This window comes from Amblyomma americanum, chromosome 6 (assembly GCF_052857255.1).
Source record: "Amblyomma americanum isolate KBUSLIRL-KWMA chromosome 6, ASM5285725v1, whole genome shotgun sequence".
In the NCBI taxonomy this organism is placed as follows: domain Eukaryota; kingdom Metazoa; phylum Arthropoda; class Arachnida; order Ixodida; family Ixodidae; genus Amblyomma; species Amblyomma americanum.
The window spans coordinates 49,695,731-49,839,909 of record NC_135502.1 but is presented as its reverse complement, the minus strand read 5'-3'; the positions used below and the strand labels follow the sequence as shown (position 1 = coordinate 49,839,909).

The following is a 144,179-nucleotide window of genomic DNA, read 5'->3' as shown; positions in this document are numbered from 1 at the left end:
GAAGGCCTGCACAGTGCACGGCGGGACGACTTGTGGAACGCAGTTGAAGCCTCCAAGACTGTGTATTGTGGGGTTTTAACGTCTCAAGGAGACTCATTATATAAGGGAACCCGTAGTGGAGGGTTTCCGGATAGATTTACACCATTCGAGGTTCTTTAATGTGCGCTTACATCGGACAACCCGTGGGCGTTTCTGTATCTCGCCTCCAGCGATATATGGCCACCCGACGGGGATCTAACCCGGAGCCAGCACCAAACTAACTTGGAGCCAGCACCAAAACGCCAAAGTCACTGAGCAAAGCCCCTGAAAAGTATTCAAGTATAACTTTTTGCTGGGCTAGTTGGTGCATGCTACTAAGAAAAGAAGCGCCAACAGAGACAAGACGCAAGAAGTGACACGGACAAGCGCTTGTCAGTGTCACTTCTTACGTCTTGTCTCTGTTGGCGCTTCTTTTCTTAGCCCCTGAAAAGTGTAATACATTTCTGCACAAGTGCGCTTAAGCGAAGCGAAGTCAAGCTTAAATTTTTTATTTGTATACATGCGTTTCTTTAAGTAGTCAGTGTAAGGGGTGAATTTATAGGCTGCACTTGCTGGTGAAAGGAAGGCGCGGTAGTTTTATTTCCACCATGCGTATATGAGACTTTCATAGTCTAAAGACAAAACATAAGTTTAGGCTTTTGATTAAAACCCGCTCTGGTATAAATGTGGGATTTGAGGAGTCCCTAGCTAGCCTGTGGATCAGTAGCCCTTTTATTTGTATGAAAGTGTCCAGCAGGTCCCGCGCAATACGGTTTTTATTTGTTGAGTTCTTCACACAGAAGTGCAGTTTGCAAGTAGATGATCGACGATAGGTTTGAATATCTACGTCGTTTTTTTAATTTTGTGTTGGCTCGTTATACAGTTGACACCGCGGCCTGTCACGCCGACCTATTTGCCTTAAGAGAGAAAAATCTCGCACACTGCCGACTCGTACACTGCACTCATATCTTCTTTAGTCGCTAGAGATAAGAGGGAACAGTTTATTTAGTTACACTACTGCTTATCTCCTCATGAGACCATAGAAGGACGATAATACGTACAGAAGAGAAGTTGGAAGAGCGTTAAAGGAGCAACAAACAATAAATAAAACGAGTGAGAAGCCGTAATCTTTAGCAATTTTCTTCATACGGCACGCAAATTTATGCAGCATGGAAACTACTCCGGGTGCTAGTGCTCTTTAAGCTAATTTCGTCGTCGAGATTTTTGTGCCAGAGCTCATCTTCTTTAGGGAAGTTTTCGCTACTGCTGTAACGATTAATCAATGGTAACTCCGCCACAAGTATTGCCGACTGATAATCAAATTTGACTGCGATTTTATGGGCGCAGAGCTTTTCAACAAAACTAGATACCAATAAACACCAAAATGGAGCCCAGTACACTCTTTATTACAAAAAAAAAAAGAATAAAACTGTTTTTGTCTGTTACTTACCGCTGCTTACCGCTCTTTGCTGCGAATGTAGTGCACACAATTCATGCAGTAGTAGAGATGACATTTGCCCGTGTACATCTTAAGCAGGCAGCAGGCGACGCTTCAAATTTCGTTTCTTTTGTAGCGCACGACACCTTAACCACCGTGCAACATATGGGTCAGGAAAATTTCATGTAAAGTCGCAGTGGCCGAGCCCATAGAAGTAACGTCGTTTTATCCAACAAAAGGTGCAAGCATAGCCGCTGGCTGTTTCGGGTTGTCGATAAAACTCAGGACCATAACACTTTTATTCTCACGGCAAAGTCTTTGATAAACTTGAATGTTCCTTTCTTGAATGTTATCTGGAAGCCAAACGTCCTATGCCTCGTTTCCGGCTCGTCCCATGTTTCGGAACTAAGAAAACCGAAGGGAGGAAAATTTCCTCTCCGGACACGTTTAACAATGGCCGCTTATGCTAATGTATGTTAGCCTGCGATGCGTGCAGCTCAGACTTGTGTGCATATCAAGTATTAAGGCGATAAACTTTAATGCTCATGCTCGTGGTGACCGTCCGTCCGTTACATCGCCACCTAGGTCACGTGACCTAGGTCAGGTGGCGCCACGCTCGCGCCAGCTTCTCTTCTCCTCTGTCGTGAAATGAATTCAAGCGCGGAAAATTCAACTCAGTGCAATGAGTCGCAAACGGCGTTCGCCTTCTCGCAGTTAAGATATATCTAAGTGCCTTCAACGAATTTTTTCTAAGACATAGGGCTCATACAAACTATTTAGACGACATATGGTTGAGAACGCTCGTAATAATTGTTCCAACACGCGTGCAGCCTGCCGGTTGTTAGTCAGATGCCTTCAGTGTCGATAAGCATACAGATAAGTGGAGTCAGTGAATTTGTGTACAGAGCTGAAGGTGTGCGCAGCTCTCCTACCGAAGGCCGTGTGATGCTCTTCCTAAGCCGCTGATAACAGAGAATGATCGAAAGAGCAATACGGCGTCCACGCGTAAGCAACCGTTCCATCCCTTGTTCTGAAAAGGGTACCGCCTAGCACACACATTCTGCTGTGTACCCTCCTCAGGTGGGTGGTATATAAAGAACAAATTAGCCCTTAATTAAGACTCATAAGATGGCTGTGCATTGCAGTTTTTCGATATAAATAATATGCAAAGAACTTTTTTCTGCATGAGTGTGTTGAAAAGAGAAATGGGCGCGAGGGAAACGTGGGCAAATTGATAAACAAGGACAAAATTACGCTCGCATCACTGCGAAATTTTGAATAGCATGGTTCGTAATTGGGTCATAAATTTGTTCACTACCAAACAGAATTTAATATATAGGCAGGGCCACATTTTCATGCGTAATAAAAAAACGCGCAGATATGACCGCAACGTAGATTACCACAATCGTTTGCATGAATGAACACCGCGCAACGTCACCGTGTTTGACCACGTGCCATAGCGTCAGAGTACCGACATAATGGCTGCTTGCAAAGAGTTCGGACAACTTTGCACCTTTTTCTGGGAACCCATACAAATACGGCTTTGACAAACTCGCCACGTGACGCGCAGGAGCAATGATGTATCCATAAAATAAAATTCACTCCCTCGCTCACTCACCTTGCTACTCAGCAAAGCTTTCAATGAATAATAAAATGAATCAATCATTGCAAATCACTCGATAAGTGCCTGTTGCATAGCTGAATAACTTAAGGTGAAACAGAACGTTCGTCCACGTCTGCGAATGAAAGGCCCCGTAACCAAACACGCTGAAAGCGTTGCAACATTTTTTCTCTTCGGGCAAATTTTTTCTCTTCTCCCATACGTCGCCGGGCTTCTGTAGAGGGTGACTACTTTTTAATCCGCAAGCGCCACCTCAGAATGACGTAAGCTAATAGTTTGTAGAAAACGTCCATCGCAAGCAAGATGCCAAACTTGACGTGGACGAAAGCGTCTTCTGCCCCCGCCTCGATGAGAACCTGTTCGGGTTCAGCGAAGAAGCAGAAGGTGTCTTCGCTGCAGTCTAGCTCCCCTCTGCCGCCGCCGTAGATCGCGTACATAATGCCCTGGAGGGCGTGGTACAGGTGAGAGGTGTAGGTGAACCAGGCCACCGGGGGCTGAAGCAGCTTGGGTGGCATAAAGAAACCGCAGAAGAGGAACGACGGTGCTGAAGCCGGCAATGCCACGAACAGCGCCGTCTGCAAACAAGTCACATTACGCCAATTTATGCTGCAGTTGCACCCACACGACCATTCTGTTTAAAAAAAATTGACACGGACACCTAATTCTATTATGTGTTCACAATGAGGTGGCATTAGCAGCCGTTGATGACTTTTCGCAAGAGACGTCACGTCACTTGCCGGCAGCCATTAAAGCGTGATGATGATGATAGTGAGTTTTTATGGCGCAAGGGCATCTGCGGCCAAAGAGCGCCATGACACAAGGTATTTTCGTTTGCTCAAGGTGGGTTCAAAGACCCATTTCCCAAGCATTTCACCCTGCTTAAGCCGAGCACCAGGCCAAGGAGAGCTTGTACCCATTGTATCACCGGTCCATGGTTACCCGGTGGCACTGGGGATCGAACCCCGCACCTCCCGCATGCGAGGCGGATGCTCAGCCACTAGGCCACTGTTGTATCCTTTTCTCTTGAGGGATATAACACTAATAACGACCATAATTTCGCGACAGTTGTTGTAAGCCTCACTGAAAACAGGAAAGAGTTGGTTTGGTTTTGTCGGTTTCAACGTCCCAGAGCGACTCGGGCTACGTTTTTATAGTTAACTAGCAGACATGTTTTTATTGTTATGTTAACTATGAAGCAGTCGTATTTTTGCAATATCAAATTTCGTCGAATTGTCCGAGCACTTGTTTGCTAGTAGATATTCGCGTCCATATTTTCAGTTCAATCTGCGTAATTATGCATGCAAGGCGGTGACGATCGGCTCGAAACTTCTCTCGGCGTTACGTGGCGTTCGTCTGTAAACAGCGTCGAGCAACAGGTGTAGCTAATAGCGGTTTCCTTTTCACTTTCGAATATCAAAATAGAAGAAACCCGCGACGCAACAGCAGCATCACTCTAGGCAGGAGTTTCGCTTCTATTGCCACCGATTTGCATAGGACGCGAAATGAGTGGAAACTCTGGGGGCGAATATCTCGAAACACGCGTCCTCACGAAGAATTGCGATAAATGAAGTAGTCTAGGAATGTTACGACCTCCATGTTTCCAATATAAACATTCACGAGAGCGGTAGCGGGTAAAAATGTAATATATTTCAGCTAATTAAGAGCCTGATTGACAATTATCACGTCTCTTTGTGTCCTTCTCGCGGCACTTTAACTTTAGTGCAGAGGTGGATGACACGCACCTCTAAGGGTCTTACTTTAAGAATTTGATAAAGTTTAATTTTGATTGCCCTTTACAGCGCAAATTATGGCCGCTTCTTGAAATAATATTATAAAAAACATGGCCGAAATGCTCAAAGGTCCATGCTATAGACAGTAACCTTTCGACTCACGCTACACACTGAGTACAAATGTAGTGCCTAGCGCGGAGAAGGAGAGGGCGGATATGATAACTGCGTGACTTCGATTGTATTTACTGTTAGGGTGGATGCATAAAAAATCTATGCTATCAGTTCGGTACTTCTCAATCGAAGAAGCCCACTATGGTTTTCACGAACAACGCCACAGACTTCTTCGAGGATCCGGAATGCAAACGCAATATCTAAATATCCTTCATTAAAGAAAAATTCCCGAAATCTCGCTTAGGTGTAACACGGATCTTTAGTTTTCGCATCAAATGTACGATGCATAAACTTGTCGGTAGTGGCCGTTTATTACAAGGCCGACGCTTTCGACAAAATATAAAAAAATCTATCTACACGCTTTCCTGTGTATATGAGCGGGCATAGAGAAAGAAGTCCTGTAAAAAGTTGCTGTGTAGATAACGTTGTGGGAAAGGAGTCTTGTGATTTCGGCTTACGTCAGCTTAAAAACTTCCTTGCTTTTTCTCAATGTTTTTAACTTTGTATCATGCACCACATAAAAGGAGGCTTTTAGTCATCGATATGTAAGAAATGATAGTAGCAATCAATCCTGAATATGAATGAAAAAGGAAAAAAAAAGTGATGGATGCTGTCAGTGAACTGAGGTGGGGTACGTTACGAACAGTCTGTTATCGCTTCAATTCAGAGAACATTCACAAAAACAAGGCAGTGATGAAATCCGACCGCTGTAGGTTCTCCATGGTGCTTTACCAACGCAAGAAGACGCGGACGAAGGAACACAGAAGAAAGAGAAATGAGCGCCGAACTGCCACCTGCAGGTTGTTGTTAAGGACCTCAGCAAAAAAAAAAAAAAGAAAACGATTTTCTTACTGCATTCAGTAACTTTGTATTGAAATGATGAAGCTGTCTCTACAAGTTTCCTGGTTTGAGCGTTTCCTGTGGGCAACGCTGTACGGCATTCGAACGAACGCACGTGCTTGCCGATTACTTGCCGCTGCCACCTGCAGTTTCGTATAAAAAATTTCAACTCCCGCGCCTAAATGGCTTTAAGCTGAGGACCTTACACTGCGATGCAACAGTGTTGCCTGTCGAGCGTGTGTTGCTTGCATTAGTAGTATTGTAACTTGAAGGCAAAATGAGGAAGGCCACCATTGACATAAAATTGCGACATGTACACTGAAAAAAATTAAAGATATCAACCAGGTAACTTGTGAAAAGTTTTTTCCAACCGAGATAATGACCGACTCTTTCCAATGAAGCGTTTCTTGTAAGTTAACCTTTTTCATTGCATTGAACTGGTGAAACCAATGGCAAAACTTTCAATTAAGCACGATATGCTTTCAGCAAGTCCGTGTACACACCTCAGCGCTGGACGCGGCCGACACAACCAGTGCCAAGCCCTGTGTGGTGGCGCAGGTTTGAAGACTAAGCAAAATCACGGAGGCAAGCCGCCACATCTCCGCCGGCTGCGCTGTCGCCCAGTACAAGATGAGCACCATCATGGTCGGTCCCAGGAGCTACAAAAAATGTGCGGAAAACAAAGCTTGCGTCAAGCTATGCGCTCTAGAAAGATACCGAAGCTCAGAGTACACGTTGCAGCTAAGGTCGAACACTGAACAATGTAGCGCCGCTGGATGCAATTCGGTTGCTAGAAATACATCTCCGAGAACACACGAACAAATGTGCCAGCATGAGCATATTTTTCTTACGCTTACCAGGAAGGGAATTTCCGTGAGGACCCTGGCGATGTAATACATGGCCGGCTTGTACCAACAGTTCCGGTGCTCACGTAACAGGACTCTCAACTCCGTTGGGACTGAAAAAATCATTGGCAGAATGCCAGCACACAAAGTTAGGATCAGGGATTTACATATATTCTAAAGATTACATACGAAACATAGACGAACTTGTCGTATGCGAGCTTTATGTATGACGCAGGTGCAGTTGGCGGAATTAGGTAGGGGTATGCATGGTATTTTATGGTATTTCATTGTGTATTTTGTGCTCAACCCTACTTATAGTCAAAGCCACTCCGCAGCATTAATAAATAAACAAAATTAGGAGTACTTAGGTAGGCATGGTTGTCTCCCAGAAAATATGAGTGGTCAGTCGTCAAAAGCGATGACGAAATGCTGAGGACGCGTGGCCGTGGAAGCTCATCTGGTAGTGACGTGAAGCAGAAGGTTATGTTATGATGATTAAAAGCTTCAATTTTTCTCTTGATTTTTAGGGTGCTAGTCGCATGGCTAGTCGTGAGGGGCTGCCGGCTGGTTGATTGTGAGGTGGGTGTATAGGTCACACGGTAAGTGATCAACTTCTACTTTTCGGATCTTGTAGATTCTTGCTAACTTTGATGTGGAAAGAGAGAGAGTACAATGGGGGCCATTGTTTTCTAAGTTTCTGCCTTCCTTAACAGAGACCGCCTACCGTATCACAAGCACTTTTAGATACCAACAGTTTGGACAGATCACACCTTCTCGTCATGAATATAGAAAAAAACTCTTCCCTGTGATAGAAAGTATGCTCAACATATATTTCTTCTTTTATCATAGATACGGATATTACGAAGAATAACGTTTACTTGTTGATCGAATAAAGCGATTATTTCGAGTACGATGATCGTCGCAAACCCTTTGATTTCACTGAAGAATATGAAATACTCACAGATCATTACAGTGGGCATTGTTGACTGGAAGAGTAGCATGGACATCATAAGTGTAAAAAAAGATACATTGTTGACTACTCTAGCTGCCTCGTTTCCAATGCCATAGAAAAGGGCCGTTAACATCAGTGCGAAAGAGAGGTACACCGCAAGGCGCAGTTGAGTTGCAACCTGTTGAGAAAAATGAAGAAAATATAATTTTTTGTGAAATTTCTAGCCTCTGAACATGCCTAGCTCTTTCGTGACTGACTCAGATTGTGGACAAAATTTGAGAAAGCCAGGCGTACTTCGCACTCGAGACATTACTTAGTGCATAGTTTAGCCAATACTACATGTCAAATCTCACAGTAGCACGTTAAGGCATATATATATGGACCGTGCAATAAATATTTTCAAACAACTCTAGAAAGTCTGCACTGTGTGCCCCGTATGTGCAAATTCGCACCACAAATTGGTTAAGAGCAGTTGGAAATCTTCGAAAATGTTACTATAATTGGGATTGCATCGGAAAATACAGCACTACTAAACAGCGTCAGAACGCCACACAAAAAAGGCCACATCGACAAAACAGCGTATCAGAAAAAAGAGCATATGCAGTGCCAACTAGAACACAGAAAAAAAAAGCACAATGACAGAAGAGCAGTAGAACGACGCCAAAACAGCACACAGTACGGTGCAGTGCTGAGGGAAAGGTGAACAACAATAGTCATAACCGCTGGGTGGGAGGCAGATGCCATACGACAGTGGCGTTTTTAGGTTATGTTAAGTTCAGCGGTGCAGTGCTTAATAATAATAATAATAATAATAATTGGTTTTTTGGGGGAAAGGAAATGGCGCAGTATCTGTCTCATATATCGTTGGACACCTGAACCGCGCCGTAAGAGAAGGGATAAGGGAGGGAGTGACAGAAGAAAGGGAGTGAGGTGCCGTAGTGGAGGGCTCCGGAATAATTTCGACCACCTGGGGATCTTTAGCGTGCACCGACATCGCACAGCACACGGGCGCCTTAGCGTTTTTATTGGAATGCACTTTTTTGTCTCATGCACATGTTTTTTTTCAAGGATCCTTAGTTTTTCACACTTTATGAACTGTTTGTATAAAGTACAACTGCGCGACCTGCAATTTAGGTATTGTCTGGTGGCTCGAGTGGCGTTTTTAGGTTATGTTAGATTCAGTGGTTAGGTGCTTAGGAATGTACTTTTTGTGTTTCATGTAGATGTTTTTTTTTTTAGTTTTTAACACTTTATGAACTAGTTGTATAAAGTACGACTGCGGAACCAGACATTTAGGTATCGCCTGGTGGCTCGAGTCGTATGGTTAATGCGTAAGAATCAAGACTTCGTTATGATTCCGAGTACGCAACGACTGTTAAACGAGCAAATGCGGTGGGGTAAGAATTAAAATCAGTTCAAAATTTACGCGGCGAGATGGATTAGAGAGAAGAAGTAAAAGAGAAAAAACAAAAGCTGGCTGGTATCCAGGCCAATTTCATTTTTCAGTTTACCGGAGTGTGGTTGCATAAGACAGAAAAAGCTAATTAAGCGAAGACTGCATAACCACTAGTTCTGCCATGCGCACTTTCAGGCAAGTCGCATCGTACTTAGTTACGGCATTTTGTCGGGATATTTTTTCCCTGTGCTCTTCTGACGTCATTCAGTTTTTTTCGTGCGCTGTTTTGACTCGTGCTATATTTCCGCTGTGCTGTTTGTCACTGTGATGTTTTGTGTGCGCTGTTTTCACGCATGCTGCTTTGTCGTGTGCTATCCTTTCGTGGCTAAGTGAACCAAGTCGAATAGTGTATAGTTAATATCGAATCGAATACGATTCAAATATTTGTGTGATTTTGAAAACTCCTTCAAGACGGCTATTGATTTGAAGCACGAAAGTGCTAGCGGTGGAGCTTTCAAGCTACAGCTGTTGCAAGATGCAACACTAATCTCTACTAGGGACATGGAACAAGATGCCAGTACACTAACTCTATGACCGTCATATCACACGCACTGGGGAATTACGTCTTCCTAGTGATTTATACAGCGAGCAAACTAGCGCCAAATAAGGCTGATAAGAGCGACGAGTGTTTCATTCATGGACTCTGATTCCGAGCATGAGGCCAGGGTTTGCTAAGTCTCGCTGAAACTTATAACGTAGCCCAATTTAGAAAAACAGACCGATTACGGTAGTATGCTGTGAAACGTCCGAGTGGGTCTTGTTTTTTGAAAAAGGCCCCGAAAAAACTATGGTGTGGCTTTTCGAACTTCGTACCAATAATTCGAAAACTACGCAAAAACTCGACTAAGGTTTTGATTCGTTCCGAATACTTTTGAATCTGCACTGCTTGTTTAGTTTGGCGAATCCAATATATAAATTGTTTATTCGCTATTCAACATTTCGAACATTCGCGCATCCATAATGGTGGGCTGTTCGGAGAGATTTGCAATTTTTCAGAGATACAGACAGTTTATCAGAAGTAAGGGCAACTTTTTTAGCCTACAATTTCATTGGAGAAGAACCAAGAATGGCGTCATCTAAAGAACTCGGCACTTCCCCCTCGCCTTAGCGAACATAACCGCAGGAAGAAAGTTCTGATACAAGATATAAAAATAACTACTCACCTTGTTGCGGACAATGCAAAGAAAGCATCTTCGTAGCAGCACAAGGAACTGAACGAAATAGCTGACGTTTTCTTGGTGTTGTGACAAAGCAGCTTGCAGCTCCTGAAATATACATATTCGTGTGCCGCGACTTTACATACACAACTTAAGTGCCTCTGCGGTGCATATCAACCAAAAAGCGATATGCATGATTGTATGAAATTCATTGAAAATTGACAAATTTCAAATAACTTTGCGAAAGATAATTGTATCAGATAAATGTATGCATTTTTGTCCTTACCTTAAACACCAACAAGCAGACTGAACACCACTTTGTTTTAAACCTCCGCTAACAAACAGAGTAACCTCAAAAATTACTCAAACGCACGGACGAACTTCACCCTTGGTGACAGAATGATGCTGCAGAGATAGACACGGCTGTTCTACGATTAGCAATTAAATAATATAGATGCTTTCATCCCTACCATGAGTTTAGTCGGCTCCGAGGAAATGAGACGTACTTTGAAGCCGAACTGAAACGCTAACACGCCAGTGTGGTATTTATCTACTCTGCCGCCAGATATTGTTTAGCAACTGATTTACAAATGTAAGCCTCAACAGCACACAAACATGGATCACAGTGCTCGTTTGGTATAGCTGAAATATAAAGGCAGAATATTTTGTTTTCTTCGTAGGCCTTGTTAACGTTTTATTCCGGCTTGACAGTACGGTTGGAAGCCTTCCTCAAGCATTGAAGCGGGAGGCATAAATCATGCTTGTCGACGCAGCTTGAAGTAGCACAGCATACTTCTATTAGGCATATGCACCTAGAGCGAGGTATCTCACAGGCGTTTTTTTCCTCCACAAACTCGAAACAGGTTCAAGATTATGCATATACTAAAGAAAAAACGGGTCTTGTTTTTGAAGCAGGACAGTGCCATTCTTTTGGACTACTCTTTTGATAGCGGAATGCAACTGACACTGACCTTACGTCGTAGTGACCGCTGCAGACATTAAGGACGGTGCGCAATCGAGACCATGTGACTTCTGCGCATGAGCGCGGCTGCGGAAAATAGCCCTCACCTTTTTTTTCATGACACGGCCACCGTAGCATGTACGAGGCTCAGAGGGGTGCATCTTATTTCCTGTGTTGGCGTCCGTGCATGGTGGCGTAAAATGCTTCGAAAGCTGACTCTGTACTTCGCCGTGTTCTCCGCAGGCAATCTCTGTGACTGAGGAAAATGATTGCACTTCAGGTATCAAGGATCACGAGGAGAAGTTGTGAGAGTAGATTAAATGCATGCAGTGAATGTTGGTATCTTGAGTAAACCAGATGGTGGATGTTGTGAGTCTTTGTTCGGCACAAGGACGTCATTGGGTATGTACGATGCTCAAACTTTGTGCGCGTGCAAAAGACACACTAACTGCTTATTTTGGTACATAAATTTATCAGCATAATTTCTTTCGCTAATTTTTAGCATTCAGACCTGGCTGTTGTATGTATCTGCTGGGTAGTATATAATGGCAATGCACTAGAATACTGTTTTAGTAAATTCGCTTCGACTAGAAAGAATTTTCACTATAATAATGTCTTTAATGTGACAGTTTCAGCTGATGACATTGCTCTGAAAATGCTGTCTAGTACCTTGCTTGTTTACTGAGCACACGGTTACAAACAAAACACTTATAAAGACCCAGCATCCTGCAATAATCATCCCCTTATTCGGTTATGGTTTATTCTCATGTACAACATATTAATAAAATCATGATCTCGATTCCGTGAAAGCCTTCTGAAAGTACCATTGTCATCATCTTCATCCGTCTGACTACACCCACTGCAGGGTAATAGCCTCTGTCATGCTTTTTCTAGTTAACCCTATCTTGCCATCAGTGCCCAGCCTATGCCTGCAAACTTCCTAATATTATCCGCCCATCTAACCTTCTGCCGCCGCCTGCTACGTTTGCCTTCTCTTGGAATCCACTCCGTTTCCCTTAAGGAGTAGCGGTTATCTTACCTTCGCATGACCTGCCCTGTCCAAGCTCATTTCTTCCTTTTTACTTTGCCTAGAATCTCATTAACCCGCATTTGTTCTCTGACCCACTCTGCCCTTTTTCTGCTTCTTAACGTTACACCTATCACTTTTCCTTTCCATAGCCGGGTGAGTTGTCTTTAAGTTGAACCCTTTTTTTAGTCTCCACGTTTCTGCCCCACACGTGAGCACCGGTTAGATGCAGCTGCTATATACTATTCCCTTGAGTGATTTTGGTAAACTGCCACTCACGATCTGAGAGAATCTGCCAAATACGGTCTACCCTATTCTTATTATTCGTTTTTTCACTCTCCTGATCCGGATCTGCGGTCACTACCTTCTCTGAGTACAGATATTCCATTAACACTTCCAGAAGCTCGCTACCAATTGAAAACTGCTGTACTCTTGCTAGCCTGTTGAACATCATTTGGTTGTCTGCATACTAAGTTTTAGATTTACCTTTCTGGAAGTACTATAAAGTCACGCAAGGGAGGGAGCTTGAGTTTATAAGAAAACGAAACCTTTGCATGAAAACGGCGTTGCCTTCGGCGAGCTGAGCGTCATTTAAATCGATAGTTAAGAAACGCGTGTGACGCAACCAAGCGCGTCAGACCCCCCCTCCGCCCCCCCCCCCCCCCCCCCACGCGCCTCCACTTCTTGCCTGTCACCGTTCACTATTTTTTTTTTTTTCAATTCATACACCTCCCATCTTTACTGCTTCTTTCCTTTCCTCAGCAGCCCGCGCCGCTTTCTTTCCAGGTGCAAAGGCAGCATCTCTTTCTTTTCTTTTTATTTCTCCATGCACGTCACGCGCTTTGTTTGACTGCCCACGGCATCCGAAAAGGTAGCTTCTTCTCGCTGCTCACTAATATTGTTTTTAGACCGTCTCAAAGCCAGTTTTATTGGCTTCGATCTCTAATTGGCTCCGACTGTTTGCTTGCGACTACGGCGTTACGAGTCTGGTTTCCTGAGGTGTCCTTGACTGTGCTGGTGTCGCGATGTCATCCTTGCGGGGAAAGTACGTCGCCATGACCAAACCTTCTTTGCTATAGATATTTAGTTAACAAAAATTCATTTACTTAAAATGAAGAAAAATGTGCAGGCGTCCATCGAAGGCAAAATAGGACCGTCGTTGCACTTCAATATGTCTGGGTGTTTTGCTACAAGGGAGTTTACCATGGTGGGATAAAACTGTACAAAAGTAAAGATGAACGTTTCAGGTTTCAATAGATCATAAGGTTTTGCCATAGTTGGTACAAAACAAGTACGCACTGACGAGATAAAAAAAAATACGAACAGAGTGCGAGGGCACTGCGTTGTTTTCATTTCTTTTTGTCACTTATGTAACTTCATTGTTTTTGATAAAAGGTTTCCAGGTCCATGAACTAGCATGGTGCATGCTACGAGTAAAAAAATTATTTCTTCACACTGCCTGCTTGCGAGGTACGCAGTGGTACATCATGGGTTTCCATATATGTCCGGGTAGTGCTTTCCATTCTTTATCCCATATTTGCTGATTTAAGTTTGCATATCTCCAAAGATAGATTCTTCATTCTTCATGTAACATTGCCCATAGTCCTACTCACTGTAATCAGCTGGGTTGTGGTGAATGGGACAGTGCAGACCTTGAGAGTCCAAGAAAGGCACGAGTTCCTGTACTGAGCCATTGTAGATGCAGCGACCTCCGGATATCATATACAGCTGCAAAAAAGAGAAAGGTTCACCGTACAAAACAATACAGGCAGAATTCGTGGAATATACTTTTGCATGCCACTGAGTACATTTGGTTCACCAATAGCACAGCTGAGTATCTAAAAAACATTTATTGCGCTAAGTTGTGCCTACAAACTGAAATAGGGAAAAAGCGGCGATGTCAGGTAGCGTGCTCGGCTATCGTTGATGAATAGAATCACTGCTACAGTCCGCAGAGCTCAGTTCATGGGTGGCGATGAACTTTCGAGACAGGGGCGGACAGCACATACGAAACTCTTGAATGTTGTAGTTTCACGTGGCCAAAGTCTTGCCAAAAATAAAGTATGCTCGTCTCTAGAGTGAAAAAAAAACCTGATTAGGGAGCGTGCCGACGGATTTGAGCATGAACTCACAAACAATACAAAGCTTCTGCCCGATGCCTCAGAACGAAAAAAAGGTGCAAAAATCGCAGGAAATGCAAACACAAAATGTTCATGAACTCGCATAACATGGCTTCTGGCAGACAACGCGCATCACTTCTAAATCTGGGGGTGCGCGGCTCCACTATATAAACAGTGTCACTCCGTCGGGAACGCCTTCGCAGTCAGGTTCTCCAGTTCGACGATGAATATTGCACGCATCGAAGTAGCGGCGCAAAAGCTTTTTTCTCAGCCCTGAGCGACGAATGGATATCCCCACCCATATATTGTCACCTGATGGCAAGAATGTTTACGGTGGTCTTTATGAAACGCTCAGAAAGGCCTTTGGTGTGCGGATAGTACGCAGTTATCCTCCGGTGTTATGACTGACAATAGTGCAAAACGGCTTGCACCAGATTCGCTGCGAACGCTTTTCCCCTGTCCGTGATGAGAAAGTGGCACGGGCAGAGAGACTTTATTTTTCATTTTTTTATAGTCCCACAATAATTATTGCCCGTGCTGATAATTTCCGGGGAAAAATCGCGCGTTGGAACCCGCTAGTTAAAAAAATTGGGTGACTTCTGCTGCAGTACCATTCGACAGGGTTTTTGCTTCGCCACAGCGCGGGGGTTAAGTATGTGGTCTCCACAATGATGTTCTTGTCAGATGTTGACGTTGGGAAAGGGCCAGAAAGGTCGATTCCGATCTGTTGGAAGGATTTTGCCGCTTATGGTATGGAGACCAAAAGCGCAGCTCGTCCGGTCGGTGAAGTCTTTCGTCGCCGGCAGTCACGGAGTGCTTTCGTGTAAATTGCGACATCTGCGGATAACAATGGCCAGTAATAGTTGCACTGCATTCGCTTGAGTGTGAACCCAATGTGCCGAGCTTTGGAGTCTCTGTGTGACGCCGGCATAATTGTTTCTCGAAGCCCTGTGGGCTCAACAAAAAGTTGTGCGGTATTCCTATGCTCGGGGTACTCTACGAAAACGTCTTTCTGTAAGAAGTACGATAATTACCGCTTCAGCGTTCTGGACGTAGAAGTTGTCTTGTTTTCTAGGTGATTGACAAGGTGATGTGTGGCAAGCACATCCGGTGATGATTCACAATCTTGAAAGATGTGCTTTACAAGTAAAGGTGGAATTTCGATGTGGCCTAGGCTATTGCAAGGCACTCCTCGATGGGCGAATAGTTTGTCTCGGCTTTAGCCGGAGAGCGGCTTGCTCTTCGTTGCCCTTTTGTACAAGTATGGCGCCCACGCAGGCCTATGATGCTTGCATTCTTATTAATATACTTTCTTAAAATGCGGCCCAGGAGCAGCAGCTCCTCCTAGGTGAAGCGGCATTCTCCTGGCTTCAGGGTAGGTCAAGAAAGCTTGATAGCTTCGAGTATTGGGTGCAGCTTCTTCAGACATTGGTCAAAGTTAGTGGCCAAGACAAAAACGTCAACTGGGTACACGAGGCAAGTTTTCCACTTGAGGCATGGTGACATATTGTCGGTAGGTCATTAAAAAACTGCTGGCGCGGAGCACGACTCAAATGGCATTATCAGAAAAGAGGACATTAGGCGTATTGAAGGTGGTCTTCCCACGGTCTCGTTGGCTGCCTTTGATTTGTCGCTGTAAGCCGCCTTGAGGTCCACCGAGGAGAAGTGGGTTGCTTTAAAGAGTGACTATAGTGCGTCGTCGATCCTCGAAAGTTGGTACACTACTTTCTTGGTTGCGCTGTTCAATCAACGACGAAGAACGCAAAATAAAGGTGTGACATCTTTCTTATTTACCACAGGTTGTCACTGGTTATGCCCACGTGCTGTCTCTCTTACAGCTGGGTGACGTCGTCCGGCAGCATTTCTTCCATACTTTACTCGATGGCTTCCCGTTCTCGCGTCGACGTTCGGTAGGGGTGGCTGTGATTTTTTGGTTACGATTCGGAGCGTGGCATCAGGCATTTGTCGGAGCTATGAAGAGGACGTAAAGCAGCTACTGTAGCTTCGAAGGCGGTCACGATTACAGGTATTACGAGAGAGTCCGGCCAAAGGTGGTTCTTTAAAGTACGGTGTCAAAAAGTTCCCTTTTTTCACCTGAGTCATGTCGGGATCAGCGTGTTAAAAATGCGCATCATTTTTTTCGGCGCAGGCAGTCACCGTTTCATTCGAGTGCTGGTTGCGAAACTGCAGGAAAACCTCAGCTTATTCTTCCGGAGTAGTACTTGTAAGCCCCTTCAAAAACTCACTTTTAAATACGGCCAACCTCAAAGAAGTTTGATAGGTTTATATCGCATCCGGGGAGAGTCTTGCAAGACAAAAAAAAATTACAGCAGATTTTCATATCTAAAACAATGCGAAATAGGTGCGCTAGCACTGCTTCAGGGAGCGCGAGCTACCTGCGTCCGCCCCGTGCGGAGTCCCCAGGAAGAATAAATCGTCACACCATCTGAGGAAGGTGCGCTTGCACGCGCTACACGGCCGCAGCTGTGATACAACGGCTCTCTCATTGGCTGCAGCTGTGCGAATGCACCGCCTCCTCATTGGCTGAACCGCTTGACGTGCGCGTCCGCACGTACTTCTCTCGCGCTTCAAAGTCGGGGCGCTGCTTCGGACAGACACCGGCGAAAACAGCCATTGCGGGCAGTACTGCTAGCGCAATAAAAAAGAAAGCGTGTCCGAAATTTGCCAGATCGTCCCACCTGCTGCAAGGAGCTACTCGATCAAAAGGATCCTGACATGGAATGCCGTTGATGGTCGGGTGTTCAAGGGGTGCGAAGAGTACCCGCCGCGGTGGCTCAGTGGTTAGGGCGCTCGACTACTGATCCGGAGTTCCCGGGCTCGAACCCGACCGCGGTGGCTGCGTTTTTATGGAGGCAAAACGCTAAGGGGCCCGTGTGCTGTGCGATGTCAGTGCACGTTAAAGATCCCCAGGTGGTCGAAATTATTATCCGGAGCCCTCCACTAAGGCACCTCTCTCTTCTTTCCTTCTTTCACTCCCTCCTTTATCCCTTCCCTTACGGCGCGGTTCAGGTGTCCAACGATATATGAGACAGATACTGCGCCATTTCCTTTCCCCCCAAAAAACCAATTATTATTATTAGAATGACCGCAGGTGTTGGCGTCGTCATGGTCGACGCAGAGGCTTCATATGTGTGGATTATCTTCTCAGGAGGAAGACAGTGTTGTGTGGGCATCCCTAGCAGGTGGCGGCTGCTTCGAACCGACCCTTTAGAGCGTGCAGGTGAGGCGGCTTCTCCGTTGTGCACTGGAAGAGGACTTGGGCTGGTGCGGCCACTGGAAGGGGGAGTACTTAGTACACCAGACGCGTCCACCAGATGTCACGTAATGGTTACGACAGCCAGGTACGAAAGAATATAGCTGAAAGGTTTTAAAGAAAACTAATTATTTGACTGACCTCTGTCAGCTAATAGGTAACTCTACAGGGGCGATTGCAACAAGTTTTCTTGGCGGTCCTCGAAATACAGACCCACCGCTGCTGTCGGCCGCGTTCATTAAAAAGTTGCGAAGAACTTCCTAGACAAAGCATGGAAAGTACTTGCAGCAACCTCGAGTGTTGCGGCTGCCCGTGGTTAATATCTTGCGGGGTAAACGCGGTCGCTTCTAGCGTCAGAAAGTTATGATGAAAAAAAAAACACTACAGAGCTTCGCACCAATATAGCTGCTGAGGCTGCGCTTAATATTTTAGAAATCCAAACCATTTTTATAAGTTTATGCAGATAATTGTAAGTGCACTTACCATATCGAAGTAAGAGAAGAGTTTCGCACTTGGGTTATGGACGGAGCAAATAACTGTGTGGCCATCTGAAGCCAAAGACTTCATTACAGAAACGCTGCGAAGTGCGGTGATGGAGTCAAGGCCACTGATGAGTAAAGAAAAAGGGTGCAGGAGAATATTACTTCCAGAAGTAGAAAGTGTACATGATAGCTGCACCCAGAAAAAAAGTATCAACAGTCGTTATTTTCCCACTGTGCCCTGTGATTAATATTTACGGATATGGCAGTCAGTGAGAAGTTATAGGCTGATTAATTTTGGCGAATTTCTTTGGGCACTTGAAAGTGAGGTCAACCATAACAGACCTCAACACCGTAGGTTACGAACCACAACATAGCAAGGGAGAAGGAACATAACAACTCGTCGCTATCCTTGATTTTATCATTTATATTCAATTGCTTTAATTGCAAATGCCAGGAGAGCGTTCGCAATTGAGCGCTTCAAGATTTTAAGGGAGTGTGGAAAATTTTATGCGTCTCGATCGGGAACAAATAAAACTATGATCTTGTAAAAACACCGCTCCGTCAGCAGTGTACGCCTGTTACAGAAAGGCGAATACGTTAGCGAGTTGCTCACCTCGTCGGCTCATCGAGGAAGATGACGGGTGGTTTGCTGACGATCTCCTGCGCAATAGACAGCCTCTTACGCTGTCCACCTGACAGGTTACCAGCCCTCGTGCCCTGACACTCTTCGAGTCCCCATTGTGACAGCGCTTCGTTCACCTGGAAAAGATTAATATTGCTGTGAAAAGTAGCGTTGGCAAATAGTACTTTATTGAGGCAATTATGCGTAATAAAAAAATTGGCCGTGGTTTAACTTGGCTAACCCTGAAATTCAGCGAAAAGCAAGCACGCTTGCTTAGCGTCTGAGGCTCGTCCGTGGCGGCTCCGCTACACGCTCGCGAAAGTCGTTCCATATATATACTTACACGACTACGCGGCTATTACGTGGTATCACACTGACTTACGACACCCCCATCGGATGTCACCACGTGGCTTCACATCAGCCCATCGGATATGCTTAAGGTCAAAAGTCAACGCCAACGGTCACCCAAAGTCAAAGGTCAACTTAATGTCATTGGTCAAGGTCAGGGGTCAAGGGTGCGGCGCCGTAACTGTATACCACATATGGTCATATGGCTGAAGGTCGTTTAAGGTCATTCTCCGGCCTACGTGTCGAGTGCTTTACATAACGTAGTGAACCTTTTCGCTTCAATAACCTGTAAGCGGAGTGTAAGTGAGCGGTAGTTTTGGGAGCGTGGTAGCCAGTAGTCCTATCAAATGTTTAGTGAGAACCGGGGGATACTTACTGCCTGCATGCGCATCTTGCAGTTTTAGTCAAAATACTTAGTAAAAAGACAGAGTGCATGCTTTAAGTGGGATTATGCGGCCGCGAACGAGAAGTGGCTGAAATATGCCCGACAAAATTTGTCTCCAACGCTTAAAGCAGGAGCCTAAAACTTCGTCAGGTTTCAGCAGCTTGACAGAGGAAGAGTGCGCAGAAATCTAGGACGGTTTTACGCTACGGAAGGTATAGCCTATAACTTGCCGGCTCCCCTGCACTCTAAAGATTTGGCTGTATGGCAGGTAGCTGATTACCTTTCGCTTATGTGTTGAACATTTCGTCATGGAATTGAATTAAAACATAAAAAACGTTCTAACGCTTGTTTCCTTCTATTGGCATGAATAAAAAAATTAATAAAATAAGTGAAATAAAAGATGAACCCTCTAATGAAACTTAAGTGTGCTGGTACCACTGTGCTAAACACCAAGTTGGAGCATGCCCTAAACTTGTCGCTTATCACGCTAACCTCTGCCGCAGACGTACGATATGGTCGCTGCTTAAAAGGTGGGTGAGAACCGGTCCCAATAAGACTAGCGGCATTTCAGGTCCGGCTTGAAGGATTCTGGGCAGGGAGAAAGCGAAGCGCAATGTGTGCGGGATGGCCGAGGGGCGCCCACGGCGGGCAAAAGGGGGTTTATCGTCTCTGACGTCTCGGAAAAAGGTCGTTGTGCAACGGGTCAGGCGCAGAATATGAATGCAGAGGGCTGAGTGGGGGGCTGGCGGATGCCTAGAGAACATTTCGGTGAGACAGACGATAGGCAGGAGTAGGGAGGGCGCTCGACACGCTGCAGACGTGTATACTCCAATGCGACGGATTGCAGATGAACATCTTCGGTTGACTGCTCTGATCATCGAGGAGAGCAGACCCCAGCGGCAGGTTTTTGAGGTGAAGAAAATAAGCAGACGGAGTAAGTAAAACCCGATACGGCAGTACACGATAGCGAAACAAGCGCTGAAGATGCCTGTGCTACGCCGGTGTCTTCAGAGACGGTGAGCTTGTGCTTACGAATGGAGTGCGTTTTGTTGTGGAGCTCGTCACACAGGACAGAAAATTCCATCTAAACGTGTGCGCCGTCAATCACGATTCTGTGTTGCGACAAGAAGACCTACTCCAGAATCACGTCATGAAAACAGTACAACAGGACCAAGAATTCAACGGCGTATACAATGTGTTCAGTTACGACCAGCGCCGTGCATATAGCCAAAAGGGCGGTTCTATTTTAGCTAGCAGTGCAGAGCGACCGACTGGAAAATAACGACGCCACTTTCCTCAAAGAACGGCACACTGTTTCATGAATGACCGGAACCGCGGCTCCCGTATTGACAAGGACACTTGCTGCCAGTCTCACGGCGGTGACGTAGCTTGAGGCCTTGATCTTGTCGAACAGCACACAGTTCTAAATAAACCATTGCGTAAATAAATCCATGGTTTTTCTCCTGCTGTAATTCGAGAAAATCAGAAGTGGTGCGAACTTTTATGAAATGCGTGATGCCTGAGATTTGAAGTTTCCGCCAAAAACTTTTTCACGAATAGTGTCCCTATACTGGCGTCTGAAAGCACACCACATCAAAAGCAATCTGTATGTTTGGCCGCGAATGTTTTATAATTTCATAGTTCAAGTCCGCACACTTAAACGGCTCATTGAGAACAAACAGGAGCCATTTTTGTCCGCTAGCACTAGATAGGACCCCGCGACCTTTGACAGAATCCGAGACCGAATGACGTGCATGGCGATCTGAACACCAACGAGTGCGAAAAGTGGTTGCGTCCATATACAGGTGTCATACTAGATGGCCGAGGAACGACAGCAAGATCTTATCGGGGAAATCCAAATTTTCAAAATAAAAGAAAAAGCTGAACAGATAAACAAAGATAAACAAAGGAAAACATGCTAGCGCATCTAACTTGCATGTAGCTTAATTAAGTAAAGCTATTGAGGTAAGGCAGGACCATTTTTGGTTTTCTTCATTCTGGCGAGAACCGATATCGGGAGCTCCTTGAACAATCAATGAAGCCGAATGCGTAACGCAGAGAGGCGCTCCATGCATAGCCACCCTCTACACCCCTCTAGAGTTCACCATCACAGATTCCCACCTCTAATTTCCAGAAGCTCACATCCACCAGAAGCTCACTCAGCACCGAAGCGAAAGGCGACGGCGGACTCGCGCAGAACGCTTCGGCGTTGCCGCCGCGGTACGACCGATGACGAAGGCTGCAGAGCAGCGCTGTGCCGCGACAATGCTAACAGGGCGGACCTTCAACGGCTGTTTCGGACGAGGTTCGTGCTAGGAGTGCAGCATAGCAGCGAAGCCGTAGGAAGGGTCAGGTCGAAACTGCCACCGCCGCCGCATGAAAATTTATCACTTTTAAAAATTCCGGATGTCAGCTTTTGCACAAACATAAAAAAAACAGCCGTTAACTGAGTTCGTTTTCACACCTTGCTCTGCACACAAAGCAGGAGAGCCCGAGGAGCAACTCTTCCTCTATGGCAATGTCTGAAACTCATGAAGAAAGAACATCGTCTGGTTTACATTTTTATTTACTGGGGATAAGCTAACGACACATGCTGGCGAATGGAAGGCCCCATAGCGCCCTTGAAACAAATACCCCATACGCGTGACCTTGAAAACAGGTGGCAGCAGTCCGGGACACAGGCTCAAGCAAATTAAGAGTCATCCCCATCTCTTCATTTCAAAAAAGAATCCAATGAAGGAGACTGGCGCATCTCTCACGAGTTCACCATTTTGTAGGTGGTGCATGGAGTGCAAGCGAGTCGAGAACGAGAGTTTGTTTGTTTGTTTATTTGTGTTAGATTTAATGGCACATAGGCAGCTAAGGCCATCATGCGCCAAGCACCAGGTATATAGCAATTTTCTCGAGAATTTTATGAAAATTGAAAAGTGATCAGTGGTGTAGACGGCCCAAAATGTAGGTTTTACTTCCTAGTGATGCCGAACACAAGACATTTTAGTAATGGACATTAGTGAAAGCTGTACAGAAAGTCGGGTAACCTCTGCAGTCATCCTTGCCTGCGCAAGGATGTCGAGGCTCTCAACCAATCGAATAAAGACATCAGCCGCCTTCTCAGGAATGAGAAATTGGCTGAGGTGTGCTTAAAAAAGTCTCCTGTTATAAAATGACTATATATTATCAGATCTGCAATTTTTTAAAGAAATCTGCTCTGTTTAAAAACTTAAAAACCTGCAAAATCTGAACAGGTGCCTTTTCACCTAATAGTAATGTTGGGTGGAATGGTACATGTTCATTGTAAAAAACTGCAAAATGCTTTTTACTGAGTGTTTCGAGTTTTGGACATGAAAATAAAGCATGGTTTATAATAATAATAATAATAATAATAATAATAATAATAATAATAATAATAATAGAGATTTATTCATCACAACGATGAAAAGGGCCGAGGAAAAAAGCCAGCAAGGCTTGACGAGCCCTCGGCCCCTACATATACAAAGGCATCAGCGGAACAAAGAATACATATTGTGCAACAGTATCACAATAACAAAATTAGTACTACAAACTTTTGATGCAAACACTGAATAAAAAGGAAAAATGAAAAGAATATAAAAGCAGACTAATTTTTGAAACACAGGAAATGTTTACAAAGGTCACGGATCGGCGTACTAATTATGTCAATATTTTTATGATGTAACGTGTTTAGGTGTTTAGGCAACTGGAAGGCAATCATTTGTAATCCGTAGTTTGTTCTTGGAGTTTTAGTCTGCCACGGGGAGTGTTGTCTAGTGTTATACAGCTTCTCGCTCGGCGTTAGGGAGGCCAGTCTCCCCAAATAATCAGTATGACGAAGTAGCTCCTTCTTATATCTCGAAAGCAGTTGAAAACTATAGATGTCAAAAATTTTCATAATACATGCATCTTCAAAGTACTGGTTTGTATGCTGGTTGAAACTAAGCTGGAATATGCACCTTATCGCTTTCTTTTGAAGTAGATAAATTTTGTCTAGATTATTCAGAGTGGTCATGCCCCAGACAAGGTGACAATAATTTAAATGGGACAAAAACAACGATTTGTATATGAGCTCCTTAATCCTCGAAGGAAGCATTGTTTTCAGGCGATATAGGTGTCCCACGACTCGAGCGAGTTTAGGCAAGATAGTATCTACATGATGGTCCCATGACATTGTTTCGTGAAAGACGACTCCAAGTGTTTTAAATTTTTCTACTATCTCAATCTCCTCTGAATTAAGTAGTAGCTTTTTATTTGTATGCAGAAGTTTATTCCTTGGTCGGAAGATAACAGCCTTGCTTTTATTCACATTTATTTTTAACCCATTTAGTTCTGTCCAGGTGTTTAGTTGGCATAAAATATTGTTTCCTTTGTCTATCAGGGAATCGCAGTCATTCGTTGAGAGGAAAATACTTGTGTCGTCTGCATAAATAAAAAACGATGCTTGGTCGGTGATGTTTACTATGTCGTTAATAAATAAGTTGAAGAGCAAAGGCCCCAATATGCTACCCTGCGGCACTCCACATTTTATATTATTTAAAGAAGACTCAATACCATTGATGGTTGTATATTGTGCACGATTAGAAAGATAAGAGTTTAAAAGTTGCAGAGGAAGACCTCTAATTCCATACATTTCAAGCTTTCTAATCAGCAGTTCGTGATTTAGAGAATCAAATGCTTTTTTGAAATCTACGAAGGTAGCTAGCACGATATGTTTCTTTTCAAAACTGTTTAGGATATATTCTTTCTCGTGAAGAAGCGCAAGCTCAGTGGATTTATTCTTCCGAAATCCAAACTGCCATCCTGTTATAATATCATTTTTTTCTATGAATTTTTGCAGTCGAGAGAAGATAAGCTTTTCTAAGCCTTTAGAAAAGACAGGGAGCAAAGAAATAGGTCTGTAATTTCCAAGGGAGTTCTTGTCACCTTTCTTGTAAATAACTACTACTTTAGCCACCTGCATTTTATTTGGAAATATGCCCTTTAAAAAACATAAGTTGAATAAATAACTTAGTGGCGATGATAATATGTCTATAACAAACTTAATTGGCTTGACCTGGATATCGTCCGCGTCACAGGCCGAACTATTAGAAAGTTCCAAAAATGCCGACACAACCTCAGCCTCAGAAACAGAATGAAGGAACAAGCTATTTTCTAAGCGATCATTAATGTAGGGGTAGTCAGTATTGTCACAAGGCATGCTTGTGACATCTGTGAAAAAGCTGTTAAAGCGTTCGACATAGCGGCACCCGTGAGGACATTATCGCCACATGTTATGGTTTCAATAGCGCCTTCCTTTCTCGAGGGCTTCAACAGCGAATTGTTAGCTCATCTACGCATAATTCGCATTGGGACTTCTCTTGTTTTGTCAATAGGAAATTATGTGTGAGGTGTGTATGTCCTATACGAAGAAGGTAGATAATCACTTCCTCGAAACGTTCTTGGTGGGTGCAGGGCTTCCATTCTCCTAAAACTGGTTTTACGAAGTGTTGTTTGTTGTTTGCTTCATTGTCCCAAGCGGACTGCCATTTTTTGCTTATTTCACAATGTACCAATTTCATGTAATCTTTAAATGGAATATTTACTTTTGTATTTGCTTGCCACGAGCCTGCGCAGCGCAGAGGTCTGCTCTCTCGTTGCCCCTCATTCCGACATGACTCGGCACCCAGCAAAGTTTTATATTTTTTCCTTGAGCTATAACTTTTGTTATGTTGTGTATGATGTCACCGATCATCGGAGCGATTGCATTTTTAGCGTGAAACGCTGTAAGTATAGTGAGGAAATCTGTGTAAATAATACTGTTTCTGAGGTTCTCATTTAGTATTTCTCTTACGGCTAAGCATACAGCGTAACATTCGGCTGTGAAAATTGATGTACACAGTGGAAGTCTGATTATTTACGTTTCATGTCCTCGTGAGAACGAGTGTTTTATTAGAAAAGAGCTTTGCGGCAAAGGCGACTCACTACAACTAGGGGAACACGGCGCTAATGGCTCCGTTCAGTGGTTTCTCTTCACACATTGTCACTGTTCGTTGCTCACATTCACACATTTATCGCGATTATCGCAAAAAAATTTGCACATTCTTGTTTTTTATTATTCCACACAACAATTTACGCATGTAATGTTATTCTAATAAGTATCTTACTGCCATTTCGTACCATTAATTTGTATAATACTATATGCCTCAAATTCAGCAGTTTTTTAAGCGTTTATTGCAGCGCCCACCTGGATGGAAAACATGAACAAAAAATGCCATTTTCTGGGAAGCGCCCGCTCCCTAATAAAAGAAGCTTTGAAGTGGTTCATCGCTGAGTGAGCAAATTAAAAAAGCGTTATTATCCTGCATATCGCATATTATCCTATGCGATGCTAATGGCCAGTGTGCGCTTGCCTGGGCGTACCAGTTCACGTTAGGTATTGTTAGGTCGAGAGCAGATCAGGACCAATTACTGAAATGCGATTTCTCCTGTCTAGCACTTTCCCCCCTACCATGCTAGACAAGACGTTGTACCGAGTTCTACGGGCTGCTGCAGTTGCTCATTCTTTCCGGGTTGTCTGCCCTGCCTTGCTTGCTCTTCGATAGCTCTTATTTTTGTGCCGCCAATTTTGTCTTTCTGTGACTTTTATCTTGGAATTTTCCTGGGATGTTTCACCTCTATCTTTTCATTTTCAATTGGTTTACGCCTGCTATAGCCCTTTAATAGGCGCTGGTTTTCTTCCACCTTTATTTATGCTGCTGCTTTCAACCATGAGAGCTTAACACAGTGTGTGGAGGGATGGGAAGTACGGAGGAGTCATGCATCGATTACCTCCCGAAGAGAGCTAGCCGTAAGGACTTGATCAGGATTTGTTCATCAATAATGACTAAAAACGCTTGCCCTACCAAATGTTCCCGCTTGGCCGGCGGCAGGGACGGCATGCGCAGACGAATGCTCATGTCCAGCGATTCGCGCACGGTCAGCTCCGGTAGCAAGACGTCGTCCTGCATGACGTAGCAGCTCTGTCGGTTGAAGAGCTCCGTGTTCCGCACCCAGCCGTTGACACGGACCTCGCCTTCGTATCCTCGGTCGCTGCGGTTGAGAGAAGTCTGCACGTGAACTTCGGCCAGACAAGCCCCAAAAGTGAATCTCTATTTAGAAGACTGCTGTATACGGCACCCTGATGCTGGCCATGTTTCCGCCAAGTATCTTACTTACAGTGCTAAGAAATGCAGCACGCACTCATAGAGCGAAGAATGCCGAGGATGATATGATCAGTTGCACTTTTAAAATAAAGCTGTAGCTGCTAATCAGTGCTGAAACGCACTAGCGTCGTTCGAAATTAGACAGCGTCCGAGAGCGCTGACACTGCAAAATGCACGGTCTTGCGAGAATTGAATTTACCGCTACGCGCACTGTACACAGTTTAGCGTTGACCACGAGATGGTGTGGATGACGCAGAAACTGTATTTGCTCGAAACTCACATTGTTAGGAAGCTTTCGTCTCAGCTTGTAGAAGCATAATACATTGTTTTTAAATGCGAGTACAGGCACATACATACTCTGCCAAGTCTTTGCTAGCGCTTCAGTCACTACTCCTCTACTTGGTTTGCCCAAAATTTCTGATGAATGCTTCACAAAGGTAGCAAAGTCCTCATGGCAAAGAAGCTATATAAACAAACCTTCAAGACAGCCGCAAATGCGGCGCACGTCACGTCACAGCGCATCCAACATTACGCTCAGCAGATGTTTATATATTAGTAAAGGTGCAACGAAATATTTACCACGAACCTATTAAATGGAAGAATGGCTAAAATATGCTGAACGTCATTGATTAAAAAAATTTAATGGCACTCACTTGAGTAAACAGTTGCTGCGGTGGAAAGATTATGAATTGAACCTTGAGAAGTTCACATTATTAGACACGAGAAATTGAGTTTGGTGCAGAAAATTGGAAATTAAGTGGTAGGTGGAATTCAAGCAGCTTCACATAGATAGGACAGTATATTGGGAGACGGTTATGAGTGCTATAACTTCGCGAGACGGTAATATTACTGGGACTGTTTCGAAACGCGAATAGACGTAGGAATAGACGTGGTAACTGCTAGACGGACATAACTCGACTTGATCGGAAATGTGTGCGGTAATGTGAAAATAACGACTTGTTTAGAGAATAAATGATGAGCACATTTAACCGGCACAAAAATGTAGATGAAAGCTTGACTATTTAAAGTTTCCGGGGTCGTCACCAGTTTTAGCACTCAATTTGGTTGCACTTAGGGTTGTTACAACCCTGCTGGGTGTGACGTTGTTTGACCCCCCGTTAACCCCACGAAAAAAAAAAGATATCTCGGGGAAACTATCTGTGGAATCTTTACCACGCACTCTCCTCTTGTGTCGGACCGCGATACGCGACCCACGATGGCCAAGACGACGAAAAGAAGCGGGCAAAAGCGCATTCCGGAAACTACCGTGGCTGACTGCTTCGGACGAAGTAGCAGCGGACGTCCGTATCCTCCTCGCCCATTCCCACGGGGCTCTTCGGGCTATGTGCGGCCACTCCTCACATCTGTGAATCGTGTGGTGAAAGAGGCGGAACCTAAGTGTCTTTAACGAGCATTCTGAGTAGCAACAATCGCTCTGGGCATTGGCGACAAGACTCATCCAGTCACTCGACGAAATGAACTTTTAATTCTTGACTGTTTGCTCTTTCTGTTTCGTTCTGAATTATGTAATCAAGTTTCTTGAAAACGGCCAGTAAACCGGTTTGCTTTTCGTTTTCCCAAGCTTCAAGTTCCATATTTCTTCAACCCGAAGGCTCGGACACGCTACCCAATGGAGCCCGGGTTCGAGTGCACCCCTGCGCCACGACAGGGTATACAAACACAATCGTGGAAGGCCAATTGTTGGCTTAATAAGACTTAAGGAAAAACATGTTTGATTCACACTTAACATCAGCAGATTAGTCCAGCGCGAAGAAATGAGAACACAGAAGAGAACACACAACACAGGGGGCTAATCAGTTGATAGCAATAAACCAACTAATCCTGACGAAAATCCTCATATTATATATCTGGCATGCACATCCTGCACGGAAGAAGTGATTGTAAACGGAATGCGACTTACTAATGGCCTGAAAGAACATTCAAAAGCGTTGTTTTGCCAGCTCCAGAAGGTCCCATAACGGCAGTCAAGGTGCCAGGCGAAGCTTTGCCGCACATATTGCTGATTAGAGTCCTTTTTTCTGTGGAAATATAAATTCAAGGCGACAAAACCTCGTGTACGTAAAAGTCACACACACACAAAAAAGTAATAGTGAATGTTGAAAAATTATGAGTTTGAGCAATGCTGTCGTACTATTCAATAAAACGAAAGGATTTACAGCACGTGACACATAAGGGCCTCCTTTTATGACCACGTTAATAAAGAAGTCGTTGGAATAAGTGAGACGAACGGAGCAAATTTTTTGCCAACTAAATGTAAGATATGTACTCGTGCTGACATATATTAGGTTGGGGACACCTGGAAAGATTTAAAAATAATTAGCCCCTGCCTGCATCACTGACGTATAACAGACTTAATCTAATTTGAAGATAAATGAAAAGGCCCGAGGGCAATGCCATAAATTTACCACCCATAGGTGGGGAAAGTGAAAAAAAAATGTGGCGGGGGGCAGCTACAATAGCTACCCACAGCCGGGAAGCGGGCCCTGGGAGACTCCCCTGATCTCCCCTGGGACGTAGCGGAGAGGATTGGTAAAATGGGTAGGTTGTATGGTTGTCGGGAAAGGGGTTATGGGCATAGGGATGGTAATGGGGACAGCAAGGTTATTTCTCTGATCCTTCGAATGTCTTGACTCCACTGCTGGCCTGCCTAGCCAGGACAGGAAGGGCGTCGAGATTGCCCAATGGTGCGGCCCCGCTCACGGGATGCCCGATCACCCACAAACGCAAAGGGCTCCGACCGCCGGAGACAGGAGAGCCTAACTCGGGGTCAGCTACCTGGGGCCCCTCCACGACTTTCACGGTTTGTTTCGGACCTGCCAGCTACTATCCGTCGAGTGCTTTTCGCTGTTTTTCAGACACAAGAAGTATGTATGGTGTGATCCGGCCAATAGACTCGTACTAACAGCGAAGATGAGCGGCAAAAAACACGCTTCTTGCGATGAACATGAAAAAACAGCAGCGGACTTCTTATGTGGCTGCTCACGCTCCGCTGTGTGCTTTGACCTTGGCAATCAGCGGCCACGAGCTCGCTAAGTGTATTTTGCTTCATTTATAAAGGGTAGCGCGAAGTATGTGTGTTGAGAAATGGTACCACCCACATCCTTGTTTTGCTTTTTTTCCTCTTCCTGTGCGGGGCAACATGAAGCGGGAAAATGCCAGCGATTGACAGCATCGTGGCACCTCTTAAAAACATTTCTTTTCGTGCTGTCGCTTTGTCGGCCGGCGACTACAGTTGCTCCAGGCGCAGTTAGAGTTCTTTTGTAGGAGTATCAGTTAAGTGCTAGTTCGAATAGTTCGTCATCCACGTTAACACCACGATGTTGATTCTTATTTTTGTTGTGCGTTATGAAGTAAAGGTAGAAATCAATCAATCAATCAATCAATCAATCAATCAATCAATCAATCAATCAATCAATCAACCAACCAATCAATCAATCAATCAATCAAATAATTAATTAAATAAATAAATAAATATATAAAAGCCATGAAAAACGATTTCGCAATGGATTGCGACTGCATTTGTGAGAAACTTTCTGAGGTGGACAAAGTGTCAATAACTGTTTTGCACGCTGTTCTTCAAGCGCTGATATAAAGGATGAGGGTCACTAAAAAAACGATCTAACTCTGATCGGAAAAAATTAATAATTGTGATATTAGTAACACGTTCATAGCTTATCATTTTAACAGGACGATTTCCAGAAACGATGGCGCTCTAATCACAGGATAACAACAAAATGCTATTGTTGGATATTCCTATTTCAACAATAAGTGCCCCATAAAAGAATATTTGACTTAAAAAAAAGGCGCTTAAAATTGAAATCTCTCTTGTGCTCTCGAGAAAAGCTTCGTGAAGGCTTGAATATCCGAACCGGACTAAAACAACATCCCTTGGGGAACACATGCCGTGAGACAGTTTGTCCCTGTCAATGCCAGGGAGGTTAATATCTGTAGTGACAACTAAATTTTGATCCTAATAAACTTTATAATAAACGCTAAAAGAAACTAGACAAAAAGGAATCTGAAAAACATAAACAAACATAGACGTAAAAGAGCTGCAAGCTAAGTAACATGAAAGGGAAGAAATGACGGACGATTTAGCCTGGTCAGGCCAAATGAGAATTACATGCGCTAGCATTTCTGTTCTCACTTCGATTAATATTTCGGTTCGAGGATCAGTTGTCTAGGTCAAGCAAGCGTCAGATAAAGATGAGCGCAATCCCTGAGAGGGACTCTTAGTACTACACACCAAAAGGCCACGTCTTATTCTAATTAGCCTTTTGTCTGTCCGCGAGCTTCTTTGCAGCAAAAGAGAGAACGCAAAATTAGAGGGTACACTTAAGCTCCACATTAAGGGTTTGAGGCGATAAGGTTAACGGGTAAATGTCCATATATGCGGAATTTCTAATTCTGTATTTTAAATTCATAGGTCGCAGTGAATCCGCATAATATTCATGGCGCGGTGGTGCAGTGGTTAAGCGATGAGCCACTGTCACACCATGGGGCTGTTTCAAACACAGCCACCGGGGGGCGCTTGTGAGTCCCAGGGGAAGCTCTTTGTTGTTTGAGGCCAGGACGGGAGTTTTGCGGACTAAGACGTATAGAGTCAGGTACCAGGAGATAGACACTTTGTGAGTTGCGTGCGGAGAGGAGGAGGAAACGGCTTAACACTTGATACTTTTCTGTAAAGGGCTTCACCCTACAATGGAAAGCAGCGGGGCTGATTTATCCAAGGCATTGGGGTTTAAGGACAGTGAAGGGAAAGTAGATTTTAAGCGGTTAGAAGTAACCAAGCGAAGGTTATACGATTGGTGGCTAAAATCAAGAAAAGAGCAATATTTCATAAGTCATTGCAAGGTGGCTTGAGCCACAGCCCGATTTAAAGGGTTCAGCCGTGTCCAGCCATCCATCCATCCTGCTCCTCCCGAGCAACCTCTCACGACCAGTCATTAGTTTAACTGTCACCTAACATGGTGGGCAGATTTGCTCACATTCCGGCGGGCAGGTTTTATTGACGCCACAACGTCACGCGAACTCGGTGACAGGTGGGCTACCTAGGACAAGCAGGCTTCAGGGAAAAATCGGTGAAATCGGCGAGTGGCGGCCTTAGTGCTAGCGCACTGAAAAGTAAGCCACACACTGACGTGCAACCGCAAGCTTTGCTCATCAATGTAATCCAGCTGCGTTATGCTGAAACGTCGCTTCGCAACCACAGCAGTCCCTACACCATGTAAGCCACGTCATGCCGTGGATCACGTGGTGTAGGAGCCTCCCCTCCCCCCTCCTCCTTATTCCGAACACCGCACTATATGTCTGCTTACTGCACGCGGCTACTCCAGCACTGTCAGCGACGCACCCTCACACACCCCCTGGCTACTCCAGCCACGCCGGACCGCCGCGTAATATGTGGATAGATGAGTGACCTTTCGTGACCGTTCGGGACGCCCGCGTGACGTATGGTTGTGCGTGACACACGCGTACTCTCTTACAACCCTAGCCCTGTAGCTTCACAGTTCACCCCATAATTGGTCACTGCATCTGGCTGCACCAGTATCCTTAGCAAGAGGCTCTCAGGAAAGACTAGTGCTTACCCGTGGCGCTTATATAAGTGTACTATCATAGACGCGACAGGTATTCTTCACCCCAATGTGTCTAAAAAACCCAAATGATGCGAGCGTTTCCCACTACCTTGGCTGTCGCTGCAATCACATTACCACAAGGGTAAATCTCCGGCACTTGTTTCTGAGCACTTTGAAAATGATAACTATCAATTATTTTTCGGAAGCATCATGTGTTGGCGTTTTTCCTGGAAATAATTCATTAGATGTTCCGCGCCGGGATTTTGTGAAGTCAAAGCTCTTATTTTGGTCTCCCAGCCGTCTATGTTCACCAACAAGCTACCTGAATACTGACACATCAATGTCCCATTCCATGAGTCATCCAAATACGTTTTTTTCTTGCAATCAGTTTTTAACTGGTGCAAAGCCTAAAAGTGGCGGTAAGACGAAGAACGGAGGTCTTCTTCTGCATTGTAAAGATATAACTGATTATCTTTGGCGAAAGGTGGATTTCGGCTTTTACTCAACTAGCACAGGAACCTCGTTACGAGTGGCAGGAAAAACCGCTTGAGTCAAAATACGTTTTCATGTTTGGACAAGCGAAAACAACAAGTTTAAAAACACTTTACAACGCGTTTTGAGAAAGTATTCTGAATGTGTCCCAGGTTCACGAGAAATCCTCACCTCTTAACGCAGTGCAGCTGGGTAACATCGTATCTGTCAGCGTAGGAGTCTAACTTAGCACCCCGCCAAAACTATGCATTCCATTACGCACCTTTGCCCTGCTTGACAGCATACGAAATGCTCGTCCATTCCAGCGTGACGCTGTTGCCAGGGCCAACATGGTTGAGTGGAGCGCTGCACTCTACGTCGACCTTGAGGACGCCAGGCGAAAAACGGATGTTTACATTCTGCTCAACCCCCGGAGGACTCCGCAGCAGAATTCCATTGCCAGACTCAACGCCATTTTCTATGACATGCTCTGCGATTTCGCTGGAGCCTGGAATCATGGGGCACTTGCTTTAGGAAACATGGACACCCGTAAGGCACTTGTACTTCTAAAATCTTTCAACTAATAATAGCAGAACATGAGATGAGGCTGAAATGAGGAACTATCACCGTTAAATGTCCTGATAGAATTGTTGATTTGTAGGCACTGCTTGCAATGTTGCAATGCTTTTGAATTAATCTCAAAGTAAGCGTTGCCCAGTTGCTGTTGAAGCTTGTACGTAGTCGTGTGTGGAGAACGTGACTGCTTTAATGGGTCAATATTTATGGTCTTTTTCTAGTAGAATGTTGTTTATACCGTAAAACGGCATCGTGTTTTTTTTCTGTTTGGTCAACACAAGTTTCATAGCAATACAAAGCTTAGCAACATAATGTAAAATCAATGTGGAAAAAACGGACCTTGTCTTGTAGTCTATAAATAAAATATAGTCAAGCCAAGAGCGAGAATCGCCCATTTGCCACGTAATTTGTATACATATAAACTACAAATAATCAGAGTATTCCTATTTTTCTCGTTAAGAGGTCTCAATAGTCTGTGTTCACATTTCAAAAAAAAAAAAGAAAAGATCCAAACAACTGAAAGAGAAAAATGTTACAGCCAGCGTAGTCCATGTTTCAGAAGATACTCGGCTGGCTCTCCGCGCTGCGCAGTTGTGAGCAGAAGCTTGAAACAGTTCCTGTTTTTTGTGAATGATTTGTCTTGCCTTGAATCAACTTGGTTGGCATGAGCGTCTAGGGAGTGCTATGGACGATAATGTACTTGCCTTAAATAGTGCCAGTTTTGTAAAAGCGTTGCCACCATGGGAGGTTCTGCAATCAATCCTAAAAAAATTATTCATATTACATTGTAAGCGCTAATAAAGCTGAAATATCGGAAAGCAGAGCAGTCAAGGAAATTGTGAACATTAGTTTTGCAATTAAGCTTTTTAAAATTAAAAGGCACGTGTAACTTCCTTGCGCCTAAGATAGAAGAGCTCACTTACTTTTACCGTTTAGAAACTCGTGTATATTTTTATATTTTGATAAACTCGCTTTAAGGCAACAATAGAGAATGACAGCCAAAATAGAAGTTTCACCTAATACTCATACAAACAGAGCACGAGCACCTAGAAAGAACCGACTGAAGGAGAAAAAAAAGTCTTGTTCACTTATCTTAATAGCAACAGACTGCTTTTGGGCTGAACGCAAAGTAAAGGTATAAGCCTTGCACACTTTACCTTGTCTATGGTCAGCTGCCGCAAAAAAAAAAAAATCAGAAAAAAAAACCAGGAAGAGCAACAAACGTTCAGGAGAGGACACTTGACCCGCCGGCTAAGGTCACTGAAGGTCGGTGCACACCGAACAAACCCTGCCGTAAGGTACATCAGTGGCTCTGTACGCATGGCTTTGTTAGACAAGGCTAACTCCGCATTGATAAATACGGAGATACCGTAATCAACGGTGTGTGGAGGTGCAGAGAGCATACATCCTGGTAAAAGATAGAAGACTCATCGTCAGCTGGAAAGCACGAAGAGGTACTTACTCGTTCGGCTTCGAACCGCCACCTCCATTGGTCTTCTGACTTCGTTCAGCTTGCAAGGTCTCCCAGCTTGCAAGAAAAGAGAGGTGTGCGAAGGCGTGTACTGGTTGTGAAACAGTTCATAAATATTCCATCGCACCTTCTCCCTGCCCCTTTCAGGAAAAGGAAGTACCATTGGCTGATATCTGTGCGGGATTGATTGGCACGAAATGGAACCTTGATTGCGGCAAGATACGGTGCGTAGCGCTACTTTTATTTGCGTACATTAACTTTCACTCGCTGAGCAGAACAGGAACGTGACGTCAGAGCAGAGAGGAACTGAGATTCACGCCAAACGAGCGTCAGTTGTTGCGAAAGGCGGATTCGCGCCTAAGTTTGTTGGAAACGGAATAAAGAAAAAGTGGTTAAAAAAGACACCCGTTAATTAGTATGTGTTCTATGAAAACCAGATGCGTGGCACTTATCATCAGACTCTACGACGAGAATGTAATCGGCTCAGCTGCCAGAAAAAGGGTTGCTAGGCTGGCTCCCATTCTGCGTTAGCGTTGCGTGCCATACCAGTTTTCTGCAAGAATTAAAATGAACTGTAGAGTCGACCGTCACTCGCGAACCTGAATTTCCTTTGGGAGATAAAATTTTACACATTAAGATTTGAATTTTACTTTCTGTCTGGCAAAGCTTATCCGGATTTTAGTAACATAATAGAAAAACCTTGATTTTGCTTTGCTGGGTCGTGGGCACATCTGGTGACGATATAGTCCCGGATTAAGGTGATTTTAGCATGGGTGAAGGTAACTCTCAAGGTCAAGCTTCACACAAACTCGGTGAGCCGGTTGGACCTCGTGAAGTAGTGAGTTAGCACGAAAACAGGGCGCGGAATGCATTCTTAGAAAACGTAATGAATAACACACCAGGACAACAAAAGTCCTAAAGCCCTAGAACACTTCCTTTAATTAAAAACTGATTGTTACATCAGAAAGTTAGCCATTAAAAGAGCGAAAAAATTGTACTTTAACATCTTTCTTAAACACCAGGGTTGATTTACAGATTTACTGTTTCTCCAGGATACTAGAATTATTGTTCAGTCATGTCCATATTTGTATGTAGAAGCCTGCTTTCTGTAGTTTGTGCTAAACATTACTATTGAATTCGCGTCATGAATAAGGTTGTAAATAGTTTCTTTTATGGCAACAGTTTAAAGAAACTAAGTGATCGGTCTGTCTCAGACGAAATGCTTCGAGTGATAATTTATGCGAGAACAGATGATCTATAGAGAGCACACCAAGGTAGCTTATCAAACAAATGCTAAGTGTGCAAAGAAAAGGTTACAAACTGACCTTAATGTTCTTTTCTGGAGCCCGAAATGTGACTGGGTAATTTTGATAGTGGTACCCCAAACCAAACGAGAATTGTGCAGACGAGAGTTTATCAATTTGTAATAGGTTGTTCCTTTAATCGATTCGAAAATATTATAACGTTTTAACATGCTAATATATCCTGGTTCCCTACGAATGTCATCCCGGAGGGACATTTCATGAAACTACCAAAACAAACTAGTTAAACTATATACGTAAAAATTTTATGCAGGGCGTATTTACTATAATGCAACACACGCACTTTAACTAGTAGTCACGCGTCAGCTGCATTTTTATGGCGTAAGTGTCACAAGCTTCGTTTTGTCGCATTTTAATGGACGTTGATTTGAAGTTAACCATCAATTGAGTTGGTAGTGATGGAACTATAGCACTGGGAGTATTCTAACGTTGGCCGAACTATATATGGTCCGCTGTTCTCGCAGCCGCTTACAAAGCCCGTGTCTGGCTCCAGCAGCGGTGTCCTGGGACCCGGTCAGCCCCGGATTCTCCATGCACCCACTGCTATCCGACAATCGCGATGTCTGGTCTCGGCAGACGTAAACAGGCCGTGCGCAGGCGACGCACACGTGGAGCCAGGCGAGAGTCGCGGCCGTCGGCCGCGTAAAGAGACGACATGCGACTGCTGAGATAAACAAAGTGTCGGTTGGCTGAGGAGCCGTTGTTCTGCGGCGAGTGTGGTTCAATTTCAACGGAGCAGCGACTGTGCGTGATAGCAAGTTTAAAGTTCGCGCGCTCGCCCGAGGGCTCCGCGTATTTCTGGGCAGTCGTGCGCGGCTGGCCTATTCATAACGGCTTGCAGGCCCTAAGTGTGCCGTGCGTGGCCAAGACCCGGACGCTGAGCTGGACCGAATTTTTTGCACTGTATGGGTTACCTGGATATGTAACCAGAAAATATACGACTCTTATCACCCAACCGCTAGATCGTCTTGTGAGGCTCCTATTGGAAGCCGCTGTCATTCGCTATCGGATGAACAAATACCACTGAACATCAGCTGACCATCACGAGGCATTTAATCTAGCTATCGCCAACGTGAAATACATCTTGAACAGTAAAGCCAGTGAAGAGAACACTCGTGTCATTATCATATAACACTATGCATTGTGTGTTTGCGATGTTACATATTTTTAATATATACCGAAGAAATAAAGCTCGATCTAAAATTGACCACAGGGAAATCCAGCACTTTAAATTAAGAAGCCGGGAACTAGTTTTTTGCAATGAAACGAACTGCTTTCGTTCTCTTAGGTAGTTTTCAATTAATTCACATTCTTAACCTTTTGCACATACCAGGATGAGACCCTGAGCAAAATATCGTGATTAATAGAGCAAAAAGCCTGCCTGAAATCAAGAAATACCCGAATTGTATAAATAAGCTTTTCAATGTTCAGCATTATATGATCTTCCGCATATCAAAAAGCCTGTTCGGTAGACTTTTGTTTCAGAAACTCCACTTGTTCTTGCCGTATTGCTTTGTTTTTTAACAGGTGCTCAAACGCTCTCTTATTTTCAATATGTAGGGTTATTTTAGAAAAGATGGGATGTACTGAAATGGCTCCTAAACAATTAAGTGATGTAAAGCTCCCCCCCCCCCCCCCTCATCCTTGCAGGGGACGGGCGCCTAGCGAGTCCTCGCAATGTACATTGTGCCCTCACTACATCATTACGCTCCTATTGGTGGTGTTACAAGCTCTTGGATCTTCGTGCTGTTCTACTTATCTTCCCCTTGTTTAAGCTTTTCTCGTACTGTGCACGGTCCCGCAACGGTCAAAGCGTGGTGTAAGGCTAAGCATTGTTCTGTGGCGACTGATGTAATTAAACAATGCACATAAAAGAATTTCATCAATTAAATTGTTTGTTATACACAAGTCCAGCGATTTACTTGTCTCGAGAATATTGCTTGTTAGCGACTGTGTTGCAATCTGTTAGCCATAAATGAATCACAACAAGTAAATCATATTTATGAGGGTTTCAAAGGCAAAAATCAATAATAACGCCAGCAATGAGTAACACGCGCACTTTCAACAGCAGGCTGGCTTCCAGGATCTTTTCTATAATTGGCTAAAATTATTCACACTGCCTGTAGCTGGGTTGTACAGAGCAGCAATAAGCAATCCGTTGCATTCACAGCCATTGCTAACATTTCTGTATTATTTAAACTCGCTGTAAAATAGGTCACTACGAAAATGAAACGCAGCATCCCCACCTCCTCTGTTACGTCGTGGACACCCACTGGTAACCTTCAAGATCGGGAATAAAGGAATAAAACTGAAACGAGTTTCTGTAAATAACAAGACACTGAAACTGTATTGTAAGAATTTGGTTATATATTTAGGGGAATGACCCAAGGAGGAGTAGATTTATAATACGGGAGTAATTAGTCATTTGCATCTACCCAAGCGCCGCCATACGGCTACAAAGGTATGAGAAAGCTACATAGCTTTCCATTGTAGCCGTATGGCTGTGCTTGGGTGGATGCAAATGAGTAATTACTCCCTTATTACAGTGCAAGAAGTCTAGGCGTACATTAACAACGTCATATTTGTTGACGAGGCTTCTGGCATTCATGTGAAAAACAGTAAAATATGGTTAACTACCCACAACTTCCCGAAGCCTTGCTCTCCTATAGTATTGGTCTTCTCTTGGGCGAAGTGTTTCGGTGGTTTTATGTTAGTGTTAATGGCATTTTCAGGTTCTGTAGTATGTTCGACAAATCATCCTCATCTTCAGTTTACGTCTGAGCAGCCAAGCAGGGCCGCCTACCAGTCCTCTCGTGTAGGGCTGGGGCTGGAGGTTAAAGCTGTACTTTGCTGGCACGTCCTATCATGTGGTAGATATATACTACCTCGCCACAGTGCTGTCACCTGTCGGTGACCATATATACCTATAGGGTCAAAGTGTTTTACAATAGCCGGGCATAACATCGTGTTTGTGAAAAGTCTCAGGTGCACGCGTTCTTTCGCCCTCCTGAGCCCGTTAGCGGGTGTAGGGTATCGGCGATGACTATCCTTATACTAATCTGGAATTTCTCCAAATCTGGTGAGAAATTATCCTTATCCTGGCTCATAAAATCTGCGGGATGTACTCGGGAGGTGAGTGCTCGGGCAGCTGCATTCGCGGCCTCATTTCCCCCTAGGCCTTGGTGACCAGTAGTCCACACAATTTTTTTTTGGAGGATCTGATTTCCGCATGCTTCAGCGCAATATCCTTTCTGCTGCGGCCGTGTTTCGATGGAGGCGAAACACAAAGGCACCCTTGAGCTGTGCGATGTCAGTGCACGTTAAAGATCCCGAGGGGGACGAAATTATTCCGGAGCCCTCCACTACGGCACCTCTTTCTTACTTTCTTCTTTCACTTCATCCTTGATCCCTTTTCTTACGTTGTGCTTCGGTGTACACCGAGATTCGAGACAATTACTGCGCCATCTATTTTCCTGAGAAACAATATTCTATTTTTCAATTGTTTTTGTTTCAAAATAAAAATCAGTTGATAGTTAGCGTCCATGTGCCTAATTCGCTGTTTCTGTCTTTCGCCACTATGTCTTGCGCATGTATATTCGCCACGCAGAAACAACTAGCCCGTCAACTCGCTCGTGTTCACTTCAAGCAGCTTTTCGTTTGTGGCAATGAGCTCATTGAACACGTCAATGATCATGAGCGCATCGGACCTGTTAGGCCCTGTAGTTAGCACGTTATGCCGCGTGTTTCCAACTCTATGGTCGTCTATACTGCTCAAGGCGATATCAACAGTAGTTGGTTTCGTTTTGGAGGCCGCACATATACATTTACTTTTTATGTTTTCTACAGTTTCAACCGATGCACACATTTTCGGCCTCCACCGAACAGCTTCTAAAACGACAGCATAAGTGAGAGCTCATCGAAGATGACATGACTCGAAGCACACTGTAGAGGCGAAGACCCTCCAGAGAAGATTACACGTGGAGCAAGCCCACACATACAGACTAAACAGCGGCAGACGGCACTAGCAAGCAGCCCCGGATGAGACTAAAGTTATAGATAGCACTTACCTGCGTTCACATAAAGAACTCTCTGGGTAGGAATGAATGCACAGGTGTAGTTTGGCGTGCTGCTGGCGCGGCAGTCTGACAGTCGCCAGTTGACAGGGCTTGCTACATCGGCGTCGGGGCTGCCGGCGTTTCGTAGACACTCGACGCACTTGACAGGAGGCACGGCGCAGCTTGCAGATAATGTCGACAGACTGCAGGCACCACGCAGGCAATCAACGCTTGTGGCAGTGATTACGACTCAGCTTGTAGACGCTAAACATTTTAAGCCGGCAGAGAAGCGCGGACGTTGGGACCTGCGTTCACACGAAGAATTCCTAGGTTAGGTAAGGGCAGGTATATGGAAGGTGCGACAGCCTGGCAAACCGCGTCGCAGCGCTTTCTAACACCAGCTCGTAGAACACAATAGCTCGCCATGAAGCGGCACGCGCTATCAGCGGACCCTTATCATGTGCGGCTGCCGTAGAGTGCAAATGCCTCTTGGGTCATCCCACGCAAACGGAGTCGCGCGAAGTCCTAGACATTGTAGACTTGGCTGAAAAAATTCATATCAGTGTTAAGACAGGCCCCAATTAACATACCTCAAAGATTCCAATGTTGGAAATTACATGAGGACATTTCAATAGAACTGCGGAGGCCTTCTTTTGAAGAAAAAAATATTTTTCTCCATGCACCGTGTTCCAAAGTGTAAGAAATTTAATCCGGAAATTTTTAGAAAATTATTGCGAACGAATCCTTCCTTGCCGAGTAAGTTTGTCTCCGCTTGTCGTGAGGTACTGAGATGCCCTGTCGTTCCTAAAAATATAAACCGTGGATGATGCCATTTTGATTCAAAATAGAGGCGCTTAACAGGAGAAAAATTTTTATGACTTTCGGATTTTTAAAGTAAGTTTGGAGTAAAAATTTTCACGAAGAACATTTTTGAAGTGTTGTCTGTCACCACGTAACAGCATTGTTTGCAGTAAAGTATAAAACCTCCTTTGCGTTGTTTTTCTATTCAGTTGCAATTACCCTGATTTTTGCGAAAATGGCAGCACTGAGGGTCAGACGGCTCGCAACAAAACAAAGAGAGTGCAATGGTCAATACATTGAATTATTTTCTCCCGTCAAAAATTGGGAAAGTACTTTCGGTTTTTCGCGAGAAAGAAATTTTTAAGGAGCAGACGCATTGGTGTGTCGCCAAACATCTACTAAGATTGAGTAAAACACGAATTTTATTTCCACTCTGACATATAGGATTAGTAGCTGCCATCAGCGTTGATTATATTGTGACAAGACAGCGAAATGGAGCGGTTTATTCATTTCAATTATTTTTCAAGAATATGGGCGCAATACTCATGGCATACAGGGTATAGCCGTGCTTTTCACTATGTTTTTTACCTAGACGAATAATTTAAGAAGGCAGTCTGAACGCGTCAGATAAACATGAATATATTATTTACATTTCGGAAGGTTTCACTGTTGAAGCACATGGCATGCACAACGCTCCCATTAGGTATGATTTGCATTGATTTTTAATCTAATCCTCGGATTGTGTGAAGCATTATGCATCTCCCATTTAATGCAATAGTCTGAAAGTAAATTGTTAATTGAAAATTAATGTTTTTTGAAGGATTTGTACTGTTTTTGATCGGTTTATTCTAGCCAGCAATGTGAAGTCCGAGAAAGCGAGTGGTGTTAGTTCGTATATGCCTCTGAGCGGCGCCGCTGTCGTTTTGGTGCTTTTATGTTTTGTGATGCTTGCAACAATTTGTTTGTGCTTATAAATCTTTCAATAGGGCAGCAGTGTCTATCGGTCTAATTGCCTGTGACGCATCATTTTCTTTGGGTCCAGTAAAGAAACAGACGGCCGCGAATCCGTCTGAAAATATACGCACACATAGCTATTATTTTTAAGTTCATATAAAGTGATATAACTTCCCTTTTTTTTTCAGTGCAACAGCAAGAACTGAAATACCAATGTAGTCTTAGCTGCTTATCGGCTACACTGAACCCACCGATAAAATACACATGTCTGAGGGCATCAGGCCGGGGCAGAAGGTTCAGGCGTGAGAAGGGACGATTTCAATCCATTAAATGTGATATAGCAGCTAGCCTTACACGACATCTTCTGTCGCTTAACCGTTAGTATGACGCATAAAAGCATTGCTGTGATGTTTGGCCACGACAAGGCGCAAATTGTTGCAAAATTGCCGAATTCAGTGCTCCTCTGAGAGACCGGAGTGTGCACTAGTTCTCAAGCAGTGGTTGTTGCTAACCACTAGTTCTGCAGCTGCAGATGTCAAGGAGCATTGCCACTGTCGCAGTCGTAGCGCTTGGGGAAAAAAATTGACGGTCGATTTTCGTACTTAGGCCAAATGCGAATTTGGTGCGCTAGCACTTCGGTTTTCACTTCGGTAACGGTGTTCGTATCCACTGTTCACGGATGGAAGTTGTCTTTACAGGGATAATGTGTTAATGCCCATATATGCGGCACTGGTCAGTCTCTACACTCATAAATCCCTTGGAGTCCTCGTACCCTCTCAGGCACAGTGGTGCAGCAGTTGGGCGATGCGCCGCTGCCTTGTGATGGCGGGTGCTGCCATCTGTGGGGCTTGTGAGACCGAGACTGCTCTTTCCGAGTGACCTCTCGCGACCAGTCATTAATTGAGCTGCCACTTGCTATGGTGGGGACTATATATATGCACACCTGACACGTTTTCAGCTGTGAAACAAACAAACAGAAGCAAACAAAAAGCAATCAAACAAAAAACAAGCAAATAAGCAAGCAAACCAGCACACAAACAAACAAACAAACAAACAAACAAACAGCTAAAACAAACAAGCAATGGCTATACGCGGGGAACGGCCACTAAAAGTGCTATCAACTTTAAACAATGCAGCCATTCATCCGTTATATGCAGCACCTTTTGTTCTTGCCATGCCTACATTTTCGGTCTCGGAATTCTTTCACACAAGACGAGTGTTTGCTACCCGCGAACAAAAGGGACGAAACAAAAACGGCCTCTTGCCCGCACTGCTTCAAGACGCGAGGCGTAACTTGCACCACGTAAACCCGGAATGGATTCGTGTAGCAGTCAGCCACTGACAGCAGGCGAGTTCGCCGGAGCTAAGCTTCCGGTAATGACCACGAGAGGAGCGCCCTGTTCATGAACCTATCGCGATCTTTTTCAGTATGGTCATTAGCACCATTTTTTCTTTAGTGCGAAAGTACTACTTAATGCGGCCTCAACGAATAATCTCGTGTGAAACGTCGGAGTAACGGGGGTAAGTTCGAGTTAGTTCGGAAGAGCGCCGCGCAAGCTGCAGCCAATGCAAGGAAGCTTGGGTAACTTCGAAGGAGCATCGCGCCAACTGTAGACAATGGGAGGGTGACCTTGAGGGCGACCATGGTCAAACCTAGCATAGCAATACCACATGGAGACATAAAATAAATAATGCCGGGACTGGGTTTCGACCCCGCGGCAGAGCAAACAGACCAGCTTTGCTGACCACTGCAAGAGAGCACTATGCTAACGCCGCAGCCGATCGCGCCTCGTATAAAACTGCAACACACTCTCGCGCTGTGCACTGCACATCGTCGTCATCATCAACTTCTGTCAGTGGCGCGAAAAGATCAGATCAGCTTAACCTCGATCAGAGCCTAACTTGAGTCGAACATTGTCGCCAGACGTTCCGACGGCCCAGCAAAGCAAAACCATGATCCAGACAGGCTAAAGAGATGCTTTCGCAAATATACCCGGTATTCTACGTTAAAAACCCTGCCACATCTTTTTTTCTGACGCCCGGCACAACGTGCAATAATTTTTTACCTGCCCACAGTGCTACTGCCAGTCGGCTTGCTAATATACTAGAAGTGGCAAGTGACAATAAGCCAAAAGGCCACGACAATACAAGACAAGAGACAACAAGACAAGAGGCCAAGTGACAATAAGTTTCTACTCTGGTGCTACAAAGCTTAGTACTCAGTAAGTACAGAAACGTTACGGCATCGACATGCTTCAATTTACGAGGTATCGAATGACCTCTGTCACAGTCCCATATCAAAATCTACCCGTGACCTACCAGCCAAGACCAAGCGCCGGCTAGGCCTGCATGCTACGCTTTCATTGCGGCTGACACGGCTAGGCATTCTGGCACTTCCCATTACACAGCAGCTACTCCGCCGAAGGAGCGTCCCTGGTCATGATACAACGACCATGACCCCCCCCCCCCCCTCTCCCTTCACCCTAATAATACGGGAGCTAGATAAAGGTCTTTAAACTTTCGATACCCATGGCTGCACCATATCTCACCGGTATTCACCTATATGGGCGACACTTGGAGGCTAACTAGAAGGGCTGAGCTTAATTTGAAGAAAGCTCCACGAGGTACGGGAATGGTAGTTTCTGTGTTAATATGCAGGAAAAGACCAGGGTGGACCAAGGAGCAAAGGCGAGTTAATGACATCCTACCGAAATCAAGAAGAAATGGGCATGGGCAGGCCATGGAATGCAAACGCATGTCAACCGATCGTCAGTAAGGGCAACGGCGTGGACTCCAAGAGGGGGCAAGCTTAGCAGGGGGCGGCAGAAATCTACGTCAGCGGGTGAGATTAGAGAGGTTGCGGAGAAAAAGTGGAGATAACGCCATAGTGAAGATGACAACACCATAGACAACTGAGATGATTGTTCTCGGTCTAAAGATTTATCACACAATACAGTCTTTGCACTTTTTCAATGTACGGACTTGTACTCAAAAAGTTGACCAAACAGTGCACTTAAGGAACAATATGCTTTGAGCGCTCACTGTGGGGTATGTAAACACAGATGTGCACACCCGATAACCCGTGCGGACGTCCACGTGTTGAAATAGTGCGTGTATCCGTGCAGTGCTTTGACAGTATCACAAAGGTGTCGAAAAAACGGCCGTACAGCGGCCCGTAAGGCAGCAAGACTGCGAACCAGCCGAGAATAGGCACATGCTCGTAAATAGTTTGCCTTTTTCATCCTGTAATGCCACTCCATTTTGTCACAGAGCGCTGTAAGACTGTTTGCTCGACACTGTTCTGACCCTTTGGGACGTTTGAATTCCCGAAGCGACTGAGGCTATGAGGGACGCCGCAGTCTCGGGCTTCGGCAATTTCGACTACCTGGAGTTCTTTAACCTGCACTGACATCGCACAGTAGACGGTCCTCTGACATTTCGCCTCTATTGAAATTCGACCGCCGCGGCCGAGATGCCAACTGTTCAAAAAATTGGTCGCATGTACACTAATGTTCCAGCTTATATGCTTAGTAATTTTCAGTCAAAAATTCCGCCGGCTACATGCAAGAGGGACATAAAGAATCAAAGCGCCTTGCTCTTGTTGCAAGTCGAGCATTGGAGATTGTGATTGCCTTTTATTCTCGCTGGCCAAATCAGTCATAGGCAGCCTGTGTTCCGATGCCTTTGAAAGAGCAAGGCTGACTTCCATTCGACACTTCACTGCGCGCGCGGCGTGCTTCTCGCTCGGAGGGGGGGCGCTGCTTCTGGAAACTGTACAGATGAAGGGTAAAAAAATTCTGGCAGATGTTTAAGAGAGTAGAAAGAACCCCGAAAACATTGACAGAGGAACTATTTCTGGACAAGAAATCCCCGCGGACCCATTCCTTCCTCCCGAGACGGTGCGAGGCCACTCACGGCTGAGGAGCGTCTAGCGAATGGCAAAAGCAGCTGATACTAGCGCCATCTGTAGGAGACGACATATACCCCACAAAACAGGGCCGACGAGCGACTACACAGGGAGACAATAAACTTGAAGGGAGTTGCCACGTGATAAGAGACGTCACTGAGACTATTTTAGAAGCGCCGATGACGGCCTGCATGCGGTTGTGAGGTTCTTATAGAGCTATTTTTACAACTAAACGCAGAAAACCTTGCTTCGCCGTGCTTCGCCGGTGTCAGTCTAGTTCTCTGCAGTCATCTTGAGAACCATGAGAGTGCTTTGTGTTGCCACCACACCTTGGCGAGACGGACCCGAAGCTTGTAAGCGCCGCCGGCGACTAGGGCAACCGCTGCACTGTTTCTTTAGAGTCACTGGCCGGCGCGCAAATGGGACAGCGAAACCACGTGCTATTTTTATTCGCGGTGGAAGCGGGCGCTAGAGAGCGTCGTTGACAGCAGCGGTTGAAAAGGGCTCCCACCGCTCTTGTCGAGTGCCCGGTAGCAACAGTACCGTGACTTGGTATTGCATCTACCAAACTTAACAGCGCGAAAGACGTGGGACAAGCAGGGGGACACTCTGACTGAAGTTTTATTAGTGGTGCTTCATTCCTATGGGTGCACTAAAAGACACGAGAATGCGGGAGTTTGGTTCAAGTGATAATACATGCTTTATACTAGGGGGAGGTACGCTGGCACTTACTTCGACGGTGACAACTAACGCTATGCATCCACACCTGCGAGAATCTCCCTAAAGATGTGACTGCGTATTACTAAAAAGTTGGCTTGAGTTGGTGGCAAGGCTTCGCTTTCAGGCATCGGACAGCCAAGCCGATTCAAATATTCCTGCATGAGATGTTAATTATTTTGCGTATACTAGCCTTGCCTATACCTCTTGGCCTGTTGTCCACAGCAAGTTTTTGGGTTTCAGTTCAGCTATCCCTGTTACCGGAAGTGTACTCCCCCCCCCCCCTCCTTTCCCTTCAGCTTTTAACAACCACCCCGTGGGATGTTCTATGGGGAGCAATAAATTTAAGATGTCGGGCCGAAGGATAACAGCTGTTGTTTTTAACCGCCTTGAGCCTTGCAGCACTCGCATATGGCCCTTCAGTGCGGTCAAAATCCCAACGAAAAAGACATGTTATGCGATAAGCGGTGCAGCGCTCTATTCAATCCCAAATGGCAACGATACTATCGGTCGCATGGAAAGTGCGAATGCACAAGGGCATAATTGTAGTGAATTGACCCAAGGTATATACAAAGCTCGCCGATGGCTGCGTCAAAGTGCGTCGACTAGAATACTGATATCATGACCATCGTAATGAAAAGAACAAAGACAAGGACATGAAAAAGAGCAGCATGATAGTACGGTTAACTAGAAGAAAATTCGAGTAGGTTACACTGAACGGATGCGAAATAGAGAAATAGAGAACGGATTAAACAGGGAAGAAGGTGAAGAGGCAGGCAACCTGCAAGCTATATGATAGACGGCAAACTAAAGGAAATAATAAGGAATGATTCGGAAATGATCTGGCCGCACAACGTTCAGCTCTCTCGTCGTGATCTCTCAGTTTCATCTATCGGCCTTGGTCAGGATTCGTTTTCTTAACGTTACCGGTAGTAGCTGATTTAACCGCCCGTAGGAGCGAGCGCATGTGATGCGCAGAGCAGATAACTTTCCCGCCAAACTAAGAAAAGCCTCGAGGAAGTTCTGGAAAAATGCATTTAGAATTTTGCATGAGTTTGTGACCTAACTAGGGCACATTAAAACTCTATTGCCACGAATCTTTGTTCACGCTCAAACCAGCGGCACTTGGCTTTATCATTTTCTTGTGACGCGAGATGCGACCAGACTTATCTGGAATTATCGCAGCCAGGCTCAACTGCTTCCATATTGTTCCAGATTGTTGCTAGTTACTCTGGCGCCTTATCTACATACGGCCTTGCCAGCTTTAAATTGAGCGCCGCCGGAAGCGGCAGGCAATCTGTTAGACTCCCGCCGAGCACGCTTGCTGCTATCGGCGCAGCCGAATAGTTCAGTTCTTTGTATGTGCAAGTCAGCCCCAATAAAAAGTTTTTTTTTGGGTGTCTTTTTTCATTTTCTTCCCGAGCGCAGGACTGCCGTCACGATTACGTGGTTTTATGGGAAGAACATCCCCTCATACAAGACTTCGTGCGCGTCCTCGTGGCCGTTACGAACAACTTACTAAAAGAAATCCTGCAAATCGCCTACGGAGAACCAACAGCCGGGCATCTCGGGATTATTTTATTTATTTATTCAATACTGCCAGCCTCCATTTGGTGGCCAAGGCAGGAGCGGTACAAGGATACATCGTACATCGCGACAAAACAAAGCAAGTAAAAATGCGGATAAAGAAGCAAAAGCTAACACACAGGGTTTTATAGAAAGACAAAGAGCAAAGTTAAATGCACTCGGTTACCTAAAATACAAAAGAAAGCAAACAAAAGAGCATGAACGAATACACTGCGCTTAAAATGACGATATGACAGCAGATAAAAAAGACTTCTGGTCTTCAAACGGACCACGTCACACGGAAGCCCGTTGCATTCCAATATCGTTCTTGGAAAAAAAGAAAACTGATACGCTTTCGTTCGGCACCGTGGCCCTACGTCGCATTCAAGATAAACACTAGTGGCCACGAGTGTCTGCCGACGTCGCACGGTACGTCAAGACAAGGCGCGTTTGCAGAGGCGCTAATGACTTAATTTCAGCCGTCAAATATAGTTGCTGTGTGGCGTTTGTTGCCGGGCTTCGTATATTACTGGGTATGTCTGTACAGGCTGAAGATTTCCCTCGTCACGCGAAAACACTTAGGTCCCAATAGCAGAAAACCTTGCGGGTACTTAACTTGGGATCTAGCTAGTTCGCGAGTGAAGTGCGTTTCTCCAGTGCGGTTTCAGAGAAAAAGCCTCGACGCTCGCTTTGTCTGAGCCACGGATAGAAACATTTGAATGAAAGCTTGGTAGGAGTAGTGAAACAAGAGAGGCTGTTGTGGCATATATATTGTTAACTATTAAGGAAAGAAAGGTGTTGGAGAGAAAAGTAAGTTCTTGTAAATCTCAGCACTGCAAAATGTAGCTTGTTGCCGCGGTCGGGTTCGAACCCGGGAACTCCGACTACTGATCCGGATTTCCCGGGTTCGAACCCGACCACGGCGGCTGCGTTTTTATGGAGGAAAAACGCTAAGGCGCCCGTGTGCTGTGCGATGTCAGTGACGTTAAAGATTCCCAGGTGGTCGAAATTATTCAGGAGCCCTCCACTGCGGCACCTCTTTCTTCTTTTCTTCTTCACTCCCTCCTTATCCCTTCCCTTACGGCGCGGTTCAGGTGTCCAACGATATATGAGACAGATACTGCGCCATTTCCTTACACCCAAAACCAATTATTATTATTATTATTATTATTATTATTAATAATATTATTACCACTCCGATGTCTCCCTTATAAACGCGATATGCAGGGTGGTGTACATAAGAGATTACACAATTTTTAAAAATAGGGTATTTGAGCTAGAAGAGCGCTTTTTCTTCATAGCATTGCCAGCGGTGTAGTACTTCAGAATACAGTAGCAAAAACGTGCTAACTAGGCGGCTGGCTAACTAATATTGAATAGCTAACTTGTTAACCATTACTGTTGAGATGCGAGTAGCCTACGATAAGTGATATTCATATCAGTTTTTAGAACATCGAAAGCGCAGTTACCCTCGGAGCTATGTCCCAACAAAGTTTGGTTGCATCTCGCAAAAATGCATGGGCTTTCGAGAAGCTTGAAGGCAAAGTCACCTCTCCAGTGCATGTAACTCATCAAAATAGCCAACATTTGTTCGGCCACAGCGACGACGGCAACCGCGTTTTCGAAACTAAAAACTGCTAAGGACGTTACTAACGGCGGGCAACACGCCTCTTAATAATTGAGGATTCTAGCAGTAATAGTTAGAAGTTAACTATTCAATATTATTTACCCAGCCTGCTAGTCTTAGTTGTATTGCGCAGTCCTACGCCGCTGACAACACTGTGTCGAAAAAAGCGGTCTAGACCCTAATTCAAAAAGCTTATTTTTAAAAATTGTGCAAATTTTTAGGTAAGACATCCTGTGTTACCAGAATTATTTTAATCGGCGCTTTTATCGTAGTTTAAGCTGTTTAATATTAAAAGCGGGGTGCTAGCACAGTTATACTTGGGTGACTGAATGGTGTGGCGGCGTCAGTAGAGCAACTCTGAAAATGCTCCGCTCTATCGCTAATGCTCGTTGCATCTCACGGGCGTACCAGCGGTATGTGACGGACATCGCCATCGTACGCCGTGCCGCCAGGAACGTCGCCTGATGCAGTTACTGGCTAATGCACCCTGACGCGCCTGTGTCTCTCGGGTTACTATCGCGACAGTGGACCGATGGACGTAAAAAGACTACTCACTTGGTTGTTGACCACCTCCCTAAAGTGCTCGCGACGAACACCACTCAAACCCGTCGCCGCTGTCACGTACGGAGAGGGAAGAATGGACACGACTTCACCCGGACAGTCGCATGTTTGAATATCACGCGACAGCAATGAATTCGGGAAAGCACGAGAAATGCAGACTGCCAAGAAGCGGCAAGAGGTCCAGAGGAGAGATAAACAAGACTTCATTTTTTTTTCTTTTCTCTCCTGACACTGCTGCTTATCGCGGTAGAAGGGTGGCGAAGGCTTGGCAGCCCGTCGAGGTGTCACGTTGCCTCGGGGCCGTGCCCCGTCAGCTTCCCCGTTGGTCGGCCTCTCATTTACTTTACTTTCCCCGTGCTTGTTGCGTAGAGAGCTCAATGAACCGCCACACAAGACCGGCGGCTTCATTCCGGTTTCGCTGGATCAGATCTGATCGCCCTTGCATTGATATGGCGATCTAGCAACCGACGACGAGGCATTAGCGTTGCGGCCGAATTTCTCCTCACACCCTTCTCTTCCTCTTGCTTTACAAGAAAACGTCGGCTTGCTTTGCGAAAATAAATCACAGGTTTGACTTGGACTTTTCACGGTCAAGGTTAAAATTTAGAAACGCGTTTTTAATGAAGGACTCAGCCTTAATTAGCTCATTGTTTAGAATACCGTTTTAGTTTATTTTCATGATCATGGTATAAAATAACGCATTTAAAATTATCAATTATGCGGCGAAGGAAGAATGGTAGAGATTGTCAAAGACAGTGCACAACGCTTGTGAAGAGAATTATTTGAAAACTTCAGTGGCCTAAATAATAAGCCAACAGTTAAATGGGCTCAGAGCTGCTTTTTTTAAGCTGCGAAGGGGTAAAGATAGTTTCTGAACCCATTTATAAAATATAAACCTTCTACCAAGGCTGGAAACGTTGTAACCTACAGCGCTTCGAGTGATCGGAATGGAAAGAATTCATGTAAGAGTAAACTTTTCGCTTAGAGCCGAGAAACGTTCTTTATTTATTTGTGATATCAAGGTAACTAAAATAAAAAAAAATAGTTCAATTTCGGACCACCTTTTTCACAGAAATAACGTACCGATGGCCCACAGTATCCCATCATATGCCACGTATGCATCGTATGCTGGGACAAGGACGTCTGTCTCAGTAACGAAAGTCTAGGTCTAATTTAGAACTTTCGTCTAAACCTTGTCATCTAATACTGCGGTATGCTTCCCCCGTTGCGGCTCATGTTAGCGGCAAGAAGACGCAGCCCATGTCGCTTGCGCTGGTGTAAATACATGAATACAATACCCAGTGCCTGCCTCGCTCCCCTTTAACCCTTTAAGGGCAGCACACCAGGGTAAACAATCTGTTCGTTTGTAGGCGGAACGTTTGAGAGCACTGAAATCGCGGCGCGCAAGCGGACATTTAAATTTTTTATTTCGTGCGAACTTGCAGTTATCGCAAAAAAAACAAATACGTAATAATAGATGAAAAATTAAAAACATCAATTGGACGTTTTGCGGACCGTTATACAACTTTCTGATTGGAATTTTTTGCCTCCATGCCATAGCCAGCGCAATACATGTGGTCACGGTGTCTTAGGGTGCCTCGGTATATTTTTAAACTCTTGCTAAAGTAGCTGGGACAAATTGTATACATATGCACACGGAGTTAGGAGCTGCCCTGGCGTATTTACAGAAAAGCAAATATGCAGAATGAAAGCTGAGAAAAAAAAATCATATTTCGGCTTTCCAGCCTATAGCTGATTGTTGTCAACCGCACGAAAGGTAATATTGCAAAAAAAAAAAGTGCTGGAGAACAAGCGAACGTCGCTCAGTCACATGTAAATGTGGATTTTGTTCGAGTTCTGCTCACCACACTCATGAAGTGAATCTGTCAATCACCAGTTTTTGTTGTAATGGATAGATTGTTCAAAGAAAATGGTCTAAATTACGATAAGCCGGAAAAAGTATCCCCCAGTCTGCACCGGTCCCGACAAGTTTTTGTATGCTCACTCACGTACTCCAGGAGGTTCAGCCAGTAATGCTTTTCTCGAATAGGCGAAATTGTCCAGCTGTGACCAAAGTCACCGACAAGCTGTAGACTCGTCGTGATAAGCTTCAGTGACTTCGCTGTGCAGGTCTTTCGGCCCAGCAAGAAGCCACAACCTCTGGCTGTTGTCGGAGTTCTTGTATAAGTTACCGTGTCTAATCTTGAACATATGTAGAACACGGAGGAAAGCGCAGGCTTCCCTGAGTGGCTTTCCAGGTGCGCCACCAGGTGGCGAAGTTTAGGATGGTGGTGTTGTCGCACAGCAACTTTTTTCTTGTTCCATATCTTCGTTAGAACAACAGACATATCATCCGTGTTCAGTGTCCCAAGGAAACTGCCCTCCTAGTCTCTTTCGCCACCTGGGGATTGCAAGGTCGCGGTTTAGATTCGTGCTGTGGCGTCTGCATTTCGGTGGAGGCGGAATGCGAAATCATTTGTTTCCTATGCAATGTTAGCACTCGTTAAGAGATTCCAGGTAATATAAATTAATCCGGCGCATCCCCCCCCCCTCCCCCGCCTTCCGTAAACAGAGCATGTGTCATTACCGAACGTTAAACTTCATATAGCGCATATTAGAAAGCAAAACAGCTGTCCAGTGTGAGGTAGCTGAAACGTACAGTCTGCGCCACCCTTGTGTAGAGTGCTCGAGCAGTGCGCACCTGGTAACAAAATCTGCAATTAGAGAGCATCCCCTGATTTCTGGGCTATGTGCTCGTGTCTACTTTGTCTGCGGGTCTACCTGGCACGACTTCCGTGCAAGTGTTGCTTCTTGAACGTAGCTGCTGGGAAGATATGTGGATTTGTTTGCAGGAAGTGCGCCACTCTAGCGCTCTACATAAGAATGACGCAGACTGTACGGTTGAATAGAACAGTTTACCAGCCGTTTACCTCATTGCAACACCTTAGCCATTCGACATTATCACTTTCAGTACGACTCGCAAGCCACGGGCGATGGAAGAAACGTGCAGCTGTGCTAAACATGTGGAAGCCTGTGGCATCAAAGTGGGACGTGCCTTACAAAGAAAAAATGGGTACAGGTGTGCGTCCCTGCGTGGAACTTTTTAAGTCTCTCCCCACTTCCCTCAGACGTGGGATGCATAAGTGTCGTGGTATTCATAATTCGTCCGGTGTAGAGTTTATATTCTAGCTTCTTGCGCTGTGCCAAGCGATAAATGTCGGTGCAACAGTTCTCACGCATTCACTGTTTTTAACGCACGACCTTTTAACCCACGAGTGCCTTCAACTGCGTGAGTCTTATTCATTCGTGCACTCGCCTGTGAATATGGAACTTTTGTGACCCTAGCTTTGTGACCGCGGTTTATACACTCTGACTATTAGATACGTTGGGCAGTTTCATTACATTCTATGTTCACTCGCGGGCTGAGTAGGGCTAGATCTACCGTTAAGCCTGTGGCACAACTAGTCAAATTTCCTGACCTAGCTCCACGATAGCCAGTGGTTCTTCCGCATAGCTCTTCGATAGATAGCGTGGCAGCCTGGTAGCTCGTAACTGTGCCAGAGAAGGTGGATGAACAGAAGCGAGTTCGGTTAAACAGAGTTGTTGGAGTCAGCTGCTGTGACAGAATGACACGTGCTAACAAAATCGTCATGTCTGATTTCCAGGTTGTTATGGGGTCATAAGAATAGATTACGTTTGCTTGCTGATGAGGAAAGCTCATGGTTTGTTTTTTCTGCCGGCGCATTTCATTGCCGTTGTCAACCTCTCCGTAATGCATCGCTGCTTCAATAAAGCGATCCTGTTTCAGCTGTATAGTTTATTCAATGCCATTTCGCAGCCGCCATCTCGTTTTTATGAAATGAAATTCGCATTTTTTTTACAGCTAGTGTTTCATCGCGATGAATCATACCGAACAGTTCTGAACAAAAGAATTTTTGAACGAGCAAAATTCTGCGAACATAATTTTTTCAAACATAGTAAAATTTCGTTATAATGATCAATATGCACACAAATCTACCGACAAGGCCGCCGCGGTGGCTTAGTGGTTATGGCGCTCGGCTGCTGGCCCGAAAGACGCGGATTCGATCCCGGCCGCGGCGGTCGAATTTCGATGGAGGCGAATTTCTAGAGGTCCGTGTACTGTGCGATACCAGTGCACGTTAAAGAACCCCAGGTGGTCGAAATTTCTGGAGCCCTTCACTACGGCGTCTCTCATAGCCTCAGTCGCTTTGGGACGTTAAACCCCCATAAACCCAAACCCAGATCTCCTGATGATAGGCATGAATTTTTGCTAATGACGTTTTTGCAGTGTCAAAAACTCCGCCTCTTGGTTTTCTATGGCAGTCTTAAGTGCTAGTTTTAGAGGAGCGCCCTTGATGAGCTGATGCCAAAGGTGATGTTCTTGATTCGTCCACTCAGGCTTTCGTCATCTTGATTTTTAGCGCGTTAGTACCAAGTATCGTGAAGGACGTCCAGTCGGAGCCAGGTTTTATTGTTTGCCGGCACTAGCCATCGCTTCACTTCTCAACATTTTGAGAGCATTCTAGGTGTGTTTGCAGGAGTATGTTAGGCGTTTTGTTTTCAGATTCGCTTTACAAGTTTTACCTGGCAAGCAAGGGGCGTCAGATAAGCGTGCCGCCAGGCCCACTACGTGGAATATAGGTAAGACACCTCTGTTAACAGCTAGGTGGATTGTTCTGAGCCATATTATTCCGCCACATGTTTCTCTGTGCGCGAACTGACGCAAACTAGGGACAGCACAGGCTATGAGAAAAGGAAATGGTTTTTAACAGCTGTCACCAGAGCACTTCGCTTCTATGTAGCACAGTTGTGAAGGCGGTATCGCCGTGAGCATATGTCAGGGAACGCAAGTTCAACCACAGACTGGTAAACGTTGTTGTAGCTTAACTTTGTCGCCAAAATTAAATACCGTTCTTTACGTGAGCGGTTTTTGGAATAAAATCGCTGATTGCGGCTGCTCACGCGCTTAGAATGAAATTGAAATTATTTTCCTGAAGCAGACTTGCAGTGAATCGTAGTTCGGTGATAATTCTAGCAACGTAGGAGTGCTTGGACTGTATTAAGAGTTTTTGCGTTCTCTAAGTAAGACGGTGAGATGCACTGGGACTGATCAAGAAAAAAAATTGAAGACACATAGCTATAACACATTTCTCAGGTGATCCACAGGTGTGAAGCAACTCAGCATAGCGCCGTGAGCATCAGGCGCACAGCACTTGTTTTTTCGCTCCGTCTCGTCTATTTAAACGCCAGAGGATAGAGGAGAAAAATGTAGGGGCGACGTTAAAAGTTATCCTCGGCCATTTTTCTGCGTAACGCTGGCTTGTGATTGGCTGGCAGCTTTGCTCTTATCTTGTCGTTCGTCGGTGGTCAGCGTCGGGCCAACAATAACCTGCGCCTTCACTATACTCAGCCTAGTGGCTGAGGCTGCGGGCAAAACGCGAAACAACGTCCAGACATATCTCAGTGTTCTTGAGATGAATTTACAGGATTATTTGTTCACATACCTACAGTTCCCTTACGTTGTTGTAGGGGGAAGAAAAAAAGTAATGTGAGAACACAGATGACAATATCAATTCAGTTCCGAAAGACGAAGAATAAAAAAAATATTATAAAGTTTATGTAACCTTAAAGTCTCAAAATTACGTTGGTGAGTTCTTCACTGGACTGTACTGAACATTCTAGCCTGCCATTCATGTGTTTTCATTAGATGAAAAAATAAATTATTTGCATAAATATTGCTGAATTTTTAGTTCATAGCGAAATAAAGGGTAATGCTGCGTTGGGCAGCGAAAAAAAAAATTACGCCTCTGTAACTGTATCTGTAAATCGCAACTTTATCTGTTTATCTGTAACTTTATCTCTATCAATATGAGAAAGGAGAATTGGTATGATTAGCAAGAACTTTGAAATGCGTGAGTAATTGAGTGTCAGACGTTACCACGCCACAAACCAATGGTTAAACAGCCAAATACCAAAGACAGCATGCCGGTGCAATAACTTCAGTGTGTTTTGGAATGATGGCTGGTTAATGCGGTCTAACGTCCCAAAGCAACTCAGGCTTCGAGGGACGACGTAGCGGGGGGCTCCAGATGACTTCGACCACCTGGGGTTCTGCAATATGCACTGACACCGCGCAGTATACTGGTCTCTAACATTTCGCCTCCATCAAAATGCGAGCGCCAAGGCAGGAATCGAGGCGCCTCTGCCACAGCAACCGAGCACCATAACCACTTAGCCATCGCCGCTCTGTTTTTGAATGATTAAGGTTAACTGTGCTTTTAATCAGTGTTGGTAAGCCGTAACACGATCTTTCATCTGCGATGTGTAACGTTGTGCGCAGAGCTGATCCGGTTGGAAACAAAAGTAGGACCTCCACATTTCTTTCTACGCTTCGGAAGCTAAGGAGCGACTGCGAGAACTGAAATTTGGCTTGAGACAGCAAAATTATTTAGATATTTTTCTGCACTTCTTGTCAGTTCCGGATTTTCTGTATATTGATTGTTATTTTTGAATTTCGAGATGCGATGTAATATTAGCGTAGTTAAGTTTGCGCACGAGAAATAAATACCTGAAAATTGGTGTCTTATCTTGTCCTGCCGTTTAATGCTGTAAGGAATCGGGGAGACCATATTCAGTAAAAACCACCGTTTAGTCCCCAAGCCCGAGTCCGACCTAGGCCCGCCGTGTAAACGCCAGAGCACAGCTCGAGACCGCAGGATGAAGCAGGGGCTTGTCTCAGGCTCGGCAAGAAACTGCTGTTCCTGGCTCGAGCCCGTAGAGGGCTCTAGTACCAGCTTGCTGATTACAGAGACTTTGGTCGGTTTTACAACTTTTCTGATGACTCACGTAAACCTGGCTTTGACAAACACTCTTAGTGACGTTTAGGACCAATAATGTCTTCGTAATGTGAAGTTTATTAACTCACTCACTCACCTCAATGATAAAAATCAACCAGTCAGTCAGTCAGTCAGTCAATTAATTAATTAATTAATTAATTAATTAATTAATCGATCGACTGGCCAAGTAATCGATCAAGTAATGAATCACTGACTACAAATTACTCGATGAGTGCGTGAGCCATAGATAAAATAACGTTGGAATGAAACGAAAACGATATATGCACGTTTATGCATGAAAGGACCGGTAACGAGCCATACTGAAAGCGTTTAAACATTTATATTCTGTAGAGAGTGACTACATTTTAATACGCAAGCGCCACCTCAGAATGACGTAAGCTAATAGTTTGTAAAAAACATCCATGGCAATCAGGATGCCAAACTTGACGTGGACGAAAGCGTTTTCTGCTCCCATCTCGTTGAGAACCTGTTCGGGCTCCGCGAAGAAGCATAAGGTGTCTTCGCTGCAGTCCAGCTCCCCTCTACCGCCGCCGTAGATCGCGTACACAATGCCCTGGAGGGCGTGGTACAGGTGAGAGGTGTAGGTGAACCAGGCCACCGGGGGCTGAAGCAGCTTGGGTGGCATGAAGTAACCGCAGAAGAGGAACGACGGTGTTGAGGCCGGCAGCGCCACGAACAACGCCGTCTGCAAACAAGTCACATTGCGGCGAAATTAGACAACAGTCAACAATCATTATTGTCGAAAAATAATGACCATAACTTCGCGACAGTTCTCATTAACTTCTCAGAAAAGAAATATCGTGACGATATAGAGAGAAGACGCACCTGGCGAGAACAGTAGAAACGTAATGTTTGACATCCCACATGCCATAGGGAGACACATCCAGGGGTACAGAAAAAAAAGTGTCGAGCGCGGAGAATAGATATTATTTGTTTCATGGACGTAGAGAGATGAGTGGAACATAATTTCATATGATTTTAATTGTTGTCCGAGGAGGCGCTCGGCTTTTCACCGACCTCGAGTGACGTCAAGGGTCATTTGCCTCAATTATTTTGTCACCAAACCCAGTGGTTGTTTTCAGGAACAACCAGTGCTTGCCGGCGACGCCAACCTCATAACTATTGTGATAGTCCAATTTGGCCGGTCGACCGTAGCGTCAAGGTACACTTCAGCACTGACGCCAACCGAGAGCGATAGTGCCGGTACAGAATCGTTTGCAATTAATTATTAGCGCGGCGCACTGGTGTTCTGAGCTCATTTTCATAACTAGGCCCGTAGGCCTCTGTCAAGGCAATAAGCGGACGCCCAAAAGCTTTCTGTCTGTACATTCGATGGATGGATGGATGGATGGATGGATGGATGGATGGATGGATGGATGGATGGATGGATGGATGGATGGATGGATGGATGGATGGATGGATGGACGGGCGGACGGACGGACGGGTGGGGCGGACGGACGGGTGGGGTGGGGATAGCTAAATGGAGGGAAGTTAGGAGTGTCCCCTTTGAAGCGGGTTGGTTGCCGTTGCCGGCATGCTGGGCTTTTTATAGCGATAGCTACATTACGGTAGCATTCCGAGCCTTCGGCGTGGCGGCGCTGCAACCCTGAAGCTGCGCCGCCACGCTGTCACGTGGTTGGTCACGTGATGCGGAGCAGCTGCCGGCGGCGCGGCGCCGTGGCTGATCACGCGGTTCGTCACGTGGTTGGTGACGTGACCAAGTTCCACTCGGCCAGCTGTAGCTATCTCGTCACACCAGGTTTTAACCAGAGCTAAACCACCGCCAATTTTTTTCTCCTCTCTTTGCTAAAAGCCATCCGTGCTTCCAATGCTTCGAATGGTGACCAACCCATGCCCCTTTGTACTCCCTCATTTGTGGGTCTGCCTTGCGAATTACTGAAAATTTTTCAATAGCTCTGATTTATTTCTACCCTACCGAACGCCAAGCGCCATATATCGGCGCGCGCGGCTCGTTGGTCTGCGCTTTGCGCGCATCCATGGCTGCGCGGGCGGCGCGCGTAGAATGCATGTTGGGTCGACATGCTTTATATTTCTGTCTTCGACGCGCTCTTCCTCGGAACGAACATACGTGTTTTCTCCTCATCGCTATTCACATTTTCCCTGTTCCAGACAGTATTTCAATTAATTGACTTACATATTTACTCTTTGAGGTGATATCCAAGTGTGGTTGAGCAGGGCGGCTCCGAACTGAAAACTGGCATTTAAAAGCAGTTGCCCCGCCGCGGTGGCTCAGTGGTTAGGGCGCTCGACTACTGATCCGGAGTTCCCGGGTTCGAACCCGACCGCGGCGGCTGCGTTTTTATGGAGAAAAAACGCTAAGACGCCCGTGTGCTGTGCGATGTCAGTGCACGTTAAAGATCCCCAGGTGGTCGAAATTATTCCGGAGCCCTCCACTACGGCACCTATTCTTCCTTTCTTTCACTCCCTCCTTTATCCCTTCCCTTACGGCGCGGTTCAGGTGTCCAACGATATATGAGACAGGTACTGCGCCATTTCCTTTCCCCAAAAACCAATTATTATTATTATTATTTAAAAGCAAATTCTTGCACTTGCATGCCGTTAGTTGCCGTCTACATGCGCTCCCGTCTGTGATAAATTAATAATAATTGGTTTTTTGAGGAAAGGAAATGGCGCAGTATCTGTCTCATATATCGCTGGACACCTGAACCACGCCGTAAGGGAAGGGATAAGGGAGGGAGTGAAAGAGTTGTGTTGTGTTGGGTTTTATGGCGCATAGGCAACTAAGGCCATCATGCGCCAAGCTGGAGGGAGTGAAAGAGGAAAGGAAGAAGGAGGTGCCGTAGTGGAGGGCTCCGGAATAATTTCGACCACCTGGGGATCTTTAACGTGCACTGACATCGCACAGCACACGGGCGCCTTAGCGTTTTTCCTCCATAAAAACGCAGCCGCCGCGGTCGGGTTCGAACCCGGGAACTCCGGATCAGTAGTCGAGCGCCCTAACCACTGAGCCACCGCGGCGGGTCTGTGATAAATCCCTGTCAGTTTTTTCATTTGCTGACAATTTTATGTATCAGCATGTAGATTTGTTGATTTCACTCAACGTATGGTGTAAATATTTGCAAGAGGTGCCCATGTCAGGGAGGTATGGACTTCGGGTTGTTAAGGCGAAACGAGTGTTCTTGATCCCCAGTGGTATCGTCTACTGGCATTAAACATATTAACCGTGGTATCTTTTTCTCTAGGCATTTGCCAGAACCATAACAACAAATGGCTGGAGGTGTAGCATGCCTAAGCAAGAAATATTGTCTGTAACCACAGTTATTTGCAGGTGACCACCGCAACGTACATGAAAGCGCAATTGAGGTGTCCACTGTTGCAAATGGGTTGCAAGCCCCAAGGGTAGCGTTGGCCTGGCGGCCTGGGGCAAAGCTGGAAACATCCGAAGGTCCCGGCAAAGGATGAGTCGACTGGCAACAGAACAACTTGTTTATTCTGGCATCGCAAAAGAGCAGCCGGTCAGGGCGACCACGTTACTCGAAGGAAGGAATCGAAGGCTCTCGTTGGCGTCCGGGGCAGCTCGCTTTATACCCACGGAGTCGAGGGCAAGAGGGAACGGCTTGGGAAGAGGCGTCCGATACGGCGACGCTTGAACATGTCCAGACGTGACGGGCGCGTCAGCCAGGCCGGCGCCGGTCAGACCTCCTCGCCTCCCAGTTGGGGAGCTCCTCTCCCCAGCTGCCGCGCTTTGACAAGCGTGGGCAGCAGCATGCACACACACACACACACACACGCACGCACGACGACACGTGGCACTGAAACCTGTCTGGACGCGCTTGGCGGGAGGCGTTGCGGCCGCGATGAACGAAGCCGCGGCGTCCGTTGCATCCGCGCCGGCTATACCGCGCGTCGAAGGCGAGACGTAACAGACCGCCCCGCCGGGAGAAGGAGATCCCGATGGTCAGGGGACTGCATCCGCTGTCCAGAGGGATGTCGCTCGATGATGCTCGTAAACGAAACCGGTCGTCCCTCGACGTTGCTTGAGCGCAGCGCACAGAGAAGGCCTCGTTCTCAGGTTCAGGATCACACAGGGCACTGCAAAGTCACTTCAGGAGAGTTGCCATTTTTGTGCTCGTTCCCAGCAAGCGTTAGAACTACGCCGAAACGCAACCGCTCAGTCAGCAAGCACGAGACAACCCTCACTAAGCTCTGCCAGGCTCTTTCCCCTTTTATACTACTGCCTAGTTCCTTACAGTAGTCAAGCAGCACTCAGAACGCGTCCACAAATTGGAAAATTGCACTAGAAAGCACATAATCACTTTGAAACACTAAACAAAAGCAATATGTTAAAAATCCTGCCTCAGGAAGAAAACATCAGTAACCAACAACTTTGAGGCGGATTCCTACGTTAGGGGCTTCGACTTAAGCCATCGGCGTTACCGTTGAGACTCCCCTTTTTGTAACGCACCTCAAAGGAATATTGTTGCAAAGCGAGGCTCCAGCGCAGGAGGCGGCCATTTTTGGGAGATATGGTCTGCAGCCATTGGAGAGGGCAGTGATCCGTCTCAATGATAAACCTCGAGCCGGCTAGGTAGCATGACAATTTCTGAACGGCCCACACGAGACACGCACACTCTTTCTCGGTGGCGCTGTACGCCTGCTCACGACAGGTCAGCTTACGCCTAGCATACAGGACGGGGTGTTCCACTTCTCCATTGTCCCTTTGGCACAGTACAACGCCCATGCCTCGCTCACTAGCATCGCACTGAACAACGAACCCTTTGGTATAGTCTGGCGATCGTAGCACAGGCTGGCTTGTTAGGGCGCTCTTTAGGGCGCTAAAAGCTCTCTCCTTTGTCTCGCTCCAGACGACTGTTTGGGGCTCTGTTTTTCTTAGAGCATCCGTCAGGGGAGCCGCGATATCGGAGTACCTGGGGATGTACCTCTGATAGTAGCCGGCGACACCTAAGAACGACCGAATATCGGTCTTCGTGCGCGGTTGCGGGAAGTCTCGCACAGCGGCCACCTTTATTTCAGAGGGGCGGCGACGACCCTGTCCAATCACGTGACCGAGGTATACAACCTCGGCCTGTGCTAATTGGCACTTGGGAGCTTTGACTGTCAAGCCCGCTTCGCGCAGGCGGGTTAGCACTGCCCGCAAGTGTGCCATATGCTCAGACCAGGATGCGGAGAATATCGCTACGTCGTCTAAATACGGTAATGCGAATTCTTCCTGTCCTCGCAACACTTTGTCCATGAGGCTTGAAAAGCAGTATGGCGCGTTCTTCAAACCAAAACTCAAAACTTTAGGACGGAATGTTCCCATTGGTGAAATGAACGCCGCATACCTACTAGCCTCCTCTGTAAGTGGAACCTGCCAATAACCCCTGACAAGATCTAGGGTGGAAATAAACTGAGCGCTACTAACTTTCTCAAGGCGCTCCTCGATGTTAGGGATCGGATATATTTGATCCTTAGTAATGGAATTAAGCCTGCGGTAGTCGACGCAAGGACGAGGTTCCTTGCCCGGTACCTCAACTAAAATCAAGGGGGAGGTATAATCACTCTCACCCGCCTCAATAACACCGAGCTGTAGCATTTTCTTTACCTCAGCCTCCATAATATCGCGCTGGCGGGGTGACACCCGGTACGCCTTGGATCGTACTGGCTCTGGGGAGGTAAGTTCTATATCATGAGTAAGGACAGAAGTCCTACCAGGCCTCTCAGAGAACTGACCTTGAAACTCTTGTAAGAGTTGGTGTAGTTCGGTTTTCTGCTCAGGCGACAGCGGTGCTTTACTGAGTAAGTCACTAATGACCTGATCAGTGTCTTCCCTGTTCGTCACTGAGCCTAGTCCCGGAAGCTCGACCGGAAGCTCTTCTAACTTTCCCTTGTCGGGCATTTCCTCTCCAGTACCTGGTGCCTTCAACGCTACAGGCTCAATTTTATCCAGTTCTGACGTGCTCGGAATATCAGCTTGCTGCGCCTCCGACCCTTTCTCATTGTTCGACAACGTCGGCCCCGCAACTACCGCCTTTGCAGCGAGCTCCCGAACTCTCGGTCTGGTTAAGGCCTGAACGCTAGCCTCACCAAACAAAAGCCCCTTCTCGCGCAGGAGGTGATCGGACCTGTTCGAAAATAGGTACGGGTACTGGGGGGGCAGCCTAGATGACACTACGGCCTCCGTCTCAATTGCTCCGAAAGGTCCTTCAATAACCACTTTTGCTACGGGCAGACACACGCTGTGAGCTTCCACTGCTTGCTTGATCCATGCGCACTCGCCCGTGAACATATCGGGTTCTACGTAAGAGGTGTGAACTACATCCATTGTAGCTGCGGAATCACGAAGCACTCGGCACTCTTTCCCGTTCACGAGGAAGTCTCGCATGTAAGGCTCGAGAAGCTTCATGTTCTCGTCAGTGCTACATAATGACAAACACACGACTTCTCTTTTTGTTTCTGGACACTGCGCCGAAAAGTGACCCGGCTTCTGGCACGTATAACACACGCGCGCTTGCCTCCTCTCGAACCGCTTTCTGCGTTCGGCTTCGGCTGCCGCCGTCTCCTTACGTTCGGTCGGACTGCTTTCACTCGCATCCGCACTACGCGTGTCCCCCCTTGCTCTCATGGGTGTGAACTTCGGCCTCTCAGACTTGGAGCCAAATTCACCCTTTTGACCGTCCTTAGCTCCGCGAGCCCGACGCGTCACAAACTCCTCGGCTAGCTCGGCGGCTTTAGCCACTGTACTAACGTCTGGCCTATCCAAGACCCAGTACCGCACGTTCTCAGGTAACCGACTATAAAACTGTTCCAGCCCGAAACACTGCAGAATTTTCTCGTGGTCACCAAACGCTTTCTCTTCTTTGAGCCACTCCTGCATGTTTGACATAAGCCTGTAGGCAAACTCTGTATATGACTCATTTCTGCCTTTTTCATTTTCCCGAAACTTCCGACGGAACGCCTCCGCTGACAGCCTGTACTTTTTTAGCAGACTTGATTTCACTTGGTCGAAATCCTCTGCCTCCTCTCTCTTCAAGCGAGCGACTACGTCGGCCGCCTCGGCGGGTAACAAAGTGAGCAAGCGCTGTGGCCACGTTTCCCGAGAGAACCCCTGCTTCTCGCACGTTCGCTCAAAGTTAACCAGGAACAAACCAATGTCCTCTCCAAGCTTAAACGGCCGCATCAGGTCAGTCATTTTGAACGATACCCGTTCTCCTGCACCGTGTGCCTGACTTCCATTACGAGCGCGTTCCATCTCTACCTCGAGACGCTTCATTTCCAAAGCGTGTTGACGGTCGCGCTCTTCTTTCTCTTTCTCTTTTTGTTCTTTACGTTCTCGCTCCTCTTTCTCTTTTTGTTCTTTACGTTCGCGCTCGTCTTTCTCTTTTTGCTCTTTACGTTCGCGCTCGTTTTTCTCTTTTTCTTTTTGTTCCCTCTCCTCAATGGTCTCAAGGCATTCCGACAGCTCATCATCCTCAGCCTCCAACTCAAGAATAGCCCTTAGCAGTTCTGGTTTTCTGAGTTTGTCTGAGACATCCAGACCCAACTCTCTTGCAAGCTCCAGCAATTTCGGTTTGCGCAACGACTTCAAATCCATGGCTGCTCCGAATGCTGCTTTCTCTACTGCCTACTATTGTCTTGCCGCAAACTAACCCGGCAGCAACGACAACCACAATTACCAGCTCTGTTTCTGACACTAACAAAAGCCTGGCAAAACTCAGAAGAAGAAAGTCCCGCACTCACCAAACATCGCAGCCAAGAATTCAGCGCAGTCGTTCCGCTGCAGGCAACCAGTCATCACACAGGGCTCGTTGCACTGCTCCCGGATGGTCGTTGTGCTGCTCAGCATACAGTTGACCGCATATCTTCGCTGCTGGCCTCCGTTGTCGGGATCCCACCGCTGGCAACCAGTTGTTGCAAATGGGTTGCAAGCCCCAAGGGTAGCGTTGGCCTGGCGGCCTGGGGCAAAGCTGGAAACATCCGAAGGTCCCGGCAAAGGATGAGTCGACTGGCAACAGAACAACTTGTTTATTCTGGCATCGCAAAAGAGCAGCCGGTCAGGGCGACCACGTTACTCGAAGGAAGGAATCGAAGGCTCTCGTTGGCGTCCGGGGCAGCTCGCTTTATACCCACGGAGTCGAGGGCAAGAGGGAACGGCTTGGGAAGAGGCGTCCGATACGGCGACGCTTGAACATGTCCAGACGTGACGGGCGCGTCAGCCAGGCCGGCGCCGGTCAGACCTCCTCGCCTCCCAGTTGGGGAGCTCCTCTCCCCGGCTGCCGCGCTTTGACAAGCGTGGGCAGCAGCATGCACACACACACACACACACGCACGCACGACGACACGTGGCACTGAAACCTGTCTGGACGCGCTTGGCGGGAGGCGTTGCGGCCGCGATGAACGAAGCCGCGGCGTCCGTTGCATCCGCGCCGGCTATACCGCGCGTCGAAGGCGAGACGTAACACCACTGACCCATGCAGCCAGTTGTGCGCGTTTTACACTTTTTCATCGTCTGTGCCAATTTACCCAATGTACGCCGGTGGTCTATGCTTCAGTGCCGCGTTTCTTCAGCAATGTTGTCAAAGCCAACATGTATTGCTCTTGTGCCGACTTTCTGCCACGACGTTTCTGCCAACGCATGCTGCGTACATCTCTGTCACTACCGCCATATTGCTGAAACACTGAATATTAGTTTTATAATAGTATTAGTTGATGAAAGCACGATGTGCAATGCGCAGTGCGAGAGTGTGTTGCAGTTTAACACGAGGGGTGTTCGGCTGCGGCGATAGCTTTGTGCTCTCGCACACTGGCCAGGGAAGCTGATCTGGTGGCGCCACCTCTAGTTCTAATCGCAGTGGCGGATGGATAGTCTAGTTATTTTTATTTATTCCTTTCACTTGCCACAATTAAACCCACAAACACCGCAAGCGCACAAACATCGCAAGAACGTGCTCGAGGTTTACCCATCAGAATTGTGTTTTCGCACTAATATACATTATTTTTTTTACGTTTCATTACACTGGCCGTTATGGTAGTGTGATGTTGTCTAGAAATGCCGAATAAATTCTTCTGGCTGTAAAAGTTATGAATGCTAGCTTCTCTGCTAATATTTTGTAGTGATAGCTACATTACGGTAGCATTTCAAGCCTTCAGCATGGCGGTGGCGCATGGCTGATCACATGGTTCGTCACGTGGCGCGGAGCAGCTGCTGCTGCCGTCGGCACGGCCCGCCGGCGAAACCGAGCTGCCACAGCTTTGCGCATGCGCCGTGTCAAGTGGGACGAAGATGAAGAAGGAAGGCCCAGCGAAACGGAGCGGCGAAAGGAGCAAGTTCCACTCGGCCAGCTGTAGCTATCGCGTCACTCCAGGTTTAACCAGAGCTAAACCACCACCAATCGTTTTTGCAAGTGCAGATGAAATGAGTAAAACTGTGTTCTTATATAAGAACCGGCTGGCAACATTTAGCTGCTCTTTTTTTTGGGGGGGGGGGGGGGGGGCGCACGGCAATGAAAAGTATTTGAAAAGATGTATCATACCTCGCGGCGCGCAGCCGCAATAATTTGACAACGCTCGATTCAGTAAGCTTAAAAATTTAGGATCCTAATGAATCACTGTTTAAATAACGCACAACCGAACTTTTATTCTCTGAGCCCTGCCACCGAGCTGGATCACAAGGATTATTTGTTGATGCGGTTGAAGTACCGTGAGCAGGTGACATTACCGGCCTCTTTGTAGCTGACAGGAAGGGCCAAGAGCACATTGGACTTATAATTGCAGGGTAGCCATACACTTGATTCTTGCAATTGTAAAAAAAAAATTGCTGGTGGTTTACCTCGCCAAGCTTGAAATATTATGTGAAAGCAGGTTTGTCGAGATTAACCCCACCGCCGCGTACCTGAAGGCGCAATTGAGGTGTCCACTGACCCGTGGAGACAGTTATGCGCGTTTCCTTTCCTTTCGTGACTTTTGCGCACAGATGGAAGTTGTTGACGACGACGACTGGGCTAAATATATATATTCTTAAAACCGGCGTCGTCGCTTTAGCGGACGTGGTTCTGTGACGCGCGTCTCATCTTTTAATCTTTCCTTTCACATATTCCTCTCACGTCTATTTCAACTCGCCTCAGTCTGCATGTGGCAGCCGATTTGACCCAGCTCCAGCTAGTTTGCAGGCGCGTAGAATTTCCTTTCCAGTCTTCCTTCCGTCACAAAAACACCAACGTGCAATGCACAACGCGATAGCGTGGCAGTTTAACAAGAGGCATGATGGGTTGCGCCGATAGCGTAGTTAGTAAAGAAAAAAAAATATTGGCGGTGGTTTAGCTCTGGTTAAATCTGGAGTGACACGATAGCTACATCTGGCCGATTGGAACCTCATCTGTTGAATTGCAAAGTCAGTCTTTCGCCGCTCCGTTTCGCTTAACATTCCTTCTTCATCTTCGTCCCACTTGACACGGCGCATGCGCCACAGCTGTGTCAGCTAGTTTTCGCCGGCGCGCCGCGCCCAAGGCAGCAGGAGCTGCTCCGCATCACGTGGCTGGTCACGTGACCAACCAGGTGACGAACCACGCGATCAGCCATGGCGCCACGCCGCTGGCAGCTGCTCCGCACCACGTGACGAACCACGTGACAGCGTGGCGGCGCAGCCACAGGGTGGCAGCGCGGCCACGCTGAAGGCTCGAAATGCTACCGTAATGTAGCTATCGCTACAGTAAGCGGCGTGAGCGTAGTGCTCTCGTGCAGTGGCTACCGAAACTGAGCTGTTCGCATCGCATTGGGTTCGAAGCTCAGTCGCGGCAATATTTTTTGTAGCGATAGCTACATTACGGTAGCATTTCGAGCCTTCAACGTGGCCGCGCTGCCACCCTGTGGCTGCACCGCCACGCTGTCACGTGGTTCGTCACGTGGTGCGGAGCAGCTGCCGGCGGCGTGGCGCCATGGCTGATCACGTGGTTCGTCACGTGGTTGGTCACGTGACCAAGTTCCACTCGGCCAGCTGTAGCTATCTTGGTACAAACGTTGCAGTCAACTGTTTTTCAAAGTTATCTACCATTTTTCCATTGACACTTTGTTCCCCGGTGTAATAATTAAAAAAGTTAGCTAAGTAAACTTATCTAGTTAGTCACTTTTAAGAACGAAAAAAATACTGGATACTAGATCACGCGGCTCTCAACTACCATCAGTTGGTCTGACGCGGCTAGGACATTCCGTATTTTTTAAAAGCTTGGTTACTTTTAGCTGGGACACCTGGTATGGGGAGTACAGTGTGCGGGGAGGCCGACTAATATGATCAGACCTCGTGACTACGATTGTATTTCCTGTCAAAGTGGATGCAGCGGCGTGTCAGCTGATAGTTTGGAGCTCTGAATCGAGAAAGCCCACTGAATTTTGCCAAAAAACGTCACACAGTGCCTCGGGGACCCAGAAAGCAAACGCAATATCTAAAAACGTTTTCTAATTGAAAATTTGCATAATTTTTTTTTTGAGATAATACTGATATTCAGTTTTCGCAGCAAATGCAAGATGAATAATATTGTCTTTGGTGGCCGTTTATTAAGAGGCTGACAGTTTCGCCAGAGCGGGAAATTTGCCAGAGCGCTTCTTTGCTTAAAGGAGACGCTATAGGGATAATAATAATAATAATATTAATAATAATAATAATAATAATAATAATAATAATAATAATAATAATAATAATAATAATAATAATAATAATTGGTTTTTGGGGAAACGAAATGGCGCAGTATCTGTCTCATAAATCGTTGGACACCTGAAGCGCACTGTAAGGGAAGGGATAAAGGAGGGAGTGAAAGAAGAAAGGAAGAAAAAGGCGCCGTAGTGGAGGGCTCCGGAATAATTTCGACCACCTGGGGATCTTTAACGTGCACTGACATCGCACAGCAAGCACACGGGCGCCTTAGTGTTCTGCCTCCATAAAAACGCAGCCGCCGCGGTCGAGTTCGAACCCGGGAACTCCGGATCAGTAGCCGAGCGCCCTAACCACTGAGCCACCGCGGCGGGTCGGTATAGGGAGACAAATGCTGTAATTCAGTGGGCTGCGTTTAATGCTTTTGAGGGCTGGTTTTAAGACGGCATAGCACAGAATCATTGCATTGGAGTTGCATTTCAATAAAGAAGCATTTTTCTGTGTGTAGTCACAGTCGTATGGTAGCGAGCGAATGCATATCCGCATTAACCCTCTATTTATTCGCCATTTGGTATTTCTTTTATTTATTCCTACCGCTGCCGCAAGCCCGCTTTTCTTTGCTTATTTACACAATTCATATCAATTTTTTTTGAATTTATAAACATTTATTTTTATAATAACAGCAATATTATCTGGGGTTTAGCGTTTCGAGACGACACGGGGGCTATTAGGTACTCTGTATTGTGGAGGACTCCAGATTAACGTTGAACAAAGTGTCAATCATCAGCTCCGTGGCGGCGCTGTGGCTGGTCACGTGGTGCGGAGCTAACTTTGCAAACCGAATGAGCGAGTTCCACTCGGTCAGATGTAGTTCTCGCGTCACTCGAGGTTTAACCGGCGCTAAACCACAGCCAATTTTATTTTGCATTTCGCCTCATTGGAATTCGGCCAATTCGGTCGTAATTGAAACGGCGACCTTGGAATCAGCAGCCGAGCGCCACAGCCATTGAACTATCATGGCGCATCTTAAAAGCATCTGCTGTCTGAAACAAAGAATACCTCCAAATGTAAATGCCGCACAACATGGTTGGGCCTTCGCAATTAAGTTTTACGTATTTCACACAAAGAAAGGAAAGTTGTTCGCACTCGCTACTCCATGAGCTAGAGCACAGCTAACAATTCGATTTAAACTATCACATTAGTCTGGCGTACAACGCTTTAGAATTGCCGAAAGCGCATTAAAGAAGCGCCCATTAGGGTTGTTCCCCTCTATGATTTCCTGAACAACTTCGCTCAGTTTCTGTTGTTGTGTAGAATGGGTGCCATTTTCCCACTGCCGAGCGCAGACAGCTTTCAGTGGCTAAATCTACGTTTGTATAAAAAATAAAAAAAATAAAAGTATGTCGTGTCGCGAGAAAAAACAGGTGCTGGTTCCACTAAAACAAGCCCCGAACTGGTTCGCAACAGTTCCTTTGAATCGTCTCGGAAAGGGTTCAGTTCCAAGACTGCGAAAAAATATAGTTTCGGTTTCGTTCCGGCTCGACTCCCTGGCTTTTATTACAGCACGATGGTTTAGCGAATCGATGTACACACCTGAGCGCTGGACGCAGCCGACACGACAAGAGCCAAGCCCTGTGTGGTGGCGCACGTTTGAAGACTCAGCAACAGCACGGAGGCAATCCGCCACAGCCCCACCGGCTGCGCCGTCGCCCAGTACACGATGAGAACCATCATGGTCGGCCCCAGGAGCTACAGCAGATGTTCGGAATACAACACTTTCGTTAAGCCCTGTGCGCTAAGAAATGACAAGAAAGCTCTGATTGCACGTTGCAGGCAAGGTCGAACACGGAAGATCTCAGGACCGATGGAAAAAAAATTTGGCTTCTAGAACAAATCTCAGAGAGAGCATGAAGAAATTTGGGACAGTTGTCATATTTTTCTTATGCTTACCAGAAAGGGAATTTCTGTGAGGACTCTGGCGATGTAATACGTCGCCGGCTTGTACCAACAGTTTCGGTGCTCACGCAGCAAGACACTCAACTCCGTTGGGACTGAAGAAATAATTGCCAGGGTGTCAGCACGCACGGTTAAGAGCATTTCTTCACAAATGTTTTCAAGATTTAAGATCGTGGTGAAGACGAAATTATTGAACGAGAGCTTTATGAATGACGTAGTTCCATGTAGCGGAAATGAGAAACGGCTTCCTAAGTCCGGGAGAGGTCGGTCGCCAGAAGATTCATTGAAGGCATGCATGTTTCCCAGATCATGGCGCAGGTCGGTCACCAAAAGCAGCAACAACGCTGAGCGCAGCGCAACATGAGGAGTTAAGGAGTTCTTCTGGTAGTTTAATAGTAGAGCACACGAATCAGAGGGTTGCACAGTAGATATTATGTCGGTTGGGGCATCCGTACACTAGATGACTAAACTTGCGGGGCACTCCAGCTCGTGTTGGTGCGAGCACGGCCCACTGTTGTTCCATATTGGCGGCAACTGTTGACGCTTAAGCCTTGCATCAAATCGTTCCGGCAGCATACTGCGGCTGACTCCGCAGAACAGAGATTAAAGGGCGCAATGGCAGCAGCAGTAAGTGCCTTAATTTTCAGCGTACGTGTCGCATGCCTGGTCGCAAGGTCGTTCTTTGTCGGCGGATTATGTGGTGGGTGCCGAGATCGCAAAGTAAGTAGTTAGTTCATGCTTTTTCGGTAATTATAGACACTTGCCAAACTTTGCGTTGGGAAAGTAGAGAGATAGTAAAAGGCGTGTCGTGATTCTCTTAGTCTTTCATTTCCTTACCGGGTCCAACCTACTCGACCACAAGCGCTTTAGCCATCAGCTTTAGAAGCAGATGGTGCCTTGACCATAGCAATATTCAAGGAAGTCTTTCGAGTGAAAAAAGAATGCCCAAATAGTCCTCTGGCACCGTAAGAACTTTATGATGAGACATTCATTTGCACGCCAAATTAACTCTGATTATTTTGATCAGGATGGCTCATGCACACACTTTGCTCTTATTCCGGAATATGTAATACTCACAGATCATTACAGTGGGCATTGTTGACTGGAAGAGTAGCGTGGCCATCATAAGCGTAAGAAATGATAGATTGTTCATTGTCCGTGCTGCGTCGTTTCCAATGCCGTAGAAGAGGGCCGTTAACATCAGTGCGAAAGAGAGGTAAACCGCAAGACGTAGGTGAGTTGCGACCTGTCCACAAAAGGGAAGGAAATATTATTTTTATTCATTTTCTTAGGCTTTTGCATACGTAGCTCTTCGATCACTTATGTTGATTATAAGCAAATTGTTGAGGGCAAAGTGGTCGTTAAACTAGGCGCTGGACCAGGCACTAAATATCTTCAAAAAATGCTAGAAAGTCTACACTGAGTGCACCAGGTCTGAAGAATAATTTGTGGGACAGAGCTTATAAAAATACAGTTTTGAAAACTGCTTCGCGCAGTCTTGATAGCCTTCATATATTATACATATTTGAACAGAACAAGTAAAAAATGAAGCGACAACTTTGGATAAAATTATAAGCGCGGAAGCGTATGCATAGCGAAATATAACAGGTCAAAGCACTGTCGGCACGTGTGCTGCGATTATCGCTAATGGACAAGATTTATAACATCTTTTCGTTTTCGCCAATCCGTGTGAATGATAAAAAATTTTCGTTAGGCGTTTGTGTTCAGCCTAGTGCGATGGCCTTTAGAAGACTTGGTTGTGTTTCAGTACAGTGCTCTGAGTTATTACCCATCTGATAAGAACTTAAGTGGAGGTCTGTCCAGAGTAGTTTGCAACTTTTGACCCACCAAGGCAGTTTACAAGAAGGAGTGCCATTTTTTTCTCCATCAGCTTTAGTGGCGAAAAAGCAAGAACGCTGCCGTGAACAGCGCACGGCACTATTCGTGCATGGAGAAGGCGTTCACACAGGAAAAAAAAAAAAAAGCTGTGCTCACCTTGTTTCGGACAGTGCATAGAAAGCATCTTCGCAGTAGCACAAGAAACTGAACAACATAGCTGACGTTTTCCTGGTGCTGTGAGAAAGCATCTTGCAGCTCCTGAAATATACAAATTATTATGCACTGATATTTTACATTATATTTTTGGTTGCCATTGTTGGAAAATTAGAAAATACGGAACTCACTTTTTCGTTTCCCTCCAAAAATAATTCGAAATTTTTTTTTCAGATACTGTACGACGATAGTTGGAAATATCGCAACTATAATATATATAACTAACCTAACGACTGAAATATACTGAAAAAGAAAGATATTTCGGGGCCTAGCCAAAGCTGAGTGTTTGTGGAGCCCTTTCGCGGGGAAAAAAAATGTTGAAGCAAACGAAACGGAACACAAGTAATGACAAATAGTTCGTGATCCCTTGAAATAATAATAAAGAAATAAAGCCTTTGTAATCTTTCACTGCCAGTGAGTTTTATGGAAATAGTTCCTTTTTTAGGACGTTGGTGTTTGGCGATACCAAATTCTAAGAGGAGCGACACTTCTATCTCAGAGTCCCCTGTATTACGTATGCTGGCGGAAACGCTGTCCCATTGTGTGGGCACAGAAATTACTAAGCACATATTTGCGTATGTTATCGAGCAGAGCTTTCGTGGGTAGCACTCCAAGTGCATGCTACGTACGTTAGGGCCACCGTATGACTTCTAGCTCTCACCTCCCATGTATACATGCGGTGCATGTGAGGCGTTTAGAAGCGTTTAGGGTGTCTCACGAGCCTTGAACACGCGTCCCAGGCGATGACGGCAAAGTTTGCACGAAACGAGGGGCGAGGTGCATGCAGCTTGTGGCCAAATCCTCCCTCCCCCACAACCCCCTCCCCTTCGCGTGCACCTTATCTGAAGGCTACGTAGGCAGCGCGATGCTCATGCGGGGGGGTCACGTGATCACAGAACTGAGCCACGCGTGGGCCGTACAGCTGTGCTGTAAAAGCAACTGCTCAAGAAATGCTTTCCTGCCTCCCACGGCTACTGAAGCGGTGAACGCAATACAACTCGCACGGCGAAAGAAAACTTCATTCAAGCGTAGTGGTTTCAGAGCGTGAGCAGTAATCCGATGTGTACCAACCCCGAGCAGAATCGCCCTCTGTCTGTTCTGTTTGTTCGCAGATGGCATAGCGCGAGCGCTCCGTCCCACGGCACTGTCAGCTCATCGTCGTCTTCTACGTAGCACAAACCCTTGCTTTCGCACTGATTCGAATGCGGTAAACATTTTCCTTAGTTTTTCTCCATAATTTCCTCCATATAACTGTTTGAGATACCGCAAGCAACTTATAAGGACGTCTTCAGTTAGCATGAAAAGGAAATTCGCACTGAACAGACCACAGCAACATTTTCAGGCTAGATTGGCATTCCATATATGGGAAACGCCAATGTTCCAAAATTGAAACAAAGTGAAACATTTGCTTAGTGCTTTTGAGTTCTGGCTACATTTTCTTTTTCGCGGTTACTTTAGAAAGTATGTATGAACTTTAAATTACAATTTTACCACTCCAGAGATAGCTTCATGGTGCGGCGTTTAAATGGTTAACGACAGCTTGAAATAAAAAGTGCCTCGGGGGCTCACACATTAAGCAAAAAGCTATATATGTGCATAAACGTATAGATATTACAAAGAAATAGCCAACCTTTAAACACCTTTGCGATCGGATTACAGATATGAATAGATGCATTTAAGATGCCCTGGAGAAGAACACACTGATCCCGGCCGTGGCGGTCGAAGTTTGATGGAGGCGTAATTCTAGAGGTCAGTATGCTATGCGATGTCAGTGCACGTTAAAGAACCCCAGGTGGTCCAAATTTCCAGAGCCCTTCACTACGGCGTCTCTCATAGCCTGAGTCGCTTTGGGGCCTTAAACCCCATAAACCAAACCAAACCAGAAGAACACACTAAGCAGCAGTAGTATTAAATTTTAAACGTGCAATCTGAAAATTTCTCGAACACATAGACGAACTCGATCGGTGGTCACAGAATGATAAATCTCCGACGGACAGCGCAGCTCCCCGAGAAAGAACAAAATTACGTGGAAGCATTTGATCCCAGCCTTCGAGATTAGTTAGCTTTAAATAATTTGGACGCATATCTGGAGTCTATCTTAAGCATTGATGCAGAGCACATCATTCCTGCTTGTCGACGCAGCTTTGAGCCGCACGGTGTGCATCTATTACGGGCATATACACATTAAATGAGACATCTCATAGACTTCGCACCTAATTACGGCCTTATTAAAACCCCACAAATCGAAATGGGTTAAAAATACGCATGTGCACTAAAATGGAAACACTTCGCTTGTTTTGTTTACTCCTTTATGAGCAAAAGGAGACTGGCACTGACCTTACGTCGTTGCGACTACTTTATACATTGCGAGCGTTGTCCTATAATTGCCGAGCGATTTCGGTAAGTGAGCGCGCCTACGGGAAGTTTCCCCTTACCTTCCTTGTCATAACACGGCCGCCGCAGCATGTTCGGGATTGAGAAGGGTGCATCGCATTGTCTTTGCTGGCGTCCGTGTATGGTGGCGTGAAATGCTTCGAAAGCGCAGCCTGTACTTCGCCGTGTTCTCCGCAGGCAATCTCTGTGACTGAGGAAAATGAAAAAAAAAACTGGGTAATATTGAGCAGGAAGAGGAGTTCGAGAGTTTATTAAATGTATGCAGTGGAGAGCTGTATTTTCGGGAAGCCAAATAGTTGAGATTGAGAAGGACGTCACTGGGTATGCATGATGCTGAAACTGTGCGCGAGCAAAGGATGCATGCAACTATTGCCTTGATTACTAAATATCCGAGGTGCATTTTCACCGCTACGTATTAACATAGCCCTCTGGCCGTTCTATGTAGTTGCTGGGCAACTAAGAAACGCTGATACCAAAGAAAAGGTGGGTATTTGAGGCTTAGAAGTGCCGCGAAGAGCTGCCATAATTGCTGGTAAATAACTACGTGGCTCAGTTCTGAATTGTAAGTCTTCAGGAGCATGAAAAAGCGTGTATCGTGTAAGGAAGAAAATAGTAAGTACTCCTTTACACTACCTGGTTTGGGGGACGAATATAAGACAACGGTTTTTTAGCTTCGTGCCTTTCATTCCTTATCGCGCATTTGTTAATTTACTTCTGCATATTTTCTTCTTCTTCTTCTTCTTCTTCTTCTTCTTCTTCTTCTTCTTCTTCTTCTTCTTCTTCTTCTTCTTCTTCTTCTTCTTCTTCTTCTTCTTCTTCTTCTTCTTCTTCTTCTTCTTCTTCTTCTTCTTCTTCTTCTTCTTCTTCTTCTTCTTCTTCTTCTTCTTCTTCTTCTTCTTCTTCTTCTTCTTCTTCTTCTTCTTCTCTTCACCCAAGGTATATGACACACACCCACGCGGGGGGATTGGCCAATGGATTGGAAAACATTTAATTCGTCAAAAAAGGCAGAATGCAGACGATCGGTGCTAGGTGGCTATCAGTCCACGGCTGACAGCGACCTGGGTAGCCCATTCAATGACCCGGGTTTGAACTCCCAAGTCTGAGTTGACCAACACGGCCTCCCACTGCTCGAGAGTAGGAACCTGTGTTAGAGATTTCGGGGGCGGCTCCTCTTTACAATTCCACAATACGTGATCATAAGTGGCTAAATCACCACATAATGTATATGCAGGGTCGTATTCACCGGGGTAGAATTTTGACAACAGGTAAGGCGTCATGAAGGATCGCGTCTGGAGTCGCCTTCAAGTGGTCTCCTGCTCCTTATTAAAGGCTTTGTCTGGAGGAGGGAATATCCTCCTTTCAAGTTTAACATGATTAGTAATATCGTGAAAAGATGATAGGCCGTCCTTCGAAAAACTCTCAGCAACGACAGCGGCCCCTGCTCGACTGACGAATCCTCGAGCTGTTATGTGTGCCGCTTCGTTACCAGGGTTCCCCGAGTGAGCCGGGACCCATATCAATTCAATAATTCTGTCTAAGTCTTTGGTTTGACCCAATATGCTCATTGCTGCCTAAGAAATTCTGCCCCTCGCATAATTGCGTATGGCAAATTTAGAGTCGCTGAGTATGGTAGTAGCTTCTGTGTTAATGATAGCAAGGGCGATTGTCGCCTCTTCTGCCGTTTCCGAGGATTTCGTTATGGTAGTGCCGGAGACTATCAGTCTACCTTGCGTATCCACCGCCGTTAGTGCGAACGCTTGTTTCTGGGGATATTCTGCGGCATCTACATATACTGCATGTTCATCTTGGTTGTATATGTTGTGTAGAGCTTTTGCCCTAGCCCTTCTTCTCCCCTCGTGGTGAGCAGGATGCATATTCTTAGCTAGTGGCTTAACTCTTATTACCTTAGCGATGCGTTTAGGTATCTGTGTTTTGGTATCTTGGGGTGGCAACTGTATGCCTAGTCCTAAACGATCAAGTATGGTTCTTCCTGCTTTGGTGCGGGAAAGCCGGCCTCTCTGCATTGTTAAGTGTGCCTCTGTAAGCTCGTCTAAGGTGTTGTGTACTCCCAAGCCCAGAAACCTTTCGGTGGAGGTACAGTTCGGTAGCCCTAATGCTACCTTGTATGCTGTTCTAATCATAGACTCTACTTTGGCTTTTTCACTACTGTCTAATTTCAAGTATGGGAGTGTGTAGACAACTTCTTCTTCTTGAACTATTGTTGCAAATAGCAAATACACCTACTCACTGTAATCAGCTGGATTGTGGTGCATGGGACAGTGCAGACGTTGAGAGTCCAAAAATGGCACTAGTGCTTGCACAGAGCCGTTATAGATGCAGCGCCCTCCTGAGATCATATACAGCTGCAAAAGACAGGTTCAAGATATAAAGATATGCTGGTACAATTTGTACGATATATTGTCGCGTTGAGGTGACGTCAGTTGGGGCAGCAAGACAGGTGAGGGCTTCCTAAGAAAACTAGTAGACGAGTTTTTTTCTAAATGAGCCAAATTCGGTAACCGACACTAAGTCGAACTATACTGCAATGACAAACACATTCGTACATTTTTTCCACCTCAAAACTGCTATAACGAAAGTTGCCGTATAACGCCTAGAAGACCTGCGCGCAAATTCTATTTAAAATAAAAAGTGAGCCAGAATGATTCATATCCACTACTAAGAACTGTGTATGCTTGGGCCTCAAAGCATGGACTTCTTCGAGCGTGGGTTTATTTATTCCTTCTCCAGCACTACTTTACAATCGACTGCATAGAATTTTAAGAGATCAGTGAAAGGTATGAACCCCCCCCCCCAAAAAAAAAATAATAATAGAAAACGGCAGTAATGAAGGGATCATTAGCCCCGTCTCCAAGGACGAAAGGATGCACTTCGTCAACTTTGATCTTTAAAGTCAGCTAGTTGGTATTGTCTTCCTAATTTGATTATTGCTAGCGAAATGGCAGACGTAGGCATAGAAAGAAAGGACTATCAGTGGCCATGTTCCTTTGTTCCCTGTCTGCATGTACCATATCGCTACTAAGCGTACTAAATTTAGGATGGTAAAGTGGAGTTTAATAATTCTAGAACCCATACATTCTAGCCAGTTTACATTTCTGTTGCCGGAGTGGATACAGAAGAAAAGAATGCCAATTCGCTATCAACTGTTACAACAGCCTGCTATTGACATTTACTTGCTGTGGTTGCTGAAGCATAGCAGACCTATGATTGCAGAATATGAACGCTCTAATTGTTTTTCTGCTGGATTCACAGGATAATCTTTTAAAAGCATTTTTTTTTTGTAAACAGAGCTTCAAATGCTACTTTAGAAATAATGTTTTCGAAAAAACCTGCGTCATATTTAGGGTTGCACATTAAAAAGAGCCAAATCCGATGTTTACGTGCTGATATTGACCACATTATTTGCACTTTTCAGTACATACTTTTTCAGCCTTGTTATCGTTTTTTTTACCCTGCCCAGTCCAAAATACTTGACAGCTCTGAGTACTGCGGGCAGCTTTTACAGATGCTCGTCAAAGTGAGCCGCAAAGGCAACGACCCTATTAGGTACACGAGACAAATTTTCCGCTTCCGGCCTGCCAACACCATGTTCATTGAAAATTTTCTGGCGTGAAGGACAGTCCAAATGGCATAACGTTTAAGTCCAAGAGGTCGCCGGGTGTGAAGAAGGCGGTTTTCTCACGGTCCCGTTCTTCGACTTTCATTTGCCAGTAGGCACCCTTGAGGTATATCGACGAGAAGTTACCTTGCTTTGAAGAACCGGTTTAGCGTACCGTCGGTCCTCGGAAGGGGGTAGACATCTGTTCTCACGTCGGCAGTTGTTACGGGCCTCGACGAAGAGGTCGGACCTATTCGTTGGTTACGATTTGGTGCTTTGCATCTGGTATTTGTCCGAGCTTTGAAGAGGACGAACGCGGAAGAAAGTCAAGATTACGGGGATTACGAATGAGTCTGTAAAGAGCTGGCTCTATGACGCTTGGAATCAAAAAGTCCCCTTTCTTTTGCTCACTCATGTAAGGGGCAGCTTGCGTTAAAAGGCGTATCATTTCTTCGACATACGCAGTCATCGTCTCTCGGGTGCTGAATGTGAGACTGCAGCGAGACCTCGGCTTGTTCTTTCCATGTGACACTTGTCAGCACATTTAAAGGCTCCCTTTTAGATGTGTCCGACGTGAGCAAAGAAGTTTTAAGGTTTTATACCTGGTACAGGCATATCCAGTGAAAAAAACAACAACATATTTCAGCTTAGCTAAATGATCCCACGTGTTGAAAGCGTCTATTCGATCATAGTTTCCAGGATCTTCTCTAGGAACTCTGCTGAAGGTTGGGGGATCACGATGTGCGTGAAGAATGACCGCGGGTGCTGTCGTCGCTATGGTGGACGTAGAGGCTTCAGATGTGAGCCTTCATCTTCTGAGGTAGTAGACCGTGTTCTGATGGCTGTCCCTGCAAGCATTGGGTGCTTCAGACCGACAGTTCGGTGTCTGCAGGTTTAATGGCTTGTTCGTTTCGCACTCGAAGTCAACTTTGGCTGATGCGGCGACTTGAAGGGGGGTGTCTTCTGTTCTGCAGGTACCACCACCAGGTGTATCGTGGTGACGACGACAGTACGGCCCCCGAGAAGGTAGCGGAGGGCTTTGGAAAAAGACTGTTCAGTGGGCTACCTTGTTGCCGCTAACAGAAATAACTAGACAGGGGCGATGGCATTAAGTTTGCTCTGTAGTTGTCGAAGTGCAGGCTCACCATTTTTCACAGTTGTCACTAATGATGGCTAAGAACTTTCCAGGTAAAACTCAGATAACACTTACGGCAATCTGGAGCGTCGTAGTTCCACGCAGTTACTATTTTGCTGGATAAAGCCGCGTGCTGGCGTGCTCGAGCGCAAACAAACATGCAAAGCTTCATGGTAAAATAGCCTAATGTGGTTTTACACTTAGTACTTTATAAATTTAAATTCTTATTACTCACTTCATGCAGATATTTCTTTGCACACTTACCACATCGAAATACGAAAAGATTTTCGCACTTGGGTTGTGGATGGAGCATATCACCGTGTGGCCATCCGATGCGAAAGACTTCATTACAGAAACGCAGCGAAGTGCGGTGATGGAGTCCAGACCACTGGCGATAAAAGGAAGGAAATGAGGGTTGAGGGAGGGGGGGAGGTCGATAATGAGCATGACAGCAGCAATTACGAAATACGAGTTAACCTTAATGATCTTCTAACTGTGTCCGTGCTTAATATTTGGGGTTGTTGAAGTCGGTAAGAAGTGACTGGTTGATTTATTGTCTTAGTATTTCAAGGGTGTTTGAAAGAGAGGTCAACCGCAATAGTCCATAACACCACAGGTACTGGACCATAACAGAGGCGAGCAAGATAGAAATGAACAGCACGACGCTATAACTGACATGAGTTATATGCAACACGTTTATGTGCATTGTAAATTGCATTACACCGTACGTAATAGACCGCTGGAAGATTGTATAAGAATATATAAACTTTTTTTCCCTGTTCCTGAGGAAAAATTACAACTAGGCGGTTCCAAAACCGCCAATTTGTGTAAAGTACACTGTATACAGGAAGACGAATACGTTAGCAGTGGTCTCACCTCGTCGGTTCATCGAGGAAGATGACGGGTGGTTTGCTGACGAGCTCCTGCGCAATAGACAGCCTCTTACGCTGTCCTCCTGACAGGTTGCCAGCCCTCGTGTTCTGGCACTCTCCGAGTCCCCATTGTGACAACGCTTCGTTCACCTGGAACAGATTAATATTGCTGTGAAAAGCAGCGTTGGTAAATAGTACTTTAATGAGGCAATTATTAAATATAAAAAGCTTAAGTTATGTGTAACTCAGTAGCAGGTTTAAGCGTTTCATAACAATTTGTTCAGAAGTTGTGCCGCAAGAATCAGGGGCACTGCCTGATCTTGTGTCCTCCAGTTTTGCTCCTGCAGTATTATGAAAAAGTGCATGCTTTATGCCGGAGTGTGTGGCTGTCCCACAAGAAAAGACTGAAATTTGAGCAACGAAGTTTGCGGAGTCTACAACAGCGCGACGTCCCCGCAGCTCGTCGGAGGAAATGGTGAGCAGAAACCTGGGCCGATTTCACGCCACAAGGTAACATGTCGGGGAGGTATGAAGCTCATAATTTGCCGTATCCCGTACATTCAAGAGTTTTCACTGTGGGAACTGATGGACGTGGTCTTGCGCTTGTGTGTTGCATATTTTACCTAGGTATTCAACTCAATATCTCGTTGCGTTAAAAGCTCGAGCAGTTTATGGGCTAGAGGTCAGCGCAGGTGAGTCTCTTGGACATGCAGTGGCCGGTCGCAAAATCCGATAGTAGCTTAACACTCGCTCCCACTCCCTTGTGGCGCCAAACAAAAAGCCTCACACAGTCATGGCCTTCTTTGGGCATGAGGTAAGAACAAATAGATGATGAGCATTTCAGTGGATAGAAACATACGCCAGCATCACTGAAATTGTATCGCCAATCATGTCCCTGGCTCTGGAAACAAGGAGGGTCACATCGACGACGAAGTAGCCGGATGCAACGCCCGGCGCAAGCAGGGCGATAAGGCAAGAGAGGGCGATAACTGCACCACCCTAACACACGATGAATGCGGCGGCTCAAGGCCAACGTTAGGCCTACCTGACTAGCACACAGGACACACTCACGAGATTCTCCTTGCCTTGGTACACAGATCTGGCAGTCTGTCAGAGCAATACCTGAACGCTGGGGTTTAAGAGTGCCATCTTCTATTTCCTGCTCGGCCAGGGCAACTTATTAGACTCATATCTCCACAGGGTAGGTTATTGAGCGCGTGCAAGCCCTGCCTCGTCAGGATAAAATTCTGAGGCGCCCCTCGGTGAGCGCAGCGGTTTTAAATCGTGCATTGCAACGGCCACCTGGATGGACAACATAACCTCACAAAGGCCATTCTCTCAGGAGAAGGTACTTGCTAATTGAATCAGCTAGTTCAAGGCTCCTAAACTGAAGCCTTGAATTTGTTTTTGCAGCGTACCACTCACTTATTGAATACAGCCGAAAAGCGCTGCCACAACCGTGTTGTGTCATTGATGATACACTGCAGTTGCAAGGACATGTTATGTTAATATATCCGGTGTGTACCTGCCTCTTCTTATCAGCCCACGTCTGGTATTTTCAGGTCGAGACGGGACCTGGACCAGTTTACGTGACCACAATGCCGCATGTTTGTCGGTGGGACAGTGCTTTGCACCAAACCGGTCTAGACAAGCCGTTCTACCGGGATGTAAGGGCTACTACATTTGCGCGTCCTTTCCAAGCAATGTGGTTGGAAGTACGGAGACGTCACGCTCCCGTTATTATCCCAGGCGAACTGGTCATAGCGATATCCTCAGGATATTTGGTTTCCGGTTTTGGCTTTATGGCATTAAACGTCCAAAAGCCACTCAGGCCATGAGGGACGCCGTAGTGGAGGGCGCTGAGTAATTTCGACCACCTGGGGTTCTTTAACGAGCACTGACATCACACAGCCCAAGGGCCTCTAGCATTTTAACTCTATCGAAATGCGAATGCCGCGGCCGGGATACAACTCTCATCTTTCGGGTCAGCAGCCGAGCAGCATGATCACTGAGCCACCTCAGTGATTACTCAGGATTTGTTGCGCAATAACGGTTAAAAACGCCTACCAAATGTGCCCGCTTGGCAGGCGGCAGGGACGGCATGCGGAGACGAATGCTCATGTCCAACGATTCGCGCACGGTCAGCTCCGGTAGCAAGACGTCGTCCTGCATGACGTAGCAGCTCTGTCGGTTGAAGAGCTCCGTGTTCCGCACCCAGCCGTTGACACGGACCTCGCCTTCGTATCCTCGGTCGCTGCGGTTGAGAGAAGTGTGCACGTGAACTTCGGCCAGGCAAGCACCAAAAATGAATCTCTAGTTATAAGACTGCCATATACGGCACCCTTGATGATGGCCATGTTTCCGCCCCGTATATTGCTTAGGGCGCCAAAACATGCTGCACGCACTTATAGAACAACGACAGCCGAAGATGCAATGATTATTTGCCCCTTGAAAATAAGGCCATACCTGATAATTAGTGCTAAGGTACACAGCCGTACACCTAGTTTGGACAGCGCTCGACCGCAGGCACTGCCCGATAGACGCCGCTGGGGCCACTGAATGTACGCGCCATGCGCACTGTACACAGCGGAGCCCCGACCATCAGATTGTGCATAAACTCTATTCGAAGCTCACATTTTGAGAAACTTTCGTCCCCACCGGTAGTAGTAAGGTAAAATGTTCTTTAATGCGAATGCAATAAGCATTTTAACAGTGCCAGGTCTCTTCTAGGTCTTCTGTCGCTTTGTCTCAACTTGATGTCCCCAAAATAAGTTCCGAAAACTTGAAAAGCGTAACAACATCCTTGTGTTAAAAAACTGTAAAAATAAAATGCTGGAGTAAAAACTTCAAAAGAGCCGCACATACGACGCCGCACATATGACGGACATCACCACGATATGCCATTACGCCCAGTAGACATTTACGTAGGAGCAAGACATTAGAAATATTATACCTTGAGTACCGAACGCCCAATGAAATGGACGGTCAATGAGATGGGGCTCGAAGAATCCAATATACGCGCTTAACCACGTCAGTGACGTGCTGACACATTGTCGCCGCGCTAGGAATTGAACACGAGGCCACGGCGTGACCCAAAATGAGCCTCCTGAGGGAAGTCAGGAAGCACCTTCTGGTCTCCTTCCTACGCAGGGACATGCATCCTGAATACGACGAAGCGAGATCCCGGGGCGGTTTGCAGGGATACAGCCGACCATGTCGCGTACCGCCAGTACTGAAAATTGGGAGGAGATGGCTATAGCTGTAATCTTTACCCTGATCAAAGCTACTAATATGATTTTGGATTTCAAGGGCGCAGCTAAAAATTTCGCCCGGGGCCGCATACCGAGGGTACGCGGCCATGGTCCTCCCATCCACGCTCACACAGCCAGCATTTCTGGGCACCCTCCAACTCCTCTCTCCCAGACAAAGACTTCGCCCATAACACCAACCGATAATTATATTACCCAGCAACGGGAACCAGTGAAAGCGATTTCACTATTCACAAGGATGTGCTTACCGTGTATCAAGAAACTGCACAAGAATACCGCCTAGCTGGCAAACATTTCTTCATCGGCAAGAAGCTCCTAACCGTATCCCAGGAACACACTTGGCGACGTTTGCAGACTGACTCATACACTCACCCCACAACATATTACCACATGTTGGGCAGCATAGTGGGCGTCGTCTAGTTGTTGTTTTTGTTCTGGCCTTGGTCACATGGCACATAGCAACATACCAACGTCTATTTAAAGCCCCTGACTTTCTGCTCTTCTTCCTCTATCCAGATAGATACACAGGCGCAAGCAAACTCAGCCCTCAGCCAGCCCACCTCAACCACATAATGTTGGGTAGCTCATATCTACCAAGTAGACATATCAATATCAAAAATATTGGGTAGTGGGAGACACTGATTCGCAACTTAGATCCAGACGTCCAAGCGGCGGCCTGTAAATGGGTTGCGGAGGCCGCCGGTGCCCAAGGGCTCCCGTCCGCCTATCCGCACCACCCTTCCTTTCTGAATTTGAGAACAATAAAGTTTTCAACAGCAGCAACAGCCCGAGAACGTAAAGAAACCGCGGCCAGTCGCAAAGGGTTGCTCGGTTCGATCTACCACAACAAAGAGCGTAGCAATAGCAACTTGTGTTGTGTCTGCGTGCTGAATGCTCTGGATTGTGCTCTAGTGACCTAATTGTGCACTCTATATGCAGCATCATTGGTTGCCACGTGAGTTGTACCTGCTGGTTCCAGACAAAAGCTATAGACTGTGCTTTGTAGCACAGAAACTGTGCTGGACAGTCTATTTTTTTTTTTGAAGGTCAGTCGTGCAAGATGAAACATTTGAGCTGCCTATTTTCTGTTCAGTTTTTACCGCTTAAAATTTACTTGCAGATTATGTCAGCCCGAACAATGAGTGCACCCCACAAACACTGAAAATTCTTTTGGTAAAAAAAAAGTGCGGTAGTTATGCGAGTAAATATGGTATTCAAGATTGCTCCAAAAGGTTTGAGACAAAGTTGTGGTTGGGCAATAGCAACATCCGACTGCTGCCTCCACGAAGACGCCACCTCATATTAAGAGACAATTATGAGTGCTATCACTTGACAAAAAAGTCATAATACTGGGAATAATATAAGCTATTCTTCCAAACTTGAGTACATAAACCAATATAAGAGGCAACAGCTGCCAGGAATGCATAAGACGACTTGATCAGAAATGTGTGCGGTGGAGTGAAAATAGTGGCATCTTTCAAAAATGTACGAAAAGAAGGGTTAGGCGCTACGAAAACTTTTTTTAAGCTTCCATTCAAAACATTAATATCAAAGGCTTTCGTAGCTGGCATCGTTTCTAGCAATCAATTTCATTGTACTTCGACTACGAACAACATCGTGATGGGGTAATCAGTTGCTTAATGAATCTGAATGGACAACATCTCTGACTCATACCTGATCACTGTCATGCACTCACGGCAGTGAAGAAGTGAATGCAAACAGAATGTAACTTACTAGTGGCCTGAAAGAACATTCAAAAGCGTTGTTTTGCCAGCTCCGGAAGGTCCCATTATGGCAGTCAAGGTGCCAGGCGAACATTTGCCGTGCATGTTGCTGATTAGCGTTCTTTTGTCTACAAAAACATAAAATAAGGCAAAACGTTTAACACGTCCGCTCTAAGAACAGACAGCAAAAAGTAACGACAAATAATGAAAGTTTATCAATGCGAAGATTCCTTTTTACTGTGTACGCGAAGAAAACTTGTTAGACCAGCTGAGGTAAGCTTTAAAAGTACTAAGATTAAGACAGCACATGATTTGTCAACTAAGCCCAAAACGTGTAGCAATTTGGAAGGCCTAATGCAAACAGACGTGTGCGCTGTGATGAACAGACATCGTCGGATAACAAAAGTGACACCTTGCGCTTGACGCCGCGACCTTGGATGCAGCCGGCTACGAACTCACGAAGAGTGTTTTCCTCCATTTGTCAAGGATAGCATATATCATGCTTGCTACGAAACCGCGTAACTCGCATCCTCGTTTTGTGTCTTTATTTTTTTCTGTGCGCTTTGATATGATGCCGGAAAAATGCCTGAGAGAGCCTGCACCGCCGCACCGCTTGAAAACATTCCGCTGCGTACCGTCGCCTCGGCGGCCGGCGACTAAAACTTGCCTAAGTGCATTTCGTGCCGTTTTTACGCAATACACGCAGCGTGCGCGTCTGAACGTTTCATCGTGCACTGTCGTTAAGTGTTTTTTTTTTGGTTTAGCGCTGCATAGCAAAGCTTGAAAACGCTAGTGAGCGCAACAGGAATCGTGCCGGTAGAGCTAATAAGATGAAATTGCGGCACCAAAACATGTATAATGGCCTTCAGACTCTTCAAAACACATTGACGGCCGTTCACTGAGGATGGCACGTTGCCAGCGCTAACATATTTGAAAGCAAGCCCGTCTAAAATGCCTGTGAAATTAGATTAATTAAAAGTCAAGAAAACTTTCAGCTGGGCCTAGTTTTACCACTTGTGTAAGTGTTTTTCATGATGCTGTTATTGTCCTGTAAACATGACACATGCTTCTCTTGTTTTTATTCTGTCAACTTTAATTGTAAGGTCATGGTGTGCTCCGAGCGTGCTCAACTCCCGCACCCTCAAACCGTTACACCCTAATCCCCAAGTCCCCATTCCCACCTCAAACCCTACGACGTCTTACAGCACCAGGCTGTTTAAACACTGTCAATGACACACCATCACACCCTCCGGAGCTACTCCTGTCACCCCTGGACAACCGTCTTATATGTATGCAAGAGAGAACGTTTGTGAGCTTGAGTGACACACGCGTGACGCACCGTAGCGCGTGACTCAAGATTACTCTCCTACATATCTAGCCCTAGCAGCACCTCCCCGTATCCCACCCTATTAGTGGTCACTTAATTCGGCTTCACTAAAAATTTCTAGCAAGAGGCGGTCACCAAAGGCTAGAGCTTATCCGTGGCATTAGATATGAGCATATCAGCATGAAAGCAACAGGCGTTCTTCACCCCTACCCGGTGTTTCTAAACACTCCGAATGGCGTCAGCGTTTCGCACAACCGTAGAAGTCGGCGTGATTCGCATTACCAGAAAGGTAAACGTGCGGTCACTTATTTTCTCGTGAATCGAAAATTACAAATAATTGCGATCTACCTTTGCTGCTCCACATATCGGGTTTTTATGAAGCAAAACTTCTGTTTCAGCCTGCCAGAGTGTTATGCTTATAAAGGAGCTATATGAATATTGCAACGTCAATGTCGCATTGTTTGCCTCCACCAATAATGAATTTTTTTGTGTGTGTATGAGTAGCTGCACTCCTGCGAACACTTTTGAGCTGGCGCAAGACATAGAGGTGGTGCAAAACCGAAGGTCGGGGACCTCCTAAAGCATAGCGAAGTTGAACTTGACTATAATTGATGCAAGGAGCCTTTCCAGAAATACGCAAGCGGCAAAAATCTCATTGAAATGGAAGAAAAACCGCTTGAGCCAGAATACAGACGTTTGAAGAAATGAGAGCATCAGAAAAAATGTCTTGCATGGCGTTTTGAGAAAATTTACGGAATTGTTCGCACATGCATAAAAAATCCTCAACTCCTTTAACCGGTGGAATTCTTTGAGGTTGATTTGAAATGTGAGAGTACGACTCTAGGTTAGCACTACGTAAACACTATGCATTCAATTACGCACCTCTACCCTCTTTGACAGCATATGAAATGCTCGTCCACTCAAGCGTGACGCTGCTTCCAGGGCCACCGTGGCTGAGTGGCGTGCTGCACTCCATGTCGACGTTCAGCATCCGAGGCGTCAAGCGGGTATTTGCATTCTGCTCAATGCCCGGAGAATTTCGCAGCGGGATTCCATCGCTGGAGTCAATGCCATATTCGATGGCGTGCTCTGCGATTTGGTTGGAACCTAGAATCAAGTGACAGTTGGCATTAGGGCACGTGGGCACCCGAAAGAAACTTACGCTTCTAAAGTATTTGAACTAATTATATGATAAAATGATATGAGGCAGAAATTACATACTGTTGCTCTGAGTCCTGCTTGAAAGACTTATGTTTAACATTTCACTGCACTGCCTCTGAATTAATTCCAAGGTAAACGACCAGTTGCAGTTGCAAGGTTGTATGTATGTCGAGCATGGTCAATGTCGTTGTTTGCTTTAGCATAACTCAAAAGTTAAAGTAAGTTTGTGGCAAAATCATGCTACCATCGAAAAACGAAATCTTTTTTTTTTGTTTCTTACAGGGAACACGCCTTGCTTGCTAAGTTAGGGGGTAATTAAAAATTGCTGTGTAATTAAAATGGACATTATGTGCCTTATAGTCTAAGAATAAATGCAGCGAAGCAAAGAGCGAGTATCGCCTCATTGTCAGGTCTTGTATATATGCTAATGGCATTGAAATTGCTTAGTAATGACGACATTTTTACTTTAAACGTAATGTGAAGTGTTAACATTTGGGAAAAATTCTAAGCAGCTGAAAGGCTAAGGCTGTGCATAATTAAAAACAGATAGGAATGGCGCTAGCAGGTGGGGAAAATTTTTTCGCCAGTAGGCAAAAGCTCATTGCCTATCAGTGATAAAAGTTTTTTTTTTCATGGAATAAACTTGGTCTTCACTCAACCTAAAGCACACAGTGTGATGGTAGAGAGTGTAAAATTGCAGGAAATATACCTGTTTGAAACAAAGATATATTTCTAAATGCATTGCCACCTTCTAATACATAACTTGCATCTACCTAATTATACGAATTAAAATCACATTGCATAGTAAACAATATTAAAACGGGAATGTCAGCATAAGCAACTGCCACGAAGACAAATGCGAACATACTTTTTGCGATTAGATTTTTTGAAATGAAAAGACACTTTAACTTCATTGAAGCTAATATAGTGAAGTTTTGAAACCTACAGTTTTACAGTTTTGAAACCCACAAAGCTTTTATATTCTGATAAAGGGTCATTACAGTAAACCACATGGAATTCCATCCTAAGTAGATGCTTCACCTACGACTCTTAAGTAACAAAACAAGGCGGACTTACTGCGCAGCTTAGCACGTAGAAAGAAACAGCCGAAAAAAAGAGCCATGTTTACTTTTCTTAACTGCGACAGCATGCTTTTGAGCATGCAGGAATGAAATAAAGGTAAAGGCTTTCTTTACTTGACCTCGTTTAAGGTCTGCTGCAGCGAAAAGAACACCAAAAGAGGAGGACAGTTGACCAGCTCGCTGGGGTCATTCATGGCTGGTGCGTACCAGAGAAAACGTATACCGTAAGCAACCTTAGTGACTTCCTAAGCATGGCTGTGTTGTGCAAAGCAAACTGCACGTTGCATAACATGCAGAGAGCATAGCCAACCGTATGTGTAGTAGCAGAGCGCACACACATTGTTTGCACGTCCGACGCGCATCGTGAGCTAGAAGGCATGAAGAGGTACTCACTCATTCGACTTCGAAGCTCAAGCTCCATAGGTCTTCTGCTTTCCTGCCGCCTGCAAAGGCTGCCAGCGTTGGAGAAGAGAGAAAAAGGCGAGGGTATAAACTGGTTGTGAAACACTTCATAAATATTACATTGCGCGTTCTCTCTCCCCATTCCTTGGAAAGAAAAAATAATTGCCTATATTCTGTGCCAGATTGCTTTGCACGAAATAGAACCTTGATTGTGGAAAGATAAGGTGTGTAAATACCTTTTTACGCCAGTAGATTAACTTTCACTCACTGAGCGGAACAAGAACGTGACCTCGGAGCAAAGAAGAACTGAGACTGATGCCAGACAGAACTCAGGTTTTTGTGAAAGGCGTAGTCCAGCATAAGCTTGTTAGGAATGCTAAAAAAAGCGGCTAAAAGAGATGACCTTTAAATAGTATGCGTTCTCTACGCATAGGAATGAAATCAGCTCTGCTGCCAGGAAAGGGTTGCTAGACTGGCTTACTTTTTATGCGAGCATAGCGAGTCATTGCCTTGTTTTCATTGATTAAAATAAATGCTTAAGTCGAATGCTACCGGCCAGCCAGATTTTTCTTAAAGAAATGGTAGTGTAACACTGTACACCTTCAGAGATGAATTACGCTGGAATTAATTTCTTTCTTATCTGGATTTTGATACTAACCCTTCTCTCTGCTCCACTATCAAACACACTAGTTATTGTTGTTAGGCCATCTGTAATTTGTAATGGATGACTATTTGCCATCTGGATAATGAAGAGAAAAATAAGTAACTTATTAACATGACCTTAAGTGCTGTGCTTTTTTTTAACTGCGATTTCTCGAGAAGTATAAATCAGCTTTGCAGTGTTTGGAATTATATCGTCTTTCGTTCAAAAGGGTGCCTGTTCGAAGGACTTCTGTTCCTGAAATACGATTGTTCTCGTTCTGGTTGCCTTGTTTTCTTTCAGGTGCACAACTACTCTTTTATATACAATAACTTTGCGTGTTTTAGAAACGAAAGGAAGAACTGAGGTGGTTCTGAAATAATTGACGTTATCTGACGCACCCTCCTTGTGCATTGCCAGTATTCTTGCAGTTTTGATGAGCATAGCAAATTCACCAGTCGATAAGGCGAGCTTGTAAATATAGAAGAGGGGCTACATTTCACAAGTACCACAATTTTCATAACCCTGGTGCTTAATTCATCGGCTCCATATGCCCGGTGAAGATATGGCGTTCGTTATCTCTGCTGGACTCGTTGGCTTAACGAATGTAGTGAAATTATGAGATTGTCTATTGTATGCCTCGCATGGGCGTACGGCTGTATTGCTATACACTGCGTGTCTGATTTTTTGGAGATGCGAGTTATATTTATTGGCTGTACAAACAGCTGACAATGTCGGCTCGTCGATAGCTATTGATTGAAGGCACGTAATTCTGGTTCCTATACTTAATTCTCTAAAAGTCCTCCAAAGCAGTGAAGGATTACTTGCAGCAGCAGTCAATATATTCTAAAAGCACTCCCCTTCAGCTTTTTTTATTTTCGAGCTCTTTTCCGAAGCTGCTAGCACGCGTGTGGGAAATGTGAATGTTTACTTTAAAAAAATTGATGATGGCCTAGCCCTGTTAGGCCAGAATATACGTAGCGTAAGCGCGGCGACATCTGGTTCGGAAGAGTTAATATATGAAATGCGCGCATTCACTACATGCGCCTTTGTTCACGGTTAAACCTTGAGCCGTCGTGGCGGAGTCTGGATGCATGCGTGTGCCTCCCAGACTTTTGATGTTTTGGAAGGAGGGTTCATGCAGGGGTAAGGTGGCCTGGTGTTTTGTGGCGTAAGCGTGCTTAGACTTTTCTTTTCGGCACTATTTCCACGCAATAAAGAGAAAAAAGTGCCGTCGTGGCGGAGTGGTAGCGTCTCCGGCTCAAACGCCATAGGCCCTGGTTCGATTCCTAGCCTCGAAACATGTTTTTTTTTTTTATTCAGTGAGGGTGCGCGGGGTTGACCACGTGGTGGGCCACTTGGTGCGGAACAACCACGCTGCTCGCGTGGTTGTTCGCATGGCTCGTCACGTGGTGCGGTTTCCAGAGGATGCGCAGACCGGCGAGACGCGCGCGGCGGCGGCCGCTCCGGCGCGCCAGCTGTGCGCCGTGTGACGTCACTGCTCCTCGCGCATGCGCAGCACGGCTTTCCAGGAGCCACGTGAAACTGCTCAACCTTGGCCAGTGTAGCTTACGCTACAAAAAATGCGTCAAATGACTGGTTCCTCTGTATGAGTGATAGCGAATCCGTAGTTTCATGATTTTTCGGTGCGTTTTGTGCGTCTGTAGCTGCAAACAAGTGCGCAGGTATTTTTAAAAGGCTATAAACTTGCTATATGCCTGCTCCCTTCTTATTACACTCCAATCGATGATGTTACAAGATCTTGGAACATCGTTATGTTAATTTTGCCTATCTTTTTATACGTGTTCTAGCTTATATCGTAATGTGCACGATACCGCGACGATCAAAGCGCTATGTGGTGCAAAATAATGTTCAATGGGCACTAATGTCATTAAACAATGCATAAATTAAGTTCATCAAGAAGTTCATCAATTAAGTGGTTTGTTATACCCATGATGTACTTGTCTCGATAATAATGCTTTTTGGCAATTGTGTCACACTCCGACTGACATCAAATAAATCATATTTGTGAGAGTTTTTTTTAAGAGGAAGGTCAATACTGAAGTCACCCTTGGGGGTAACAACTAAAATTTAAACGATAGCCTGCGATATAGGACTTTAAGACAATTTTCAAAAAAATTTCACGCAATCTTTAGGTATGTGGTTCAGCACAGCAAGAAGTAGACTGTTGCTTTCAACCGCAAGTGATCCACAATCACCGTTACCCATACAGTATTAATGCAACTCATTGTACAGTAGGCCGTTACCACCCGTCACGTTGGCTTAGTGCTTATGGTGTTCGGTTGCTGACCTGAAAAACACGGGTTCGATCCCGACCGCAGTGGTGGCATTTCGATGGAGGTGACGTTCTAGTCATGTGTACTGTGCTATGTCAGTGCACTTTGAAGAACCCCAGGTGGTCGAAATAATCCGGAGCCCTCCACTACGGCATCCCTCATAGCCTGAGTCAGTTTAGAACGTTACAGCCATTAATTTAAAAGGGCCGTTACTAAAATCGATCTCAACCCCACCATTCATTTCATAAGTTACACCACTAGGCACAGATTGGTCACCGTCATATTTAGGAATAAAATAATTAGAGCTGTACAAGGTTTCAGCAAATGCCAACATACTGAAGCTAAAACGCACAAAGTCGAAATTCAAATTGACATCGTCATATTTGTTGCTGAGGCTTTTGGCACTGTTATGAAAAACATATTAGACACATTGCTTGTAGCGAATACAGCTATTCACTGAGTCCCAGAACCTTTCTCGACTAAACCCCACTGGTCCTACCTTTGGCTAAGCGCATCGGAAGTTTAATTTCACTATTAATGGAATTGTCGCTGTTGTATCGTGGGCAAATCTTCCCGTGTTTCAAAATTTAATTCACGTTCCGCTTGATGTTTTCCGAAGATTAACTTTCGTCCTTTCGCCCATGCAAACATGTAGTGCCTTTATTAACGAAAACAACCCATTATTATTCGCTGCAATGTTGTCGCGCAACTCCACAGTTTACTTATTTTCCCTCAAGGCGACTTTCTTCTTGAGCCAATCTTGCTTAGTTGTTCGGGACAGAAACCGCACGATAATCGATTGTGTCTCTCCTTTTGCTAGATGTCTGTGAACAGCACAAGGTTCTTTTGTAGTGCTGTTAGTTGTCATGGTAAACATTTTGTTCAATGAAGAGCTTTGCGTCCCCCGAATTGATAGGAGGTCTTACTCTAGGGCTCCCACGTACTTAGCTTTATGCGGTGCCTGCTGAACCAGCTGACTTTCTTCCTCTAGGCTTGAGCTGCAAAGCAGGACCTCCCACTGTTCAGATAAAAGGTAGGACTGCCCGAATGGGACAGGACAGGTGAAATAGGAACGAAAACGATAAACACAGGCGCAGACACGTACTTGTGGCAGCACTAACTTGCGTTTTAAAGAGACAGTGAGGAGAACTTTATCAATCTTTTTTTTTGTTAGCAAATTCTGATTGTTCCGCATTTCATGGCTTTGTTGCCGCTTGTCCGGGAGCGAAAGATGCATTTATTTCATGATGATAAATCCAGGCCATTTCATGATGATAAATCCATTTATTTCAAAGAAATTTGGATTCGAGGGCGCTCCACTACTGATCCGGAGTTCCCGGGTTCGAACCCGACCGCGGCGGCTGCGTTTTTATGGAGGAAAAACGCTAAAGGCGCCCGTGTGCTGTGCGATGTCAGTGCACGTTAAAGATCCCCAGGTGGTCGAAATTATTCCGGAGCCCTCCACTACGGCACCTCTCTCTTCCTTTCTCCTTTCACTCCCTTCTTTACCCTTCCCTTACGGCGCGGTTCAGGTGTCCAACGATATATGAGACAGATACTGCGCCATTTCCTTTCCCCCCAACACCAATTATTATTATTATTAAGTTGAAAAAGTTTTTCCCGCCGCTCTGATTCAATCTCGGCGCTCTCATTTGACGTAACGGCGCACTCTTATGACGTCATAGGACGCAGCGACGTAAAACGTGACGTAAACGCAGACTCCGTAATTTCTGGCGCCTAGTGGTGCGGTCTAGCAGCAGCCGAAATGAAATCTACCGCCACCGCACGTTGAAGGCACCTATCGGGGATCGCTACCGTCGCTTCGTTTACGTTTGCACCGGCGTCTTGCCAGCGTTACGATGGATCTCGTTCCCGAACCCCGAACCCGACAACGAAGTTCTTGCAAAAACCCCGGCCTGCATTACAGCGACCTCAGCCCCACAGAGCGTGCGATGCTTTTGAGGGAGCACGGTTAGGTTAGGCGCCGGCGGGTCGTTACCCCCTTCCTCACTGAGTAGCTGTTGCTAATTAAGTATCTTAAACCCAATGCGGGCGGCGGGGGGTGGCGAGGGGTGAGGACAAGGTCGGCGCGTCGTGCGCATCGGAGGCTGTCCGAGGTTTTGGGGCCAATGGATTGTGGTTCCTTGAACGGCGCCGTTGCACGGTGCAGCAGGCGGCTTCTAGGAGGCTTCCCATGGTTGCAAGGACCAGTTTCTTTTTCGCCACACACACACAAAAAAAGCAGATGGGTGCTCAAGGGCGCTCGCGTTTAAAGTTGGCGGCTTGAAAGTGAAGGCGACGCACAACGCTTCAACGGATTCCTCGCGTTTCCGGAGGTACAGGGTCCACTGGATTGGGCTCTCTCGCTCACTTGCATGCATCTTCAGATGTGTAGTGTGAATGGATTAAATTAGCCATGAGATCGAATAGAACAGCTCCGCCCCACTGCTGAAGCTATTGAATAGAGCCGCAAAAAAACGAGTTGGAGGAGAGCGGAGTTACGGTCTCTGCAGGTTCCAAATGTCGTTTTTCTTAACTGCCTCGTATCTTGTTTCCCGTCCCTAATAAACGATTTCCGTTAAGTAGTTCGAAGTTGACTGGCACAGCCGGGAACGTTTCGCCGGGCGAGCGCACGAAGACAAAAGTGCTCTTGATACTTCTCACTGCCTTGTACGATCACCGACCATCGTGCCACATATTTTTTCATCGATCGTGGCGGTCATCTGACCAGCCTTAACAGGCTTTTTCAAAGGTTAACTAGCACTTGAAGCGGCACTTGGAGTTCCTCTGCTGTTCGGCGCTTGTGAATCGAGGCGCGTCAAAAACAAAACCACGGGGCACGCAAAGCTCACAAACGCGAAGCGTCATAACAAGCCGAAACTCTCCTGGCCGCCTGTGGCGCCGCCAAACATCGGTTTTATCTGCTTCCAACATTCAGGTTGTCTTTTGTCTGTCTTCCTTGTATGATAAAAGTGCACTATCTTTTTCAAAACAAAATTTACTTCAATACTGAACCGCGCCACCTTCCTTTGTTAGCCTCAGAGATTCGTGTTCTTCATGGTAGAAGAGAAATTCCTCCAAGGTGGCGTCTCTTGTCCTATGACGTCATCACGCTTATACTTGCTAGATTGGCCTGTGGCGACGATGCCTGTATTTTGGTTCTTTCTATTTTCTATCTGACAAGAGCTTTGTTTTCAGTAAGAGTGGCGTTTTTTGATCAGGAGCTAATATCCTATGGATACAAGCCAAGTTCAATTTCTCCTCAGTGTCCCTCTAAGCAGTACGTCAGGACACGGGACACAGAGGTGGTCACAGCGATGAGGTTCCCACACGTCAACGCAGCCTCGTGCTTCGTTTGTGCACACAAAACAGAGCCCAGGGTAGAAGAAATCTGATGTAGTAGAACGTTATTGCGGGCTAGTAGGTTCATTTCAGATAAAAGGTAGGACTGCGCGAATAGGACACGACCGGTGAAAAAGAAATCCCCTTTCTGTTTCTTGGTTTGGACATGATTTGGCCCATTAATAATCAAAATCTGGAGATATCCGGAGTCAAATCATGATGGGTGTGGTGAGCGGCAGAACCGACAGATGGCGCCACATGCGCGAACCGCCGAAACGCGCAAAGGAGTGAGACGGCGAGGGGACTCGATGGCCGACACTGATACACAGAAGACGTGAGCCCCGGTAGCTGCGAGGAAATAAACCCAGTTATGTCTAAGCCCGCCTTGTCCTTACTGCTCGGACACCACATGGTGGCAGCGGTGGTGGGGAACGACTCCAAGCTGCGTCTGAGTGGTCACCGTAACCCTAACGTGACCCTAACCGTAACCCTAACCCTAACGTGACGACGTTAACGGGAACGCTATCGACGCTATGGCAACGCCGGATCCTGCAAACTCAACGACGGCTGTACCAGCGTTGGGGCGTCAGCAGTTTCCACCCAATCCTTTTGCGGTTGAACTACCAGGGAAACTTGATTTCCGACGACTTGAGGACTCGAAGTGTTGGTTCACAAGATGGGAGCGGTACCGCGTCATCTCAGGTTTAAAGAAGCAGGATGCCGAAACTCAGTTCAACACGCTGATCTACGCCATGGGTCGAGAAGCAGAAGACGTCTTGGCTTCGTTGAGACTTACGGACGCTCAGAAGCAGGACTACGACGCCGTCACCCGCGCGTTCATGAAACACTTTGTGTCTCGCACGAATGTGATATCTGAAAGGGCCAAGTTCAACAAACGCAAGCAAGAAGCTCACGAAACCGTCGACACATTTGTCACGGATTTGTACAAGCTGACTGAATCCTGTGAGTACGGCAGCTTGAAAAAAGAGCTCATTCGTGATCGTCTGGTGGTTGGACTGATCGACGTAAACCTCAGCGAGAAGTTGCAACTGAACGCAGAACTTACCCTGGAGTCGGCGATATTGACAGCGCGCAATTCTGAGACGGTCAAACTTCAGCAGAAGAAATTGCGGCTGCAAAGTCAGTTAGATATCGCAGCAGTATAAGTTCGTGATTCCGTACACCGGGTAAAACCTAAGAGACGACCGCTACATGGCAATCCAAATCAACGAGACGCAACAGGCAATTGCAAGTGGTGCGGCTTAGGTACGCGTCCGCACTACCGCGCCAACTGTCCAGCTGCTGATAAAACGTGCTAGAAGTGCGGCAAAAAGGGACATTTTGCATCTGTATGTTTGCCCACGAAGACTGCGGGCTCGAAGAAGATCCACCAAGCCGCCCTAGAAGAGGTACACTTGGTAGAAATCACACGCACAGCCAGGTTCCAAACCATGGACCATCACAGCGACAGTGAATGACCAACCTGTACTTTTCAAAATGAATACAGGGGCCGACGGGACGGCTATTTCTCTTAACGCCTATAAAAAAGAGCATATGGGATCTCTGCAGCTACCAACCAAAAAACTTTTGGGACCTGGCCGAGTCAAGATTTCCACTGCGGGACAACTTGAGGCAACCATAGAATGGAATGGACAGTCCACCCAACAACAAGTGTTTGTGATAGACAACTTACACTGGAGGCTTCTGGGAAGACCAGTGATCAAGTCCCTGAATGTTGTGCTTAACCATCTGGAAGTCACAGAGCTAAGAGACAGTAAGGCAGAAGGCTTCCTGACTAAGTACCCAAAGCTAACCTCAGGCTTAGGACTTATCCGTACTGAGTAGAAGATAATGCTTCAACCTGGTGCAAAGCCTTACGCCATTACCTATCCGAGGAGAGTACCTCTCCCAATGCTGCCAAATGTGAAACAAGAACTGGAACGCATGGAGAGCCTTGGAGTGATTTAAAAGATAGACCGAGCACAGAATGGTGTGCGCCGATGGTAGTAGCAAGAAAGAAGGGTGGAGAGCTGAGAATATGTGTCGCCTACTGTGGTTTCAACAGCTGCATTCTCAGGAAAAGAGTTTTGATGCCTACTGTCAAAACTGGCAAAACTCGCCTGAGCCAAGTGGTTCAGCAAGCTAGACGCAAAAGCAGGCTACTGGCAAGCTCCACAAGCACATGACTCGCAGAAGTACACTACCTTCCTAACGCCATTTGGAAGATATAAATTTCTGCGATTGCCTTTCGGCATATCGACTGCACCTGAATTCTTTCGGAGAGAGATGCTAAGAGTGCTGGAGGGCCTGGAGGGTCAAGCCTGTCTTCAGGATGACATAATCGTGTTCGGAAGAACGCAGGAATTACATGACTTGCACTTACGAAAGTACTCCAACGGCTTCAAGATGCTGGTATAACTCTGAACAAAGAGAAGTGCGAGTTCAGCATACAAGAAATCAAGTTCTTAGGACACACAGTCACGGCTGATCGCATACGGGCTAATCGAGAAAAAGTCAGAGCTCTCATTGAATTGCCACCACCTACTGATGTTACAAAAGTGATTTCATACCTTGGAATGGTCAATCACCTTGACAAGTTTCTTCCTAAGGCTATCACAGTTGACGAAATCGCTTCGGGATCTGCTTCATCATGACGTTGACTGGTATTGGGGCAAGGCACAGCAAGATAGTTTGATGCCATTAAAACAGCCCTCACGACAACACCAGTACTGGCGCACTACGATCCCCACAGCCCGCTCACTGTGCCAGCTGACGCTTCTTCTTATGGCCTAGGAGCAGTCCTTCTACAGGAGATGTCTGGACGACGCCTACCTGTCGCATATGCCTCCCGGTCCCTCTCCAAAACCGAACAGCGCTATGTACAGATTGAAAAAGAGGCCCTGGCAACCATGTGGGCCTGTGAGCATTTCCGTCCATATTTCCTTGGATTACGATTTCATGTAGAAACGGACCATAAGCCCTTGATGCCGCTAAAGTTGTCGAAACGATTGGATAAACTCTCTCCACGCTGGCAGCGCCTGCGAATGAGACTACTGGAGTATGACTACACAATCTCCCACACACCAGGCAAGGAGATCCACACAGCTGATGTCTTGTCACGCAGACCATTAGCCGACGGGGGCTCCGGCCATCCAAGTAGTCTTGATGCAGCAGTCCTAGAGTATGAAGTACTCGTGATAGAACTACTTCCGGCATCCGCCAACATGCTTGAAAGGATCAAGACAGCGCAGGAACAGGACCCTACCATAGCTAGAGTCAAAAGCTACTGTTCGACATCCTGGCCTAAAGGAGTGTCACTGCCGTATTTAATACAGCAGTACGTCACTGTTTCTCACGAGCTTGCATGTGTGCAGGGCCTTCTCCTCAAGGGAAACCGCATAGTTATACCACCGAGTTTGCGAAGTGAAGTGCTTGAATGCCTGATTATCCATGAGAGGTGGTTGGAATGGACCTTCTCAATGAAAACGGGGAGAACTACTTAGTAGTGGTGGACTACTTCTCAAGGTTCCTTCAGTTGAAGAAGCTGAAAAGGACAACTACTCACGACATCAATCGAGCACTCGAGAAGATCTTTGCTAGATTTGGGGCACCTGCTGCCATCCGATCGGATAATGGACCCCTATTTACCTCTACTGAATTCAAGTTATTCCCTCGAGAATGGGGATACAGCACATCACAAGCAGCCCGTACTATCCCCCCGAAGCAACGGAGCGGCCGAGAGAACCGTACAAACAGCAAAACGGCTCCTCAGGAAATCGTCGAACAACAACAAAGCTCTGTTAGCTCACCGTGACTCGCCAGCTTGCGAAGGCTACTCTCCGGTTGAGCGACTCACGGGGCGCCGAGTGAGAACCGACGTGCCAACTGTGTCAATGGAGTTCCGACCGTGTTGGAACACTCGCCCTTACCGGAACAGAAACCAGGTGTACAGGGCAAAACAACGCATCGATTACGACCGCCGACACAGGGTCTGTGAACGAGAACGCCTGCTGCAGAGCACAGCAGTCCGCTTTCTCTATGGTCCGGCTGCTAAAGGGACTGTGATTGCCCCGGCTCTCTCTCCGCGTTCTTATGTGGTGCAAACCGCAAGCGGGATGACTCGTCGCACCAGCAGTCATCTCCAGCCTCTGCAACCACAACCAGGGACGGTCACGACAAGAAGTGAACGCGTCGTGAAACCTCCGAATCACCTGGACCTGTAGCCCAACTCTCATAAAGAAGGGAGGGTGTGGTGGGCGGCAAGACCGACAGATGGCGCCACATGTGCAAAGGACTCTGACGGCGAGGGGACCCGATGGCCGACACCGATACGCAGAAGACGTGCGTCCCGGTAGCTGCGATGAAATAAACCCAGTTATGTCTAAGCCCGTTTTGTCCTTACTGCTCGGACACGGCTCATGGGGCGCCGAGTGAGAACCTACGTGCCAACTGTGTCAACGGAGTTCCGACCGCGTTGGAACACTCGCCCTTACCTGAACAGAAACCAGGTTCCGAGACAGCCGAGTCCGTAGCTCACTGGGCAGCGCACTGCACGTGACATGAGGAGGTCGTGACTTCGGGTACCCCTGGTGGCTTATGGTAGTCTTTTCTTCTAGTTGATGTTAAATTATCTCTTATCAGAAATTACTACGGCACTAATTAACTTTCTGCTTTCAGCAACACTGCCTTAAACAAGTTTCGCTATGTGGCTCAATGGTCTCAATGGCTGTTACTGTCTGGACCGTTGGCGTGCGAAGACATGAGAAAAAACAAGTGTTCAATTAACGAAAATATCGCAACACGGTGCCTAAATATTGGAACTGACAACAGCTTGCTGCTATTTTATGCAGCGTACAAGTTTTCCTCGGCGTTTTGGAGGCGCATTTCAAGGCAGGCACAAACAGTAGGGGAGCCACAATGGGTTCTAGGCCGGCCAACAGCACACTTAGGAAATGGCTCTGAAACACAGGACGGGAAGCAGTGATATTTGTTGAGGCAGAACTTTTGAGGATAGAAACCATAGTGACGTGCATGCCCATGAGAAGAATATTTCGTTTTTCACATGAAGTTGTCAGCGTTCAAGCTCTTCAGAAGTGGTACAAAAATTCAAGCACCTGTCCCAGGTTCAGATGATTACACATCTTAGTTTTCCACACGTTTGTGAATCAGTGATAAGGTACCTTTATTACACATTCCATAAAAAAATTGTGTGCCAAGTGCATCGTTGTTTGAACGCGGTCATACCTTTCATAGAAAGTGCACCAGAATCCCGCGTTTTGTTCGTCTACAAAAGAAATACGTCTCTGCACAAAATAACTTTTACAAGTTCCCTGAGATATGCTTTGTGATATGGTGTGTCTGCTTTATTGTTTTCGAGCGAACATATTCGTTGTACACGCACGCTGCAATAACAGTACGCCAGGGAGTAAATTGACAGCCCACTTTAAGAATATTGTGAGCCCCGTAGTTTGCATATCCACATTCAGATGTGGAGACCACAAAGTGACGTGGAGGTTTGGAATTCCTCGCTGTTGCAATGCGTCGCCTGCTATGCTCGTGATTATCAGTTTTTGCGCTCATTATTGTTTGGTTGTCTCTAGTGTCTTCCGTCAAACTGTGCTTCAAGATGATGCTTAGCTGGGCGAGCTCGACTCGATTCATAAAACTCAGGCTGAACAGACAAGGGCGGAAATGAAGAAAATTCACGCACGATCGCTGTCTCACAGTTTTCTTTAACGCGAAAGCAGAATTTATACTACATTGAAATTAAGAACATCAAAAGTGTCAAAAATGATAGGTAAAAAAGGCATTGGTAAAAAAAGTTAAAAAATTAAACAAATGCTTCCAGGATAGATTATTTGACCGTGGTCACGAGATAGGCAAGCTATTTTTTTATCAAAGAGATAGATTTCGTGTAGAACTGGGTAACATTTGCGTCTTCCAGCGTGTTTACGTAAATGAGAAAGTGGTGACGCCGACAAAAGATTTTATTACTCACACTGTTCACTGTACACGCTGTGCAAAGGGCAAGGGCTACCCGCTCCTCCGCGAAACTTAGGTGCTTTCTAAGGGAGGCGAGCAGAGCACGAAAGAAATTACCGAAGCTTGCTTCATAGGCTGAGGTGCATGTAGCTTTGTGAGTGACCTTGCTACGTCTTTGACAAAGAAAAAACAGCGTTCGTGGCTCGCAACAGCGGTCAAATAATGTACCCCGGAAACATTTTGTTTTTTTTTGTTCTGAAGTTTTTGAACATCTGTTTTGTACCCATAATTTTCATGTTTTTTTTTGTCTTGCACATTTGTTGTCATGCAACAAAGAGACAAGTTGTGATACAGCCCTCGTGTTTGCCTATTTTCTTCTGTCATCCTTGTGTGTTCGCGATGAATTATAACTATGAAGGTGTGCTTCCTCAAAAAATTCTAGCGCTGGGCAGTAGATCGTTTATGTCTGTAACAAATTAGCAGTGTGCTCGGCGTAGTCAGCCGCCTTATCGCTTCCGTCGCAGGCGCCACTTTAGTACAAAGAAGGCTATCGCCTTGAGAAATAGGTCCATGCCCAGCAGGATGCCGAACTTGACCGGGAGGTAGGCGTGTTGCGCGTCCAACTTCTCCAGAATCTCCCGTGGCTCGCTGAGGAAGCAGAAGCTGTCGTCGTCACAGTCCAGTTCCTCGCGGCCATGACCGTAGATGGCGTGCAGCATGCCCTGGTGGGCGTGGTACACGTGTGACGTGTACGTGATCCAGGCGAAGGCCGGGTGCAGATGGCGCACTTGGACGAAGTATCCACAGAACAGAAAGGATGGCGCCGCCGCTGGCAGCGCCACGAACAGGGCTGTCTGCGAGACGAGGCGAAGAGTGGCGTCAGACATAAGCAGACATAAGATTACAGCCGCCTCGGTACACATCGCGCCCTCTGCACCATGCTCTCAAGAGTCGCATGTTCTGTCCACCAGACCAGAAGAACTTGGGCCGATGACGTAGGCCAGGAAAGCTGAAAGGCGAGGTTAGAACCTGCCAGGCCGCATCAAAATTTGCCGAGCGGTTTCTTCACAATCTGACCACACAGACGTTTGTCAGTAAGGCAACCGTATTGTTTAGGTGCTCTTGCGGGTCAGCGAGTATGTGAAGCTCTCGTCGCAGTGTTTTGTTCAGTTTATTATTTGCTTTATCTTCATGCCAAAAATGTATTATAACCCCTCCCCTCTCTCTACTTTTTCCGCCAGATCACTACGAATATCCTGGCGCCAAACCTATCTTCTGTGCGTCAGTAGGCAAAGAAGTCGTGGTTGCGTGATGCCAATGAAAACGGCCTTTTTCTCCAGTAATAATTTCTTTTCCTTCCTTTTCGCATCGTTCTAAAAGAAACCGGTACTAGGGAAAAAGGCTTTTTTCATTGCCGTTACGCCGCCACATCAATAAAATTCGTCACGCGTGTTTTTGGGCAAACATGTCGTATAAAATACTTTTTTTTTCCTCTTTCGATGACAGCAGCAGGAATGAGAGCTTGTCGGTCGTGTTCACCAGCCCCTGTCTTCCTGCGCGCTTAACCTCAAATGTGGTTTTTCAACTAACCCAGACCTATTCCGTAATGAGAGATCTATTGCCCTTCCAGGCGACTATCGAGTGATGCAGCAAGCCAGCGTCTCTTAGCAACTGAAGCAGACGGTTGCGCGGAATCGAGTAAGGCGGCCTGTATTGCTCCGGCTGCTATTTGTTAGCTCAGCCTGGCGGGAACAATGGAGTTAAAAATAACTAGTCATCAGGGGCTGCTTTTATGCAGTTTCTTTGTGAATCAGTCGCTTTTAATGGTTTTTCTTCATGTTTTCAAAAGAAAAAGTAAATTGATTGGTTAAATTTTACCTCGAACTTAGTGAGAAATAGGAAGACATCTCCGCATCGTATCATCAGCGTACGTGTAGTCAACACCATCCAAAGACAAACGCAACCATCTGGATTATTTTGTTGCGGTACAAGCCACTAAAGGAAAAACTTCAGAAAATATGACCATTTGGTTTCAGGTGTGTCTTCATCTTTTCACTCCAGAGCAGTGAGGCGACGGACCACTTGGAGGAGAAATTCGAAATTAATGCGTGGATTTTTTCACATAAGGTGCAGCGACAAGACAAACGGACTTCAGAGACATCACGACCAGGCTTGCACAGCGCCGCCATACCAGAGAGGAGGTAGGAAGGGGGCGCTAAGCCGACGCGGCAGCGTATACATGCTCCTTCCAACCGGATCGGGCGGAGTTAACCCACCCGATGCAGTCGCGCTGGCCCAGCTCGACTCGATGGCCACTTAGCTCGAGCCGCTAGCATTTACATGAACCCCACAACCGGTTTCCAGCCCGACAGCCTACTCTACCTGACTTTTGGGGGGCTCATGAAAACGCCCAGAGTGGAAGGTACGCCTTTGGGATTGCTGTTCATATGCAGCTATCCTCATGAAATGATTTTGTTCGTGGCCACGAGGAACGTATGACTTATAAATTGCACACGCTCTTCAGATGACTTGTTGCTGGCTGTGTGAGGCAATCAAGGTCTTTTGTGCACACAGATATGCACACTCATTTATAAAGAATCGCCTCTGCAAGTGTGTAGGATGGTCTTTAGGCAGTGCTTACTTGAAGGAAATCACCTTCTAGGCTGAAGCCGAACAGCCCGCAGCGGTGCCGCAGTCACTTTTGCGTTAGACCCCTGTTGTTAAATTCTTGGTTTCGATTACGACTGTGGCTGCTGCATTCTGATAACGGCGAAATTCAAAAATACCTGCATCTTGAGCTATGCCAGTGCATGTAAAGAAAAAAACTCAGATTGTCTAAATTAATCCGCAGCCCTTCGCTACGGCGTCACTCATTCCCGTGCCGCCTCGGGGCGTTTAAGTCAGCATACCTTATATCACAAAGCAACACGGTTCATTTGAAGGTGGCTAATACATAGGGTCGAATCGCTTTGCAGAAACAGTCAATTATCTTAAATTGAAGGCCCTACCAATGAGGCATTGTTGCGTCTCCCAACGTGCGGTCGGTCGATGACAGAAGCGCGCAGCTCTGCGAACCTGTGGCACCAGCGTGCAGCGTGTTTGAGAACGAAAACGAGAAAGTTATGCCATTCCAGGGGTTCTCGTCCCTTCGAGAACCTGCCTTGCTCCGTGGCAAGTTCTGTCAAAGAGAATGTGTGAATTCTGTAGCGCTCACTGCTTGGAACCCGCTAAATTCCTGCATTATCCGCGGCTGTCTTGAACTTCGTCCTTCTGATTCATTCGAACACTAGTCGAAAATGTGGCACTTTTTCGACCTTAACAGGGCACCACGGGTATATAACGGGGGCTGTTTAGGACGTTGATCGGTTTCTTTAAATTCCCCGTCCGCTCAAGTGCTGAGCACGGAAAGGTCGTCCTATTGATCCTTTTACAAAGCTCATACGACAACCACTCGCTATAATGACACCAGCTCATCCGTACAGGACTCCTACGCTGGGTATTTAAGTTATGAAGCGCCACCTCGCGTTAGCAAAAAAAGTCGGCTGGGTTGTACCATGTTGGCTCCGCCGCTGGCGCAGCACTTATCTCGCCGCATTTCTGCGTCAACGTGCACTATGTCCTGTCCCTTCGGGAGAGCGCAGAGTCAACACGTTTCACGGATGTCGCTGTTATCCGGCGGTAGCATATATCTCTGCGTAAAAAAGAGTGCTGCGCATGCCTTGTGGCGAAATATATCAGGCAGGACACGTTTATCTTGCCGTGTAGCCGTTCGGCTCAAAACATCGTCACCGTTGCGCTACTGCTTCTTGCGTCGTAGGCTGTCATGAACAAAAAACAATTACAATAATCGGTTATGCCGTTTTACTTCAAAGTAGCACGAAGCTGGACTACGGTGCGATGGATACGGGTAGTCCGGTTCACTGCTTCAGAGAAACAACCTCCGCGTTATGCTGGCTAGATGCTTCACCAGATCAAAGCTGAAATATTTTGTACGCGTGTTCATTCATCGCAGTGAGGGATACTCTGTTCAGAAGTTGTGAAAATGAAAACGGCGCATCAAGCCGCAAACTTCAGTGTAATTAAAACTTTCGGAAACTCGTTGAAAACAACAAATGCCTTTAACGCCATGACAAGTGTCATAGGCTAAACAAATTAAAAAAAAACATTTCGCCAATTCAAGCCGAAAGAACAATAGACTGGAAGTCGGAGCATATTCATCATACGTAACCAGCCGGTTACGTAGATACAATTGCAAGTGCATACAACTAAGTTTATGGCAAGGCAATTGAGCAGCAGAAAGAGGTTCGCGCATTCTCGCTGAAACCTACATAATGGCGTGCAGTCAACAAAGGCCAATTGGTCCGGCCGGCGGAAAAGTGTCGAGCAGCAACACACGACTGTTTGCGCCTGAAGCTACTCATTCACGCTGCCTATCAGTGTTGCGATTTTGGTGCGTTCACAGGCCTGAATTTAGTCCCATGTAATGCTTTCCTAAAGCCCCACTTTGTATGACACTCGCCTGGCCAGCGACTGGCAGCGCGCTGAGTATTCGCCTCCGATTTCGGCAGGTCTAATAAATACCTTAATTTGGGTAATTTATAATGTTTTCACAGCGTTCCAACCGTCAAAACATTTTGAGCACATTAAATGTGTTGTAATAGAACCGAAAGGTGAGGGTTCAAGCCGGTTGCATGCATTCGGAAGCAGACTCAGGGACGCAGCCGTCGCGTAGAGCGCGCTTTCTAGCACCCGCTGCAAAGAGGAAAGCCACATCATCATCATCATCATCATCATCATCATCATCATCATCATTTGAGGCGCCCTCTGGGCAACGCAGGAGGGCTATATAGTTCGGCAATAGATTGCACGGCTGGTCCTGAGCGTGCCCTTACGCACTCGCTGGTATCTATTGCAGCGAAGGCGGGTGGCTCGGCGAAAGTTAGCTGAAACTGCGTTTCCATAGACAATGGCGGTAAAAGCACGAGTACTCCCGCCTAAAACCGCATGTCTGATTTTGAGGGTTCCATATTGTTATGGAAGATATACGTTCGGTTGCAGCTGAGGGCTGCTTATGCCTTCCGTTTGTTTCTGTAGGTGAATTTTACTAGCGTTCTCAGCCTCTACATTAACCGCCTGCCTGAATACAGCCACCGAGTTTCTAATAATAATAATTAGTTTTAGGGGGAAAGGAAATGGCACAGTATCTGTCTCATATATCTTTGGACACCTGAACCGCGCCGTAAGGGAAGGGATAAAGGAGGGAGTGAAAGAAGAAAGGAATAAAGAGGTGCCGTAGTGGAGGGTTCCGGAATAATTTCGGCCAGCTGGGGATCTTAAACGTGCACTGACATCGCACAGCACACGAGCGCCTTTTGCGTTTCGCCTCCATCGAAACAAGGCCGCCGCGGTCTGGTTCGAACCCGGGAACTCCGGATCAGTAGCCGAGCGCCCTAACCACTGAGCCACCGCGGCGGGTGAATTTCAACTTTAGTTTACTGAATGCCATTTCGCAGCCGCCTTCTGGTTTCCATGAAACGGCACGCATTTTTTTTTTTAGCCTTCGTAGTGACGAATCACTGCTTGCTGTCAGCCAGAATCGCGATCTCGTTTCCACGGCCTTGACGCGAGAATCATGCGTCTATCACGAGGACGTCTCGGTGTTCGCTTACTGCCATGATCGATTACGACTTCGAGGTCTGCGAGCGCCGCCGCCGCCGGCACGAGTTCGGCATGAATGCGCGCAGCTGGGTATACAGCGTCGCTCCGAGTCTGGACTCACCTGAAGGCTGCTGGCAGCTGAGACGACAAGCGCGATCGCTTGGCTCGTGGCGCATGTCTGCACGGCGAGTATCACCACGGCCGCGATGCGGTGGAATTCAAGAGGCTGTGAAGTGGTCCAGTGAAGGAGGCACATCATGATCATGGGCCCGCCCACCTGTGTGCAACGAGAAGGAAGGAAAATGAAAAGAAAGCAGTTAACATAGTCTTTTGCCAGAAGCTAAATACTATATGGCCTAAGAAATGGCCAAATATGGCTCTATCATGCAAAAGCGCCGCCAGTTAGCTGACAGCTGTTATTACTGCAAACACTTGATGCACAATTCGATTGCGCTTGCGCCCTAAGAAATTTTCAGCTTATCGATTTGCTGTTCGTATTATCTTTAATTCAAACCATGGGGCTCTTGGCAAAACTTTGCTGCGGATGGCTGCAAATCTGAATTCTATGGAATGAGGATGGCGATATCCGGTCTCCTATGCATAAAAGATATTTTCGGCAATAGGAGGCTGAGAATTCAGTGGGATGTGGGATGACAGTTCTTTTTTTTAATTGGTTTTTTTTGGGGGGGAAGTAAATGGCGCAGTATCTGTCTCATATATCGTTGAACACCTGAACCACGCCGTAAGGGAAGGGATAGAGGAGGGAGTGAAAGAAGAAAGGAAGAGAGAGGTGCCGTAGTGGAGGCCTTCGGAATAATTTCGACCACCTGGGTATCTTTAACGTGCACTGACATCGCACAGCATACAGGCGCTTTAGCGTTTTGCCGCCATAAAAACGCAGCCGCCTCGGTCGGATGACAGTTCTCAAAATTGAGTTTTAAGGTAGGCACGTTGCATCTGTTCTCTTAAGAGGTCCCTTCAGAATCTTGTACAAGAACTGGCGTTTTGAGCTATGCATTTAATCTCTGATTATTTAGATTTGTACCGTGCTAGTCGAAGTACAGGTAATTACGTGCACTCGATATCGGTTTTTCTTGCTGGTAACTAAAAGCAACCGCTTCTATTATTAACGGTTTGAGATCATTTCAGACGCGGTTGCAGTAATGTGTTCGGTGTTTTTGTTTTCAATCTGCCTGAGAAGCTTCACATGCCGATCTAGGGGCGTCAGATGGGCGTGTGGGCCGGCAAGCAGAAAACTTGGAATACAAGTTTTCCTAATGCGGAACATCGTATTCCGGGTATTCTGAGCCATGTTGTTCTGGAGCACATGTTTTTCTGTGAGCGACCAAAAAAAAACAAACAAAACAAAGCGCAAGCTGCGATAAACGCAAAAATTTTCACCACTTGTCGCAACAGCCTTACGTTTCTCATGTTGCTCAGTTGTGATCACAACGTCGTGAGCATATCGCAGGGCGTGCTAGTTGAACCACTAATTGTGATAAACGTTGTTGCAGCATTACTGTGCCGGCAGAACTAACGATCCGTCTTTACGGAAACCGGTTTTTGGGGTATCATCAGCGCCAGAATCTATTCACACGCTCAGACGAAGTCGAAAATACCTTCCTAAAGCGGTCTTACCGTGAACGGAAGCTCGGTGATAATCCTCGCGACGTAGTACATGCTTGGACTGTACCAACAGTTTCTGTGCTCTCTAAGTAAAACAGCCAGCTCCGTTGGAACTAAGGAAAAAAAGAAATTGAGGACTAATTGATGCATATTAATAATAGCTCGCAGTTGTGGTGCAACGTAGTGTGGCACTAGCGAGCATCAGGCACCTGACGCTCGTTCGTCGCCTGGTCTCTATTTATTTCTATTTACTTTTATTAATTTAAACCCTCAGGTCCAGAGCCATAACAGAGAGGGACCGGTAAAAATAGACAGATGGAGAGAAACGTACAGTTGTTCACATAAATGTTAAATAGCACTTGAATTTAAAATGTTAGCTAATGCTTCGCGGAACTTATATCTACTCATGCGAACCGCTTCGGCAAAAAGGTGTTCTCAGTCACGTGGGGTTCGCGACAGGAATGATTGCAACAAGCATTTAGAATTGCATGGCACCAAGCCGATTTTATGATTATGATCAGTGCGATGGAATACATAAATTTCGGAGATGTGGTGAACGCGTACAGCGGGATGATGTTTAAACTTGAAGAAAATAGCAATACGCAGCACTTTTGTACGTGATGTCGGCGATGGGAGGCAGAGATGTGTTTTCATCATAATCCTTGTGGGGTTATAGCTAACAAAAATGTAGCGTACAGAGTTATTTTGGACCATATCGAGTTCAGTAATTAGGTTCTCATGAGGTTGGTTCCATATCGGTGCCGCATACTCGAGTTGGCATTGTATTCATGTTTTAATCCCAACAGTTCTAAGTAACAAAAAAACAATAGAAATGTTTTGACATAAGTACAACCGAATATGTTGTTAGCCTTTTACTTATGTGCTCGGTATGAACAGGCCAGTTAGGACTAGAAGTAATGTGAACGCGGATGTATTTATATGACGAAACTGTAAAATGTCATCAATGTATTACGGTGGTGAGGCGGAAGTTTTTCTGTCAGCCCGCATGGCTTTACATTTCTTAGTATTTAGCGACATTAGCCATTCCTTGCACCCGTTCCCTACAGTGGTAACGTTGCAATGCAATGTCGTTACCACTCCTTATTTCGCTAAATATGCCGCAATCATCAGGAAACAATATTGGCTGAGTTTTACATAAGTAGGTTTTCCGAAAGCCATGTTGTGCTGGCGGGAAACATGTTTTATATTCAAAGAATTAACAAGACTGGCTATTATCATATGTTCGATCATTTTACAAGTTATGGTAAGGGAAATGGGAAGATAATTACTAGGGCATGTTTTGCTGCCGGACATATAGACTGCAAGCGCCTTTTCGATTTTTCAGTCTTTAAGTGACGTAGGTTGGTCTAAAGATTGCTGGAAAAATTTGGTTAGATAATGGAGGAATGCGCTGCAGTATTTCTGAGAATTCTGACATAATGTAGTCATATCCAGGAGCGGAACGTATGCTGGACCCTTCAAGGAGTTTATTGACACCTGGTGTCGCAAAAATTAAAAGGCACATATGAGGACTAAAAAATGGCTCTTATATTCTTGTCGGTCGTCGTTGGCGAGCGTAGGAGCGAACCAGAATGTTCCCCTTCACTGCACAATCCCAGTTTCAGAGGCAGTTGGGCAAACGCGAGACCACGGTAAAATGTAGGCGTCGCTTTCTTGAGAACTTGAGGTTAAAGGTTTGTTAATTTATGATTACTCTAATTATTTTGTGCCCGAATTCTTCACTTTACTATACTGAACATTCTATGATAATATTAATGCATTTAATTAGGTGCGAAATAAGTACATAAATTTGTATTTCTTTTGGAAATACAGTGTAATAAGTGGCGGGTTGCATGCAGCATCTTGATGGCCAGATGAATTAGTCGTCCGATAATATGATTGAAACTATACGGGATGGTAGCGGATATTGTGCGGGATATTGTTCTTCATATTCTTTTTTACGAATTCACATTTGGGCTGCTTCACTGTCACAAGTGTGACGTCACAGCACGCGCATATGAATATATGCCAGAGGCTGCTAGCGAATGGCACTAAAAAAAGAGCCAATTTCGAATCATATACCAGAACCTGCACACTCCATATGCACAAGTATACACTTAATGAACCACGCAACCTAAACTAAACGTTCCTAGGAAATCATGCATTTCTTAAATGAAGCTACCTATGTACCTTTTTTGGAGATAACTCGCTAGATAGTATTTTCGTTTCTTTTTTTCCCTTTAACCCTGCTTTCTCTATTGCCCGTTTCCAAATGCGTGTACATCAGCAGATATTTCCTTCCGGTGATATTTTTGATTTCCGTCTCGTGTTTTAGACATATTTTAACACGTTATGCGAAGAATATCGAAATAGCAGCATGGCTGATGTTACAATAATAGTTTCCGGGGCCCAAGGTGAAGTCCGCTGAGTGCGTTCTCTATCCAAAGGTACTATTTAGGGTCATTCCATATAAACGTCGGCAAAACAAAATTATTATACTTGCATATGAGGACGGTAGGCATAATGGACTGGAAGAGGATGATTGCCAGAGATACGAGGAACATGGCGGCGTTATTCATCACCCGTGTAGCGCGGTTTCCCACGTCGTAGTACATCATGGTGAGAAGTGCAGAGAAGAATAAGTAGGCTAAGATCCGAAGCTGTGACGCCACCTAGTGGACGAAGAGAAAAGGAAGAGTCCTAGATCGGCGATGTCAATTGTTTCCTCAGTCTTAAGAGAACAACGTTTGTCAAGAAGACAAATTCTTCTGCATTTGTCGATTGTTCACAACACGTGCCATAGAAATCTGATAACCGTTCTGAGTGAAGTTTCACCGCATGCAATACCGCAAATAGCAGTAAAACATACATAGGGTGAATGGTGCCAATATTCGAGATGTGTTTCTATAAACCTTACCTTGTTCCTAACAATGCAGACGAAACACCTCTTCAACAATACTCCGAACTGAAGAAAGGCGTTGGCGTTTATTTTATACAAGCTCCCGTCAGCTTCTTTTTCCTGAAAGGGACAAGAAATCTTGAAATACGTGGCTTTTCGATGATACGAGCACAAGTTTGACTTCTGGAAGCAGTGCCGTTATGGCTAGCAAGTCATTCGCTCAAAAGTATTTGCTTGAAATGAAATATCTGGTAAGCCGTTAATGATTTTGTTTTCATAACCTTTGGTTTTTAGTTTTTAGCAGAACAGATCCTACTGCAGAGCACTGAAGAAAATCTCTTGCGCCGTATGGTCTTGACAAGTACTATACATTTCGTTTATCGGAAAAACAGATTCTAGGTTTAGATGTATCGCGGATGAGACTTGATTACAGCCGCTTTTGGTCGTCCTACGCTTTATTAGTAAACGTCTTTTAAGTTGGTGGGAAATTTAACTTATTCAAATGTAAACCACTCCTGTCTTGTTCGCTTTTACTGCTACAGGCATCAATGCGCAAACGGCAACCCACCGTTGATGAATTTGTTTCATCATGAAATCCTTGTGGAGGTCGGTGATAAAGCCAGAACAGCTTGTTAGGAATGTAGCCATGTTTGCATACATTAGTTTACAAAGATGGGTTTAATATAATGTGCACTTACCGCGTCTGTCATTACTCGTCCCCCGTAGGCTGTTAGCTGCGGATGGTCAAAGCCTTTGCCGCCGTTGTCAATAACAATACCAGGTCTGAAAGACCTCGCGAGTTGTTTACTCAATTCTCCATGTTCTCCAGACGCTATCTCTGTAACTTTGGACGTAAAAAAACAAAAAATGCACATAAAATTTGTTCCTGCATCAAAGTAAGGCTCTCTAAGTGCGAGGAATTGAAATGCAGTGCTTAAAAAATAACTCTTGTGTGAAAGAAAGAAGTAGGAGCCTAATTTTAGCTAACATTGTGCATTGCAGTGCAAGGATTTTGGTATCCATTTCTTTCCAGTCAGCCCAAGTTATTTTAGTGGGGCCTCAAAGAGATGATAGAGAAAATGAGACCACTGGAAATGAAACACAAGAACTCTGCCTTTTGTAGTATTTAGTAAAACTCACAGAGCTTTTATTCTAGCTGCCTTTATTCGTGACGATAACTGTGATGTTGAAAAAATGAAGCGAGAACGAACGGGAGAGTTAATTCTATTTTCTAGGTGCGTAGCATCTTTATTGTTTTTAAAAGCTTTTTGCTTGGTATTTGTGCCAGTCCTATTTTGTAGTAAACATGCACTAATATTGTAGCTTGCAAAGTCTTATTGAGGCAATGGCAGCGCTGTAAGATACTGACTAGGCTTCGGGAAAGAAGGACAGTTTTCGTATCTTGAGAAGTTGACTCACTGAAATCTGATGGATTATGATGTATTGGACAGTGAAGATTCTGAGCGGCCAGAAACGGTAGCAATTTGTCGACAGGACCATTGTAAATGCACATTCCCTCCGAGATCATGTATAGCTGAAAGGTGAATGTGTGCCGTTATTGCAGCTACCGTTTCTGCAAACTGAGCTATCCTATCACCCTGTAACATGGGTATATTTAATATTTTTTTTAATCATTTATGCTGCGAAAAATATGCTCCTGAATTTCATCAATGAGAGTAGGCCATGTCTGGGCGCACTTACCTTGTCAAAATGTGAGAACAACGTCGCGCTTGGATTGTGAATAGAACAGAGCACAGTGTGACCGCATGCGGCTAGGGACTTCAATACCAGCACGCATCTCAGCGCTGAGCTGCTGTCCAGGCCACTGCATCAAGCGGTGAAGGGTTCAGGAGCTTTAAAACTTTTTATGCGTTGTTTTTACGCAACCTTCACGCGCAAAGGCAAGATACTCATAAAGTGTATAAAGCCAGAGAAAAATACAACTTAAAGGGAGTTTAGAAATTTCTATGCTTATACCATGCAGGCACGTAACTAGATCTCTAGGTTAAAGTCAATTAATCACTATAAAATGCATTTCGAGAGCGTTAACATTTAGGACTGCTTTATCGAGTGACTTAACCACTTTGCCAACGTTAATAAAAAGGAAAAGATCCCACTCGAAAAATACGACAAAATGTTTTGTCATTATTTTCTAACGGCTGATTTTCCTGCATCATTGTAGCATTTTTCTGTAGTAGTGTAGTACTTTTTTATTAAAGGCTGCAAGAGGGCACTTGACATAATATTATGTTGGTGTTGTGCGCTGCTTAAAATTTACGCGGTAACAAAAGTTACGAGCCAGAGCACTACAAAAACCGGTCTCCACATCAAAAAAAATTTTCTGTGTATTTCAATAGAAGATGTCCTGAATTCTGTAGTATTGATTTCTTAGTGGTCTTTGCACACAGTTGCACAAAAAAGCAAAGCCAACGGGTTACTTGTGTGTCATGTTGGCTCGTCGCTGCATAAAATGTCTGCAAGTATGCTTGTGCCAGCGCTATCGTCCTCGTTGCACGCATGCGCAAGACCGGCATTACCTGCCGTAGATGCCACCAGTTCCAACCAGCTTTCGCCTAATAATGAGATAAGAAAATAAGCTAAATCTACTAAGTTTTTTTGTTGTTTTACTGAGGCTCATCGCTATTTTCCGCTATGTGTTTCTAAGCCATCAGGGGCCTTACCTGGTTGGCTCGTCTAAGAATATCACTGGAGGATTGCTAATGAGCTCTTGTGATATAGCCAGCCGTTTCCGCTGGCCTCCAGAAAGACAGCTTGCCCTTGTATTCTGGCACTCTCCAAGGCCCCAGCGGTGTAAAGCGTCGTCCACCTTTGTTTGGGATACGTGTACAGGGGAGAAAATAAAAAAAACAACAACATTGATTTCTTTATTGTTGTCGAAAGTTTCTTAGCCTGGCCTTTTTATCACAAATATCAATATGAAGGAATTTAATATTTTCTGCTGAAAATAACTTTTTTTCAATAATTAAAACTAGAGAGAGAACATACACCCATCCAATTCTCTAACACTATCACTCGGGTGTTGAATAAGCAGCCGTATAGCGGGTTCCGCTCCACTCGGCCACAAAACGCCGTAGGGTTTTCTGCTTGACTCTGAGGCGATACAGTTAAAAAAACATGACCAAGCGCACCTTCAAGTGCTATGGTATTTAATTTACGCAAGTGAACCTACCCTTGTCGAATTAAAGAACGTTTGCGGACCTCGCTGCTCATGCTCTGATCACCAGTACGTTTGATTACGAGGAAACTTATGTTCTCACCTAAGCTCAAGTTCGGTATTCATTCCGTTGTGCGTGATTATTTAAAAAAAAGTTTCATTGGTGTTGTAAAAAAGAATTGAGCGCATGGTATAGACACAAGGCTGGGAGTAAAAGTTGTGTATACCACGCGCTGTAATCTGCACGGCATGCTGGTTTTGCGAGATATTTCTTCTTTTATCTCGACTCGAGGACGAGCACAAAAGATAAAGTCGAGCATATTACTCGCTTTTAGATAATGGCGGTCACTTCCTGGTTTGTCTCCAGAGTTAACGCTGCCGGAAACTGGCACGGCAATAGCACCGATATAATCGTAGCTTGCCTGTTGTTTACCATTTTTCCTCTACACAAGGCACAGTGTCATGTAGTTATGTAAAGAAGTAAAACCTCTTTTTATGTACAAAAATATTCTAAATAGCATTTCCACTTTTTCTACACCTGGGTTTAACAGCACCTTTAATTTGGGGAAATAAATGGTAGGGTCGTCTGTGAATGAAGTCGAGCGTTTTTTTTAATTAAAAACGAACATTACGGATTATTTCGCATCGAGGAAATCATTCATTTGAGAAAAAAAAAACACCGGCAGGCCCACGTGAAACGGACTTCAGGAAATTTTTAATGTATCCTCGAAATGTGCGCAGAGTGCCTGTTTTTACCTCAGCTGCGGTAGCCCTCCTGGAATAAAATTACTAGTCTCTTTTTTGTGCGCCTTTGCAGGCAAATCGTGCGGCGAATAAGGTTTGCTCGCATAACGGACTCTTTCATTTATTGCAACGTCCTGGGTATTTTCAAAGCAGTACACTGGAATGAGAAACCTGAAAACGTCCACTGTCATAAACGAGAGTCGCGGTGCGTTCATCATGTACCGGTTTGTGGGCCAACGCTTGCAGGTAGCCGCACAGTCGCATTCTGAGCAGTGACTTTCAGATGTATTAGGGACCGTGATCTTACACCGGCAACATGTACGGCAGAAGACCTGAACTATACGAGAGCACCTGAAGCAGAGCAGCGGGCTAATGAATTGCGTATTGGTTCTTTGGTTTCAAATGAAACAAATTCTAACTCTTAAAGTAAAGCATTGTCTGGGAAACAAGGCTCTTCCTGTATAGTTGATGCTGCATAGCTGTAATTATTTACCATAACTGCTACCAACAGCTTTAAAGTAGACTATATAAAGCGTAGTGTGTGTCTTATAAATAAAATAACCGCAAGAACCGCTTTGTGCCGCTAGTAATTACGGGAACGAAGCTTTGAGGTTGAAATACAAGAAATACCTTGAAATATGGCGAAAACAGCATAGCGAGCAGTACAAAGAAAATTAAATGTGTAACGAAAAAAGATAAATACAAAAACAATAGAAGCAGTATGTATTAAGGAGCAAAAGGATGTGAGGACAGAGTTGCTGAAATTACGAAACGAAAATCGACTTGGAAAGAGCAATAATTGCTGAACCCGATATGTGCTAGTCTAGTTGAATAATACAGCGAACACCTTAGAACTTGAAGATTTTTTCAGAAGTAACAGAGAATCCGGTAAAAAAGTAGAATAGTTTATTGGGGAGTGATTGGATTACGAAATGCATATAGCTAGGATGGCCGTGGCTGGTGCCAGACAAGTGTGAATGGATACCAGTGGCAGAAGTGTCCGCATCAGACCTCTCGACCAAGCTAGTGATGATGAATAAACATTTTGGCTTCTTTAGGGTGTGAATGGCAACTGCAGCAGCAGCTTGTGCTAATAGACAGTTTTAGCTGTGCATACGCGAGTGCTTGCGTACGCAAAGCGCTACGGCGCTGCGTGCGTTAAGGTGTCCGCTCCGAAGTATAGTTTTAGCTGGCCGGGCCGTAGCGTCCCTCAGGCGTACGAAGCGCCATCTAGTGACAAGACGTCAAAGCACATCAACGCTCGGTTGACGAAAATTTCATCCGTAATTACTTATAACTAGTGTGAGTGCATTGGGAGCCTTTTTTTTGTTCCAAGAAGAAAAACTATGCAAACCGAAGAAAATGCTAAAAGTTACCGGCTAAAAGCTAGAAAACTGCTTCGCCAGGTGTCGTTGCTAACGAGGAAAACACTGCATTTAGTTAGGCCTAGGAGTTTGAAAATCGCCAAATTATCTGAAAAACAGGGACTAGTTATCGCTTATACCGCTACGTGTGGGCAAGAGTAGGCGAAATAAAAGCGAACCGCTACCATTTGAGCGAGCTATTGCGTCGGAGAATCCAGCGGCGACATGCATTTTTTCCGGAGCGGGCGAGCTGGGCGCCGCCATCTTGTCAACGTTAGCGTACGCAAGCCACGCAAGCGTCGAAACGCAAACTCCGCTGGCTAGCGTACGCACGCGAGACGCAGGGCTTGCGCTTGAATTCTGCGCATGCGCACTACCGTCCCCGCCAACTCCTTGCGTACGCTACGCCGTTGCGTACGCACAGCTAAAACTGTCTAATTATGGTTGCTTGCTATCGCCGCTCTTACCCGTCGGTAGGCTATATTACAACTTTGCATGACTTACAATTTCGGCTCTTTCGAAGCTTTTCAAGGATGGTGTGCGGAGCTGGACACTCATGCTAAGCGCTTCACGCACAGTTAGTTCGGGAAGGAGGCAGTCATCTTGCATGACGTAGCAGCTCTGCATGTTGAACAGCTTCGTGTCCCGGACGCAGCCGTTGACTTGAACCTCGCCATTGTAACCTTTGTCGCTGTGGGCAGACGAAAGCCATCAGAACCATGCATCTAGTCCTGTTATAAGAAGTACAGAGTACTGCATCAAATATCAATTAAACATACGACCTGTACATGCATCTGCTGGTAAGAATGAAGCAGCTGCCGTTGATCGGCTGTGTCGAGGTTTAAGAGAGAACACGGGCTAGCTGGTTGTACATGACTTGTTTTGACACGCAGTGTACGCCTACATCGCTTTAAAGTAAGTGAAAATTATCTCCAGGACTGAACAGTTCTGCGTAATTACAAATGGCGTTTAACACCAGAGCGCACAAGTAGTCAGTGCCGTCATAATCTGCTTAAGCCATATGTAAATGATTGTGTGAGTAGAAGCATATAAGTTGTGTATGTAAGTGTGCGTTTCTCTATGTAGGTTATTATAGAATGGCGGCGTGTTATTCTTAATAGACCGTGTTCTCCAGGAAGTGGGATACGATTAAATAAAAGATAAAACGCACTGTAAATAGGGAGTAGAAAATTTGTTGCAGGATGCTTGTACTTCAGGCCCCTTAGATTTCATCATGCACACGTAAATTTTTGCTGTACAGTTTTGACAAACGGTGCATATTTAATATTACACGAACATTGCACTATTGCCAGCGTGCGCGGTGACATCTGTGCCGGCACAAAATTATAATGGCATAAGGACTGTATAGGGCGATTGGTTTTGTTTGGTTTAGGAGGGTTTAACGTTCCAGAGTGATTCAGGCTAAGAGGGAGGCCGCAGTGAAGCTCTCCGGATAATTTAGACCCCCTGGGGCTCTTTAACGTGCACTGACATCACACAGTACACGGGCCTCTAGAATTTCGCCTCCATCGAAATTCGACAGCCTCGGTCGGGATCGAACCCGCGTCTTTCGGGTCAGCAGCCGAACGCCATAACCACTGAGCCACCGCGGCGGCTGCATAGGGCGAATATATGGGAAATAACAAGGAAGTTTTGTTACCGCAACGAGTCAAAGCCCTCGTTTAACTGGAGCAAACGCAGCTATACTGACTGCTTCGTTATTTCCACGTAAAATGTATTGTAGAGATCCGACAAGAGTGCAGGAACCAATGGTTTCACAGTACGTAAAATCGAGCAACTAATGGTTTTGCTATCATAATACTGTCTGCATCAGTTAAGACGCACCGGAGGTGGTTGTGGAAATCTTGGAGATCTGACTTGAATGAAGAGGAGGCCGGAGACTCTTTGTGATGGAGATTAACGACTGTTACAAAAATATTTAGCAGGCCAATATACAGGTGTCGAACAAGTGCGACAATCTGCGGCCGCTCTAGCCGACCGCCGAAAGTTGCAGCCAAGGAGTCCGCCTCTCAGCAACACAGCCTGGCGCACATTACGCTAGTGAGAGCCAGATAGAGCCTTAACCTAGAATTCGCTAGCCTAGTCGGGACTCTGTTATCGCGCCTTTTTACACGTTTTTAAAAACATCGAGGACAGAGAAGTGGTGTTGGTCGCCTCCTGGGACCAGCTCTAGTATTCTAAAAAAAACAAAATCCTCATAATGCATCATCAAGGCCCTCGAGGGTTGGGCATCGGACCAAGGACCTCGCTGAAACAAACAAACAAACAAACAAACAAACAAACAAACAAACAAACATCATTCAAAACCCTCAATAGCGCGCACTTCTCGCCTAGCCCAACGCGATGGACCCATCGTCAAAGCGTCACAGGCGCGCCGGTAATAGTTGCCCGCGCTCTTCATGTTCTTTTGTTCGCGCCCCGAGCTCCCTGCCGTAACTACCTAGTCAAGTCCATAGTTTACGCATGCAAATTCTTGGCACTTTGCGGCACTCGAGTTACTTTTTCTCTGACTATAAAAAGAGTAATTGAAGCGAATATGTTTCGTTGAGCGCGGACTTCTCGGAAACTTCAGACCTTGCGGAGGGCGAGCTCTTACCTTAGTGGAGGCTCGCGGGGTGGAGCTAAGACGGCACTAATTGAGCGCCACCTTACAGAATTATGTACAGATAATGCTGAAACTTGCAAAACATTACCCTGCACTACGACAGCAAGGTGATGATATTCTTGAAAGGTGAATTAGAGCGACGTTATTGATCACACTTTCGGTAGTGTTTCGTGTCTGTTCCTTTCATTCATTTTCAGGCGAAATTGTGTTCCTTTTTCTTTTACACACGCGTACGTCACAGCGGTGGTATGCCTCTTGGCTGCTCACCCGAGACGGGCGGGTTGGAACCGGCTGTGGCGGTCGCATTTCGATGGAGGCAAATTGCTAGAGGCCGTATGGTCGAAATTCCCAGGAGCCTTCCACTACGGCTCCTTTCGAGACTGAGTCGCTTTGGGACGCTAAACCCCATGAAACCAAAACCAAGCAGCACGTGTACAAGCCATTTGAGATCTGTCCGATAACCCACGAGGGGCCGATTTCCCTATAACATAAAAGCAGGGGCAGGGCAGCCATGAACTTTAACTCCAAAAGCTTTAACGACGTTGAGCTGCAAGTTGTTGTGGCTGTCATCGAGCTTTGATTTTTTTAAAGGTTGTAAATCAGCTCTAAAAAATATTGATGTTGATGTTTGGTTCGTCGTTTTTTTTTTTTTTTTTACAGCTTGCAGCTTTCGCTCGCTGGGAGGAATCCTCGAGTTTACGCCAATCACCCTCGTCACGATTTCTTCAATTCTTTTCTTCTTTCACTCCCTCTCTTATCCCTTCCCTTACGGCGCGGTTCAGGTGTCCAACGATATATGAGACAGATACTGCGCCATTTTCTTTCCCCAAAAAACCAATCAATCAATCGTATGCATGTGAGCGTCTTCAACGTTACGACGATGATACACTCAGAACATTGCAGCTCCGAGCGCAGCGCGCGTACAAGCCTTTTTAGAACTGTACTGATAACCACCGAGGGGGCCGAATTCACTATAACGTAAAAGTAGAGGCAGGGCACTAGTGAGCTCTGCGCCAGATATATTTTATGATTTTGAGCCGCGAGTCTATTTAAGCTGTCATCGTGTTTTTTTTTTTCTGGAGGTTACAAGTTAGCCTTAAAAAAGATTATTGTTGATGTTCTGTACGCCATCTTTTTACGACTTCCGCAGACCGCTCGCAACGTCCGACAGCGGCATTGAGAGCAATGCTTCTGCAACAACTTATTTAATTGTGGTAGGTGTGTTAACCCCTTCTACGTGTCCTGTCCTGTGCCTGCTGCGGCCACGTTATCCACGCAGATTGACTCGGATGTAGTGATGGCATACAGGAAGAGCCCCCGCCTTGTGTTCAATAGGACCGCGGCTCGAATCCCGGGCCCGCCGCGAGAACTCCTCCGGATTAAAAAAAAAAGAAATCCGAGAAAACCTCGTGTATGAAGACAACTATATGCTTCTACGATGGAGAAAAGCGATTTTTTAAATATAGGCTTTTTCAGGTATGAAGGTTGCTGCCGTGCGCAATAATATCTGCGTTGACGGTCATCAGGAAAAGGTGAATAATATTAACCAATTGGCCTCTTAACTAATTTCTGATAATTGACTCAACTATTCCAGTTAGGCGCCTGGTTACAAACAGATTTGTAGCCAGTAGTTAGAGCCATATTAGATATTATAATTTTGAAAACGCAATTACCCTTGGCGCTGTGGCTCCAAAAAATTTCGCTATTTCGACTAGTTACATGCACTAGAGGGGTTGCTTTGCCTGCGTTGCTTTCGAAAGCGCATGTATTTCGACACGATGAAACCAAAATTTGTTGGGCCACACCGCTGAAGGAAATGGCGTTTTCGAAATTCTAAAAGCTGTTATGGGCATCAGTAAGGACCGGCTACGAATCTCTAATTGCAGCCAGGTTTCAAACTGTAATAGTTAAAAAGTTGATTATCAGAAATAACTTAACCGATCAATAAGGTAACCGTCACCTTTTTCCTGCCCCTCCAGGGCCCCTCTACTCTGCACCTCACACTCCGGCAACGGTCGCTTTGGGCAACCGAATTCGAACCGGACGCCCTAAAACCCTGACCGCTTTCCAAAGTACACTCACTTCCCTTCGGCAAAGAATTCACCCAATTATTCACTGGCTACTGCGACTCTGTTGCTTTGATGGCAGTTCAGTGGCAGTGGCAAACGAGTTCCGTTGCAGTGGCAGTACTGCATGTCGTCATCCGTGGCGCCACTATCTAGTTCTGATCCCTCGTCATAACGACGGGGACGTGGAAGGGGACACAATTTGTCCCCTTTCACGTCTTCGTCTTTCGCGCTGGTTATTCATCAGGACACCCTGTTCGCCTCTGTGTTCGACATCAGGTTCGCCGCGGCTTTTAAACGATGCTCAGCCCAATACGCCGAGATCGGGAACTAAAAGGATTTCACGTTTAGAAAGTAAACTGAGTGGTTAGGGCGCTCGGCTACTGATCCGGAGTTCCCGTGTTCGAACCCCACCGCGGCGGCTGCGTTTTTATGGAGGCAAAACGCTAAGGCGCCCGTGTGCTGTGCGATGTCAGCGCACGTTAAAGATCCCCAGGTGGTCGAAATTATTCAGGACCTCTTTCTTCCTTTATTCTTTCACTCCCTCCTTTATCCCTTCCCTTACGGCGCGGTTCAGGAAGCCAACGTTATATGAAAAATACTGCGCCATTTCCTTTCCCCAAAAAGTGATTATTGTTATTATTATTACTGCACGTCGTTAGAGGAGTATTAAGTACCGAATACAAAATTTACTCAACTAAATGGTGTTGCCTCCCATGCATCAAATGCAATGCACTGGAATTGTTTGCAGCGTTTGTTCAGGAGCTAATAATTCTTTTCTAACTTTGACTATCGAATTTCAAAGGATTGTATAAGAACATTTATATATTATGGACGGTTACTGCATCATTCGAGGGCCTTGGATGCAAGAATCATTAGAAGCACTTTGAGAAAGCTTATTCGTTCTCTGCAAAGGCAAAGCTCCTAGTGCCCAGAAGATCGATTTAGAGTTCCGACATTTTTCACGGGTAGCTGTGCAGAAATATTGATATTGAAATGACAAGAAAAGTATCAAGCAAAGCACTCTCACTAATGTCCTGAGAGGATGTTCATGAGAGTCGTTTTTCCAGCGCCGGACGGTCCCATTATTGCAGTTAGCGTTCCCGGAGCGCATCTTCCGTACATGTGGCTGATAAGTACTTTCCTGCCTGGAATCACAAGGAAAGAAATACGAGAAGCAAGTGGTCAATTGTGCCCATTTGTTGCCATTGGGGAGAGAACAAAGTACTTTTTTCAAGTGACCTGTGTCACTGCCTTCACATGAACAAAATTAACAACCTGTGTATACCAGAATGCATTGATTATCATGCACGAAGTCAGCAATGTCTTCGAACCATTTGATGATACCCAGTTTCCTATTGTAATGTTTTATGAACATTGTTTAGATCTTTTACTGGTTCCAAAAGGCGTCTCCACAAATTCATCTATGCACCTGCAACCGCTTAAACTCGATGACCTTTAGTTTATTACAAAGTCTGATGTGTTTTATTTCCTGAAAATATGAAGTTGTTTGCAAACGAACAAGTTATGCAAAAAAATTTATTTCGCTCAAATGGCACAGCAAGAAGCGGGGATTCGAATTATGTATTGCACTGAAACGACAAGAACTGAAGCGATGCAACAAAAAGCTTACTTTTTCCGGCCGGCACTTCATACTTTATGTCCTTCCATTCTAATGCAACCGGACTGCAGGTTCGATTCCGCAAGACGTCACTGTCTCCGGAAGAAGAGTTCAGGGCAACGAAGCCATTGGTGCCGTTTCGAGCAAATGTGATGGTCATAGCGTGGTCTGCAAAAACGTTTTTTTTTTCAAGTAAGAAATTTGATTGGAAAAGGTGCAGGGCGTCCTCCTTCCTGGATGCATCAATCGTTTGAAAGATCTTCGATTGGTTTCGTGGTTAGCGAAACGTATATATGTATTTTTTTCAAAGATGCATGGCTGATTCAGTCGCCGAACTAATAGTTTTTAAATGGGGCACCTAGCGAGCAATTCAATGCGAGCACACAACACAAACGCTCGCATTTGTAATAGGCGGGGCACATTGAAAATAAAAAAGGAACCCGAATGGTAACATTATAGAATACAGCTGCGTGCTTAATGTCTTCTTCCTAAAGTGGCTCCTGTAAATCTGAATATCATAGATTAATTCAAATAAATACCAGCTGTTCCCATCTTTAAATCGCAGAAGAAGATTTTTCTGGAGTTCCAGTGTGCCGAATATCTTGTCACGCAGACTACAAATAACAAACGCTCGAGACAAAGCACCAAACAAAAGAAAAAAAGCTTTATTTGATAACCACCTGAAATATACTATATGTATTTGCTAAGCATATATCGCGATGGCTTTAGTACCGATAGAGAGTTCAGCAGCAGGGACATTTAATAAAGTAGCGTTAAGGGCCTCGCCGCGAGCAAAAAATCCACTTAAAACACCCCAGAAGCAACCTAGGTGGCAAGTGGGCCGCCTAGGTCATCTGCCCTTGTGACGTCATCGCAATCCACCCAACGGATGGCTAGCAAACTGTCCACCGTGGCAGGTGGCAGTTAAAATTAAACATTGGTCGCACGCGAGACATTGCTCGGGAAGAGCAACCTAGGTCTCGCAAGCCCCACCGGTGGCAGCACCTGCCACCGCGCAAGGCCACGGCGCAGAGCCAGGAATGGTGTGAGGACTCCCAGAGATGTATGAATTTAAAGTAGAGAATGATAAATTCCGCATATAAGGGCATTAGCCCATTAACTCTATCGCGTAATAACCTAAGGTGGATTTTAAGTGTCACCTCCAGTATTTGTCCCTGTATGCGATCAAGCTTCTTAATGAATTGTGAGGAATGTTCTAGTTTGCCTGGAGTAAAAGTAGTCGAGTCGGGAGTCGAGTCGAGAACACTTTTATTTCACACAAAGTAGCATGCTTGTGTTTGCGACTGACAAGTTTGTGTGGCGGTGGAGGGCTGCCTCGTTTGAAATTGTTTTCTGTATGGTTTTATGCCACCATCGTGCTTATGATGCGAGTACATTGTACCTCTATATTCGTGGTCTCTGTATTGCTTGCTTTCTCTCTATCTGGCCACGAACAGTTCATATTATATGTTTATGTAGTCAAGTTTTTTTCGCAGTAATCTCATCTTTCACCTGGTTGTCATCGATTTTATGTGTATTTAAGCAGCATCTGCATGTCTTAACCAAATGAGTTGTTGGACCGGCTGTGGTCCTGAGAAGGAAGGCTACAACCGATTAAGTAAAAATTTCTTACGATGGTTTTCTTGAGGGAGAATAGCTTAGAAATGCCCGCTCCTATTTTGCCTGAGCTAAATGCCTATAGAACTCTCGAGGGCTTCTTTAGGTATACGTTTCCAGTCATTCTTGGTGATATCACTTTACGGTATAATTTATGAAAAAAGCTTAATATTGGCATCTGCTGTGTGCGGAGAATCCTGACCCACGTATTGTCGGAGGCAATTTTGCAACAATAGGGTTCGGTAGATTCGGTAGTTGTGCTTCTCTCGTATGACGCTCTCTTCTTTCCGCCTGAGAAAGTGAAGGCACAAAGGTGAGGTACAATGTTTCCGCAGAAATCATTCTTATCGCCAGTTTACTGTTATAGCGCTTGCTTTCTTCAGGGTCATATTATGCTTCCTTGCTTAAGATTAAAACAGGCCTTATTTTGCTGCTGTAGGCAACTGCCCTGACACAGTAAGCAGAAAATACGCAACTATTGGTGGCTTTTCGAATTCAACGTTAGCCTGGCTCAAACTTTATAGGACAGAGCTTACGTTTGCAGGGTACTTTATTTGGCATTTAAACACCAGTAATCAGCGGTCCGATAAAACAGGAGTCATCGACTTCTCAAATGTGAATCTTTGGGCTCGGCAAAGGACTCGAACGACAACGCAACAGAGCTTCCTAGCGTCACGCGCCATTGGGTCACACTGACGCAACCGCAGTCAGTGCGAAGGACAAGGCCCCTTCAAATCTCCTTGCTTCGTTGCTAAGCGACCTGGTGTACGGAAGCAGCATCGGCTACGCGCTTGTCGAAGAGAAACCCAGCATGACGCGGATTTGCAGCCATGGCCGCGCCTCCGCCGCAAACAAGGAAGCGATAGTGATAAGCGGATATTAGCGTGCGCCTTTTGCATCTTTAGTGCCTCGCGGAGGTCATATATTTATCCCGTCTTTCTTCGGGTGCAAGATGCGCTCGAGACATCGTAATATTCTCAGTGTGGATGTTTGAGGCACCCTCTCGAAGTGTATGTCAGTAGCCGGTGGCGCGGTTAGGATGGAGCATATTGACTTCAAGTAAAGGCAGGCGCTCAGCAGCAAACACGGCGCTGTGTCTTCTCTGAAGGCAAAAATTTGTGTGAAAGCATATTTGTCTTGCGGTCTGGGCTGTATTTATATGCCGTTATGAACAGTCGGCGAGGGACGAAGTGAATAACATCAGATGATTGAGTGATTGCTTGATTGTTTAACTCTCCGTACTGTACTCCACGTACAGCCATATATGTATAGTCGGAGTAGTAATTTTCTAAGCCATTTTCTTCGTTATTGTTGGACTGAGTGTTTAAAACTATTAGCTTGTGAACTTCTTTGAGGGAAAACGTTTAACGAATGTGTAGCGAAGGGATAAGCCCGTAAGTGCTCGGAATGCACAAAGGATCAATGGTTTATGAGTGCAAATCGATGGAATGGGGGGGGGGGTGTATATTACATAACAGGTTTAAATTGCACGTTTGTATAGTTGCATAGGGAAACATTCTAATCTATTTGCTTGAGTTGCGAACGCAAAAAAAAAAATGCTCAAACGCGTTTGACTGATGAGCCACTGTTTTGTGACGTTTCAGTAAGAAAGATTTCGATGGCCTCAGATTAGTTTGCGCAGCAGGCGACCTGAGCTTGTAGTCTGAAGTCAAGCATAAGAAAACTTTAAATTGCGATGCACGATTTCTCGTTAGAAGAATTAGATGTCACATTTATCTTCTCTAGCTATGTTTACATCGCAAAAAGTTTTTAATATGTAAAACAATACCTTGGAATTGCATTATATATGCCCCCCAAGGGAAAAAAACATAAACTGCAGATTGTAAATCTGCTTGGATTTCTTTTCATTACGCGCGCACGTTTTCGACAATGGCGGAAAGATGTTAGCTTTAGTTAATTTGTCGAAATCTGCGAAACGCATTGCGCCTAAATTATCAGCTGCGCTTAACTCAATGATGTATTAAGCAAATGACATTTCGCGGCTAAAACACAAGCAAATGGAGAACATTTTGAATACCAAACGCTTACCGAGGTGGCGCCTCACAGGCGTTGCGGCGGCCGCCGGAAAGCGAGTTAGTAGTGAACTTCCTGAACCGGAGTTCCAGTTTCCAGGCGTGAACGAGCTCCAACAGGAATCTCGGGAAGGGTTTCCTCCGCTTCACCGACGACACCGGAGGGAGGCCTGTGGCATGACAGCAGCATCATCGTGTCGGCTCTCCTTCCTTCTCTTTTCGTTTCATCACTCGTGCAATTGTTTGCTCTCTCACGGCCCAACTGACTGCGAAGGCCGGCGCACAGCAGTGGCAGGCGAGGAGGGGTGGCGAGGGTGGGGGTGACGGAGGAGAAGGGGCAACAGCCACCATAGAAGCGACTGTGCGCAGCTGCTGCCGGTCTAAAGCGAACACAGAAAAATCGACAGTGGCACGTGGCCGCTGGCGCGGCGTCGACACAGAGAACCCCTCCGAGGTTTAGACGACTCTCCCCTTTGCGGCAGCTGCAAAAACACAACTCGCTGTCGGCTGGCTCCCGGGCTGTCAGTGCGTTGCGGGAAGAGTGTAGAGTGGTTGATGGCAGCACGTGCTTGACGACATCGTCACTCATACTAACAGGGTGCTTGTGACATCGTTAAAATCGATGGACGCTTCATTAGGGGCAAAGTTACGACTGGGTATCTTGAAGGAGGTCGTCTTATTGAGTTCAAGTTGAAAGGCTATCCGAACACCCCTGAGGAACACCCCTGAAACTACTACACGTGAAGACGAAAGAAACAGAAATGACGGGCGCTTAACCGCATTCGTAAAGCGAGCGGTCAGCGCCAGTTCGATTGAGAAATGAGTGAAGAAATAAGGACGCAATGTGTAACGAGCTTCTTGATGGTCGCTGTGATGGTGGGGCCATTGCTAATGCTTATGTGATGAGGATGTGTGTTCCTTTGCCTTTTACCGCGGCATTTATTGGCTCTGTGTCATTTTTGGTTCTTGCGTCAGGATAACCCCTGCTTTGTAGCCAGGAAAATGTGCACGTGTTGCGTATTCGCATTTTCCTTGCACTGCCTGCTGAACTCGACATTAATGTACGCGTTTCGCTATCATGTCGACTTCGTTGAATTGACTTCGCAACTGAAGACTGATTCGTCGTCTTAGAATAATTGCCTCACGCTAAAGTGGCCATCACGGACGATTGACAAGCACGTTCTCGTGGCAGCCATTTGGACAATTTTGACTCCGTTTTGTTGCGACTGCTCGCCCAGCCCGGTAACTTCTCACCTTAGCACTAAAAAAATACGCTAGAAAGAGAAACTGTGTGCCTCTCAAACTATTGCGTTTGATGAAAACTTCGTCCTAGTACGTGTCTGAAACTTGTCTACTGATCGCTCAGAGCAATCAGTCTGCCGACAAAGACGACCGAATCTATCCACACATTCCCGGACAATAAAAATGTTTCTTTTAAAACACACTGGAAGAAATTCATTTGCGCAAAATCTAAAAGAAGAGAAAATGTGATACAACACGGTAGGACGTCACTCAAATTTTTGCCCTCACTTCAAGTTTTTGTATTATTCTGCATCTTATTTATCTTATATCAATTTTAATTAGTTTATAACTTTTTTGCTAGGACAACTGCTGCGGTGGAGCTCTAGCATAGAGTTCAAGCTGTTGGCACAAGGGAGGTTTCAAATATGAATACATTCAAACCATCTATATCTTAGGTTGCAGTAACAAGCTAGCGTTATGGTCGATGCACGTTGAATGAAATTCACTTCTCTTTATTTCGAAGAGGTTTTCTGGCATACATTAAGTAACCCGATTTGACTCCAAGGTGACCGCAGCGGTGGCCAAGTGGTTGAGCATCCGCCTCGCTTGCGGGAGGTGCGGGGTTCGATCCCCAGTGCCGCCGGGTACCCACCGGTGATACAATGGGTACAAGCTTTCCCCTGGTCTGGTGCTCGGCTTATTTAGGGTGAAATGCTTGGGAAATGGGGCTCTGACCCCACCTTGAGAAAAAGAAAAAATACCTTGTGACATGGCGCTCTTTGGCCATAGCTGCCCTTGCGCCATAAAAATCCATAATCATCATCATCATCATCATCATGACTCCAAGGTAGAGAGAGGGTAGGAGGATGTTTCTTGATAATCACAAAGTGAACCCTTCCATACGAAGACTAGTCCTTTTGTCGAAACCTTGGCAAGCACCCTGAGGCTTTTACCTCAGAAAAAGTTATTAAAACCGAATAATTTAGCACCTAAATATTTATCATGTGATATCAGAGCACCAATATGGATTCCAACAAGGTAAATTGACTGAGTCTGCACTTATACAACTTCGAGACGAAATTGTGAAGAATATTGAAAAAAACATTACAATATACGTATCTTTCTAGACTTCAAAAAGCGTTTGATTCGAAAAAAGCATGCCATTTTTTTTCGCCAAAATGCCTTACTACGGCATAAGAGGCCCTCCGCTTAAACTGTAGCGCAGTTATCTATCGAATCGTGTGCAGTTTGTCGAAATAAATAAAAATAACACTGTTTAGGATACAGATTGAATAAAATTCGGTGTTCCGCAAGGTTCAATTCTAGGTCCCGTAATATTCCTGCTCTATATAAATGGCATTGTCTGTTTACATAATACCCAGGACATCATTGTTTACGCTGATGATAGAAATGTTTTTTTTTTCTTCCGATGATTATCATCCTTGTTCGCTACCGGAAATCTGTGGCTCCAGAATCCATCCCACTGGCTTGATGCTAATCAACCTACGTTTCCTGGCCGGGATCGGGCGATTTTTGAATTCATATTTCCTTTGTGGTGTAAAATTCTAGCACATTTCATGTTCTTGTGGCGGGAGCAGCGCAGCACGAAACAAAGAAGAGAGAGGCGGTACACGACGCTGACTAACAACCAGATTTTTAATTCACGTTCGTTGAATGCATACATATCGCTCGTGCAAGAAGGAAAGGACAGAAGCATAAAAAACGCATAAGATCTGCACGTGGTAAAAGATTAAGACATCGCGCGCAGATAATCAATTTTGCTGTCACGAAGCGTTATCGAAGGTATGCTGACGCATACGTGGCTCTTTTGTCGGAAGTTGAAGGCTTCTTCAATCTCTCTCGTCCGTTGATCAAATATGACGTGATGACCATTGTGTTGCTAACCTGTGGATCACATTCATGCTCTCTGCAATGTTTTGCTGATTCACTGCTGATGGCGCCCTTTAGGGATCTTTTGTGCTCTTGAAGCCGTTCATTCAAACAGGGCCCTGTTTGCAATGTAGGTGCATCCGCATCACAGAGTTATTTCATAAACCACGCTTTTCACACAATTCACATGTTTTGTCCGGTGCTTTTTCTTGCATTGCTTTTTTCTTTGCTCGCTCTTGACTTTGGCGCACAGGCTTCTTAACTTGTTGGGTGCTGACATGAGCACTTTTAAGCCAGCTCTTGCGCCTACCTTCTTGAGACTGTGGGAAATGCCATGAATGTAAAGCATGACCGCGTACGGCTTCCTTTCTTCTGATGTGGTTGTGACGCATTTTCTGCCTCTAAGTGCTTGTAGAATCCCTTGTGCGACACTGCATAGCAGTCCCGTCGGGTAACCTGCTGCTTTCAGCCGACTGTTCTGGACGTCAAAACTGCCTTGAACTTCATGATGACAGTATCTCGTCAATGCGGCTCTCATTGCTGCTTTTGCTAGGGATTAGAAGAACTAGGACTAGAAAAGGACTAGAGATAACGAGTGAACTCCCAGAAAGCAACGTTCTGCGATTTCTTGACTTGACGGTAACCTTTCTAGGCGCTCACATATGATGGCGGTGCGGACCACGTACGAAGCAAGAAGGGACTGCTCCCCTACACATCTGCGCACTCCAAGATCATCAAGGGGGGATAGCAAAAGCAGCAATGAGAGCCGCATTGACGAGATCCTGTCAGCATGAAGTTCAAGGCAGTTTTTACACCCATAACCGTCGGCTAAAACCAGCAGGTTACCCGATGAGACTGCTATCCAGTGTCGCAGAAGGGATTCCGCAAGCACTTAGAGGCAGAAAATATGCCATAATTAACCACATCAGAAGAAACGAAGCCGTAAGCGGTCATTCCTTACACTAATGGCATTTCCCACAGTCTCAGAAAGGTAAGTGCAAGAGCTGGTGTAAAAGTGCTCATGTCAGCGCCCAACAATTCAAGAAGCCTGTGCGCCAAAGTCAACAGCGAGCAAAGAAAAAAGCAATGCAAGAAAAAGCACCGGAAAAAACATGTGAAATGTGTGAAAAGCGTGGTTTATGAAATACCTCTGTCATGCGGACGCACGTACATTGGTCAAACAGGGCGCTGTTTTAATGAATGGTTTCGAGAGCACAAACGATCTCTAAATGGAGCCATGAGCAGTGAATTAGCAAAACATTGCAGAGAGTATGAATGTGCTCCGCAGCTTAGCAACACAATGGTCATCACGTCATATTTTGATCAACGGACCAGGGAGATTGAAGCCTTCACCATCCGACAAAAGAGCGACGTATGGGTCAGCATACCTTAAATAGCGCTTCGTGACAGAGAGATTGATTATCTGCGTGCGATGTCTTAATATTTTACCACGTGTACATCTTATGTGTTTTAAGCTTATTTCATTTCCTTCTTGCGCGAGCCAATGTATATATTCGATGAAAGTGCATTAAAAATCTGGTTGTTACTATGTGTCGTGTCCCGCCTCTCCCTTTGTCTCGCGCTCCGCTGCTCCCGTCACAATATCATGCACCAACCAGCCCAAACTTTGACCTTGTTAAAGCACTTTTCATGCAAACAGGTAAGTTCGAAAGGACGAGCCAGCATGCATTCACGCGAGTGGACAGATGTATTACACCACCTTTAACGTCAGCATGTGCCTGAAATTTGGCACATATGTGCGCTTAGATGCCTGAATTCTGCATGAAAAAGGAGAAATAATTTTTTTGCTGCCAGAGCCGAGAAATCGAGCATTAACCTTTTGAGGCTTTCCCTAGGACGCACAACGTTTTGTACACGGCTAGTTGTGGGGACGTTTTTTGGACGTGTTCGGGAAAAATGAGCACCTCCTGGGGAGATTCCAGGGCTATTTCTGGGAGATTTTGAGGAGGTTTGTGTTTGTTGGGTTATCTTGCCTTCGCATTACATCCCCTGCCCAAGCTCATTTCTTCCTCCTGATTTCGAGGAGGATGTCATGGCATCCCATTTATCCCCTGACCAACTGTGCTTTTATACTGTCTCTTGTTACACCTAGCAACTTTTTTTCCGTGCCTCACTGTGTTGTCTTCAATTTAAACCTTTTCGTTAGGCTTCACTTTTCTGCCCCTTAAGTTTGTGCCGGTAAGATACATCTGTTATACGTACAGGGGGGTCAAAATTGAGCTTTACAAAATTCCTTAAGGTGGAGAGAGGTAAAATCATTCTCTGTACATAGGTTATATAGCCAAGGCAGACACGAAGTGAGATGACAATTTTCGCCATCAGGTTCCTAGTTAACCACCATCGATTAAACAACCTTTTAGCGGCTGCAGTAAATGGGGATGTTCATGTTGTTAGCCAAGATACAGTTGTGTTGCTACAAAGTTCAATTTCGTAGAATTCTCCAAGCTCACATCTGTTACGAGATATTGGTGTCCAAATGTTGAGCTAGATCCGCGCAATTGCGCGTGCAAGGCGGTGGCGATTGCGAAACAACTTCCGGCGGGACGCGGAGTTTCGGCTGATAAAGGCTTAGACCCAGTGCTGAATCTTACAGCAGTTTCCCTTTCACTTTCGGCTACGTATATGGCAAAAAAATCTCAAAGCAACAGCAGCGTCGCACTAGCGAGGAGCTTCGCGTGGACAGTCACCACCACCACCTTGCATGCGTAATTGGGCGAAATCATTCAAAATATAGGGGCTGAATGTCTCGGAACACGCACCCTCTAGAACGCGGGTTCTCTTAAAGATAGTCTATATGATACGTGCCGCCATCGAACAAAATCTGTAGGATCATTGCAGATTATGCAGAAAATAATACAGCAGCGCAATACAGATGTAATATCAGTTTATTAGATGTGTTTTTTTGCATATAAATGAATACAAACAGGAGACATATATGTATGCACCATTTAACCCACAATGTACGTAGCACTACGGCAACAGCATATAATAATGGCCAAATTTATCTCTAGGTCTGAAAAATCTAAAAAAAATGAAGCAATAAAAACATAATATAGGCTGAAAGTTGATGCACTTTAAGCGAACATTCTAAAGGGTGCAAAGGCATATATGCACATGCAAAAGCAAACGCATGTAAAGAGCAACCTGGCTCCCAAAAGAAAAGACGAGATGGGCGTACGATACAGATACGCGGTTTCAGGTCACGGATATTCTGCAGGGCGAAACCTCCCTCTCGCACGAGCCTCGGAGGAAGCTTCAGCGACATGTTATAAAAACAGGACAAAAAATTAATTCTACTAGGCGAAAATAAAGACATGAGCATAAACCAACATATCTTGACGACGTTGCCAACGGAAACCCAGGGATGAAATAAAAGGCTGCAACAGCTGCAACTATATACATGAATTCAAAGCAGCCTTCTGTCCTTCGCCTTCTCACGGCACATCGAAACGCTCAAACATACGCGTTACATCCTCGTTACATCCTCGTTACACCCCGGTTTATATTCGTGTGACTAAGTGCGGAGATAAGACTGCTTGGAGCCAGACGGGAAGGGTCTTGAGGTAGGAGCCCTGGCTCGCCGCACTCATGGTACAGCAAACCACGCATGCGGCACAATGCGGCGTGGGAGGCGAGATCAAGGTGATCAAGGCAAAAGTAATCCGGTGGGGGTGGGTTGAAAGTCAGCGGCGCGAACACAACACAAGCTATACCGCTTCGACAGGACGGCAATGTAGGTAGAGCAGGTTAATCCATATCCATGGGCATTCGCAGCAAGAGTCTGGCGGGCTTCCGAAGATCTCTCCCGCCTATGACCGCAGTGAACGACCACGCTGCCAGTAACAACACGCCGCAGTCGTCCGAAGTGCCGAGGAATGCAGAGTGCGTGATAGGAGTCGCCCATTGCCTTGAAATCCGCAGCCGCGAACGACGTCTGGACGAGCGCCATTATAGTGTAGGGCCGTGAGCTGCGCAAAGGATTTGCGATGCGCTCGCGCGCCAGCCGCTGCATCAGTTCCAAAAGGAGTTATGTGGGCACGCCGAGGTGTGCGGGAAAGCTGCCGTGAATCCGTAGCTACGAAGTTCATGACAGCGCAGTGATGACAGCAAGAGCTGCCGCGCGCTGGGGCTTGCGCGCGAGCGGCTAGGGGCTGCGCGAATACGTGTGCGCAAGATGGCTTCCATCCAGCGAGGAAGCCGGGCGAGCGACGGGAGGCCATTACTGCGCCTCTTCAAGACAGCGGCGCAACGAGGACTGCTTGTAGTTGGAGATGCCTGCAGGGTACGCCGCACCGTGTTGAAGCTGGAAACAATATAGAAGATGGGCACGTTGGTGACCACCGCTTCTGGCGGCGCGATGAAAAGGCAAACCACTGTCGCCTGTCGCCTGCCTGCAGCATGGAGCCGACGGCCCACGAGAGAGATTCGAAGTTAACCGCTTCCTTCGGCTGTTCGAGCGAAACTATTTGATCTCTCAAAACGGCGAGTGCAAGAGCAAAAACTCTCCCCGCAGCTTTTGGCACGAGGGAGAGAGAAAACAGAGCGAGGAGTCAATTTGTATTTTTTTGTTGAAAAGCATTGGTCCCGAAAACGTTCTCCCCGGTTACCTTTCTGGGACAAAAATGCTATGATTCGTTTTTGTTTCTGCTAAACACTGTAGAAAAAACGTTTCTAGACCCTTAGTGGGAGCACTGCCCTTTTACTTGTGTTTCTATGTCCTGCCTCTACGGTCTGCAAAGGTTTGATAAATGTTGTACTGGGACTGGGACATTCCATGCTTTCTGTGCGCACATGGGGAGGTACGTTGTTTTCTGTGAACCGGTAGGCCCTAAGGACAACGGAGTAGGTTCCAAGGGACGTAAAGCGTAGCAGGTGGTGGCAGAAAGTTAGGTGGGCAGATGAGATTATACGAAGTTTGCAGGGATAAGGTGGCCGCTGCTGGACAGGATGGAGTTAATTCGAGAGATGTGGGGGAGTCATTTGTCTTGCGGTGGGCGTAATCAAGCTGCTGATCATAATGCTGTATTTACTGGCATTCTATCAAGCGCCACACAATAAATACAAAAGAAGTCTCTCAATTATAAAATGGCTTCAAGTGAAGAAAAATGCGGTCTATGTTGGCTCGAATGCTTCATTCAGTTGGATGTTTTTCTGCACCGCGTATCTGCGCTGGCATCGATGTTAATAGGTCATTTCTTCCTCAGTACTTTCTAATCACTTGAAAGCTATTTGCCCGCAGAGCGGCAAATTTAGCTCACTACGCATAATATCTGTGAAGATGGTCTGCAATTGTAAACTGCGCACAGCAAATCCCCAGACTGTTTATTTGGGGAAGGGAGTGGGGCATACTATGGAGGCGAAGAGATCACATTCAGTGTGGATGGTTTAAGAAACGTGTCGTTGTTCTTCATGGAGGCTGCGCTTTGTAAAGTGTGGATTCGGGGTGTCGTTTCCAGTTCGACCAAATTGCACAGAGGAAACCCTAAGGACAATAAGCGATTGTACTAGATTTTTTGGTTGCATCCTGCGGTTCTTGAACGGAAGCTGCAGATGCGAGGCGTTGATGTACATCTGTGCGTGTGTGCATGGGAACGTTCAGTTTACAAACAGAAGAGCCGAAGCGTGGTATTGTTTGTACCAAGTGTTCTTCTCGGAGTGCATAAATTAAATTCTCTATACGGGAGCCGCAAACAGGTTTCTTGTCTGCTGTGGCGACACAAGCGAAGAACACAGGCACAAGGCCTTTGTGGGTCACAGGGCACTCACAGCGTTATTTCACCACCTGGCGCCTCCGTCTAGCACTCGGTTTTTTATGGAACCAATAAAAGTTTTTCCTCCTATTCCTCCCTAAGGCATGAGGCCTAGGCAAAGCGAAGCCGAGCCCAACGTATTAACCGTTCGCAAGTAGGTAAAAAAAAAGTGAAACTCTTTCAGCGTACATCCCCGCTTGCATAGCTGGCATGCGTGACTCGAGCCATTAGCCTGGCTCCTGTATTGCGACCTTTAAAAAAAAAAACGATCAGTGCTTGACGCGGTTGCCCTTGAAGCGCCGGTACATGGGATGTGTAGCTTCCGCCCCGTGGAGCATTCTGGCTACAGCTGCTGAAAGAGTTTCACTTTTTTTTTACCGACTTGCGAGCTGTTAATACATTGCGGTTGGCTTCGCATAACCTAGGCCTCATGCCTTAGAGAGAAGTAGGAGGAAAAACTTTTATGGGTTTCATAAAAACCGAGTGCTAGACGGGGACCCTAGGTGGTGAAATAAGTCGGCAAATTAAAAGAAGTAAGCTCTGGAGAAAAGAAAAAGCATGACCGTTTCTCAAAACGTGCAATGACGAAATTTCTCCTAGCTACCGTAAATGGAGCCAATGCTGAAATTGCTTTTCGTTCATGTGCAATAGAAGCCCATAGTGGCACACTTTTATTGGTGGTTGATGCTGGTCGTGACCGTCTAAAGGAGCACAATAAAGGGTGAAGGGCCAAAAGCGAAGAGATGACAAACTGCGCAAAGCACGCTCATACACAATAGCATGGCAACGAAGTGGCGGAACATTTCACATAGTCTCGTGTTCTTCATGAGCCAGACAGCTTTCTTGTGCTTTCTTGCAAAAGGAACTCTATATTCTACCGATATGCTAGCACTCAACCCTCCACAGGATTTTTTTTATTTGTTACTATGTGGTTTTGCTGCTAATTGAAGGTATGTAGATATATTTTCTTTCCAAAATCAATCACTCCTGTAAACACATGGTTCATTCTTGAAGTCTACGCTATATTTTTTATCAAAAACTCAATCTAACATTAACAGCTTTACTTTTTGTCCCTGGGATTCAACGAAAATAAGTGCGCCACCAATACACCTTTAAGGGGCGATTTCTTTTTCAGAACATGCGTAAAATTATCGTATAGTTATCGTTTACTTTTGTTTATAACTCAAAAGTGACAGAGGTGCACACTTCTTATGGCGGAAACCGAAAACAGCGTGTTTGTCACCCTCTGATTGCACAAATGGCTCACTTGCTCACGTAAGCATCAGAAGTAGATTAGGATAGAGATTTGGGGTAGTTCGTAAGGAATCATGTTTTTCTCTACGCACTGTGAGGTAACTCACTTGAAGGGCGAAATACAGACGCTGCTCTGCGTTGTTTGTGTGTTTTTCGCACAAGAAACTGATCCATATTCATCTGGGGTGTCACAAGAATGGTAGACGAGAGTGGAGCGTCGCTCTATGTGATCAAGGATAAGAATAAATTTGTGGCCCGCCGTACTTAAGCAGTTTACAAGAAATCGCTAGTGCGTAGCTAGTCATGCATTGGTCAAACTGCATGGCGCGTAAATAATGTGCGACCAAGGAACACATCAACAACCTAGAGAGTTGCCCTACCACATATCTTGTCATTGCTGCGTCTGAAACTGCGGTGTAGTGCCGCCACTATTTGTTTCGTCAGAGAGAGGTTTGCACTAGATAACTTGTGAAGTAGCTTGAGAGCTCTGGACTTATATACATAAGCTTCGTGTGTTTCATTATACGCTTCATTTGCGACTTTAGCACTGCATCGGTGTTTCCAGTGTTTCGACTCGATGCACTCAAGAAAAGATCAATTCGCAAGAAAAATGCAGGATATGATATCTGAAATCTACAGGAAGTGGCAGATTTTGAAGCTGCGCTAATCTGGAAGGATATCACACTCGTTTTTCGCGCTTTCTCTGAACCAAATTGAGTGGTTCGTATGTAATTATTCTAAGAAATCGCTGCCTCTGTGCAAATACGCTACTAATTTGCGCTTTATATGATTTTACATTCAATATCTTTAATTATAACATGTGCGTATATGACTAACGGACAGGAAAGGTTATTTAAGTCTCAAATATGCTCTTTGCAGAGTTTGTACCGAATACGTATTGCCAGTTTACAATCCCTGTTTTCAAGCAATAGAAATCAATGTGTTACAACGAAGGTTACAGGTAGCAAAGTGGCACAATCAAGGTTACAGAAAGCAATGTAGGCATGTAAGCTAATTAATGATAATTGCCAGAAGCACTCCATCACCGAGACAATGAGCTAGTGAAGCACTGCTTGGCGCTTTCTTACAAAAGAAGCTGGAGCAGTTCGTTCGTGTTGCTGATTCAAAGGTCCATCACCAAGTATATTGCAAAATGTTATGCTCATATCTCTTGCCATGGTTCAGCCGTTGTTTGAACAGCCTGTTCGAAAAGCCACGCAGTGTCAGGGACGCATATTTCTCCGTAAAAAGCACCGTGTACCAGCAACAATAGAATAAAATGCTTTTAGTCGTTCTTGTGGTCACCACAAATGTGAGCCCGTTCTGTGAGATTCTTGTAGAGTTTGCATGTTGAGTTACGTCAGCGTTCAAAATCCTGCAACAGAACAAAAGTTAGATTTTAGGCCACGAACAAACAATCTTGATCACAAAGGTATCTTAAAACAGTACTTTCAATAGGGTCGAAATAAATTGCAGTGAGACCAGGGTCCTGAAACACGAGCTTTTGACAGCAGAAAAAAAAATCACACTTCTGTTGCAGGCAACACTGCTCTTCCCAGCAGACGCGAACTTTGACGTACACGTCGCTGCATACATTCTGTGGCCTGTTCGTGCGTGGCATTGTACAGAAAAGGCTGAACCCGGATGTAACGCATTCCGTTTTAGAGCGACCACTATCGGAGTTGGACTTACCATAATATTCGAGCCTTGTTTTCCGTGCGCACAGCGACTTCGTTTCCTCGAGAGGGGTTCTCTCTTCTTCCTGAATTTTCACCAAAACCGGAAGAAGAGGACACTTATGCATGATTACTGTTTAAAAGAAGGCGATTTTCAGTGAAGTGATGGACATTCGCCCCGTAAATTGCGCAGGCATGGCAGGCGGTTGAGGATGCCATCATCTCCATCAGCGAAACTACCTGGAGTGATAGACAAAGGACTCGCCCATCGATCTCTAAGCCTGTCCTAAGCCAGCTGTGGTCACCTGATCCTCCTGAAATTCCTGATCACATTCACCCATTCGCCTAAATTTCGTTCCTCTAAGGAACCATAAGTTTTAAGTTTCCCCGGTTTTGTGCCTCCCCATGCACGTTTCCGCTTCTTGTTTTCAACCGGAATATCGTCGACTTGCGTTTGTGCCCTAACCCAGTCAGCTCACTCCCTGTCCCGTAACCTTACACTTACAATTGATACATCTACATCTGTCGTCAATACAAGTTCAGTCTTTATCTCTGACCTCCAAGTTTCTAGCCTAGAGGTCAGTGCTGGCAGAATACAATTATTATATGCATTTTCTTGTAAAGAGATACCGGTAACCTACTGCTTATGTCAGGAGAGGCCTAACAAATTCACTCCGTTCTGTTCGTATTCGCGTAGCTATATTGCAGTCGCCTCGTGCGTAGTACGATATTCTTATATTCATGTGGATGTATGCGGCAAACGAGAACTCCGCCCCTTTGGCGTACGAAAATATTTCTGAAAAATAACTGAGCCATAGGGTATGTGCGGGCACAGGGCGGTCACTGGCAAGATTGTGCCACCTGAGGTGGAATGGTTCTGGTGGGCGATAAGTGAAAGCATTTATTTCAAGAACAAGTGGAACGGGCAGCGCTCATAGGCTACAGCTGCCAATTCTTGACTTAGATTGAAAGTGAATGGTGTGTAATGGCTTGGCTATTGGTATCTATATATTAGAGCGCTAAGTTTAGGACAAGGACAAGGAAGTGTGAAAAGAAGACACGCGACACGCAACAACGGAGCGCAGACTTTCTATTGCATTTTATTTTTGCAGAGGGAATTCTTATGTATACATTACGAACGAGTACAAAAGAAATAACAAGAACACTGTAAAAAGAGACAAAAGAGGAAAACAACCAAATTACAAAAACAGAGCTAAAAAAACTGAAATGACTCATTCAAACCGTGCACACGTGTCATTTTTCTGTCCCTTTTTTACGCGGCAGAGAGCCTCACTTCTCTTGCTGTTAGGGCAATGAACGGGTCCCTGACGCATTCGATGAGTGGGTCCGAAGCAACAGAAACTTACTCCTACAGGCAGGTCCCTTGTCATCCTGTTATGTGATATGAGAAGGAGCGACGTCGTATGGAACAAGGACCTGCACCACTGGCGTAGCCAGACATTTTTTTCTGGGGGGGGTGGGGGGGGGGGGGCTTATTTTGCATTGCGGCCTCCTCATAGAATTTGTGGAAGGATCAAAGGCAACAATAATAACTGCATTGCCATTGACAATGCCATTGTGTATTAGATAACGCTATGCAGTGTCTGGACAAGTGAAATGTGTATTTTTAAATAAACGAATGCATTCGTATGTCTTAAAAATCGTGCGAGACATGATTACAAAACATAAATCTGAGCAGGGCACCAGACACAGGAGAGAAGGAAACAGGACGAGCTCGTCCTGTTTGCTTCTCTTATGTGTCTTGTCCTCTGCTCAGTTTTATGTCTTGTAATCATGTCATACCAACTCTCCCCTTATCGTTCACTCGTGGAAGACATAACTCATACCAATGCTTCCATGTTTTTGCATATTAATTAAGTAAAAAAATATCACACGAAGTTCAGAACTATATCGGTCCGGAGCCAGCAAAGCAGTGCATGCTGCTGATATGAAAAACGTGAAATTAGCAAGTAGAGGACAAATATTTTAATGAACGTTTGTCGTTCAAGAACCTTTACATTTTTGTGCATATGCAGCGGCCAGAGAAAAATTTCATTGACGCTGTCCTTAGTTCCAGTGTACTGCGCAGAAGCAGCTGTCACCGGTCATGCATTGCGAGTAATTGCACTGAAATTTTAGTCGCAATAGCAAGCCACCGATAGGCCCTTGAAAGTTATTGCTAGGATGAGGCCCCTTGCGTTACATGACTCCAGGTGCATGGGAGTTGCCACGAAATCCAACCCGAGTTAGCAATGTTAGCGCCAAAATGTCTTTTCTGGTCTGAAAAAGACACTGTAGGTGGCAAAATCCAGAATGACTTCCGGCGCCGGTGGTTGTTTTGGTCAGCGGTGCGTGACAGTTCGGGAAAATTTCGGGGGGGGGGGGGGGGAGGCTGAAGCCCCATACCCCCCTGGCTACGCCCCTAACTTGTACATATGCTTGGCCTAATGCGATGCGGGGATGCTAACTAAAGAGCGCTTGTACTAGTGCTCTCTGAAACCTTTGTTCGTGCACGTTCGCGTGTAGCCCCCGTATGCTGCTCAGCATGACTGTGGGATTTTTTAAACAACTCGCTCGCAGCATTCCGCGAAATTGTTCTGATCCTTAACATCGCAAGGCCTCTCATTGTTCGCGTCGTTTCCTTTGGGGTTTACGTTGGTAACGGTAATGCTGTGCGGAGTTTGGTGTTCCCCAGCGACACATGGGCTATAAAGGACCCCTTACCGGAGAGCTCCGAATTGATTACCGAATTACCGTGCGATCGCACAGGACGCGGGCGTTTATTTCACGTCGTCTCCATCGCAGTGCGGTTGCAGAGGCCGGAATTCGACCCCACGACCTTGGTAGCAGCAACATAATGCCAAACCCACGGAACCACCGCGGTGGGTAGAGTGGTGTTGACCTTAGCTCCCAAGGCTTGAAGCCTTGTAGCGCTCAAAATACAAGTGGCACTTCGTGCCTTTTCGCCACTTTTCACAGCCTGTGCCGAAGAATACGCGCATTGGGCAAAATAGCTGGTCTCTTATCACTCTCTTTCCCACTTCCACATTTTCCCTTGGTGCCAGTCTTGAGCATCTTTTCACAAACCCGCTCAAAACGTGATTGTTGGGTATTCAGCTGCCTACAGTCAGGCGGCCTGCCAGTTAACGCTCTCTTGCACCCTCTGATGACATGGCTTGTTGAGCGCATTATTGAGGCATACAGTCGCATTGTTGCGCTTTATCAGCTTTGAATGTGCTGAGTGATGAGGTAACAGGTCCTTTTCTCTTCTTGCTTGGTATTCCCAGCAGACGAGGGAATTGATTTCAATATCAAGGTCAAGAAACTGAAGGCAGTTGCCGCTGGTGGTCTCATAAGTGATTGCGAGTCCTGGATGAACTAGTTTAAATTTGAACAAGGTTTTTCCCCCGAAATTTTATTAATTTTCCTGCTAGATACCAAAGCCCGGTGTTCTATTGGTTAGTAAAAATATCTTAAGACTGTCGTCAAGTGCAAATGCGTAAAGGAAAAAGAAAGAAATAAGAAAAAAAGAAAAGGGGCCGGTTTGCGTGAAGCGTGTTAGACAGTCGAGTTTTCCGTCTACTCTTATTCGCAGTCTGGACTCCCTATTAGCCTTGGGGAATTGAAATGCGCTGTAACCGGCTTACTTTGTTGCTGGACACCTTCAGCATGCCATGAGGTAAACAGAAATGAACGCTAACTAAGCATTTGCCAGCCAGTGTTAGTGTTTGTCCTTCCACTCGTTATCATTCCTGTGCCCAGGTCTTTCCATTATATGTATATGCACGCTCTCTCGCAAAGGTAAAAAAAAAAGGAGCAGAAAGGCGCGAAGCGCCAGCTGTACTTTCAACGCTACATAAACTTTTAGGCTTGTGTGCAAAAATCAGTTAACTCTAGAAGAAACTAAGCGAACAATGAATTGTCTTGAGGTTTTAAGCACCAGAACATTAGAAGTTCATGGCGTGTGTCGGCGGATTGTAATAAATTCCGCTGTCATGCGGAGCGGCTTACGCGCTGGCTAGAGGAGATTGTGCGCGAAAGAATGACTGAGGGAGCACCAGTACAAGCTCTCTTTAGGTAACGCCCCTGGCAACCTCGCATCGCATTGCGCCAAGCATTAGCGGAAGCGATTGTTGGATAGGATGTGCGCACTGCTCCGAACAAATACAATTGTGATTAGGGCGCTGGGGTAGGCATTTTCTATGGCGTCGAACACACACGCCGAATGTGTCAGCGACCCGTTCGTTGCTCTGACAGCGGAATAAAAGAGGTTATTAGCCGATCAAAAAGAAATAGAAAATGACACACGTGTCCAGGTTTGCATGAGTCAGGTCTGTTTTCGCTAGAATGTTTTTGTGTGTGTTCTTCGCTTTTTCTCCTCTGTTCGGCATTCCTCGATAATAGGCGTAAAAGAATGTGCACTGCTGAAAACAAATGCTAGTTGAAAGTGTGCGCTCTGTTGTAGCATATCGTGTCTGTTTTTTTTTTACTGTGTCTAGTGTTTATCCTCAAAATAGACCGCTCCTATATAAATATAACTGAGTAATGGGGCAGTTTTTTACAGAGAAAAAAAAGGAACGGCACCAGTCTTCTTGTGTGCTGAATCTCCGCCATATACTTTCGTACATAGGCTGATCAGAAATATTATAAGTGCTTTTGTGATTTCACATATTTGCTTAGTAAACTACATGTACTTAAGGAAGATCAAGCAATAGGAATGATTTAAAATAAAACTTAAAGAATGAAGAAAGCGTTGCTGAATTGTTTGTTTTTACTTGCTTCTTTCTGCAATTTAATGCCAGGTTTGAACACTTCATCCTAGCTGTTCACCTGTACTATTAAAGCTTCCCGGGAGAGGGATACTCAAAGAAAGGCTTCTTGATGTGTCACACTCGAT

General features: G+C 45.7%; 3 protein-coding genes across 8 annotated transcripts; all 3 read right to left on the bottom strand.

Moving 5' to 3' along the window:
* Positions 1-460: 460 nt before the first annotated feature.
* On the bottom strand, positions 461-50,503 carry LOC144136770 (ATP-binding cassette sub-family G member 1-like). Of its 2 annotated transcripts, XM_077669377.1 has the most exons (15): positions 50,260-50,503; positions 40,145-40,437; positions 34,747-34,812; positions 32,992-33,216; positions 28,562-28,679; positions 26,341-26,527; positions 18,706-18,851; positions 18,094-18,217; positions 13,830-13,944; positions 11,297-11,445; positions 10,235-10,336; positions 7,625-7,793; positions 6,676-6,776; positions 6,322-6,477; positions 461-3,652 (listed from the first exon to the last, which is right to left on the bottom strand). In XM_077669377.1, the coding sequence occupies exons 3-15, from the start codon at positions 34,772-34,774 to the stop codon at positions 3,305-3,307; spliced, it is 1,968 nt and encodes a 655-aa protein (XP_077525503.1). In that variant the 5' UTR covers positions 34,775-34,812; positions 40,145-40,437; positions 50,260-50,503; the 3' UTR covers positions 461-3,304. The 2 variants fall into 2 exon arrangements, with proteins under 2 accessions (XP_077525503.1, XP_077525504.1); XM_077669378.1 differs by lacking the exons at positions 28,562-28,679; positions 34,747-34,812; positions 40,145-40,437; positions 50,260-50,503 and having other exon boundaries at positions 1,447-3,652; positions 32,992-33,175.
* A 6,872-nt stretch (positions 50,504-57,375) lies between these two features.
* Positions 57,376-89,806, bottom strand: LOC144136771 (ATP-binding cassette subfamily G member 4-like). 2 transcript variants are annotated; one of them, XM_077669379.1, is made up of 13 exons: positions 89,751-89,806; positions 87,997-88,221; positions 85,798-85,915; positions 82,862-83,048; positions 80,799-80,944; positions 80,187-80,310; positions 77,420-77,534; positions 75,213-75,361; positions 72,721-72,822; positions 71,803-71,971; positions 70,720-70,820; positions 70,363-70,518; positions 57,376-57,828 (listed from the first exon to the last, which is right to left on the bottom strand). In XM_077669379.1, exons 1-13 carry the CDS (start codon positions 89,776-89,778, stop codon positions 57,481-57,483), a joined length of 1,968 nt encoding a protein of 655 aa, XP_077525505.1. In that variant the 5' UTR covers positions 89,779-89,806; the 3' UTR covers positions 57,376-57,480. The 2 variants fall into 2 exon arrangements, with proteins under 2 accessions (XP_077525505.1, XP_077525506.1); XM_077669380.1 differs by lacking the exon at positions 70,720-70,820 and having other exon boundaries at positions 57,523-57,828.
* Positions 89,807-101,188: 11,382 nt separating this feature from the next.
* On the bottom strand, positions 101,189-127,697 carry LOC144136774 (ATP-binding cassette sub-family G member 1-like). 4 transcript variants are annotated; one of them, XM_077669386.1, is made up of 13 exons: positions 127,466-127,697; positions 123,812-123,967; positions 123,209-123,326; positions 117,991-118,177; positions 114,885-115,030; positions 113,905-114,028; positions 113,623-113,737; positions 112,902-113,047; positions 112,222-112,323; positions 111,808-111,976; positions 109,317-109,417; positions 107,800-107,955; positions 101,189-102,874 (listed from the first exon to the last, which is right to left on the bottom strand). In XM_077669386.1, the coding sequence occupies exons 2-13, from the start codon at positions 123,957-123,959 to the stop codon at positions 102,527-102,529; spliced, it is 1,860 nt and encodes a 619-aa protein (XP_077525512.1). In that variant the 5' UTR covers positions 123,960-123,967; positions 127,466-127,697; the 3' UTR covers positions 101,189-102,526. The 4 variants fall into 4 exon arrangements, with proteins under 4 accessions (XP_077525512.1, XP_077525514.1, XP_077525515.1 ...); XM_077669388.1 differs by lacking the exons at positions 123,209-123,326; positions 123,812-123,967; XM_077669389.1 differs by lacking the exons at positions 117,991-118,177; positions 127,466-127,697 and having other exon boundaries at positions 123,812-123,948.
* Between the last annotated feature and the right edge of the window lie 16,482 nt (positions 127,698-144,179).

Bases quoted from the DNA above. Each gene is read 5' to 3' on its own strand.
- LOC144136770 (XM_077669377.1), bottom strand. From the start codon at position 34,774: ATGGAGGTGGCGGTTCGAAGCCGAACGA. The intron at 18,218-18,705 runs GTGAGCAACTCG...TTTACTCATCAG, and splicing joins TTCCTCGATGAGCCGACGAG to TGGCCTTGACTCCATCACCG. The intron at 6,478-6,675 runs GTAAGCGTAAGA...CATTTTTTGTAG, and splicing joins TCACGGAAATTCCCTTCCTG to CTCCTGGGACCGACCATGAT.
- LOC144136771 (XM_077669379.1), bottom strand. From the start codon at position 89,778: ATGGAGCTTGAGCTTCGAAGTCGAATGA. The intron at 88,222-89,750 runs GTGAGTACCTCT...ACTTGATTCTAG, and splicing joins TGAGCTTCGAAGTCGAATGA to GTTCCAACCAAATCGCAGAG. The intron at 80,311-80,798 runs GTGAGACCACTG...TTTTATCGCCAG, and splicing joins TTCCTCGATGAACCGACGAG to TGGTCTGGACTCCATCACCG.
- LOC144136774 (XM_077669386.1), bottom strand. From the start codon at position 123,959: ATGACCATCACATTTGCTCGAAACGGCACCAATGGCTTCGTTGCCCTG. The intron at 115,031-117,990 runs GTAAGTCATGCA...TCCCAAACAAAG, and splicing joins GCTTCGAAAGAGCCGAAATT to GTGGACGACGCTTTACACCG. The intron at 114,029-114,884 runs GTAAGGCCCCTG...CGCTTGATGCAG, and splicing joins TTCTTAGACGAGCCAACCAG to TGGCCTGGACAGCAGCTCAG.